Raw genomic sequence first — 133,156 nt, forward strand, 5'->3', positions numbered from 1 at the left:
AGGACCTGGGTGATAGTTGTTATAGGGACTATTTGTATATCATACACATACACACACCATTCTCCTGATGTTGATAGAACATTGGATGTGTGTGATACCTTATGGTCAGTGCTCTCAACTCTCATGCATTGACCGTGTGACACACGCATTTCACTAACTTCACATGCTCACACGCAACACATGGCATTTCACACGCATAAAAATCACAAAGCCCATCTGGGCTGCGGACCACAAAACTCCGCCTTCTGCTGAGCTGTTTCAGCTTCTTTCACAGCTTGTGGCCATCAGTAATTCCTGCTGCAGTTCTTTTTAACAGAGCAGCAGGAAGAGTGATCAGAGTTATGAATAATTTTAGTCCTAACCAGTGGTGAAAGTAAGCCGGTAAGGTCCTGTACTGCGTATGCAGGAGGGGAGAGGAGGGGGCGGAGCTGCTGCCAGATGACCGGTTCATTCAGAACCAGTCATGGCTGCATGCAGAATCATAAAACAGTTCTGCTAACCAGATGCAGTTTAAAGCGCCACTTGGTCTGTTTATAAGTTTCGTTTTTATTAATTCTGCATTTTTTAACTACATGCACCGTATTTCTGTGCCTCAGCGCTTGCCCCCCCCCCCCCACGCAGCGCACCAACGGGTAAAACCCGCGCACCTCACCGCCCAGAGCGCACTGATGAGATCAATAGAGATTTGTCGACTGACTGAGAAACCTGTCGCTGTGAAAGGTGATGAGAATGTTATAAACTGTAACAGTCTAGAAGTGCATTGAGCTGAAAAGAGGGAGACATCAGCAGCTGGATCGTGCGTAAAGACGCAGCAGGAAGCTCTGTGTGCTTTAGTGTTGGTGCTGGGGGGAAAATGTTGACCATAAAGGCTTGATGAAACTCAGCCTGAATCACCAATCAGGTTATAGATCTACAATGATAAACAACCCATAGATGAATGTGTAACAGTGTAATAATTCGTTCAATAGCCTAAAACTACTTATTTTTATTCAGTATTATTTGAACATATGTGTGTTTTTGTGTTTTAATCCATTAACTGAAGAATAAAGTATTAATATGTCTCTTTATCTCTTTAACAAAAGTAATACACGTCTACTTCAATGTCTGGTGGGATAAAAATGAGATGGAGTTGAGACTCCACGGGCTCTTCCAGGGTCCGGCTAGCCCCGCCCCCAAACAAGCCCCGCCCCCAAAATTAGCATAATCTCACTCTTAACTTTTGATCAAAGTTGAGAGGTCTGCTTATGGTCTCAATAAGAACTATCCTTGGTCCTAATTAGGACCGTTTCATTTTATGGGGAAACTGCGGGAGGTATATGCTTAGGGGGTTTGGTTGAGATTGGACCTGATAGAGCCATATGGAGCCATATGGAGAATAGGTATAGTCAAATTCTACATATTTTACAAGTTTTTCAGAGCAATTCAAGATTTTTTGTGTCCTATTACTAAAGCTAGAAAGCTATCCAAACATGCTAGGAACTTCCAACTTCACATCCCCTGAGTCTCAGGCAGAAAATTATTTTTCATTTAGGGCCAATTTGGAATGTATTTGTCTAATTGGCAGGATCTCAAATATTGTACAGCACTAATGCTAGAGCTGGAGGCCTGACCCCTGCTCTACATACAGCACATGTAACCTTAGCAGTTCTTCAGGTTGGGGGATGGGTAGGTGCACTTAGGCTCTTTTTCCACCGCTTTTTTTCCTTCTAGCTAACTGCTAGTTTCCAGCCATCAGCTTCACCTATTGGCTTCGAGCTAACTGCTAGTTTCCAGCCATCAGGTAGTGGCTTCTAGCTAACTGCTAGCTTCCAGCCACCGGCTTTATCTATTGTTTTTTTTTTTTTATTATTACAGAAATTAGAAAGTTACAGTTCACGTTTGCATGAAGGGAAAACAAAAACAGTCAAAATAAAATAAAATACATAAGACACTTTTCAACAACAACAATTAAAGTACATAGCCAGAGTAACAAAAAATAAATATCAGTCAAATTAATTACAAAGTTAATGTAGATAAATGTTGTAAACATTTTGATGCTGATTTACCCTTTAATCCAGAAATGCAGATTATATAATTTTTTAAGTCAATTTTAAAAACACTGAAAAGAGGTTTGTTCTTCATAAATTTTGATTTATGGATGAAGAATTTACCAAGCAAAATAAATAGATTGACTATATATTGTTTAGAGGGGGTTGAGTCAGAGAAATAAAAGAAAATGTCAAAACTGGATAAAAGAATGTTTGAGCCATTAATAAAGCATTGCATATCATTCCACAGAGAAGAGCTATGTGAACAACTATAGAATAAATGGTCTAATGTTTCTATGTCCAAAGAGCAGAAGGAGCATTTTACATCTACAGTGGGGATACATTTTGAAATAAGCTCATTACAGGGGTAATAATGGTGAAGGATTTTAAATGTTATTTCTTTTACTTTGTTTGTAATTGAAAATTTATGTGGGTTACTCCATGCTCTATTCCAGTTAATGTTTTCATACAAGGGGGACCATTTGTACCTGGAGGCAGGGATAGAGTTTGCACATATAAGGTTTTTAATTACTTTGTTGTTGACTTTTCTGTCTAGAAAAGATAAACCATTTATCGAAATATTGCTGGAGACAAAAACAGTCATTTGATCCAAATCTTTCTCGTCTCTAAGTAGGGTGATGATCCCATGGGGTATGGCTCTGGTTACAACGTCAAATTCTTTTCTTGGAGGATGGAAGTGAAATTTATGAGTGAATTCGTCATATGTTAAAATTTGTTTTGAGTTATTTAACAGTTGGGCTACCAGAACAATATCATGTTTAAACCAGTTTTGTATAAAGAGAGTCTTGTTTCTATGTATGATGTGCATATTGTGCCAGATAAAACATTTATGAGGGGAGAAATTGTGTTTGTATAAAAGCGACCAGCAAGTTAGAGCCTATTTATGGAAGTTTGACAGTTTGATTGGCAGTCTGTTGATGGAGTACGGGCACTGAAGTAAGAACGTGATTTTACCGAGTTTTTCAAAGTTGAAGTTTGGAACAATGTTCCACAGACTGTTTGGATTTTTCAGGAATCTTTTAAACCAGTTGATTTTTAATATCTCATTAAAAAGAGAGAAGTCGATTACCGATAAACCCCCTTCCTCAATTTTATTAGTCAAGATGTTTTTTCTGATTTTATGGGGCTTCTTCCTCCATATAAAGTTATATAATAGCTTGTCTAGATTAGCACAGTGAACTTTAGGTATTTCTATAGATGTAAATAAATATGCTGCTCGTGAGAGACCTTCTGCTTTAGAAAGCAGAACCCTGCCAAATGTAGATAAATCTCTTGTAAGCCAAGAATCAAATTTTTTATTAATAGAGTTGTACAGTAAAGAAAGATTACTCTCTGTTATTAAATTGTGATTATGACTAATTTTAACTCCAAGATAGGTTACTAAGTTCTTTATATTTATCCCGCAAATTTGACCCGAGTGCTTATTTTTAAGAGAAAACAGCTCACATTTTGATAGATTTAGATTCAAGCCTGAGCTCTTTGAGAATTTCTTCACAACCTTTTGTGCATCTTCTATTTGGGATTCATTTTTTAGAAACAATGTTGTGTCGTCAGCCAGCTGTGATATCTTTATTTCTCTTTCATTTAGTGTAATTCCTTTGAATGGACTCTTGTGAATTTGGTTACATAGAATTTGAGCTACAATTAAAAATAGAAGAGGCAATGTGGGGCAGCCTTGGCGGATACCTTTCTCTATGTAAAATCTAGGTGAGGTTCCATTTGCCAATTTAATACAGCTATTTCCTCCCATGTACAGAGTTTTCACAGCATTAATAAAAGTCTGACCAAAATTAAAGAAGTTTAAGGAGTCAATAATAAATTTGTGGCTTACCGTGTCAAACGCTTTTTGAAAGTCTAAGAATAAGATAAGGTGTTCATCTTTTAGAAAGTCTTTGTATTCTATTAGATCCAGCACTAAGCGAATGTTATTGGCTATGTGACGCTCTTTCATGAAACCAGATTGGCAATCGTCAATTAAAGTGTGTAATTTAGATTTGAGACGTTTTGCTAAGATAGATGCTAGTATCTTATAGTCATTATTTAGCAAAGTAATGGGTCGCCAGTTTTCAATTAATAGAGGTCTTTGTGAGGTTTTGGAATAAGTGTTATGACGCCCTGCCTCAGAGAGGGAGGAAGCTCCCCTCTGTTCAGAGATTCTTTGAAGACGGCCAGAAGAAATTTACCTAATGACTCAGAGAAGCATTTATACATCTCGGAAGACAGACCATCACAGCCTGGTGATTTATTGTTCTTTAATTGAGTTATTGCCCAATTAATCTCTTCAAGAGTTATGTCCTGACAACAGATATGATTATATTCTTCATCTACATAGTTAGGTGGGTTGATAAGGGGCTAAAGATGTCATTTGGGTCTTTAAGATTATTGTCTTTTGAGTAAAGTTTTTCATAGAAAGCCGATATATAGTTTGAAATAACTTTACTGTCCTCGCTAATTTTTTCTCCAATTTTAAGTTTTCTTATAACATTGATTTCTTGTCTTCTTTTTTCCATGGAAAAGAAGTATCTGCTGTTTTTCTCTCCCTGTTCCATCCAGTTCCTACGTGACCTTATAAAAGCTCCTTTTGCTTTGTTCTCATATAAAACGTCTAATTGGTTTTGTAAGTCTAATAAGGCATTATTATCTTCTTGGCTCAGCTGTTCTTTTTCAGTAAGCATGTTAATATTGTTGATTAGCGTGTATGTTACAATCCTCTTTTTGTGTGCCACTATCTTGCCATAACCCGAGCAGATGCTTCTAATTTTGTATTTGAGAAGTTCCCACGAAGTCCCAAAATGATTCCCTTTTCTTGCATCTTCCCATTGTTCTGAGATAAGGAGTTCTATTTGCATTTTTAGTTCCTCATGAGACAGTAGAGAATTATTTAATTTCCAATACCCACTAGAAAATTTCCCCCTTTGTTCCTTGCTGTTCTGAATAGATAAAGAAATGGCCTTATGGTCTGTTAGAACAGCCGGAGAAACAGAGCATGACTCAACGGAGGGCTCTAAGTCAGCCGAGATCAACCAGAAATCTATCCTGGATTGTAACGTATGGTTTTTATTACTCAAAGTAAATGTTTTTAATAATGTATTTTTTTCCCTCCATATATCAATGAGATCCAGTCTTTTTGTAAAGTCAATTAGTTTTTTTGAGGTTGGAGCTAGTTTTGGCGGGCATCTGTCTAATTGGTTATTCATAACCATATTAAAGTCACTGCCCAAAATTACCTTAGCAGCAGGATATTTAGACATCAACTCATTTAACACCGAGTCCAGTTCCTCTAATAGTTTTGAATTTTGTGAGAGTAAGCAGAACCCATAGATGTTGCCTAAAATAAAAAAAGCATCTTCCAAACAGGTAATAGTAATAATCCAGTGACCATTGGTATCCCTAACAGTATTAACAATCTTCCCTTTAAATTTATGAGTAAGAATAGCAACCCCTGCTGAGTGATTGGATCCGTGAGTCAGCCAGATGTCCTCTCCCCATTGACTCTTCCATAACTTTTCGTCCTCTTTGCATGAAAGAGTCTCTTGGATGAAAATAATATCAGCATCGTAGTCCTTACAAAAAATAAAAACAGCTTTTCTTTTGACAATGTTACGTAGTCCTCTGGCATTTATAGAAAGTAGTTTCATCAGTCTCTAAAGAACAATTCTCTTTACGAGAGAAAAAAACAACCTAAGCAATAACAGCTTCTGCCTCTTTAAAGTAGATCTGGAACATTTTAAAGCAATTGGAAAGTGCTTGTGTTATTCATGAATGAATGGGTTAATATAATGTGTAATATAAACTTTGTTAGTTATTATTAATATATAGTAATGGAATTCAATCCTCTGAATATATATAGGCAACACAGGTATTAGAACAGGTGCCTGAACAGATGCTCTTACCCTTTTAAAAAAGCCATAGAAAGATCGGGCACAGGTTCAGAGATTACAACAAGTTCCTGGTGTAGCTCAGTAGGAACCATCTTAAAAGATTTCCGTATCCTCTATGAAGGCTCGGGTTCCTCTAAAAAAAGCTCGCTTTCCTTGTTTCCTGGCTTTTTCGATGCGGGGCCACAGCCTCTCTCGGGTTTTCTTGTCGGACTGAGTGAGATCCTCGCCAAAGCGGAGCCTCTTCTCCCTCAGGAAAGTGTGGTTTCGTGCATTTTTCCAGACGTCGTCCCTCGCTGTGCGGAAGGCAAAGAGGATGATCACGGAGCGAGGGTGTGTGATGCCGGCGTCCCTCCTTCCAATTCGGTGTACGACATCGATGGCTTGACTCATATGTTGGTTGGGGGCTATTTGCTGACAAATGTCAATCACTTTTGCTTTAACATTTTCCTCCCTTTCCTCTGGTAACCCATACAGTCTTAGAGACCATCTCCGCTTGTATCTTTCATTCTCAGTGAGCCGAGTTTCCATAAGTTTTATAGTTTTTTCATGAGCTCGGATAACTTTTTGTAGTCATTTTTCAAAGCTTCAATTTCAGCGAAGGCAAAATTCAGGGAGGTTTTCAGTTCTTCGATACTAGATTTGTTATCTTTTACCAACAGTTCCAGGTTATCAGCTCTCTGGTTGACTGCAGCCAGAATGTTCGCCTGAAGATCCTCCAGGGACAAGTCGCTTCTTCCCTTTCTTTTTGCTTTGAAGGCAGGGCTGGAAGAGGGGCTACCCACCGGTGTAGCAGCCTCCGAGTCCGTTGAGAAGTCGTCGTCCATTTTTCCGCCGTTGATTTCTTTTTGGCTAGCAATGTAATTGTGGTCCGTTAGCTTCAGTACTTGAGCTCTGTCTTTACGTTTCTGTTTTCTATTTTGCTTTTGTTCGGACATATTATGGCGAAAGAACTTTACCGACAGCAACAATGTAGTTCTTCCGTCGTTAATTGAGAAGTTGGGAGGACAGAAAACTGTTATTAAGCGAGCCGCTCTGTGGATGCGACCGAGCGCTGCTTCGCCATCACCGGAAGTCGGCTTCATCTATTGGCTGACAGCTAACTGCTGGTTTCCAGCCATCAGGTAATGGCTTCTAGCTAACTGCTAGCTTCCAGCCATCAGCTTCACCTATTGGCTTATAGCTAACTGCTAGTTTCCAGCCACCGGCTTCATCTATTGGCTTCTAGCTAACTGCTAGTTTCCAGCCACCAGGTAGTGGCTTCTAGCTAAGTGCTAGCTTCCAGCCACCGGCTTCATCTATTGGCTTCTAGCTAACTGCTAGTTTCCAGCCATCAGGTAGTGGCTTCTAGCTAACTGCTAGCTTCCAGCCACCGGCTTCATCTATTGGCTTCTAGCTTACTGCTAGTTTCCAGCCACCAGGTAGTGGCTTCTAGCTAACTGCTAGCTTCCAGCCACCGGCTTCATCTATTGGCTGACAGCTAACTGCTAGTTTCCACCTATCAGGTAGTGGCTTCTAGCTAACTGCTAGTTTCCAGCCATCAGGTAGTGGCTTCTAGCTAACTGCTAGTTTCCAGCCATCAGCTTCACCTATTGGCTTATAGCTAACTGCTAGTTTCCAGCCACCGGCTTCATCTGTTGGCTTCTAGCTAACTGCTAGTTTCCAGCCATCAGGTAGTGGGTGTCACTACCCGATCCGTACCGGTAGCACGATCCGTACCATCAGCTCATTTGCGCAAGCGCGAACAGAATAACCTCCGGGTCGCCAAAGAAATAATTTAATTACGGTACTGAAAATACTTATTTCTATACTTAAATCATTAAATAATGCTAAACTATATCGTAAATAAGGCATTGAATACTTTTCTGAAAGAAATTTATACGTTTTACATTCTCTTCATAGTATTGCTTGATGCCATCATCGGATATGCTCCAGCATCCTCCAGTCCGGGAATCATTGCATAACGTTTGTCTGAATGCACTCTGTTAGTTTTATTGCTTGTTCAAACAGGACTGGAAAAAAAAAATCCTTAATTATATGGTGAATTTCGTTATACAAAAAATCTTGTTCTAAACATTTATTTTATTAGAAAGTTAAAATTATCGATTGAGAAATTAGCGCCCTCTGGTGTACACATCATAAACTAGAGAAGACCTTGTGATTATAGTGGCCGCATTGTTTTTGTTTTTTTACAAAAACGAACAGGGAATAGAACAAAGAACACACACAAAGCGAAGGCATACCTTATTAAAATACATTTATTAAGCACAAAATAGATATATGCAAATCAAATAAATGATTAAAAACAAACTTAAAAAAAATCAAAATCAAATACGTCTCTGTACTCCTATATGTGTTTATAGCTTGGGGTTTATGTACTTTAAGAAATGGTTTATATATTTTTATTTCCCTAACCACAACTGGGAAACATTTTTGCTATTAAAAAAAACAATGTATTTTTTATGTATTTGTTGTTTATTTTTTAGAATATGCATTATTGCCGCAAATACAAAGATATACAAAAAGAACCCCCTGCCTCGAAAAAATACAAAAGAATAAAAATGTAAGAAAAAACGAAATATTTCCTACTGGAAGTTATTCTATTCGCACACGCGCAAATGAGCTGATGGTACGGATCGTGCTACCGGTACGGATCGGGTAGTGACAGTGGCTTCTAGCTAACTGCTAGCTTCCAGCCACCGGCTTCATTTATTGGCTTCTAGCTAACTGCTAGTTTCCAGCCATCAGCTTAATAAAGTGAAAGCTTGGGATTGTTCAAGAATAAATATAGCATAAATCAAAAATATGTTGTCTTTAAACAAAGAATAATTTGCTACACTTGTGGCAAATGCTAAAAATAAATAAAATTCTGTCTGAAAGGATTGCTAATCATGAGCAGAGTGTAGCTGTCTATCTGGTTATCATAACTTATCAGGTTTGGACTGGCATGTACGTTTCCAGCAAGTGGTTGATTTATCCTACTGGGAACAGCTGGCGAGGGACTACACGATGCCATGCTGAGCTATTTTACGTTTCACTGGTTGAGTACTGTTAGCTGCTGCATGTTCCTCCTGAACCCCTGGTAAATATTTGGGTGATGTTACTTGAGATGGTGAAATAGTTTAGACAGATTTCCACCTTTCGGACCACTTTTCATTACGTATCTGCTCATTTTTAATCAAAAAATAATTCCACACCACTTGGAAATTGATTCTTAAGCTGTAAATTGACGTTTGCCTTCACCTGTACAACTTGAGTATTACTGTATGACTCACAACAGCGTAATCCTCTGCGTGGTGGAATGGCATATTTATGACAGAAATTAGCATATCATGACATCATTTTTCCCGTGCAATTTGTTTTACCGGTATATTCATAAACAATATAATATGGCCCAGCCCCAATTAATGCTCCCCAATTTTTTTTTCTAGCAGCAACATAGGATAGCTATTGGAAATGCTATCAAGCATCCACAGATGCGGGTCAGTCAGAATAACTAACCTATAGATCCCCTTCTCTGAAAGAGGGTGGAGAGTCTTAAGGTATTATGAGGTATATGTTATAGCAGAAAACAAAATCCACAATGTTTATGAGCATAAATAAGATTTTAGTTAGCACATGAGTATATAAAGTTAATAAAGATGCCATATAATGTTTACGTTTATAAATTACTTCATTTTTGAAAGAGGTAAAAAAAAATTGTGGTGCACTTACATCTACACCATTTAAACAAATGTAGTATAAGAAGCAAAATAATGTAAAACATGATACTGAGGAATTACACAAGTTGGCCAGATTTCATACAGTGGGCAAAAACTCTAAGATGCAATATGCACTTGTAATTACACATGTTGGCCATAGGTGGGACAGTGAGCAAAAAATTGTAGTTGCCACACACACTTGCAATTACACGAGTTGGCCAGTGGCAGCACGTGAGTAAAACCCTCATTCATCTAAAATACCTCCTCATTAGGTCCAGGAACATTTTCCTAGATTTTACCACTAGGGCTACTAATAAGCCATCCTCTATCTGTTTCTGGGTTCCTCCTTAAGCCGGGCATACACTGTACGAGTTTTTCAGTCGTGGTACTTATATACATCTCAAACTGTGCGACGGAACCGCAGGGTTTAAAAAGTTCCCCGCTCACGATCCGTGCGGCGCAACGCTCGGACGCGACCGGAAAGGGGAAAAACTCGTACAGTGTACGCCCGGCTTTATTGGGACCATGATTTTGGTCCTAACTTTTCCTCCTGTCCTAATATGGAAGGTGATTTGCTTACGAATGGTCTCAAGAAGGGTGGTAATACAGGAACACACACACTTTTATTTTTTAGTAGACTTATGTTAATGCTCTAAACCACAAACAACAACGCAGAATTCACCCTGTTGCACCTCAAAGGTCTACTCTTAATCAACCGTGCTTAACAAGACCAATAACGTGCCATATTTATTGTATTCCTTTGTCCTGCATGTCCTACTGTTTGTGTTTGTGCTTATGTCAGTTTGGGTTCTGTATTTGTATTGGACGTCAAATCAAGTTGGGGGGAAAAAAATCTGTATCGGTGGGCAGAGGCAGGGGATGACATCCGTTGATGATGCTCAATGTTTTTTTTTTTTTCCTTAAATGTTTAAAAAATCGAAATGAAATTTCTTTGATTCTTTATGTTTTATGCTATAATAAGGTTTAGACCATTTTTTTTTTTATTTCGAATTCCCAACTCCTTGGTTTATTATTAATTAAAGTAATAAATGCTTTCCTTCCGGTTCCAGGCTGGAGCTGTTAAGCATCCAAGAAAGGCTGATCTAGATTCGGCTACAACAGTTGGACTCTGGTCCAATCAGAGCCGCTCTGCGGGCTGCAACGCATGTGCGTGCATAGACATAGAGAGATGACCCACTGAGCTACAGCTCAGTGAGTGGACCCCGCATCGACCGACGAGATTTAGGGGCGCCATCTTGGGGCGGTCGACAACTCCGCTCAGTGTAATGTGTTAACCAGGTGCAGAATTAATTTTAGTCAACTATACTCGCTGATTATTGAACTAATTTTCACGTTGTTGTTTTTTTCTGAAAACTTTAAAGCTCTGGGGTCCGTTCTTCGTACGTCGCTAACTCAGTTAGCTGGATTTGATTGTTGACGATTTGGCATGATCTTGGATCGTTTGGTTCTTCGAAACTCATCCTGCACTTGTTGTCATAGCAACATGTGTGCAAGCTTGAACGTGCTCGCGAGCAGGCTTATTTCATGTAGACAAGATTAGATCGCAGCTTTATAAGCGGAGGAGATAGGGAAGTCTGTCGTATCCATGTCCATTTTTACGACAGCAACCTGTTGCGGAAGGTGCAAGAATAATTTGCAGAGTTTTTCGAAATAATCGCGTATTGCGCAATAGACAGGATCCTTTAGCGCAGCGCGACAGTGTAATTGTAGAGAGATTTTTCTTGGTGGCTGTTATAAACAGACAAACACATCATTTAACAGTAGCTTTTAAAGAGGAAAAAGTGGTGTTAGAGCCATAAATAGAAAATATTTAAGTTATTTGTATGATGGTTTGCTTTTTATTTTTATCATATTCGGTAAGATTTGTTCAGGCCATTTTATTGTGAAGTTTAGTTTTACTTTGAAAGGCTTGCTTCCTGTCGAGCCCTATATTATATGAGAAAAAAATTATGGATGGATTATCTAGACACGGAGCAATACAGTTTTACCGTGTAAACTGTGTATGACTTGGAAAAGTAAGAACTTCATTTTTTTAGATAAATAATTTTTTGTTAAAAATCCCAGTTTGCACGTGTCCTTTACTTCCAGTGTCTAAGGAATGACACCGAAATTTGGATCTCTTGACATAACAAGTGCCTTTTTAAAATAAAGTATAATAATTAAAGGCTACCATTTTGTAGAATATAGACTAAATGTGATATTTCCATTTATATTACTTTGGGTTGGGTTTTTTGTTGGTCCCAACCGATTTGGATGGTAATATCTACCTCTTGGAGCCTCCTGTCCCAACAGTACCCCATACATTTGTCAGTAGCCTACTCCATACTAACCTGACAACAGCCAGCTGCATGTCTCGCTCCGCCTAGCTCCACTCACATACATCTGGGACACCGCGATAGGAGTTGCCTTTACTGAAGGCTGGGCCTTATCAAAACTCCTTGCATATGATTGGATATGCCACTTGTCTGTCATCTTTATCGACGTGCTATTTCAACCACTCACACCAAAGCTAACCCGTGACGCTGATGAGACCGACGCAGGAAAAAATTTAAAAAATTTTTTTTTTATGTGTTTGCGGCTCTTGTGGCACGCATTTTATTGACAGTGAGCTGACAGGAAGAGGGGGGAAGACAGTTGGCAAAGCGCCGCGGGTCGGAGTCGATCCCGGGCCGACCGCATTGAGGACTAATAGGCCTCCTTATATGGTTAGCGCTAACCGCTAAAACAAAACTTGCCAAATCCGGTCGGGAGAAGGGCGAAAACATGGTTTCCACCAACAAAAGCCTTCAGAGCCGTTCTCTGATGTTCTTTTAATGAAACAATATCAGATAGATTGGACAACACAGAAGAAATAGCAGCATCAATGCTAACGCTTGCTTCCTCGATGCGAGCCGCCATTGTTGTTGGAATCTCACGGTCACTTCTCCACTACGTCACATCCAGGAAACACCCGCCCTGCGTCCTGATTGGCCAGACCATAAATTTGGTTGGGGAAATCACTTTCAATGAGCCGTGTCCCAGATGTATGTGAGTGGAGCTAGGCGGAGCGATACATGCAGCAGGCTGTTGTCAGGTTAACTCCATACACCAGGGGTTCTCAACCTTTTGCAAGCTGGGCCCCCCCAAAGCTGGTTCATTGCAGTTGGGGCCCCAGTGCCCCCCGCCCAGATCCCCCATCCCACCGCCCCGCCCCGCCCCTCTCTACCTTGCATAGATAGATAGATAGATAGATAGATAGATAGATAGATAGATAGATAGATAGATAGCCCTAGGCTATTATTTTTAGGCCCACATTATTATTATTACCATCATCAGTAGCGGTAGGTAGGCCTATTATCATTTCTAGGCTATTGTTATAATTGGCAGTAGCACCAGACTTCTAATGTGAGCTTGCAAGCATTATTATTATTATTATTATGAGTAGTATAGGCCTATCACCATTACTAGGCTATTGCTATATAATTGTGAGGTTACATGCTTTTTTTTTGTTATTATTATTATTATTATTATTATTATCATCAGTAGGCCTATCACCATTACTAGGCTATTGCTATATAATTGTGAGGTTACATGCTTTTTTTTTGTTATTATTATTATTATTATCATCATCATCAGTAGGCCTATCATCATTACTAGGCTATTGCTATAATTGGCAGTAGCACCAGACTTCTAATGTGAGCTTGCAGGCATTATTATTATTATTACTATTATTATTATTATTATTATGAGTAGTATATGCCTATCATTATTACAAGGCTATTGCTATATAATTATGAGGTTACATGCTTTATTGTTGTTGTTATTATTATTATCATCAGTTGGCCTATTATCATTACTAGGCTATTGCTATATAATTAGGTGATGTTAATGTGAGACCTGAGCCTGCTTTGCCTTGCAAAGATCCTCAATTCTTGGCTCAATGTTTGATAAGCATAGCCTCAAATCATCCTCGATTTGTGCACGATTGCGGTATTTTGTTTTGAGTGCAGTCATTTTTGAGAATCCTGCCTCACACAAATATGTCGACGCGAAAGGAAGGAGAATCTTCAAGGCGACGTCACAGAGTTCCGGGTTTTCCTGCATCAATGCTGCCCAGAATGACGAAAGAGGACAGGAGCTAAAGAGTTCAGTCTACTGTCACTCTTCAGCTCAATAAGCTGTTCCTGCATATCAATTGATAGCTCGTTTGCTGTGCACACAAACGGATCTCGAACCCATGCAAAAGAGCGATAATCCTCTTTAATGTACGTCGCAAATTGTTTTCTCATTGCTGACAGGTGCTCAGACACTGATTGAAATAGGGAGGAGAAATCGTGTGACGCGCCTGCATCAGTTATAAAGTCTGTAAGGCAGGGGAACATGTCGCAGTTCCCTCGACTGATGCGGCCATGCCAGAGGTCTAGTTTTTGTGTGAAGGCTTGCACTTTGTCTGCAAGGAGCAAAATATGAGTTTCGCGGCCTTGCAAAGACAGGTTGAGGCCATTCAAGCGGTCAAATATATCGACCAAATAGGACAGAGACGCAAGCCACATAGTGTCATCCAGATGCTTCGCCAGATCTGATTTGATTTCTGTCAAAAACCACTTCACCTCCTCTCGCAGCTCATACAACCGCTGTAACACCCGGCCCCTGGAGAGCCAGCGAACTTCAGTGTGCAGAAGCAGCTGTTCGTGCCCTGACCCCATCTCCTGGCAGAGGACCCCAAACAAGGGAGAGTTTAGCGGCCGTGATTTTATGAGATTTATTATTTTGACGGATTGGTTCAGCACAGAGTCAAAGAGAACCGGCATTTTTTTAGCAGCTAGTGCTTCGCGATGGACCATGCAGTGTGTCCATTTCACAAGTGGAGCTACTTGCTGAACGCGAGCAGCTAGGCCACGCTCACGCCCCGTCATTGCCTGCGCACCATCCGTGCATAGGCCAACGCATCGGTCCCAAGCCAAACCATTTTCGCGGATAAAAATGTCAAGGACATTGAAAATGGCTTCTCCTGTAGTGTGTGACTGAAGAGGCCGGCAAAACAGGACATCCTCCTCAATCACCTTGTCCCGCAGATACCTGACATAGGTGAGGAGCTGTGCCTGCCCAGCAACATCAGTGGATTCGTCCAGCTGCAGCGCGTAGTAAGGACTCTTTTTTACGAACTCTATCAGTTGCTCTCTGATATCGTTGGACATGTCTACAATTCTCCTAGCGACTGTGTCATTGGACAGTGGTACTGCACCGAGTTTGGCTGCTGCACTATCGCCTATCATTATTCTGCACATGTCTTGCGCTGCCGGCAAAATGAGAGTCTCTGCGATTGTATGCGGTTTACCCAGTTTACCGATCCTTTTGGCCACTACATACGATGCCTCCAAACACTGTTTAGACACAGTGCTGTGCACTGAAATGGTTGCCTGTTGCTGATGGAGGCCATCAAGCTTTCTTTTAAAATATTCGGCCGGTTTATTTTTAATGCCAGCATGCTTTGTTTCGAGGTGTCTTTTTAATTTGCAGGGCTTCATACTGTCATTTGCCAGCAACTCGGCACATACGACACACTGAGGTCTCAGTTCAGCCGTGACTGTAAACCCAAACTGCAGGTATGCTTCATCGTACTTGCGAAGCTTTTTTGCAGCTGATGGTGCGTCGGTTGGCTTGTTGGTCCTCACAAGAAATTTTTCCATTTTAATTTGTTTTCAATAAAGTTTAGCTAAACTATAGGCAATATGTAACTAACTGTGTGTGGTGTATGTTGAGAGACGTATCAGGGGCTAATCAGTCAGGACTTAGGCACAATCTTTCATTAAAACCAAACAAAATAATTATTTTGCAGACAATTCAGATTTTATTTTAATTCTTAACGATTGTAGTCCTCGTGTGTGTGTGTGTGTGTGTGTGTGTGTGTGTGTGTGTGTGTGTGTGTGTGTGTGTGTGTGTGTGTGTGTGTGTGTGTGTGTGTGAATCGTTTGGGTAGTTAGCTAAGTAGCTACTGCCTAGCAGTTTAACAAAATTACTGGCTAGGGCTGAGATATGATCTAATCTTAAAGAATGTTTCTGGGTTTAGTCTTTAAAAAGACTGTTGGGGTTTGTGTAGTAAAGGCCTATGTAAATCGAGATTGATAACAGACTAGCGAGAGCTGGCACAAGCGAACTTGGCAAGAGACTAGACTAGAGTGAATGGAGAGCTATGTCGTGAGTCAATTTAAATGCAGTGATTTATTTTTGTGTGAGAGTGAGTGAACATTTACACCCCGCTCTGTAAGTCAAGGCGGGAACGGCGGCGACCATGCGCATGCGCGATTCATTTGCAGCCTGGACGCAGAGCGGTGTGTGTCTCCTTTCTGCTCTGACTGCAGGCTGGGACTACTTCGCGAGGTTACTGAGAGACTGACCGCCTGTGAGTGCCTTTGGACGGGAGAGGGGCTCATGGCAGCACCCGCTGCTCGTTGAGCACAGTAGGCCTAACTGCAGAGTGATTCGTGCTTTCGAGTCTCCAAACACCACAAAAGTCTCCAAAAACACCAGTAAAAGTCGCTGGATATTTTGACAAAAAAAAAAGGAGGATGTTTTATTGTTGTTTATTTATTAACAACATAAATGTATTTAAACATGTTTGTGTGTGCATGGCTGCGTGCGTGTGAGCATTTCACAAAAACTAAAAGAAAGCTTTAACTGTAGCCTATATTCTGACTAGTTTTTTCGTTTATATATATACTATATATAACTAAATACGACTTCACGTTTTATACGTTTGCAGGCAGCCTCTGAAACTTCCATCCGTCATAAAAATTAATTCGGGTGGTTCGATTTTCTGCATTTTTCGCCTCCGTAGCAAATATTTTGAGGGGTTTTGACAATATTGAGAGACACCTGACGACGAATATGAAAAAAACTAATACGACAGTTTCGGACTCAAAATCTGGTGTTTTATATATTTATAACAGTTGAATACAGTTCAGCAACATACATCACATGACCTGACGACCAAGAGAGCTGACAATTGACCATCACTTAATTTACCATCACCTCACGATTGAAAATAATGTGACCCTGATTTCATATGACAGTTCAACAAACAAGTTAATAATATTAAGTCACTTACATTTTAGACGAAGTAATGACTGTTTTGGTATATTTTAGCAGCGAAAATAGATCCGATGAATCCAAACAAAGATCACAGCATGGCGCATCGCACAGCAACACTCAATCATGTTTTGAATGATTCAGTGTTTTGAACAAATCGGTTGAGTCAAAGATTCAATGACCCATTCACAAACATCTGTCTCATTCTTGATGAATTGGCCGTTTAAACGAATCGTTTGAATGAACGACTCAATGACTCGCTTAATAAAACCGCTTATCACCTGCATTTGCGCTCACTATCGACAAAACAATCAAATTTGTTCAAAACTTTTTTTTTTAAATCAGTCCAAACACATTTGTTTTATGAAATGTTTATTTCAGGATCGGGAGAGATCGGCAAACACAAATAAGGACTCAAACACTGTTTCTGTTAGAATATAAGGCAAACATTTATTATTATTCCCCACAGAATACAGCACATCAAAACAATTAGCTCTTCACACACGCAAAGTAGCAAGCATTAAAGCAACAAGCTTTCAAACAAACGTGACGCTCAACAGATTCTCAGAATCAGCTCTTACCATTGACACGAACTGGGAGCCCTCAGTCCTAGGTTAAGATCAGCGTTCACGATGCCGGTATTCCACACACGAACTCACGGCAGACTCACCGGGCTGAGGGCAGTCACCTCCTTATATACTTGTAAACAAAGAGTCAGATGTGGAGCGAGAGCGGCCATCTCTCACTCCACAGCTGCCCTGCCTCCCTAAGCATGTTTCCCAAAACATCAACCGTTCCCAGCACCTCAGCAGTGTGCAAAGCAAAATAATATGAGTGCACTCAGAATACAGCAAATATAAGCAAAATAAGAAATACAGAATCAGTCTTTCCCACAACACATTGTCATAGGTTCCCACCACAAGTTAAAACAAGTTATAGCACAATAACACATGTGGTTCTTAGTTTTATGTGAGCAACATAACAGGCACGAGCATGTATGTTGCTCTTAGTTTAAAACTAACCAGTTTTTCCCAAAATACATAGTCAAAGAACAAAAATAACTCTTTAATATATCATTCCACCCCTTGGTCTTTGACAAAACCTAATTTTGGAAAAACCATCTCCAAGGTCTATTTTCATCAGCAAAGTTATCCTTTCCGTCCCACACCACTTTTTGATTATAATCTTCAAACATTACATGAGGTTAACACTATAATAACAATGATAAGCAAAAGCAAGGGAGGTACTACATAGTTTTGAGCAGTAACATTCCATTAAAAATGTCCCACCAATGATGTGCAGATGATTGCTCTATTACCTTAGCCGCATGCAGAACCTGTCCTTGGGCCATAAATGTAGACACCTTTAAGCTGGAAATGTTGGACCTATGTGATTTAACTAAGCAATTTAGTTCCGTAGACTGATTCAATGCGCATTTGAACCAATCCAGGGAGATAGTGAAATTGGTTAATTGATAGGTCACGTTATTCCAACTCCAGATGTATACATCAAAACACCCAACGAAAGGCACCTGAGGTAATTGAGGATGACTCTTTATTGTTTCTCTAGCTGGTTCATGAGTCCAATCACATAACACCTCGTCTCCGGTTAAACATGGGTTAAGATGTCCTTGTTGTAGCATACATACCATCCCTCTATCAGCAGTCTTGCATAGATCCAGGTCATAGGTGTAGTTTGTCTGTGGGCCAAACCAATCACCATCCAGTTTCAAAAACCAATACCCCTGTACAGTCACACCGGGCAATATATAATAATGACAGACAGTAGTACTATTGATAACATCAATTTGTGTCCAATGTCCTTCACACATAGTAGCATTACAATAGGTCTTCTGTGGTTCTAGTTGTAACCAACTTTTACTACTAATGTTCCATAGTTGTCTCCATTCGTGGAAATTTCCGATAATAACCACACGCTTAAACCATTCTTGTTGTATGTGAGCGTGCATCATTTGTACGTTACATACCGTCCAGTTCAAAGCTACAGAAATGTTCGTTAACACTTCTGCTGTCGTGTTCCACATTTTTATTTGCCAGTTCAGTTCTTTAAGGAAGATCTTTGCAGTTTTCTCCTGTGATGTTATAACAGTAGGCATTCATAATCCAACCTGATGAACAGCTCTTGATGCATGCTGTCCAGTGTTTAATAACATAGTTCTTGTTATGTTATTGTCAAAAAGCGTTGGAAACACTTAACACAGTACCTGTTCCACCAAGCAAAGTGTCCCACCATGCACGTTTCGTCCTAGTGCATGTTGGCAGAGGAGGGAAAAAAAAACTTTCCAGTGAACTTTATTTGTTATCGTCGATTGTGCCATTTGTTGACAAGTGTGTGCAGCAGGTGCAATTTGAGTGTGTGTCTTCTTACACGCTCATTCTGTATTGGCACAAACCTCTCCTTGAAACCACTTTAACGTTACATCCCTTGAAGACTACTGGTATGCTTCCTACATGCCACCGAGAGCATGTGTAGTCATCCTGGATTCCGTTGCGCGTGCTGTCTCCCCATCACAGTTGATACGGCTGAACCACTTCTTTCAGGATCCGGCCTGGTGCTTCTGCTCAACAGATGTGTTACAGCAGGACCATGGCAGCGAGGACACGGAGGATGATGGCCCCAAATCCTGCACCAGCCCTGTGGTGCCTCCCTCTGTTTGGGACGTCTGCCACCGCGCTGTCCCTCGGGTCATCCAATCTGCAGATCCCACGGAAACATGGATCTGAAATCAAAATTAGTACTGCTATAAGACAAAAGAATAAAATTAGTTTTCTCTTACATAACATTTATCCATTTTTTCCTCCCCTGAGTAAAATACTGACACTGTTGCATCATTCCCTTGTGAAATGATTTCAGCTGGTCTAGGTGGACCTTTTTTTTTTGTCTCACCCAAACTTTGGCTCCTGGTTTATCTGTTGAGCCAAACCCCCCTGTTCCTCTTACAGTGATGTTAGTGGGGGCAGCCACCCCTGGAACCTCTGTCATTTCACAGGGTTCCACTAGCAGTTGTGCTAGTTTTTCTTCTTTCTCAATTACCAGGGATTTTCTCCTTGATAATCCCCATCAGTCACTCCAGCTTGTATTGTCATTAACAGCTGAGGCCTGCAACTCCACAGGCCCGGACATCATATATCCCAATGACACAGCTTGTTGTATGGCTTTTTTAGCCAAATCTAATGCTCTTTGCTGTGCTTCTTCCCAAATAAAATTTTCTTTTTTAGGCACTTTTCAGAATTGGAATGACCACATCCTTGTGCCATAAAATGCCTAATGTTTACACAATGTATAAACAAATGTGTAAATAAATGTAGGTGAATTTCATGCTGAAATATTTTTAACTCCTGTACTAAACATTTACATGTACATTAATACATTTTCCATTCAGATAAAATCACAAGTTTTATTGTTTATTTATTTTTACTCTCTTATGCACACATAATCCTGAGCGGTTTCTCAGTTTGTCAAATGCAGAGACAGTAAGACTGCCCCTGGAGCAATTGGCCTATTATTCAATTGGGCCAATGCTTGCATCAATTTAGACTTCCAATCTGTTAAGTCATGATTATCAGACACACATTTTTTTTTAATTCTTTCAACAGTCCATTCACTCTCACAATCAGCCCAGCAGCTTGCATATAATATGGAATGTAATAAATCCATTCGACATGTCGTTCTTATATCATCAATTGACCAATTCGTGATCTGAATTGGCGGGGCTCGGCCTTCATCCTAGTTAAACTCCAACAGATCCGTCAGATCAGGGTACATGTTGCTACTCCTTCTATCTTTGTTCTTTCTTTTCCTCTTTCTCACTCTCCTTACTTTCACCTCTTTGCCCGAGGATTCCTCAGACTCTGACACCTCAATCTCAACCACCTTAGCAGGTTTTCTGCGCACAACAGGCTCAGATTCTTCAGCAGGTGGAGCCGATGTTGTGGGATGAATCGCCTCTAGCAACAGCTGTATCAAAGAATTTAATGGGTCCAGTTCAGCACCAAATCCTGCACAGTTAACTTTTAAGCCTCTCCTTTGACACATCTGTCTCAACTCATCAGTAGGTAATGCGTGTATCTCTGAAGCAGGCACCCCAGCATTAATCAGTGCCCTCCACAACATGTTACGTGGTGGACCTTGTTCATTTCTCCCCCGCTCCCTTTGCGGCCTGCGGACCGGAGTTGGTTGAACTCGTGGTCTGCATTCCTCCTGCTTGCCCCATTCCCCCAGATTCCCCAGCTCCAAAATCCGAGCCTTGATGGTTTCCATCGGGGCATCTGGAGCTCCCAGCATCACAGTAAGCATAGCTGCCCGATAATGCTGTGGGGCAGTTTTAATCAACTGATCTCTCACCACCTTCGGAACAGCCACTTGCTGATATCCAGCCACCATCCCCACTGGTAACAGATCACGCACACACAGCCTCGTCAGCCTCTGCACACACTCCTTTAATGTTAACCATGGTCCAGAGATTTCGGGCCAATCAGATACATTGGGACATGTTGCTCGTACTGCCTCAGACCACACGTCAAACAATGATCTCGCCTGATCCCCCAAATTTCTCACTTCCTGTCTATAATTAGCATTTACATTCCCATCAGTGCTCAGACCACCAAATGCCATGCCATCTCCGTGATCTATTTCAATCTGTTCTGCACCTTCATCCAGCAATCGAGCCACCCATAGATCAGTGGGTTCGCCCGGATGCTGCTTTAATTTTTTAGTGATATGAGCAACTTCATCCTGCGAGTAATCTTCTGTTATGGTCCGTGACACCGCCGGCGGCTGCGGCTGTTCCACCCATTCCATAACAGGTTGTCCCGCAGCATCAAATACATCATTACCTTGAGAATCTAGCCGCTGCCGGAAGGCTGCGGGTACATGCTGCTGCTCTCTTCTCCTTCGGACGACGGGTTTAACCCCCAATGGAGGGAAAGGACGTGGATCTGGAGGACCTCCAGAATCACTGTCCTCCTCATCGTCCCACATATTACCGTCCCAGCTTTCGGGATCCCAACCAGACCCCAATCCAGCTACAAACGAACGGACTTTTTTCAGAGGAAAACGGCGGGGTTTTTTCCCCTGTTTTTCCTTGTTAACACAGACACCTGGGCCACAGCTTTTTCTGCAACACTGGTCATCTGTTCCAGCTGATTAGTCAGCATTTGCACATGCTGCCGATACAGTGACTCAGCAGACTGCAGCTCAGTCATTGCCTGTCTGTCTTTTAACTGCTGAGTTTTTAATTGTTGGCCAGCTTCATACTGCTGCTTCCATGCCGTAGCACAAATCCACAAGCGCCTCTGTAATCCGTCCACCGGAGCCTTTTTTTGCACCTCAATCTTCTGCAACACTGCCAATAATTCTTCGGGTCCCGCTGCCTCCAGCTGACCACCCCACGGCTCCGGTCTGCCCCCACCATTGCGCAAACACAGCGCTACCTCGTTACAGTGAGGAAGCTCCCATCCGGGTATTATCTCTTCCCCCTGAATTTTCTCATCTGAGTTCTTATTTCTCCTTTTAAACATATTTCTAAACATATTTGTGTATTGTAGTCTCTCCTCAGATCCTGCCGACAACGCCAAAATGTTTTATGAAATGTTTATTTCAGGATCGGGAGAGATCGGCAAACACAAATAAGGACTCAAACACTGTTTCTGTTAGAATATAAGGCAAACATTTATTATTATTCCCCACAGAATACAGCACATCAAAACAATTAGCTCTTCACACACGCAAAGTAGCAAGCATTAAAGCAACAAGCTTTCAAACAAACGTGACGCTCAACAGATTCTCAGAATCAGCTCTTACCATTGACACGAACTGGGAGCCCTCAGTCCTAGGTTAAGATCAGCGTTCACGATGCCGGTATTCCACACACGAACTCACGGCAGACTCACCGGGCTGAGGGCAGTCACCTCCTTATATACTTGTAAACAAAGAGTCAGATGTGGAGCGAGAGCGGCCATCTCTCACTCCACAGCTGCCCTGCCTCCCTAAGCATGTTTCCCAAAACATCAACCGTTCCCAGCACCTCAGCAGTGTGCAAAGCAAAATAATATGAGTGCACTCAGAATACAGCAAATATAAGCAAAATAAGAAATACAGAATCAGTCTTTCCCACAACACATTGTCATAGGTTCCCACCACAAGTTAAAACAAGTTATAGCACAATAACACATGTGGTTCTTAGTTTTATGTGAGCAACATAACAGGCACGAGCATGTATGTTGCTCTTAGTTTAAAACTAACCAGTTTTTCCCAAAATACATAGTCAAAGAACAAAAATAACTCTTTAATATATCAACATTTTAATTTTTATTCAGGAGTTATGTATAAACAAAACTTTAACTTTTTATGAAAGTAGTTTAGTGATAAAAAAAAAGTGCAAATTTTTTTTCCCCAGTTTTTTTCCACTCCCATCCTGTAGCCTACTCGCGCCCCCCCGGGAGAGTGTCGGCGCCCCCCCGGGGGGGCGCGCCCCACCGGTTGAGAACCACTGCCATACACCATCAATTATGACAAATAGTATTATAAAGTGTACACTATGAAATGCTCATCTTCACAGGATGATGGGGATGAAGAAACCGTTTCTGCTGCCACAGACAGGCCTACAGAGGTAATTTTAATATTATATGTCTACACATCAAACAATCTACACATTCACGTTTATATGTGGAGTAGCCTATAGAATCCAAGTTTATATCTATAAATGGTCATTCTTATCTCTACCCCCCAGAGTATGGAAGAACAGCAGGAGGAAGGTCCATCAACTTCTGGTGCACAGATGGACACAGTTCAGTGATTTACAGTAAATGCCACAGTTTCATTCTGAATTTTAGACTACATTCATGATGTAACTCTAATCTAATGTATTTTCAGTTGCCAGTTAAGGAGTTATATAGACTTCTTCTTATTAAAAAGATAGAAAAAAACAGCAAATAACTTGTATACTTGGACCGCCAGATCCAAAAGGCAGATCTGGAAATCAACATTCTGAAACTAAAGCTAGAGGTGAGTGTATGGTCACAGGTGAATTCTAGGAAATATTGAAACTATTTTAAAATCTTTTTTTTTTTTTAGCAAATGAAGAACACCATATAAATTGCTGTGATAGGATAGGGATATGACAAAAAATCCACTCTGGGCCTCAAAATCCTTTCCTGACGTAAATGTAACTCCCTACGAAGTAATACAGCCTCTTCGTCAACAGGATCATCCATAAAAGGACATGCCATTTCATTCCCTTTGCGTGACTGAAATGTGCGCAATGAATATGTCCCCAAAGAATCAATGAGGTGTTTAAACACCACTTTTAAAAAAGGGGAGGAGACCAAAATAAACTCTGGGTTTTCTGAAGAAAACCTGCTCCCGACCAGGTTAGGTTCACAGAGTAAATTGCCATGGTAACTGACTCTGAGTATAAGTTACCTCTCTTTCAGAAACGGGCTTGACTTACTCTGCTTTCTCAGGTTTAACTTACCTCCCTTTCTGAAACAGAAAACCCAGAGTTTCCCTCATTTCAGGGTTAACATACTCAGAGTTTTCACTTAACCTCCTTTCTGAAACAGGCCCCAGGTGTGTTCGAAGAACCCAATTAGCCGGATCATGATTAGCCGGATGAAATCATCTTGGATGTGTCATTTGATCTCGGATGTTTTAAGCAACGTACGAAGAACGGACCCCTAGCTAATATAACAAATGGTTCAGTGCATTTAAATGTTCTTAGTGTGGTTAAAATGAATTGAATATTCTGACAGAATTTATGTATGCTGCAAAACACACACACACACACACAAATATATATTATTTATATATATATATAAATTTATTGTTACGGCCCAAGGCCTTTCCTCTGTGTCCCTGTGTAGTGATGATTGGAAGTGGAGGCAGCTGGCCAGACTGACGGCAGCAAGCTTCCTCACCTGACAGCGCAAACCCAAGCTCCGCTCCAGCCCAAGCACCAGATGATTAACCCCAGCTGGGAACAGCTCAGATCAGACCAGCTCGGAGGAGCTCAGCTCATTCTTTCTCTCTCTCTGCCACCTACATTTCTCTTTCCCTCTCCTCCCCAACGAGTTATGATTTTTGTTAAATAAATCCCATTTTAAGTTATCCCATGTGGGGGTTCCCTTTGATTTGTTATGGTCCAAGAGCCAGGCCATAACTATATATATATATATATATATATATATATATATATATATATATATATGTGTGTGTGTGTGTGTGTAAAATTATTCCCCAATGTCTATAGCTCTGATGCCCTCACGGAGTAGATGCAATTTTGGAGAGACTGAGTCACAAATACTTGTAGACATGTAGACCTGTATCTCTCTATCTAATATTAGAAAAATCACATTCTAATATAAACAATATCTTTTAATCTTACTTGTGAAACATTATCCCTCGAGCCCTGACGTCAATAGTCCGTCGATTTAAACAAAAATACGCCGCACAGTGCTGAGGTATCATTAGTGTGTTCAGCTTGAATCAGCAGGTTAGGGTAGCAGGTCGACCGCCCTAAGATGGCGGCCGTAATTCCTGCGCCGCGACAGTCAATGCGGGGTCTACTCTTATGTTATGTCTATGATGTGCGTGTAGCAAGATAAGAGGAAAACACAGAGGAAGAGCAAAGTGTCTCTTTTCAAAACAAAAGTCGTTCACAGCGTCGGATTTACAGTGGATAAACATTTTGGTTTTGTCCTGGGGCCCGTTCTTCGTACGTTGCTTAAAACATCCGAGATCAAATGACACATCCAAGATGATTTCATCCGGCTAATCATGATCCGGCTAATTGGGTTCTTCCAACACACCTGTTGTTTAGGGTTAGTGTGGCTGGATTGAGTTAACTGAGATAACTGCGCTTTCATGCGTTTGTTTAAAAGGGGAAATGTATCGATAGTAGAAACAATGATCAGCAACGCTGCTATTGGCTGTTAAGCATGGCCAAGGAACGCCCACAGTTTTTCTCCCAAGCAGAACACGAGCTTTTAATGGAAGGTTATGCCGAATTTGAGTGATTAATTAAAACGACAGGTAACACCTTAAAGTCTGCTAAAGCCAGAGACAGGGCTTGCACAAAGTAGCAGACAAATTAATGCATAAATACTGTCCATGGTAGATGTTTCTATCACTTTCTACAGTATGAATTTTTGTATTTTAATAATCTCATATTTGCTTTGTTCTTTTATATCAGAGCATCCACGGCACCCACTAGAACATGGGGACAAGTAAAAGTGAAGTACAAGAATATTTTACAAAATGGTAGCCTTTATGTTTTTACTTTATTTTAAAAAGGCACTTGTTATGTCAAGAGATCCAAATTTTGGTGTCATTGCTTAGACGCTGGAAGTAAAGGAGAAGGAGAAAAGTAAAGGTCGCCAATCTGTCGCAGGGTTGTGTGTTAGAAAAAATATCGGTCCTTTTGTGTGTGTGATATGTATGTGTGCTTATAGCTCATGTCGGGATATATGACATTATGAGTATATAATAATAATAATAATAATAATAATAATAATAAAAATAATAATACATTTTCATAGAAATCTCTTGGAAGAGGTTGAAAGTATAATTTCATACATGATTTGAAGTTGTCTAATCAGGCTAACATAGGGTTTATATTAGGATATAGTTCGTTATTAATATTGTTTTCTGTTTTTCCCTTATACGTTAATATATTTTCTTTGAAATGTTTGAACTAAACAGCTATTGGTCTGGTGCGTCAAGATTGAATTTGAAAGTTCTTGCAGGAAGTTCCTGACATCCGTGTGGCAGCTTGACTCTAAAAGGGAGGTGAATGTAGACATCCCAAGAAGCAGACGGACTGAGACACAAACCCAGACGGGATTATCAGGTTGACGCGACCGAATAGCCGGATGAAGGGAGGAACATGTCCGCTTTTACGTCCCCTGCTGCAGTGGTGGAACCGCGGACATTTTTCCTGCTCGCACCGACGTTTGGAGCGAGCTGAGCGGCCGGTGTGACCGTCGCTGCCTGCTTGTCATTGACTGCTGCCGTGTGAACAGAAACTGGGATTATGTTGGTAAATCGCTCATTAACCATTTAAAGCGCCACATGGTGGTGTTTGTTTAGCCGTGTTAGTCGGCGTGCTCTCCCCCACGTTGTGGTGAAATGACAAATGAAATGAAAAATAAACCGATGGCCGAGTGTGGCCCGTGGATGAGGCGAGCCAGCAGGTAGGTGTCCTGCAGCTGATCTGTGAGATGAAGCAGCAGAGGGACTGGCCTACATGACACCTGTTGAGGGAAAATGTTGATGTTTGTCCTCTCACACACATCCTTGTCCTCTTTCCTGCTCCAGCTTTAATGGCAGAAACTCTGACCGCTGACGGTGCTGTGTGGGACTCCTTCACGGCCTTCTGCCCGCAAATCCTCCAAAACTAACGGCATGCTGGACGGAAGTGATCTACCACAAGCACAGCAACGGCGAGGCATTCAGCGGCCGCAGGACTACCGAACACCGATGCACAGTTTGAGTTATTTCTTGGATGGAGCATTTGGAGAGCTGTAATCTCTGCAGGAATATTGCAATTTCCCCCTCACATTAGAGAAGATGGATTTCTCTCTAATTATTTAGCTGCCGTCTAATGCATCCTGCCTTAGAGTGGAAGCTGTGAAACGGGATTACATCATAGTGTGAGTGACTGTGGAACTGTCAAAAAAAAGCGTCTATGCTCGTCCTGAGATCCACTTTGATTTTCCAGATGCAATGTTTGTGAGAGGCACCATGTCAGAGTGCCACAGGACTACTTAGGAGTAACTGCTGTGGGAAAGAACCAATCCTTTGGGGGGCCCTGGACCACCAGCACCATGGACTACCACACTGAGTGCTGCCTGTGCAATCCTGATGATGGTCCAGGAGGTCTGGATGAGCCGCCTCTTCATAGCATCCATGCTCCCAACCGGATTCGGCCGTCCTCATACAGAGCTCTGCGGAGTGCAGTGTCCAGCCTAGCCCGCATTGATGACTTCTACTGTGAAAAGATTGGCTCTGGCTTTTTCTCAGAAGTTTTCAAGGTATGTGCTGTCCACTGCTCTTATCTAGATGGAGGTGAGAACAAACAGTCCTGGAGTGATGATGAAATAGCCTTAGATCATTTGGCGGAGAATATAATTACACTCCACTAGATGGGTCTGTTCAGATAAGTCCTTTATCCTACATTCCTAATTTTTATAAACAATACCATTTATACAAAATAATGAATTTATTTCTGCATATTTTTTAATTTCTTAAATCTACTTTGTTTCTTTTATTTAGTGATTGAAAAGGCAAAAACACTGGTCCGTTTTTAAAAGAAAAGAAAGAATACATAATTGTCCTCTGTGTTGGAAAGGTTATCTACTCTTCTATCATCAGACATTCACCGCTGCTGCGTTAAAGATAGCTGTTCAGCTGAATCATGTTCCTGGCATGATATGTACATGACTTAAAGGCCAAAATGCATTTATTCTCTGGCCATGGTGCAAGCACATGGTGAAATTAAGAAAGTGGAGCTGCATTTTATGTGTTACGCTGATGATAGCCTTCCTAAACACTTGAGGCCACTCATGGGCGTAGGTTTGATTTCAACTTTGGTAGGGACACTACTGGTCTCAAGTTTCATGGGTTGGATGTCATTGGTCCTACGCAATATGCATGCCCCTATTTTTTTATACTTGACGTGAGCATCAGGGGACATTTCGTTTAAAGAGAAAAGCAGCATTTTTTGCTACATTAATACAAATTTTATAAGCACTATATATATATATATATATATATATATATATATATATATATATATATATATATATATATATATATATATATATATATATATATATATTGTATATCAATAAATAAATAAATAAATAGCTGCTCCTTAATTTGTAATTAAAATCAATTAGACATCACCTGAAGCACTGAAGGACCAGCTGCTTCACCTCCAAGCTGCCCTGCATCATTATTACTGGATATCTGTATTTCCTATAATCATATAATGTTACTATTATACAAGTGTGTTTTTAGTATTAAAGGATTAAATGTAACACAACCTTTTATATAATCCTATGATACATACTGTCTGAGTGTTGAAATAGCTCCTTATGTCTCTTTTCTTTTTTGGTGGCATCATCTACAATCACAACACTAAGCATGAGCCTAAGTTTATTCAAATATAAAATCGCTTTTAACAATTATTAAAAGAAAATATAACACTATCTTATCCGTAATGTAATAATATCCAAAATAAACAGCCAGATTCAAGCATTTTTACCAGACACTAATGTTTGTACTAATTTACTTATGGACTGTGTGGAAATCTATGTAAAATCAAACCAATGTGTTCCTCTGTTTGTACTTTATCCTATTTCTAAAAGTAGAAATAGCACTATTATTATGTGGAGCCCTAATTATGCTTTCTAAACAAAAAATAGCAATGTTTAGGCACCATCTCGTGTTGTTATACTCTATAAAACGAATAACACCTGCTATTTATATCTGAATCGTCTTAAAGGGATTTTTTGAAAGCTTACATTTCTCCAGCAGTCTTCAGAACTCCTGCCTGACACAGAATATTTAGTTTTATAAAATAAAAAAAGTTTTTTGTTGATAAAATGTATTATACTTCTGAATTAAATGTTATTTTAAGATGCTAACGTTGGTTACTTACATTTCTTAAGTACCACAAATCAAACTACTCTCTCCTGCTTCTTCTATCGCCTGTTATAACGAGATAATATATATTTTTTTAATTGGGACTAGTTTCGTAGTCTAATATTCGTCGTTGTAGTAACCGCAGTATTCTGGCGTGAATTAAATTGAAATTTCGCGCTGCAAGCATGCACGCACATGCACGCACTAGAAAACAGCCAACCAGGGAGAGAGAAGGCGGAACTTTAGGCAAAACAACCAATGAGAGTGGAGTTAAACAGCACACAGCACAGTTACGTGCGCTGCTAAGTTAAAGCGACAGGAAAGACCGACGACTAGACACGCAGGCTGGCAGACGGAGCTGCGGCAGCAGCCGCCGCCAAGCAGCGGAGCTGCGAGAGGAAAATAAGCGACTGCTGTAACAACGCTGTATTGTAAATTATAAACATGTTATTCACATCGAATTATTGGTAGGGACAATTAGGTCGGTGCAAAATTTTGGTAGGGACATGTCCCTATGGTCCCTATACAAACCTACACCCATGAGGCCACTATTGAGTAAATGGAACCAGTGTTGGCAGATTGGGCGGGTCTCCGCCCAACTGGTAGAGGGGACAATACTGGGAATTTTTAATCGCTCCGATACCAAGTAAATACACGGTCAGTATCGCCGATACTGATGGTTTTTTAAATTTAAGCTTTATGTATCATGAAACTGTTGACCTTTTGGTGTTTTTATGATTTCTACTTTATTATTACAATTTGATGATCATCATCATCATCATGATAACAATAATAATAATAAAGTTCTGTTCATAATGTTTTTTTCTGTTGCACCTCTTATGGCATTATATCTTTCAATCCTTAAGTAATTTTGTTTGTGTTGTGTGCACTTGCCTTGCTTTAATTCTATAAATTTCTCTGTCATGGGATAAAGAGTTATCTAATGTTATCTTGGATGACACTTTTTAATGGGATAAATGTACTGGGTTCTATGCGCCTCCCAGTGGGTGCACTGCCACCTTTGTATTTATAAACTACTAATTCTTGTGAGAACGCTTTTATTTTTGCTGTGATGTTAGACTGTGCCAGAATATGTATTTATAAAAGCAATACTTGATTTTAAAAGTAAGATAAAAGCCAAATTAGTTACACACTGTCCCGTTTAAATGGTCAACTTACAAAATGTGTTCTGGCTGTGTGAAAGAGAAATGTTAGATTGACCTCTACTGAGTGAGAAAGAGATCAGCTACGTTTACGCTGCAGAGAAATGTGACCCAAATCCGATCTTTCTGCCTGTATGCGACCCATATTCATCTTTTCTCTCCTTAAAAAATCAGATTTGTGCCATTTCGATATATGGTACTAATTTGGATATGTATCAGACATTTTTCAAAGCGTCCGCAATCTGAAAGGTCATGTCGGATTTTATCCAAGGAGAGATGCTGGCCGGTATCCGCGTTTTTTTTAAATACTTTTTTTAGAATTAGTATTTTATCAAAACATTATTGAACACTGTTTACTTCCATAAAAAGTCTCTAATGTTATCTGCACATGAGGGACAATTTGCGGTCTTGAAACATTCAGACAGAAGTATGATGGCAGTGGCATTTAAGAGTAATATGAATGATTTCAAAAACAATCTGAATTTAGTACAGTTCAAGCTAATGTGTTCTCTTTTTTCAAATTTGTGCAGAATCAGGGATAGTTCTTTTGAAACTCATGTTAGTAGTTTGGTAACAATTTTTTCGGTAGGTTGATAATTCAGTTCAGTTCAATTTTATTTATATAGTGCCAATTCATGAAACATGTCATCTCAAGGCACTTTCCAAAGACAAATTCAATCAGATTATACAGATTGGTCAGAAGGTTTCCTATCTAAGGAAACCCAGCAGGTTGCATCAAGTCTTGACAAGCAGCATTCACTCCTCCTAAAGAAGCGTAGAGCCACAGGGAGAGTCGTCTGCATTGTCCATGGCTTTGCAGCAATCCCTCATACTGAGCAAGAATGATGTGACAGTGGAAAGAAAAACTCCCGATTAACGAGAAGGAAAACCTCCAGCAGAACCAGGCTCAGTGTGAACGGTCAACTGCCTCGACCGACTGGGGGTTTGAGAAGACAGAGCAGAGATACAACAAGAAAGACAAAAAAGCACAGAAGCACACATTGATCCAGTAATGGTAATAGCGGATGATCTGTCTTCCCTGTATGATAACACAACTAACAAAACATCAGACCAGGTGTACCTACTATGAAGAAAAGAAATGACAGAGAACAAAAAGGTAAAAGATAAAATAATAAGCAATGAAAATTGGAGAACAGTAGGAGAACTCAGTAGAGTGAGAAAAATAGACCCTGATGTCCTCCAGCAGCCTAAGCCTATAGCAGCATAACTATAGAGATAACTCAACATAAGGTAAGCCACTCGAACTATAAGCTTTGTCAAAAAGTAAAGTTTTAAGTCTAGTCTTAAAAGTAACTATTGATAACTATTTTTTGGTTGCTATGCACATTTTGTGGAGAGGCTGTATGTGCAGCCTTTTTTCCTTGCATTAGGGAAGTTGTGGGCTAATTCTTCATCATTTGTAATAGTTGTATGCTTTTAGCATGAGCTCGAGAGGTTTAGATTTGGGCTGTTTTTTTTTTTGTTTTGTTTTTTTGTTTTTTTGTTGGACTGGTTTTACATTGTATTTGGGCTAGAAACTGTCAGTCAGGTTTGGCAACTCTGAATGGAACTGGAGAAAACTGTGCAGGAAGTTGCATTGTTTGCACAGAACCCAGTAATGCAAGGTTTTCTTTATTTTATAATTTATCAACACTGCTCGCTCCTATGGTTTCCCAGTGTAATTTGTGCTCCAAAGCACCCAGCACCAAGCACAGGATAATTGTCCGGGGACTTAAGTAGGTGATCATTTTTATTAGTCAGGCTTAGCTGTAGTACAAGTAAATTTATCAGAAACCAATATAATTTTTTGCAAGAGCTTGATTTTAGTCCCGTTTAGATAAGAGACAAATTTAAATAGGACCCACCAACTCTTAACTATTTATGAAGTAACTGTCATTGCACTATCGATGTGCACAACATCAAAATTGAACAGGACGACAGACCCTGATAAATTAGGGCTGCAACTAACAATTATTTTAATAATCGGTTATTTTATTTTTTCCCCCAAAATAGAACATTTGGATTTATGGAGCAAATAAGTGCACAAAAAAACATATTGCTACTTTAGTGTTGTGTTACAATAATATAGAATAATAAATAATTTTCCTTCAGATAAAGAACTGATTCTTTTTGGTTTGGTTTCACTGTTGTTTTTATATCTCGCTTTGGAGGTGTAGAAGCAGACTCCAAGGATGTTGTTCTCTTTTTCTTGTGTTCTATTTTTTGTCACCTTTTCTCCTTTTTAATGTTTTGCCCCATCCTTTTCTCTTCCTTTCTTTCTTTTACAGTTCTGTTCCGATTGTTAAATTTCAAACAATTGTAAAATAATATCCAATAAAGTTCTCTGCATATATATCAAGAGGAGAAATATAGCAAAATATGTGATGCTCCACTTGTTGAAGTAAATCTGTTAGGCTTTCTTTGACATCAAGACAGCAATTCTCAGTGCTACTCAGACAGATAGGATATGTGGAAAAAATAATAATTGTGGTGACCAAGTTTGGACACCACTGCTTTAGACCATTTTAATGATAAAACATCTCGCCCATTGACAGCTGGAGATAGACATCGCCACCCCCTGCGACCCCACAAGGGATAGACATGTTAGAAAATGGATGGATGTACTTTATACTGAAATCATACATACATACATGAAAATATAGTTACGTTTTAAGGCTTTGATGTCCTTGCTTATGTTCCCTCTGTTTCATTGTTTTTTCTCTAATTTCTCAACGTCAGTTAATGATTGGTCCCTTTTTCATTGCAGGGACCTTCTGCCCCTCTGGGATTTTAAAAGCCCTCCATGTGTTTTGATAGAATTATACCCATGTAATTTCATTGTCCCTGGTCTACACTCTCACAGATATTTCTGATTACCCTGGGATTGTTGAGGGGCGGGGCCAAGCAGATTGTGCAAACAAAAGTTGCATGAGAGTGGAGAAAAACTGATTGAAGTATGATATATTACACTTCACTCAAAATAAACTTTTAAGATGTTTAAAGGCGGGAATGTAGCTGTGTAAAATTTAACTATCTGCTTGATTTATTGAGATATCGCATAATCGCAAAAGGCCTCTGAAATCCTTTTACAGAGGGAAAGAAAATCCTAGGTGTTTAAATCTAGGGACAACAAGGGTGAATTTTGCTATGTCACAAATACCAGCAGTGTTGTCTATACTGTTAAAATGTTAATCATTTATTTTATAAAGCACTTAAAAAGCTGTGAGCACTGACCAAAGTGCTGAACATAAAATAAGGATAAACAATATAAAGCTTTATTTTGAAATGTAGCCCCATTTCAGATCCTGGTTGTGTTCTGCAATAATCTTTGAAAAATATAGACTTCTATTTTGCAGTTTGTCTAGGTCTTGTTTTGAAAGTCCATCAAGTTCCCCGCAAGACTAATTTAGTTCTGTGAGTAACATACTTTCTCAGCTGGGAACTCTTTAAGCTTTTATTTTTGTAGATTACCCTAAAACTTTATTTTGAAAGTCTAATGAACTTCCCATCTTATATATTCATTATCACACAAACGTATGAGCATAGTTCTGGTTTTAAACAGCCGCTGGTACACTTACGTTAAAATCATGAATCATAAATACTGTTGTCCTCAGCTCGTTTCAGCTCCTTGAGAATTAGGATCCATGAAAATTCTCCTTTAGCTGTAATGTGGCCTAAAACTGGAGGTTTGTGTTATTTTAGCATATCTGAGTTTTATTTTGAAAGTCCTAGCGTCTTCATTCATTACTTCCCACATTCACATGCGTGTGTGAATGCACCTGATCTTCTTCCATGATAATGACTTAACAAATCTCAAATTGTAAGGGTTTAAAACTAATAGCCACTGTACAGAAGCTGTTGATGGTATTTAAAAAAAACTTTTTTACCCATGATCGATAGGTGTGTGTTGTCCCCAATCATAGAGATAGCACAGCTTTTCTTCAGTTAAAGTAAAAGAGGACAGTAGTAAGATAGTGTTCAACTGCTGACTTCACAGTTGAAATGTCACTGAAAATACTTTAGAGAGACTGCCGATTGGCCGTGGAAGGCACTGCTCTCCATTCATTGCTAAGGCGGGCCTGATTAGACAGGTGATAGTAAGACACCTGTTTATAGGGATAGCAAAACAAAGTTGAGTAGTTTAGGTACACAAACTGTCTTGCTTCACTGCGTTCCTCAACAGAAAGTTAAGATTCAACAAAGGGAGGACATCGAAATACTTTTTTTAAACGCTATGTATAAACATGACTTTGTTTTTTGCTCTTTTTTTAATTATATTAGAACTTATAGAATGTGAACTTATAGAAAGTCTGTTGGTGCTGCATCTGTTGGTGTGTGTGCAGCTGGGTGAGGCCTCAGTAACTCATATTGGATTCTGGCAGATCAAGAGGAGTGATGGGAAATCCAGAAAGCCTATTAGTGCTACACTAATAATACACACACATGCAGACACACTCAAGCTCAGACACACCACCATCCATTTTCAGCTCCTAATTCTGATCCCTGCAGTCCCACATTACTAATCAGTGCCTCACTCAACACACTATACCACACAGGGTGTGGTATATTTGAGCAACACAGAGACTGGTGCCCTGATGATTGTCCTCTGGGGCTTGTCAGAACATCAACCTCATCTGCCAACTGACCCATATATTGGCCTATCACTGGCTTTTAGTAACTCATGTTACTAAAAGTCAGATTTTCATTTGGACAGACCTTGGATGGAGAAGAAAAGAATCCTACTGCACACGTAATATTTGGTATTTACCGAAGTAGGACAGTATATACAGCTTTTAGTAGCGCAATAGTCCAAATATATACAATATGTGATAATGTTGCTGAACATTGCAATATCAATACATCCTATAACTATATTTTCATGTATGTATGTATGATTTCAGTATAAAGTACATCCATCAATTTTCTAACATGTCTATCCCTTGTGGAGTCGCGAGGGTTGCTGGTGCCTAACTCCAGCTATCAATGGGCGAGAGGCTGGGTACACCCTGGACAGTTCGCCAGTCTATAGCAGCAATATCAATACAATTTGCAATAAATAAGCAAATTGAAGTCTTTCTGCTTTGAGTTCATAGCAAGTGGAGACCTCAGATTATGAGTAGTCTCATCAATTCATGATTTCCATTTTAACATCAATGTTTTAGAGAGAAAGTTGCTTCTGGTTGACTTCTACTGTTTTGGTATTGAAACATCTTATTTTTTATTTCCTAATGCCTTGACAACCTTACTAAATCTTCTTTAACCTTTTCATTCTGCAGTAATCATGTGTCAGTCACCAAATATTTCCCTGAGATAGAGAATTTGAGTTCATGGTACCTAAATACTTGATGCTGCTGTGTCTGTGTGAATGTTTTACCAAGATCATATCTCATTCTCTCCCTGTGCAGTTTGGTTTTTGTCCTAAGAATCCTTTGTGTTTTCTCTCCAGGTGCAGCACCGGATCACAGGCCAGGTAATGGCACTGAAGATGAATATGCTAGCAAGCAATAAAGCTAACATGCTCCGGGAAGTACAACTTATGAACAGACTTTGTCATCCTAACATACTCAGGTACGTTGTTTTTTATCAGCTATTAAAGGTATACTATGCAACCGGGGTTGATTTTTCCAGTGAGGCTCCCCCCAGAGGGCGAAAGTAAAAGTGCACTGTCATAAAGATGCTCAGCTGTTCTGGTTTCTCCATCAAGCCAGGCGCCGTTGTTTTGAGCTTAGCAGACAGGCGAACGCAAGGAAAAGTTGAAAAAACGGCAGTACAAACAATGACTAACACAGTGAAAGTATGAACATCAGGGTTTCCCGCAGCACTACTTCGCCAAATTCACGCTACCGCTTCGCCAACATAAAATTTTTTAAATAAATAAATAAATAAATAAAATAATAATAATTATAAAAAACTATATATGCTTGCATGTTTATTTGACGTTAACACACGGTTCTTTGTTGTTGCTTTCGCGCGTGCATATAGTGAATGGCAGGGCAAAAACACATGGAGTTCTCGCCGTAAAGCAAGACCGACTCTCGCGGTCTTGCACAAGACTTCTGAGCCTGTGTGTGCGGGCCGAGGGCTCTTGCAATTGCAAGTGCGGTATTTCCCCCACAAACCACCAGGGCGGCCGAGAAAACCTTTGTTCGACCTGAAATGACTCATTTAATCATCCAAAACGGTATGGAACACATTAATTAACTGAAAAATGTTGCATAGTATCCCTTTAAGGCATGTACACCCATCCTTGTTTTGAACCTTTTATCAGTTCGCTAAGGTTTGTGGCATCAGTTTAGGCTGAACTCCTATCACAGCATTTCAGTTAGGCTGTGGTTTTAGCTTTGACTGGGCCATTGCAACAAGTTATTCTGTATTATAATTTGTCTCTGTTCTTGGCCCCAGTTTAAGCCAAAGTTCAAGGGTCAGAAAGATGATCCAATATTTGACTCTAGGACACTTTGATATACCAATATACCAATATCTCCTGTTGTGGCAAAACAAGCCCAGATTACTGCTCTTCCACCACCATGCAGGAGCTGTTTTCATCAGGTGTTTATTTTTATTTTTTTTTAGCTGATATTCAGGTGTTGGTTTACTCTTAATAGACTGTTTCTCATATTCAGACATTTGTTTTGGTCTCATTGGTCCAAATATATTAGTTCAGTAATCTTGCCTATGCTGCCATGTTTAAACATGTTATCCTCCCTAGTCTCTCAGCATTGTACTTGTGTGATTAGATGGAGACAAAAGGAGGACTGTCTTATTTATCTACGTTTGAATATTAATTTTCTCAGTAAATTATTTTGGATTGTTTGGAAATTATTATGTAACCCTTCCCAGATTGATGTTCACCAACAGGTGCTTCTCTGAGATCATTGCTGCTCAGCTTGAATCGCCTTTAATTGTCTTGTTTAATGAGTTAAGTCAGATATGGGCATTTTGTCTGCACAATTTGTCTTGCTGAGTAAAATCTCAGACAGTTGCAATTTACTGATCCATCTCCATTCCAGATATAGGTGATGGCTAATCAGAAAGTCCTTGTAAATGTACAAATTTATTGTACTTGCATAATGCATAGTGGATAAGTCTAATTTCACTCAATCCAGCTCAATATAGCTTCATTTGACAGTTCTAGTATATGTTGCTGCACATGCAATGCCTCAGATTTACCTTTTCAGGAACACTAGGAGGTGCTAGAGTCAACAGATTTAGGTTGTGTATTTGAAAGCAGATGCTTTAACCATCTAAGCACAGTTGTTCCTGTCTTCTCAGGTTTCTTGGGGTTTGTGTTCATGAAGGCCAGCTCCATGCTTTGACTGAGGTAAAGCCACATAATTCTCTCCATCTATATATATATATATATATATATATATATATATATATATATATATATATATATATATATATATATATATATATATATATATATATATATATAACCACTACTTAATTTAATTAACAATAAATTCAGTAGGAAAGTTACTTTTGTTCTAGGGTCATACAGGAGGATGATAAGCATACACGTTTTTTAACAACTCAGGTTTATTTTCTTTCTCCACATTTAGAATAATTACCTCAATAAAATTAAGGTATAAAACTTAAATTGTCCACCCTTAAAAATAACTCAAATTAATATTTAAAACAAATTAGGGTAGGTTTTATAACCTGTAGCTCTAAAGCTCACACCAACAAAGAAATTACAAATTTCAGTCAGTCTTTCCAATATAACAGTTCAGTCAGTCAGTTCAGTCAATGTGCACATAAATTGTCCAGTTTGAAAATGTTCATGAACAAGTAGTTGTGGAATAACCAAAAAAATAAAGGATTGGGGGCCCCCCTTTCTTTTTGTGTTCAATTCTCTTATCTGGTTTCAAAGCAAAATCTCCAGCTCCAGTAGCATCAGTCCCTCTGCGTCGTCCCAGGCTTCAGTCCGAGTCACAAAGATGGCGGCGGGACCCTCGTGCTTCTGGAACTCCACCGGCTCGTTCAGATATCAGTCATCCAAACAAAAAAAAAACCAACCGGAGAAATCTAAGAACAGACTACACATCGTCCAGTTCAAGATAAACAGACTTCTTTCATATCACAACAGCTCCTTTGCATAGTAGCTTCTCTATTCCTGCTGAAACGTGCTTAGTCTGCCATTTCTTTTCTCTTCCTCGCTCTTACTCTTCTTCTCGTACTGACACAGGGGAAATGTGGGTCTACTGCCCCCTACATGACATTCTAAGAACTACAAAACAACACATTAAACATGCAGACAGATCAGCATAGTTTATGGGGGTTACGTCCTCCCCCCCCAACCTCTCATGCGTCCCTGCATGTTCATTTACACAATCTCCACAGAGTTAGTTTGAAGCTGCGAAATAGCAGGTATGAAATCAGAACTTAAAGCTGTCGAGAAAGCTTTATCTAACCCATCAAAAAGTGATTGCATAACAACAACCAGAGGGTTACCCAGTGATGGGTAAGTCAATCTTTTAGGTTGATTCCGCTGTCTCAATGATTGTCTCAACTCTACGTTTTCTGCTTGATCATTCTCCTCCTTGTGACTGCTGTCATTTGGCATTTGAATTCTGGCCAAATCCTCCGACCTTTGCTCCCCCTGAGATATTGTAAGCGCTGGTGCCTCGGCCACAATTTCAGGTTTGGATGTAGATTTGATGTCACTTTCAACAGAACTTTGTGGTTCGAAAGGAGGTGCTTCAGGATTGAGTGTATGATCTCCACCCAACTCTTCAATACTGACTCCTGGTGTGTATCCGGATGGGGATCCTGTGATACTAGCCGTCGTATCCTCTTGGCTTGTGAGAGTAGTTGTATTAGTACAACCCAAATCCTCTCCAGTAGTGTTCTGCACGTCACATTTGGTTGTTTCATCCTCAGTTCTTGTAGATTTGTCATCCACAAATACAACTGGAGGATAGTAGTAGTCCTCATCTGTTCCATCATCATTTTCTGACAGGGGATCGTCTTCACCCTGAAGTCCAAAATCATTTCTATCCACAACAGGCTGAGAACCTGTAGAACAGTGTGGCACCATCTTGTCCTTGGTTGGCCTTGGCTCACTCTCAGTTTGTGGTAAAAATCCACAGGGCAACAACAGATCACGATGCAACACTCTGTGTGGACCATCTGCTTCCAAAGGAGACACAACATACACAGGTAGATCTTTCACTTGTTTCACCACTTGGTAAATGGTCTGGCTCCATCTGTTGGAAAGCTTATGTTTCCCACATAGCCCAACATTTTTCACCAAGACGCGATCTCCAGTCTCCAACTTTGACTCTCTCACTCTTTTGTCAAAAAGCTTCTTGTTATGAAGAGCAGCTTTAGTGCTATGATCCACAGCAATCTTGTAACTCTCTGTCAAGCTTTCCTTGAGGTTTTTCACATATTGTGTGTGTGACTCTCTGTTTTATGAAATGTTTATTTCAGGATCGGGAGAGATCGGCAAACACAAATAAGGACTCAAACACTGTTTCTGTTAGAATATAAGGCACACATTTATTATTATTCCCCACAGAATACAGCACATCAAAACAACTAGCTCTTCACACATGCAAAGTAGCAAGCAATAAAGCAACAAGCTTTCTAACAAACCTGACGCTCAACAGATTCTCAGAATCAGCTCTTACCATTGACACGAACTGGGAGCCCTCAGTCCTAGGTTAAGATCAGCGTTCACAATGCCGGTATCCACACACGAACTCACGGCAGACTCACCGGGCTGAGGGCAGTCACCTCTTTATATACTTGTAAACAAAGAGTCAGATGTGGAGCGAGAGTGGCCATCTCTCACTCCACAGCTGCCCTGCCTCCCTAAGCATGTTTCCCAAAACATCAACCGTTCCCAGCATCTCAGCAGTGTGCGAAGCAAAATAATATTGCATACAACAAATCAAACAAAATAAGAATACAGAATCAGTCTTTCCCACAACACATTGTCATAGGTTCCCACCACAAGTTAAAACAAGTTATAGCACAATAACACATGTTGTTCTTAGTTTAAAACTAACCAGTTTTTTCCCAAAATACATAGTCAAAGAACAAAAATAACTCTTTAATATATCATTCCACCCCTTGGTCTTTGACAAAACCTAATTTTGGAAAAACCATCCCCAAGGTCTATTTTCATCAGCAAAGTTATCCTTTCCGTCCCACACCACTTTTTGATTATAATCTTCAAACATTACATGAGGTTAACACTATAATAACAATGATAAGCAAAAGCAAAGGAGGTACTACATAGTTTCGAGCAGTAACAGACATTCCATTAAAAATGTCCCACCAATGATGTGCAGATGATTGCTCTATTAACTTAGCCGCATGCAGAACCTGTCCTTGGGCCATAAATGTAAACACCTTTAAGGTGGAAATGTTGGACCTGTGTGATTTAACTAAGCAATTTAGTTCCGTAGACTGATTCAATGCGCATTTGAACCAATCCAGGGAGATAGTGAAATTGGTTAATTGATAGGTCACGTTATTCCAACTCCAGATGTATACATCAAAACACCCAACGAAAGGCACCTGAGGTAATTGAGGATGACTCTTTATTGTTTCTCTAGCTGGTTCATGAGTCCAATCACATAACACCTCGTCTCCGGTTAAACATGGGTTAAGATGTCCTTGTTGTAGCATACATACCATCCCTCTATCAGCAGTCTTGCATAGATCCAGGTCATAGGTGTAGTTTGTCTGTGGGCCAAACCAATCACCATCCAGTTTCAAAAACCAATACCCCTGTACAGTCACACCGGGCAATATATAATAATGACAGACAGTAGTACTATTGGTAACATCATTTTGTGTCCAATGTCTTTCACACATAGTAGCATTACAATAGGTCTTCTGCAGTTCTAGTTGTAACCACCTTTTACTACTAATGTTCCATAGTTGTCTCCATTCGTGGAAATTGCCGATAATAACCACACGCTTAAACCGTTCTTGTTGTATGTGAGCGTGCATCGTTTGTACATTACATACCGTCCAGTTCAAAGCTACAGAAATGTTTAACACTCCTGCTGTCGTGTTCCACATTTTTATTTGCCAGTTCAGTTCTTTAAGGAAGATCTTTGCAGTTTCCTCCTGTGATGGTACAACAGTAGGCATCCATATTCCAATCTGATGAACAGCTCTTGATGCATGCTGTCCAGTGTTTAATAACATAGTTCTTGTTATGTTATTGTCAAAAAGCGTTGGAAACACTTAACACAGTACCTGTTCCACCAAGCAAAGTGTCCCACCATGCACGTTTCGTCCTAGTGCATGTTGGCAGAGGAGGAGGAAAAAAAAAAACTTTCCAGTGAACTTTATTTGTTATCGTCGATTGTGCCATTTGTTGACAAGTGTGTGCAGCAGGTGCAATTTGAGTGTGTGTCTTCTTACACGCTCGTTCTGTAGATGATTCATATTGGCACAAACCTCTCCTTGAATCCACTTTAACGTTACATCCCTTGAAGACTACTGGTATGCTTCCTACACGCCACCGAGAGCATGTGTAGTCATCCTGGATTCCGTTGCGCGTGCTGTCTCCCCATCACAGTTGATACGGCTGAACCACTTCCCTCAGGATCCAGCCTGGTGCTTCTGCTCAACAGAGGTGTGCCAGCAGGACCATGGCAGCGAGGACACGGAGTATGATAGCCCCAAATCCTGCACCAGCCCTGTGGTGCCTCCCACGGTTTGGGACGTCCGCCATCGCGCTGTCCCTCGGGTCGTCCTATCAGCAGATCCCACGGAAACATGGATCTGAAATCAAAATTAGTACTGCTATAAGACAAAAGAATAAAATTAGTTTTCTCTTACATAACATTTATCAATTTTTTTTCCTCCCCTGAGTAAAATACTGACACTGTTGCATCATTCCCTTGTGAAATGATTTCAGCTCATCTAGGTGGACCATTTTTTTTTTGTCTCAGCCAAACTTTGGCTCCTGGTTTATCTGTTGAGCCAAACCCCCCTGTTCCTCTTACAGTGATGTTAGTGGGGGCAGCCACCCCTGGAACCTCTGTCATTTCACAGGGTTCCACTAGCAGTTGTGCTAGTTTTTCTTCTTTCTCAATTACCAGGGATTTTCTCCTTGATAATCCCCGTCAATCACTTCAGCTTGTATTGTCATTAACAGCTGAGGCCTGCAACTTCACAGGCCCGGACATCATCTTTCCCTTTGACACAGCTTGTTGTATGGCTTTCTTAGCCAAATCTAATGCTCTTTGCTGTGCTTCTTCCCAAATAAAATTTTCTTTTTCAGGCACTTTTCAGAATTGGAATGACCACATCCTTATGCTATAAAATGCCTAATGTTTACACAATGTAGAAACAAATGTGTAAATAAATGCAGGTGAATTTCATGCTGAAATATTTTTAACTCCTGTACTAAGCATTTACATATACATTAATAGATTTTCCTTTCAGATAAAATCACAAGTTTTATTGTTCATTTATTTTTACTCTCTTATGCACACATAATCCCGAGCGGTTTCTCAGTTTGTCAAATGCAGAGACAGAAAATCTGCCCCTGGAGCAATTGGCCTATTATTCAATTGGGCCAATGCTTGCATCAATTTAGACTTCCAATCTGTTAAGTCATGATTATCAGAGACACATTTTTTTTCAAAAATTCTTTCAACAGTCCATTCACTCTCACAATCAGCCCAGCAGCTTGCAGATAATATGGAATGTGATAAATCCATTACACCTGTCGTTCTTATATCATCAATTGACCAATTTGTGATCCGAATTGGCGGGGCTCGGCCTTCATCCTAGTTAAACTCCATCAGATCCGTCAGATCAGGGTACATGTTGCTCCTCCTTCTATCTTTGTTCTTTCTTTTCCTTTTTCTCACTCTCCTTACTTTCACCTCTTTGCCCGAGGATTCCTCAGACTCTGACACCTCAATCTCAACCACCTTAGCAGGTTTTCTGCGCACAACAGACTCAGATTCTTCAGCAGGTGGAGCCAGTGGTGTGGGATGAATCGCCTCTAGCAACAGCTGAATCAAAGAATTTAATAGGTCCAGCTCAGCACCAAATCCTGCACAGTTAACTTTTAAGCCTCTCCTTTGACACATCTGTCTCAACTCATCAGTAGGTAATGCGTGTATCTCTGAAGCAGGCACCCCAGCATTAATCAGTGCCCTCCACAACATGTTACGTGGTGGACCCTGTTCATTTCTCCCCCGCTCCCTTTGCGGCCTGCGGACCGGAGTTGGTTGAACTCGTGGTCTGCATTCCTCCTGCTTGCCCCATTCCCCCAGATTCCCCAGCTCCAAAATCCGAGCCTTGATGGTTTCCATCGGGGCATCTGGAGCTCCCAGCATCACAGTAAGCATAGCTGCCCGATAATGCTGTGGGGCAGTTTTAATCAACTGATCTCTCACCACCTTCGGAACAGCCACTTGCTGATATCCAGCCACCATTCCCACTGGTAACAGATCACGCACACACAGCCTCGTCAGCCTCTGCACACACTCCTTTAATGTTAACCATGGTCCAGAGATTTCGGGCCAATCAGATACATTGGGACATGTTGCTCGTACTGCCTCAGACCACACGTCAAACATTGATCTCGCCTGATCCCCCAAATTTCTCACTTCCTGCCTATAATTAGCATTTACATTCCCATCAGTGCTCAGACCACCAAATGCCATGCCATCTCCGTGATCTATTTCAATCTGCTCTGCACCTTCATCCAGCAGGCGAGCCACCCATAGATCAGTGGGTTCGCCCGGATGCTGCCTTAATTTTTTAGTGATATGAGCAACTTCATCCTGCGAGTAATCTTCTGTTATGGTCCGTGACACTGCCGGCGGCTGCGGCTGTTCCACCCATTCCATAACAGGTTGTCCCGCAGCATCAAGTACATCATTACCTTGAGCATCTATCCGCTGCCGAAAGGCTGCGGGTACATGCTGCTGCTCTCTTCTCCTTCGGACGACGGGTTTAACCCCCAATGGAGGGAAAGGACGTGGATCTGGAGGACCTCCAGAATCACTGTCCTCCTCATCGTCCCACATATTACCGTCCCAGCTTCCGGGATCCCACCCAGACCCCAATCCAGCTACAAACGAACGGAGTTTTTTCAGAGGAAAACGGCGGGGTTTTTTCCCCTGTTTTTTCCTTGTTAACACAGATACTTGGGCCACAGCTTTTTCTGCAACACTGGTCATCTGTTCCAGCTGATTAGTCAGCATTTGCACATGCTGCCGATACAGCGACTCAGCAGACTGCAGCTCAGTCATTGCCTGTCTGTCTTTTAACTGCTGAGTTTTTAATTGTTGGCCAGCTTCATACTGCTGCCGCCACGCCGTGGCACAAATTCACAAGCGCCTCTGTAATCCGTCCACCGGAGTTTTTTTCTGCACCTCAACTTTCTGCAACACTGCCAACAATTCTTTGGGTCCCGCTGATTCCAGCGGACCACCCCACGGCTCCGGTCGGCCCCCACCATTGCGCAAACACAGCGCTACCTCGTTACAGTGAGGAAGCTCCCATCCGGGTATTATCTCTTCCCCCTGAATTTTCTCATCTAAGTTCTTATTTCTCCTTTTAAACATATTTCTAAACAGTGTCCGAAATTAACTTTGTTATTCACCGGCCAAGTTGGCCGGTGAATAACAAAAATATTAATTTTGACCAGACCTCAACTTAACAGGTCAACATTTCATCGTTTAAAATATTAAGTAAGCCAAAGAGCCAATTGTGGCTCTGGAACTGCAGGTTGCAGACCCCTGATCTTTTCTCAATACAGCGGGAGCTTAACGTGAAACAGCTTGATTTTAATTATTGTTATTTTTTTTACATTTATTTTTTAATTATTTTGTTATTTTATTATTGGGTAAAACCATAAACGAAAAAAATGCAACTGATCCAAATGACCAGTCAGTCACGTTATCTTTGTCAGCATTTATCATCCTAAGAAATTTAACATCATGTTTTTAGTACAGGGGCCATAACAATAATCAATCCCTTAATCTGGATGGCATTAACTTGGCCTCTGGTAATAAAGTTAAAAATCTTGGTGTTGTTTTCGACCAAGACATGTCATTTAAATCCCATATTAAACAGGTTTCCAGAGTTTCCTTTTTTCACCTCCGGAATATCGCCAAAATTAGAAACATTCTGTCCAGGAGTGATGCTGAAAAACTAGTCCATGCATTTGTTACTTCAAGGCTGGACTATTGTAATTCTTTACTATCAGGAAGTCCACAAAATGCAGTTCGAAGTCTTCAGCTGATTCAAAATGCTGCGGCAAGAGTTCTGATGAAAATCAACAAGAGGGATCATATTTCTCCAATTTTAGCTTCCCTTCATTGGCTTCCTGTTAAATCAAGAATAGAATTTAAAATTCTCCTTCTAACGTATAAAGCCCTTAATAATCAAGCTCCATCATATATCAGAGCTCTGATTACCCCGTATGTTCCTAACAGAGCACTTCGCTCTCAGACTGCAGGTCTGCTGGTGGTTCCTAGAGTCTCTAAAAGTAGAATGGGAGGCAGATCCTTTAGCTATCAGGCTCCTCTCCTGTGGAACCAACTCCCAGTTTTGGTCCGTGAGGCAGACACCCTATCTATTTTTAAGACTAATGTTAAAACTTTCCTTTTTGACAAAGCTTATAGTTAGAGTGGCTCATACCCTGAGCTATCTCTATAGTTGTGCTGTGATAGGCCTAGGCTGCTGGAGGACATCAGGGTCTAATTTTCTCACTCTACTGATTTCTACTGTTCTTCAGTCTACTGTTCTCCAGTTTTGCATTGTATTACATTGAAATGACTGTCGTCATTTCAGCTTTTAACTTTTTGCTCTCTCTCTTTTTCTTCATAGTAGGTACACCTGGTCTGGCGTTCTGTTAACTGTGACATCATCCAGAGAAGACGGCTCACCCGCTACTACCATCTAATGTAGAACAGATTACTAGATCAATGTGTGCTTCTGTGCTTGTTTGTCTGTCTTGTTGTGTCTCTGTTCTGTCTTCTGTAACCCCAGTCGGTCGAGGCAGATGACCGTTCATACTGAGCCCGGTTCTGCCGGAGGTTTTTCCTTCCCGTTAATGGGTGGTTTTTCTTCCCACTGTCGCTTCATGCTTGCTCAGTATGAGGGATTGCAGCAAAGCCATGTACAATGCAGATGACTCTCCCTGTGGCTCTACGGTTCCCCAGGAGTGACTGCTGCTTGTCGGGACTTTGATGCAATCAACTGGTTTCCTTATATAGGACATTTTTGACCAATCTGTATAATCTGACCCAATCTGTATAATATGATTGAACTTGACTTTGTAAAGTGCCTTGAGATGACATGTTTCATGATTTGGCGCTATATAAATAAATTGAATTGAATTGAATTGAATAACAGGGGCCAGGAACAGTTCTAGATGGGCATAGGCCCCTGTTGGCCCCTGTTCAGAACCGCCCCTGTGTATGGTTCAAAATTTTCCCCTCAGCTGCAACACTTGAAGCACTCAGGGTTCACGCTGCGTCTTTACGCTGATCTCGCTGCTGGATTTTACCCTCGTGCGCTGCGCCCCCGATGTTACAGGTTACATGTAACGTAATTTTACGCACCTGAATTCAAGCGCAACGCACCACGCCCACTGAAGCACCGCTGGTCCTGTGTCGTTAAAAACAAAAGAGCATGAAAAACAGTTACCGACTCTCCTACTGACTTTAATTGGGACATTTTGGTACGAGTGGAAGGACATTAAACGTAGCGATTCACGTTTTGAAGGCTGGCCGCTGATAAAAGCACCTTGCTCTGAGAGGGGGCGGGGGAGGCGCAGTAAGAGCGGTGAAGCACAGTGTGCATGTGTGAAGAGCTAGTTGTTTTGATGTGCTGTATTCTGTGGGGAATAATAATAAATGTGTGCCTAGCGCAGGTAGATAAAAAAAAATCAGAATAAATAAGAACGAAACTTATAAACAGACTAATTGGCGTTTTAGACTGTATCTGGTTAGCAGATCTGTTTTCTGATCCAGCGTTCAGCCATGACTGGTTCTGAATGTGAAAGAAGCTGAACCAGCACCGCAGAAGGCGGGTCTAGACTGAGCTCTGGATGGACAGAGCTGTGAACGGATCGTATGGGTTTTGTTATTTTTATGTTACTTTTATTTTATTTGGTATAAACATTTACTCGCCATGTGGCAGCTAGCCCTCTGAAATTCACTCGCCAAACGGGAAATTTACTCGCATTTGGCGACTGGCGAGTGTTAATTTCGGACCCTGTTTCTAAACATATTTGTGTATTGTAGTCTCTCCTCCAATCCTGCCGACAACGCCAAAATGTTTTATGAAATGTTTATTTCAGGATCGGGAGAGGTCGGCAAACACAAATAAGGACTCAAACACTGTTTCTGTTAGAATATAAGGCACACATTTATTATTATTCCCCACAGAATACAGCACATCAAAACAACTAGCTCTTCACACATGCAAAGTAGCAAGCAATAAAGCAACAAGCTTTCAAACAAACGTGACGCTCCACAGATTCTCAGAATCAGCTCTTACCATTGACACGAACTGGGAGCCCTCAGTCCTAGGTTAAGATCAGCGTTCACGATGCCGGTATCCACACACGAACTCACGGCAGACTCACCGTTCTGAGGGCAGTCGCCTCTTTATATACTTGTAAACAAAGAGTCAGATGTGGAGCGAGAGTGGCTATCTCTCACTCCACAGCTGCCCTGCCTCCCTAAGCATGTTTCCCAAAACATCAACCGTTCCCAGCATCTCAGCAGTGTGCGAAGCAAAATAATATTGCATACAACAAATCAAACAAAATAAGAATACAGAATCAGTCTTTCCCACAACACATTGTCATAGGTTCCCACCACAAGTTAAAACAAGTTATAGCACAATAACACATGTTGTTCTTAGTTTAAAACTAACCAGTTTTTCCCAAAATACATAGTCAAAGAACAAAAATAACTCTTTAATATATCACTCTCTTTTTCCAGTTTCCCAGGTTAATCCAAATGCAATGTCGATAGGCAGATTAGGTTGCCTCCCAAACATCAGTTGGTAGGGAGAGTAGCCGGTAGTGTCATGCTTCGTACAGTTATAAGCATGTACAAGTGGCTGTACAAACTCTTTCCACCTTGTCTTCTTCCTGTAGTGTACCTAACATGGCCAGTAATGTTCTGTTAAACCTCTCCACAGGGTTTCCGTGTGGATGGTATGGCGTTGTACGTGTTTTCTTGATTCCAAGCATTGTGCAGAGTTCTTTGATTAGGGTGGATTCAAAATGACGGCCCTGATCACTATGTAGTCGCTCAGGAAATCCATAATGGATGACAAAATTGTTCCACTTGGCTACTGTTTTTGCCTTTTGGTCAGGTGTTGGAACTGCTACAGAATACTTGGTGATATGGTCAGTTATAACTAGGATATTTTTGGTTCCTTTGCTATCGGGTTCCAATGATAAATAATCCATACAAACCAACTCAAGTGGCCTGCTTGTCTGGATATTCATCAGAGGGGCCCTCCGTTCAGCTTTTGCCTTTCGTCGTATGCATCTTTCGCATGTCTGCAACTTGTTTGTAATGTGGTCTAACATGTGTGGCCAGAAGAACTGGGCACGCACCAAGTCTGTGGTGCGGTCAACCCCCATGTGTCCAACAGCATCATGTAGAGCCTCCAGAGCAACCTCCCTGAATCTGTTGGGTAGAACCAGTTGAAAAGATGGTTCTCCATTGGTTACACGTTTTCTATAGAGAACCTCTTCTCTCAGTGTTAGTTGATCCCAGAGGCGCAACATCAGTTGTACCTCTCTGTCTTCCTGCTGTCGTTGTCTGTACGATAAGCGCCTCCCACCTTTAAAAATGGAAATGACTCTGCTTATCGCCGGATCTCTCTGTTGCCCAGTCTTGCTGAGACATGCGGGGTAATGTGCATGAACCTGGTAAAAGGTCAACATGTGTGTACTCAGGAGGGATAACATGCACATCAACAGCAATACACTCAACCAGACATGGTTTCAATGCAGGTTCAGAGTGTAAAGGGCCTGTTTGTTCAGCCAGATGCTTCTGACAGATGGCATTTACGACCTCTGCTGAAATTTCTGTGTCACCAGTCTCTTTGGCAATGTGAGCTATGAATCGCTCTATGGTTTGGTCTTCTTCATGTGTTGAATCATCAAGTCCACTCTCAAAATGCGGCCGTCTAGAGAGACCATCAGCATCTTGATTTTTCTTTCCTGCTCTGTACTGCATCTGAAAGTCAAATGTAGAGAGGGCAGCTAACCACCGATGTCCAGCTGCGTCTAGTTTAGCAGTTGTCAATACGTAAGTTAAAGGGTTGTTATCTGTTACTACTGTAAACTTGGCTCCATAAAGATAGTCAAACAACTTATCAGTCACTGCCCACTTAAGAGCAAGAAACTCAAGCTTATGAGTTGGATAACGCTTCTCACACTTTGAAAGACCTCTACTGGCAAAGGCAATAACCCTCAGCTGACCATCTTGCTCTTGATAAAGAGCTCCCCCTAACCCAAGCAAACTTGCATCAGTATGCAGAATATAAGGCTTTGTTGCATCTGCAAATCCTAAAACTGGTGCAGTGGTGAGTTTCTGGATCAGAGTATTAAAAGACTCATCACATTCTGATGTCCATTTTTCAGCAAATGGTCTTTTCAGGTCAACTGCTGAGGTATGTCTGAAGTGCTGTTTAGCAGCCTTTCTGGGTGGAAAATACCCTATGGTAAGGTCATTTAGGGGTCTTGCAATTTTGGCAAAGTCTCGGATAAATCTCCTATAGTACCCTGCAAACCCCAAAAAGGACTTTAGTTCTTTAATGTTTTTAGGTGTTGGCCAGGTTGTTAACGCTGCAGTTTTCTCAGGATCTGTCTCGACACCTCTTTCAGAAACCACATGTCCTAGGTACTTCACTGATGTTCTGAAAAACTGACATATGTCAGGGGAAAGTTTAAGTCCATATTCTCTAAGCTTCCCTAGGACACGCATAAGGCGTTCTTCATGCTCCTCTAATGTGCTGGAAAAAACAATCAGATCATCCAGAAATACTAAAACTTCTTTAAGGTTGAGGCTGCCCATGCACTTCTCCATTACACGCTGAAAAGTGCTGGGAGCGTTGGTTACACCCTCCGGCATCCGATTAAACTCCCAGAAGCCCATAGGAGTTACAAACGCCGTTTTATACTTGTCCTCCTCCTCAACCTGATAGTATCCTGACTTTAAATCCATGACTGAGAACCACTTTGACCCTGTCAATGCCGAAAAAGCCTCCTCAATATTGGGTAAAGCATAGGCGTCTTTGATTGTCTGATTGTTTAACTTACGATAGTCGACACAGAGCCGGATCGCACCATTTTTCTTTTTTACAACCACGATAGGGGATGCAAATGGACTTTCGGACTCACGGATTATGTTGGCATCACACAGTTCTTTTAAGTGTAACCTGACAGCCTCATAATCTGATGGGTGTATTGGCCTCGGTCTTTGTTTAAAAGGACTAAGATCAGAGAGGTGTATCCTATGTTTTACCACATGGGTGTGGCCATAGTCTAAATCATGAGTAGCAAATACATCTGACATCAAATTTAACTTCTTCGTTACCCTTTCTTTCCATTCTTCAGAAAGAGATGTATCTGTAAAGTCAAATCTGAGCTGGCTGGCTGTAACAGGTGAGTTAATGTTTTGACATAAGACAATCTTTTGAGTAAGGTCAGACTGAGATCTTGACTCTTTGTCTTTTTTCACTGCTGACTGAGGAGCTGAAACTGTCTGAGGCTTATAAAGTTCAGCAACAGTTAACGAAGCAGGTACTGTGATGTCATGTGCTCTTTCATTCTTCACCAAAATAGGGATTTTGAAAGATGTTGTCGATGGGGCTGTCATAACATAGTTGCAGAACACTAAACCACCAGGTAAGATGGAGTCTGCTTGTTCAACCAATAGGGAAGTGCCTGGGGGAACTTTTATGTTTCTGGCATAACCCATCAAAACAGCCTTTTCTCCTGCAGGTATTTGTCTGACTTGTCTTCCTTAGTAACTTTATCTTTCCTACTCTACCACTCACTCGATCTTCTTTGTACATGCCATACAGTTTCCTGATCAGTGGCAGATTTTTACAGTGGACTTGCTGGTTGTGAACACTGGTCTTTTTAGAGGTTGTATAAATGTCATAGAGAACATCTAACACATTTGTTCCAACCAGCACTGTTCGACCTACAATCTGGCACAATTAAGGCTAAAGTTTGCACTTCTTCAGGTCTCCCCACAATCTCTTCTGGAAAGAAAAGATTTACCTCAATGTACCCCAGATAAGGAACTCTCTGACCACCTGCACCCTGAATATCTAAAAGGTCTCCTAGTGGCTGGATTGGTCGTGAATGCAAGTAGAGCTTATGAAATGTTTCTGAAACAGTTGTCACCTGAGAGCCCGAGTCAAGGAGGCAAATACTTTGAACTCCATCAATAAACATCTTGGCAGTGTTTTTCGATCCTACCAAAGCATCCAAAAGTGCTTCATCTGATGTAGATGTAGGGAACTGACTCATATTGTTGATGGTTGTCGATTTTTGATCATGTTTTACGTCTTGCATTGATTGTGGAGCCTCCTCTAGTCGGGTATCAGTACGCCCCTCTACTGAAACCCGGTCCAGTTTAAAGCTGTTCCGTATCTTGCTTCCCACTGTCGACGTTTTTCCTTTAGTTCCTTGTACTTTTTATCAACCAATTCTTTGTTTGGAGGATTCTCACATTGTCTTGCAATATGGCCGGTTTCTCCACATTTAAAGCAGAACCAAGCTTTTGGAGCAGGTTGGCATGCTGGCTGTTGCACATGCATTTCCGCTGCTGCCACAGGGGGCAGGTCGACAACTTCAGTTGTTTTCTGTTGTCTTCTCTCCCTCCTCTGAGATCTTTTCTCTGTAAGTTGCATCTGCAGTTCAGCCACTTGTTTTCTTAAGCTTTCTGTCTCTGTGATGTACTACTGTACAATGTCATGGTCGTGTTTTAGTGGAGGTTCTGGGACAGTCTGAAAATGTAAGGAAGGTTTTACTTTTGAGCTTCCAAAGTGACGCTGCATTCGGTCAATCTTTACTGATCTTCGTTCTTCTTCTGTTCTTAACTGGAGAAGAAGTTCAGAGAAATCTGGCGGGGACTCACTTTTGAATCTCTGCTGAAGAGTTAGAAGCAGAGTCTGATCCCAGCACCCACGAATGAACTGCTTGTACAGTTGTTTGTTTGCATTAACTTCACTCACACCACCTCGCTTGATCGCAGTACTAAGTACTGCCTGCAGTCTTTGCAGATATTCAGAAGCTCTCTCTCCTGCATCCTGGTGAATGCTCAAAAACTTGGCAAATATCTCTTCACCATCATCTACAAGTCCATATGCTGACTGAAGGAGACGGACATATTCTTGTGGATATGAATGAGAGCCAAGCTGTTTCACAATATCCAATGCAGGGGATAGCAAACTTTCCAGAATCATCCTTCTTTGCATATCAACAGGGAATCCATCTTGAAACATCAGTTCAACATGTAGGAGCCAAGTCTCGAAATCTACTTCTCCAGGGGGTTTAGGCACTCGTCCAGAAAAGGAACGAAGTCTCTTTGGAGTCAAACTCGATGAAGAAGCTTCATTTTTGATGACATGCTCAACGATTAAGCGCTGAACATCTTGGGGGTTCAATATATCAGCACTCAGTGAAGCTTTGTTAGTTGACATAGCTCGTCTTTTACTTTTTGCACTTTTTTCAGATTGTTTGGAATGTGATGGATTAATGGCATGAGTTGCTTGAGTTTGCCTTTGATGTCCTTTTGATGTGAGGGCAGTGTCAGTGTTGTCTGATTCAGTCTCTTCACTATCAGAACTGCTCGACTCACCAGCATCTTGTTCTGAGGCTGTTTCCTGAGCATTCATTTCTGATGGAGGCTGAGAAAGCACAGGTGAAAGTAAAACTTTCTCTATATCATCAACGCACCACTTTGCAGTTGGATATTTGGCTGTAGCTATTTCACATGGGAAATTTGGCTTAAGATGCTCAACTGCTTCTTCAGCATCCAACTCAATGATGGCTTCGCTTAACCTTAACCTGATTATCTTCACCACTGTGCCATAAGTTTTAAGTACTTCAGTAATGTTTGCATCAGTAGCATCTTCATTTAGGCCAAGAGCTAAGACTGATCTCTTTGCATTCACTCCATACTTTTGCTCAATGTCATAAACAGTAATCTTATTGACTTCCATTCTTTCTGATATCAGTTTTCTTAAAAGTTACTGTTATGTTAAACTGAGCTGAGATTATTTATAATCCTCCTGGCTGCTAGCCTCGTGAGACCATCCTGATCTCGCGAGATTTCAAGGTTTCACTCGCAGATCAGTCTGGCTACTCTCCGTTAAAGAAAATTTGGAGCGGTTCACCAAACGAACGTCCAATCAGCGTTGGCTTTGAGGCGGGTTGAGGTGTGACGCAACGAGAAGCGCGACAGTTCAGTCTAAAGAACATGGCGGCTTCAGCCGATGAAACTAGCGTTAGCGTGGCTATCGAGCAAGTTTTATCGGAATTACAGAGTATTTCTTTGCAGAGTATTTCGTTGCTGCAGGTAACGAGCCGTTACCTGCAGCAGCAAGAGTAGCTTGGCTTGTGGTTGTGTTTTCGTTGTCGCTCTGTTACGAGCGACGACGAAGCATGTTGACGAGTACGTCATATGCTTGGTTGATCTGATTGGTTTATTTGGCACGTCTATCACCAACATAGGCCAATCAGCTAACCAGTATTTTCGCCCCTTCCCAAAATTACTTCAACGGAAGGTTTCCAGATGGATATGCGAAGCAAATCTATCTGGCGGCGTCAGGTTACCTGGCTGCTGGCTCGCCACGAAATGTTATCATGTAACCACTACTTAATTTAATTAACAATAAATTCAGTAGGAAAGTTACTTTTGTTCTAGGGTCATACAGGAGGATGATAAGCATACACGTTTTTTAACAACTCAGGTTTATTTTCTTTCTCCACATTTAGAATAATTACCTCAATAAAATTAAGGTATAAAACTTAAATTGTCCACCCTTAAAAATAACTCAAATTAATATTTAAAACAAATTAGGGTAGGTTTTATAACCTGTAGCTCTAAAGCTCACACCAACAAAGAAATTACAAATTTCAGTCAGTCTTTCCAATATAACAGTTCAGTCAGTCAGTTCAGTCAATGTGCACATAAATTGTCCAGTTTGAAAATGTTCATGAACAAGTAGTTGTGGAATAACCAAAAAAATAAAGGATTGGGGGCCCCCCTTTCTTTTTGTGTTCAATTCTCTTATCTGGTTTCAAAGCAAAATCTCCAGCTCCAGTAGCATCAGTCCCTCTGCGTCGTCCCAGGCTTCAGTCCGAGTCACAAAGATGGCGGCGGGACCCTCGTGCTTCTGGAACTCCACCGGCTCGTTCAGATATCAGTCAAAAAACCAACCGGAGAAATCTAAGAACAGACTACACATCGTCCAGTTCAAGATAAACAGACTTCTTTCATATCACAACAGCTCCTTTGCATAGTAGCTTCTCTATTCCTGCTGAAACGTGCTTAGTCTGCCATTTCTTTTCTCTTCCTCGCTCTTACTCTTCTTCTCGTACTGACACAGGGGAAATGTGGGTCTACTGCCCCCTACATGACATTCTAAGAACTACAAAACAACACATTAAACATGCAGACAGATCAGCATAGTTTATGGGGGTTACATATATATATGTGTGTGTGTAAATAGAAAACTGTAACTTAGCCTGTGCATGTTGAAAGCAAAATCTAGAACCTGTTTTCTGTATTGCGCAGTACATAAATGGAGGCAATCTGGAGCAACTGTTGGACAGCGACCTTTATCTGTCATGGAGCGTGAGGATTACTCTATCTCTGGACATCGCTCGAGGGCTTGAGTACTTGCACAGCAAGGGCATCTTCCACAGAGACCTCACCTCCAAGGTACCCTGCAGGAATATTTCTAATTTTAATCTTGTCATATTTATTAAAAGTGGAAGAAATGGATCTTGAAACCACACTCAACCTTTCTGTATTCTGTTAGTACAGCCAAGTGGCTAAATTTCACCTGGCAATAATCCCACAGCCTTAATAACCATGCCAATGAGATGGGCCAGTTTTTAGTTCAGAAATGGGATTGCTGTTGGTCATTAAGTCAGCTCTATTATGATAACAGCAGCCTCCTGAAAAGCTTGATCACCCTGAGTTGAAGACATTTGTAGGAGCCATACTTTAGTTTTGTTGCAGTAAAGCATCATCCAAACTGATTAGATCTTTAATTTAATGGTTAACTTCTTGAACTTTTAGAGCACCTTTATTTCTCTCAGATTTTACTCACCACATACTTAGTCCAGTTGTTATGAATCAACCCAGTTTTCTGTTTGAAAATAATTTAAATACAGTAAAGGTTGAGTTTGATTTCTTGAAGTATCAAGATGACAGTGCTTTGTGTAGGCCATGTTGTGCTCAGGGTTCCCACGGGGTCTTTAAAAAAATCTAAAAATGTTTGAAATATAGAACTTTGAATTAAAGCCTTAAAATGTTTTAAAAACTACCAGCTTTTCATCTGAGGTCTTTAATGTATTTAAGTTGTCTTGAATTTTTTTTATTTTCATTTATTCCCAACAAGCGTTTGTTGCATAAATACACAGAGTAAAACGTGGTAATCAGAAGTTGCTTCTTTTTGTCTTTCTTAAGGGCTTTAAGTATCTGTGTTAGTACATGGTAGTTACACTACTAAACCCCAGTAGGCAAGAAATGCCATTGTTTGAAACCTGTGTGCTGCTACCCCTGTGTGTAGCGTGTTCAGAGTCACGTTGACTGCTTGTAGAATAAATAATAGTGTGTTCCTTTTTGGATACACATGGGCATGATATCCTATACTCATGTTTTATTCTTTGTTCATCTTCTTCGGGGAACAGTAGCTTAAATAACATTACATTTTCAACCAGACTTGGTTTGATATTGGCAATTTTCGCACTTGGTTGCAAGTAGACCCCAGCAAGCAATACAAAGCTCGCTGTAAACTTTGCAAGAGGACCATCAAGCTCATTGGGCATGCAGTAGCCAATGACTTAATGTAGCAGGTTAAAATATGTAAATGTTGCATCTTAGCAAACATGATTACTGACACATCTATTATATTTATTTAAGTGTTTAGTGGCTGGAGTGGTAAGTGTTGGATCCTACCATATGATTAAATGTTTAAAAATGAAGTAACCAGACAGACAAAAATATAAGGTTATGTTAAAATTCTGGAATCTTAAAGACTAAAATAAAAGTTATGCAAAAACAAAAAAATTCCAAAATAACAAATTAATGCAGAGGAAATACTTTTCCAAATCCATTTTTTTGTATGTCAAACTTTTGAAACCAATATTTACATTAGATAATGTATATTTGTTACAAAAGTGCCAAGTCCTTCCAGTAACAAAATCTACTGTTTACAGTAGGTGAGACTGGGAAAGTTGCAATAGGGGATGGTTGCAACACCCCCCCCCCCCTTGATCAGAACCTATTTAGAGTGATGACACTCATATTGCACAAGCTTAGCTGGATGCCCCACACTCAGACAAAACACAAGCAGGTTCAAGAGCTCCTGCAGGATGTTTTGGAAAAATCTGTTTTCATGGTATGAAAGTATTTTTTTTTTCTTGAGTCTCTGTGCCTCTGCATCTGCCTCGTCCCCTTTTTCTCTGCTCCTATGCTTGCACTTTTTATCTCTTCGCCAAAACTACTGAAATTTTGGACTAAACTACTTTAGATCAGTGACGTTGAAGAATGTATTCATTTTATTTTATTCCCCCCCCCACCCATGTGGACTTCTTTTTTTATGTTTTTCAAATTGCATCCAAGAAAAGAACAAGGTGACGTCAGCTAATCAGCACAAAATGCCTCTTTACACCACAGAGGAGTTAAACAGTCTTCTCGGAGAAAAGACTGTTACAGAAAGAATTCAACATGAAGTTAAGCTGGAAAAGGACCAGTTGATGCCAGCTAATCAACACAAGATGCCTCCCTTCACCACAGAGGACTTTGACAAGCTTCTACAGAAAATAGCTGTTATGGAAATGAAAATCCACCAACTTGAAGTGAATGTGGAGGTAAATGCCGGATAGAGGAATGACACAACTCTTCCCATTAGTCCAAACAGTGACAATCAGCTCAACGAATCAGCTAACAAACAGATCACAATGGAAATGAGAGTAAGCCCACCTGTAGACCTGCCCTTCCCCCCGAAGGTAAAGGATCTTAGGAGAAATATTAAAGGCAGCTGCACACTTCGTTGTACTGGGCACCACGCTGACTCTCTGCCGACATTTTAAACTTCACAGTTGAGCGCACTTATTGGCTATTTCTTGTGACAAATTCCTATATTTCCAACAGCAGGCAACCAATGGCAATCCCCCCCCCCCCTTGTTGAATGGTAGGGGAAACACTGGTTAATGTTTGAAACATGTTAACACTGTCAATGAGGAGTAATAAATTAATTCACTTAGTGTTCAGTGGGCGTTGCTAAAGTGATGTCATTAGCTGACCTAATCAACCTGTCAAATATTCATCCACAGTCAAGCACACCAAATTTGGGGAAGATCCATTGATGTTACAGGGAGATACAGCTTTTTAAGTCTCTTATAGGGGGCAGCATTGATCCAAATTTATATCAAATCCAATGGAGTTGCTGGCAGGTTGACAAAGATCATTCATATCTAGTTTGAAGCAAATGAGATCATGCACGTGTGATTTAGAGCAAAACTTATGCAGACGGCATGCTATGGAAATATGCCGCTCAACCACGCTCACACTTCCCAGCAAACTGTTACTGCTACAAACAGGATTCAGCATCAACATGTTGTGTTAGATCACACTTTGCTTGAAAGTTTTGAATAAGCGTTTAAAATGAGTAAATCCACCAGTGAAACTGACAACTTCCAATTTTAATTGGGCGGGGCTAAAGTGATAAAATCAAGTGAGCACATGGCTGTAGCGAGAACCTATGTGAGATGACTCACAGAAAGTTTGATGCTGCTGCGACCTAGTGTGTTGAAGTTATTACAGTTTTGTCTTTCATGCCGATAAGTCAGAGTTTGAGGCTTGGCCATGGCTACATGCTTTCATGCAGCACAAAGATCCCCAATGAGTGATGACTGTCCTGTGAGATTTTGAAGTCTGTAACTCAAAAACTGTAGGAAAAATTTGCGCAAATACGACACGAGTGAAAGGGACAAAATAGCAGCTTTGATTCAAAATGGCCAACTTGTTGAAGAGTTTGGACCATTGCTCAGAGAAACTTTTTGTAGGTCCTGGGAAGTTACATATGTGTACCAAATTTCATATTTCTTGGACAAAGGATGGTTTGGGGCTGATTGTTTTATTGCTGCTAGGGGGAGCTGTGGAGGAGATAGGCCATGCCCACTAAATGTTGGCGTGGATTCTTGTGTGGGGCTGGACTAGGATTGATCACATTGATTTTGGCTCAGATCCGATGACATATGTGGAAAAATTAGAGCCATGGCATGATGTCGCACTTTGCCACGCCGCCATTGTCACGCCGTCCAATGAAAACTATTTGTGTTCCAAACAAAGTAAGATGAACATGTTATCTGTTTTCTGACACAGTTTCAAGTTGACGAAGTCAACACGGACCGAGAGGGACCTTCCCAACTGAAAAAAGTGATTTCCTGTCCCCAGGGGGCGTGGCTTTGATGATGTCAGCATTTGACCACATAGGATTGTTGGATACCTGAGAGCAGGCCAGCTGACAGCTTTGCTAGGGCCCGCAGGGCACGCAGTCTTTTTGGGGCCCCCCCTCTACACCTGCCACCACCATGAACAGCTTCATGATACGCCATGTATCATGAAACTGTTGAACTTTCGGGTTTTGTGATTTTTATTTTATTATTACAATTAAATAATAATAATAAAGTTCATAGAGTTTTTTTTCTAATCCACCTCTTATATCTTTCAATTCTTATGTAATTTTGTCTGTGTTGTGTGCACCTGCCCTTTGCTTTAATCCTTTAAATTTCCCTGTCGTGGGATAAATTTTCTGTGTGGGCTTCAGTAACATATGATAGATAATATCTACTTTAAAAGTTAACATGAACTGCTGCTGAAGTTGACCACTCTGATCTACCTGAATGTTCTCTGGAGGACTGAAACGCCTCAGTCAGTGACATCAGTCTGTGGGTCTGTCGGGGCAATGAGAGAAGTTTCGTCTCCTCTCTTCTGTTTCTGTCGCTCGACCTTTTCTTGCCCATGGTTTTTTACATGCTTAGATAAAGTTGTTGTTTCCACTGAATTTAACCGGCTTTTTACAAAACATACAGCTTGATTTCATTTACGGTATTAAAATAGTGAAACGGCACTTCTTTCCCTCTTCATGTTTTACTGCTCCTGTTTTCTATCTCTCTCTGAGTTTAAGCAGCGCAGAGTGGTTGTTTGTGAGAGAAACCAGAGAGCAGAGTGGGCGGGCCAGGCTGAGCCTGCATGCTGATTGGCTGACGCCGCTGAGCCATGTACGAGAGGGGAGGGGGAGCAGCAGAGTGCCGTGACACAGATGCGGAGACTTTGGATGAAGCTGCACGCTGACTGACACTCTGACTGACCATTTGGTCAGAGTGTCAGTTATGGGCCCCCCCTCTGTCCTGGGCCCCGGACAAATGACTCGTTTGCCCCCCCCTGTCGGCGGGTGTGCCTGAGAGGAATCAATAATACTAAAAAAGTTTGGTTCAATTTGCTTTTTCTATGAGAAAGTTCCAGAGATTAGAATTTTCTGAAAAGGTCAACTTTGAGCTCATGCTCCAGCCCCTCAGTATATTCAGAAATTAAAGTTTTTGTTTTGATAAGTTCTCCTATGGCTTAAGGGCATACTGAACAAATTTGAAGCCAATAGCTTAAAATCCCTGGGTTTGAACCTGAGTTTGTTAAAGTTCAACATGTTTGAAAATGAAAAATTGCCAAAAATTGTAACATTGAGCACCTTTTAAGGGCAATTTTATCAAACACAAAGGGGGTCTTTTTTGGGTTTTGTTATTTATGATTAACTGTTGGGTCTGTAGGAGGACGAAAGGAAGAAGAAAAAAAAGACACGTCAGCCAACCGACGCCGGGCATATTTAATACAAATAAACTAACTAACAACCGGTCACGCACTCTTTAAGATTGATTATTCTTAAGCTATGAACCACCTGATAAATTTAATTATGCACTGTCGAAACCCTGAAAAATAAGTTTCCTCCAGAAAATACAAAATATAAGGCATCCAAAAAAATAACTCAAGTAGTTCCGCGTATTCAGTCAGTGTCCTGCACAAAACAAAGTTCAAAAAACAAAACCATTGGGGCCCATTAAAAAATCCGCTGCAGCAGTCAAATTAATAAGGCATAGCTCTCACCGGTGTCTCTCCTCCTCCTGACTTTGCGGGGTGTTCCGCTCATCTGTCAGTATCATCCGTAGATCCTCCAGGAGTCCTGATCGCTCCGGTCAGCCAAATTTATACTTCTTCTCTGAGAATCCTGGCAGTTTCCCGTTTAACATTTATTTTTCTTTCTTTCATATGGAGGAGCGCTGTTCACAACCTGGCCTGACGCACGCTGCCAACACTACCTATGCCACACCCCCTGTCAACTCTCTGACACGTATATAATTTGCCCCCACCCCCAGGTTCCGTAAACCAGATGTTTCTCATAGTGGACAATTATGCAGCTTCAAATACATAAACAAGACATCCTTGTTTTAATTTTTGATGATCACAATGATCATAATCATTTATCCTTCATAAAAAAAATTTAATGCCAAATCATTATGACAACGTTACAAAATCACATTTTGACCCAAAATGGCTGACTTCCTGTTAGGTGTACTGGTGGGGTCGAAGACCACATGTGGCATCCATGAGCCTGTTGTAAAAAAAGCACAATCCACCAATGAGCTGCATCTAAAACTTTATTTTATTTCTTTAGTATTCCTGTTTATTCACACTTCCATAGATATAGATTTTAAAATGACAATATCAATAACAAAGCATGAAAAATAGTTCAAAGGTAAGTACTGGTAGCCCTGCGTATGACACAAAACCAATAAAGTTGCTCTCAGTTTCAAAAAGTTTGGGGACCCTTGTTTAAGGCATACCTCCAAGAGACTTTTTTTCCTGAATCGGGAGATCTACCTATGATAACAAATAGGGCATTCCTCAAATAAAGCTAAATTTAGACGCATGTGTCGCGGCCAGTTTGTGGTCGTACACAAGGGCATAATCATCGTTTCAGAAGTGAAGGGGACATATTTTTTCAGAGGTCTGTTGAGTGATTTATCATCCTCTTGCTTTCAGTCACACCTCTCCTTGGTGTCTAAGGAACCATATAATCACTAACAGCCACAGTACAGTACAGGGGAACCAACTTTAGTTCTTTAAACTAACAAATTCTAAAGTTTTACCTGCCAAACTCTAACCTGAGTTTGGCATCTTGATTACGGATGGATTTTGTGTCGCAGAGCTCCATGCATCCTTCTGGGATTGCTCCATTGGATATGTATTTAAGAAGCAGGGACCTTATAAAAAATCCTTGCTTATAACTGGATAAACCACTTTATCCAACATCTTTACTGACCTGCTACTTCAACCACTCACATCAAAACCAACATTGAAACCATTGTTTCCACTAACAAAAGCCTTCAAATCCGTTCTCTGGTGTTCTTTTAAATAATTAATATTCGGTAGCTTAGACAACACTGATGAAATATCAGCATCAGTGTTACCGGGTGACCAGATTTCTCTAATGAAAACCTGGGATGTCTCTGACTTTGCTAAGCAGGCGATTGCAGAGTCTCTGTTGGGGGGTTGGTTAAACTTTTTTACTCCATCATGATACACTGAAATTGAGGACATGTCTGGGGATAGCTTTTGCTGGGAACAGGTCATCCAAAACAGGGACTCGCATCTTGTCACTGCTTGCTTCCTCCCTGTGAGTGCCTATTGTCTGAATCTAAACAGTTGCTTCTCTGATAGGTCACATCTATGAAAATCCCACTCAGTGATGTTGATTGGCTTGTCCATTTTATGTGGTATTGAAATCCCTCACAATGGCAGCCATTCCAGATGGATGTGTTGAGCTCGGCGGAACTACATCCATGTGGCGAGAGTCAGGTTAGCTAAACTCTAGTTGAGTTAACACAGTGACCCTCTGACATCTTCAGAGAAAGTAGTCGGTAGTCAACTAATTAAAGAAACTAATTAATTTCTTTAATTAGTTGCTTGTATAAATTCGACTAACAATTGAACATGGCACAAACTCATCATACGAAATGGAATGGGAGTGACAAGGTAACACTAAAAAGCCACATAACCTAATTTATTAGCATGAACTTTGAAAGTGACACAACACTAAAATCCACATTGTAATTAAATGTGACGTACAAAATTATTCAAGTTTTAAAATGGCATGACATATTCCTGCTTCCTTTAAGAATGCAACATGTACAGATGTCAAATAATATTTCAATCAAACAAAGATCCATCTCCTGCTCTATCACTGTCTGCAGACTCTCCCTGACAGTCAGTGCTGCAGCTTGGTGACCGCCCTGACTTGACCTTCTCCCTGTAGGCCGTGGGCCAGAATCTGTACGATGACTTTTCGTATGAACTGTCAGGCGGCAACTTTCTTCCACCGGGATAAGTTGCTACACATAGCAGTGATCTCAAAACACCAATGTTCCCACGTTTTCACTTGCACATTAATAAGTTATAGGCGATAAAAAATCTAAACTGTTGCGCTCCGGTCCTAGAGGTCCCATGATTCGTTTTTTTGCTGCTCAGCCAATCAGATCGCTGTATTGTCAGCTGAGCGCCTTCAACCACGTCATCTTAGCTGCGCACGTAAGGTGTTGTAAACATTTGTTTCCAGACGAAAAAAGTCAAATAATAGCATTTTGTGGCGCCAGTTGGAAAAGATCTTTATGGCAAGGAGAAAGAAATAGCCCAGTCCATCCATCATTCATTTCCTAACACGCTTTATCCCTGCTGGGTTCGTGAGGGGTGCCAGTGTCTATCTCCAGCTGTCAATGGGCGAGAGGCGGGGTACAACCTGGACAGGTCGCCAGTCCATCGCAGGACAGAAATAGCCCAGACTTTTGCCCAATTTACTGTGATATCACCAAGACCTGCTGCGCTAGGATAACACAGACGACAGATGTCATGCCAAACGACTTATCCACGGCAGAATTTGTATCCCCTGCGTCGGGAGAGTGTTTAAAATCAATAAAACCTTTAACCTCCATCTTTATGAAGTCTAAATATTTTTAAACATCACATTCTAATAAAATTAAATAGATTTTTTTTAAACTCCTAATACATTTTTCTATTTTTAAAAGAGACATATCTCGTTTTCTTAATATGGTTAATATCTCTATATGGTTCTTGGTTGAATTAAAACCTTATTAAATCTGATAATTTTGGCTGTACCTTTATTCAGTGTTCATTTGATCACACGTGAAATCCGCTTTATATGATCTATTCATGCGGGTTTAGCTACCAAAAAAGAAAAAAGAGAACCAGTAGACAGCTGTGATGGACTCAGGAAGGTGGATTTTGGTTTCAGCAGACAGACATCCAACAATCTAATAACATAAAGCTAATATTTTCGTGACACATCTGGAAATGACCACAGAGCCATTTTCTTTCCCAGAACGTGTTATATTGAGTGATCAATCGAGTTTTAACCTACATAGCAATCCCTTATGATAGCACTAACAAGTGTTACGTTTTCAGTTTTTTCACACTAACTGAACGATAATAACGACACCAATGCTATCTTTCGTTAAGAAAAGTAAAACATCTTCATTTCCACGCCTAATAGGTTGGAGATGAGGCGGAGTAGACTGGATTTCTTCCAGCTGAATGCACTCCCGACGCAGGGGATACAAACTCTGCCGGGGATAAGTCGTTTGGCTGTGCTATCTTAGCGCAGCAGGTCTCGGTGATATTACAGTAAATTGGGCAAAAGTCTGGGCTATTTCTGCCCTGCAATGGACTGCCGACCTGTCCACGTTGTACCCCGCCTCTCGCCCATTGACAGCTGGAGATAGACACCGGCACCCCTCACGAACCCAGCAGGGATAAAGCGTGTTAGAAAATGAATGGTTGGATGGATGGATGGTCTGGGCAATTTATTCTTTCCTTGCCATCAAGATCTTTTCCAACTGGCGCCACAAAATGCTATTATTGGGCTTTCTTCGTCTGGAAACAAATGTTTACCACTCTTTACGGTCGCAGCCATGATGAACGGTTGAACGCGCTCAGCTGACAATACAGCGATCTGATTGGCTGAGCAGCAAAAAACGAAATATGTGACCTCTTGGACCGGAGCGCCATAGTTTAGATCTTTTATCACTTATAACTTATTAATGTTCAAGTGAAAACTTTTTGTTAACTAGATCTCAAACGTTTTGAGATCACTGCTATGTGTAGCAACTTATCCCGGTGGAGGAAAGTTGCCCCCTGACAGTTCATACGAAACTTCTTAAGGAGACGTCTTACAGATTCTGGCCCACGGACTACTGGGCCCTACAGATTAAAAATATTGTTTATAGTTTAAATGAGAGATACTATGAAATATCTGTGAACACCCTCTCCTGATAACTGCTTGTTTTCTCCTTGCGGATAGCGATATTATACTCAGCAAGTTGTAACTTCTCCTTACCTGTGAAGACTCAGCGTCATCATCAGCTGCTGCTGGCTTTTGCTTTTCCTGGTTCTGTTTTTTCTTTTGAGGCAATAAAAAAGTTTTTTTGAATATGTGGAAAGCCACGATGACCACAAGCTCTACATGAAAATTAAATATGGTTTTGCTTCTTCTTGCCATGAACTAACAGCAAGGGATGTAATACAGGTAACAATAGTATTCTTGTTAACTAGCATAACATGAAGCTTGTACTGTACTGGCATGTATTACCGAATCATCATTAACTAACATTATCCGCATCATGCAGGCAACAACATAACTCAACTTACACAGTTTATTTGAATTTTTTTTTAGTTTGCTGCCTTTTCCTGGCTGGTTTGCTGACACGTTCACCCGCATACACATACACACACACACTGTAAAGTGCTGTACGGCTGCTGCATGTCTCCCGTCTGTGATCCGCTGCAGTTTGCTAATGGTGTGTTTAAAAATATTAGTAGTTGTAAATTTTATTATTTTGGAATTTGTAAATTTTATTATTTTGGAATGTGAAGTCACTTTTTTGGGCTTCGCTTTTTTACAACAGAAGGCAAGGCGAGGCAAATTTATTTGTATAGCACATTTCAGTACAAAGACAATGCAAAGTGCTTTACATGATTAAAATATAGCAAAAGAAAACAGAATAAAAACAAGTTGGAATAAAATGTAGAAACAAAATAAAACATGGGAGAATAAAAACTAAAAGCAAATATTAAAAACAGTTGGACTGCAAAGTTGAACTAACGATGGTTCAGTAAAACAGTTTAGAACAGTCAAAGGCAATCCTAAACAAATGTGTTTTCAATCTTGATTTAAAAGAACTCAGGCTTTCCGCACTTTACAGTTTTCTGGAAGTTTGTTCCAGATAAGTGGAGCATAGGAACTAAATGCTGCTTCTCCGTGTTTGGTGCTGGTTCTAGGTATGCGGAGTAGGCTGGAGCCAGACGACCATAGTGGTCTGGAGGATTGATACACTGATAAGAAGTCTGTGATGTATTTAGGTGTTAAGCCATTTAGGGATTTATAGACTAACATAAGTATTTTAAAGTCTATTCTTTAAAAGTTTTTTCCTTCCCATTAATGGGGAGTTTTTCTTTCCGCTGTCGCTTCATGCTTGCTCAGTATGAGGGATTGCCGCAAAGCCATGGACAATGCAGACGACTCTCCCTGTGGCTCTACGCTTCTCCAGGAGTGAATGCTTCTTGTCGGGACTTTGATGCAATCAACTGGTTCCCTTATATAGGACATTTTTGACCAATCTGTATAATCTGACCTAATCTGTATAATATGATTGAATTTGACTTTGTAAAGTGCATTGAGATGACATGTTTCATACCTTTTCAATTGGCGCTATATAAATAAAATTTAATTGAAATTGAATTGAAATTCTCTGAGATACAGGGAGCCAGTGTAAGGACTTTAGAACTGGGGTGATGTGCTCTGCTTTCTTAGTCTTAGTGAGGACGCGGGCAGCAGTGTTCTGGGTCAGCTGCAGCTGTCTGATCCACTTTTTAGGCAGACCTGTGAAAACACTGTTGCAGTAATCAATTCGACTAAAAATAAGCACATGGATCAGTTTTACCAGATCCTGCTGAGACATTAGTCCTTTAACCCTGGAAATGTTCTTCAGGTGATAGAAAACTGACCTTTTTATAAGTGTCTTTTGATGCTTTTGGAGATTCAGGTCTGAGTCCATCACAACACCCAGATTTCAGGCCTGATCAGTGGTTTTTAGCTGAAGCAACTTAAGCTGTGTGCTTACTTTTGATCGCTCCTCTATTGGTCCAAAAATTATTACTTCAGTTTTGTTTTTATTCAAATGAAGAACATTTTGGCACATCCATGCATTGATTTCTTCCAAGCATTTACTCAGTGCTTGAACTGGTTCATAGTCACCTGGTGACATGGTGATGTAGAGCTGTGTGTGGTCTGCATAGGTATGGTAGCTGATGTTGTTTTTTATGATCTGAGCTAGAGGGAGCATGTAGATATTGAAGAGGAGGGGTACCAGGATGGATCTTGGGGAACCCCACATGTGATTTTTGTCATCTCTGATGCAAAGTTACCTACTGACACAAAAAAGTCCCTGTCCTTTAAGTAGGATTTAAACCAGTTGAAAGCTGTACCAGAAAGGCAGTCCCAGTTTTCCAAGCGCTCTAATAGAATAGAGGGATTGACGGTATTGAATGCTGCACTGAGGTCCAATAGTACCAGCACTGTGGTTCTTCCACAGTTTGTATTATTATTGTATTGTAATATCATTAAACACCTTGCTAAGGGTGGTCTCTGTACTGTGGTGAGCACGGAAACCTGACTGGAAAACGTCAAAGTGGCATTCATAACTAGAATCGTTCAACTTCTGAAGAAGTTGAAGAAGGCGCCCGCCTGCTGGTGGGCGTGACTGTCAAAGGCAAAGCTTCCGAGTTCCTTGGTCGTAGGCTCTCATCGCTTGGGGATTTTAAATCAAACCTTCTGAGTGAAAAGGATTTGTCTTCATCAAAACCTGCCGACCAGGAAAACGTTGCGTCTGCAGAGCTGCAAACTGCGTATTTCGATCTGAGACGCAGCTAATGAGCTAATTGGCGACAGCCGACGGTCAACGTTTCCCATTCATTTGCTACGTTAGTCCTAAACCACTACTGACATAATACACGTTTTGGCCACAAGCGTCATTTTGGGGGCGTTGTTTCCACCTCTTCTCTTAGAGCCGTTTCTAATAGAAAGAAGAAAAGGCAAAAACGGTCCAAACAAAAGGTTGTAACGTTTACATTTGTAACCTCTGCCTTAAATAAACACTAGAATTAAATCTTAATAAATAAAAGTTTAGACAATTATTTCAGTAACTCAATTCAGTAAGTGAAATACAATATATACAGGGGTTGGACAATGAAACTGAAACACCTCTCATTTTAGTGTGGGAGGTTTCATGGCTAAATGGGACCAGCCTGGTGGCCAATCATCATTAATTGCACATTGAACCAATAACAGCAGAGTGTGAAGGTCCAATTAGCAGGGTAAGAGCACAGTTTTGCTCAAAATATTGCAATGCACACAACATTATGGGTGACATGGGTGAGTTCAAAGGAGGACAAATTGTTGGTGCACATCTTGCTGGATGTGTCAAAACTTTCTTCAATTGAATAAAAACAAAACTGAAGTAATAATATTTGGACCAATAGAGGAGAGATCAAAAGTTAGCACACAGCTCCAGTCGCTTCAGCTAGAAACCACTGATCAGGCCCGAAATCTGGTTGTAGTGATGGACTTAGACCTGAACCTCCAAAAGCATTTACAGACAGTGACAAGGTCGGCTTTCTATCACCTGAAGAACATTTCCAGGATTAAAGGACTGGTGTCTCAGCAGGATCTGGAAAAAATAATCCATGCGTTTATATTTAGTAGAATTGATTACTGCAACGGTGTTTTCACAGGTTTGTCTCAAAAGTGGATCAGACAGCTGCAGCTGATCCAGAACGCTGCTGCCCGCGTCCTCACTAAGACTAAGAAAGTAGAGCACATGAACCCCGTTCTAAAGTCCTTACACTGGCTCCCTGTATCTCAGAGAATAGACTTTAAAATACTTCTGTTAGTCTAAAATCCCTAAATGGCTTAGCACCTAAATACATCAGAGACTTGTTATTGGTGTATCAACCATCCAGACCACTAAGGTCTTCTGGCTCCAGCCTGCTCTGCATACCTAGAACCAGAACTAAACAAGGAGAAGCAGCATTTAGTTCCTATGCTCCACTTATCTGGAACAAACTTCCAGAAAACTGTAAAAGTGCGGAAAGCCTGAGTCCTTTTAAATCAAGATTACAAACACATCTGTTTAAAATTGCCTTTGACTGTTCTAGTTAAACTGTTTTACTGTTTTTAATGTTCTTCTTTGTTTCTACATTCTATCTCTACTTGCTTTTATTCTATTTTCTATCTACATTTTATTCCTACTTGCGTTTATTTTGCTATATTTTAATCATGTAAAGCACTTTGCATTGTCTCTGTACTGAATTGTGCTATATAAATAAATGTCCCTTGCCTTGCATCTGTGACCAAGACAGCAAGTCTTTGTAATGTATCAAGAGCCACGGGGTCCAGGGTAATGTGGACGAACCACATCCTACAGATTAACTGTGGACGCACGAGTAAGCAGTCTGAAAGGGATGTTCGGGTGCTAACCCGGATTGTATCCAAAAAACATAAAACCACATAACTCTACTTATAATTAACTTTCTGAAATATAAACTAATGCTTTATACTTTCAGCTGATAACACAGTCAATATATTCATAGTTGAACAATATTTCCCACTTCATGCATAAAGCCAATAAAAAGTGAAATGGTCCTTCAGCCTTATTAAAGGTTTAGCTTAGGTGGACAAAGGAACGTTTTAGGAGATCGTTCCTTACAGTGTTGTTATACTTTATAGGCTGACCAGTGTGATTTATTTTTTGCAGTTTTTCTGTATTGATTTTAGTTTGGGTATGTTTTCTGCGTTATATAAGCCTGTATACTTTAATTGCCCTTTTGTTAGGTGCAGACACCCCCAAATCTCCCTATTGTAGAACAATAAAGGTTTGCTATTCTAATTATTTCAGAGGAGTAATGAACTATGACTGCTAAGATCAACTATAAACAAGTTACTGTTTGAAAATGTTATATACATTATACTCTCAAAGAAGAATAAACCCTTCAGATTAGTGTAACGCTTCTAACTTAACGCAATATATAGGACCACTATATTACCAGAGTTATCAGAGCTAGGTTCGGCTATAGGGAGAGAATTGGCAACGACCAGTGTTTAGATGAAGGAAAAGACAATAACATTTATTATGACACACAAGAAAAGATATTGAACCACAATAGAAAAATGTATAACCCTTAAAGTCAGTCGCGTAAAGTCAGTCAGTAACAATATGTTCAATATCATAAAGTTTAATCCCAAAGTTCCATATTTCGATCCCAGAGTTCAATGTTTCAATCCCAAAGTTCAATATTTCAAACCCAAAGTTCAATGTTTCTGTATCAATGTCCATGTATCCTTTAATTCCTCGAAAAAAGGAAAAAAGGTAGAAAAATGCAAAAAACATCTTCGTACGTACTTTTGTAAAAAAAAAGGAAGAAAAAAAATGAAACAAGTCCTTACTAATCACTACCCGGGTAGGAAATTAGTGATGTGTATCTCAGTCTTATCTGTAATCCAGATCAGATTGCGTCCAGGCCACAGGTAGGCGGACACACACAATGGTCACAGTCCTTGGGATGGCTCGCTGTATCTCTCTCTCTCTCTCTCTCTCTCTCTCAATCGTAGCAGAAGATGCACAATAACAAAAAAAACAATCTGCACACGGCAGTATAAAATACCTGATTAGTGCCATGCAGGATCGTTTCACTTCATACCATAAGTATTAACATTCAACTCAAATATAATTTCTCTGTATAATATAAATCATGTACTGAACAACTGTGCAATACAGTACCAGATCAGCAAAATGACAGTGTGTCATAACTGTGAATGTACATCCAGTTAACATGCATGTACATTCACAGTTAACCAAATACAATATCAACAGTAAGCCATTAGCAACTTACTATGTGTATACCACATCATATTATATTCAAAACGTCATTACAATGGCCTGAAGCCTGAAAACATTAGCCATATAGAGTAACCTCGTAGCTTAAGAATTGTCTGCACGCGCTCCTACACCGTGTCAAAGCATATATATAACGCAGCGCTGAACTTTGAGCGCGCGCGCCGTGACGAAGTAGACTTGGAACCGGTCGCTGTGAAAACGGAGCTCTTTCACAAGCCGGAACTCCCCAAGCTGCTCTCTGGACCTGAGGGTTTCGTGCACCCACAGCCTCTTCTTCCTTGCTGCTCTTTTTCTTCGAACTAGCAGGGCTAGTGCTATCGCTTGCTTCTTACATATTTGCTGCTGACCAAAAGCTGGAACAATAAACAAATGACTAGACCCGGCAACCCAGCCGGCGCAGCGCAGCGCAGCGCAAATGTGCTGAACCCCGCGGCCAGCGTAGCGCAAATCGCTTCCTATCTGAAAGGCCCATAACACGGCGGGTTTAAAACTATAACATTCATTTTCAATATATCTCCGACTGGTTTTTGTTTTTTGATTTTTTACCGCTATATACATCAAATTAGTTTGTTTTACCTCAAAAGTAAAAAGCTAACCAACGCCTAACACACTGGCTTGCTTAATAGAAACACACACACTCACCGGAGATTCGATGATTTAAGACACAAACGATCTTCAGGAATAATAATCCAACCAGAAACGTCTTCTTGAAAAAGTTAAACAAAGATTTAGTTAAAAAATAACGGTGAAGTGTCGGAAGGTTGGAAAATTTTAATATTTCTTTCACTCACAATATCTCTATGAGCTGCAGGAAAAAAGAAACGCAGCTGTGGACTCTTCTTCTATGTGCAATGCACTTGTTCACATGCAGCACAGCGACCCCTAATGGACAGGGGGCAACACTACAACTTCATTCAATAACCCAGTGCAATTTATGTGGGTTACATTAGGAAAAATAGACTTTATGAAAACAGTTGAACATTCTAATAAATGAAATGCCTTTTTTGGTGGCTCACTTGACATTGCTATCTAAAGTAAAGTTTTTTAAATGAGGCAAAATAAATCGTAATATTTATTCAGGAATAAAGTACAAAACAATATAACACATATTTTACAATAGCAGCTAAAACAACTTGCATGATAAAAGAAAAATATAAAATTAATAACTGCTTTCTTGAGAAAAGTGTTGAGACCAAACGGTAGATCTGACCACATCTTTTTACACAAATGAGGAACATCATTAAGGACGGCAGCCATCCTGCACAGAGACTGTTCCAGCCTCTCCCCTCAGTCAGGAAACTAAAAAACAAACAAAAACATGTTTCCCAAGAGATCTTTGCCAATAAGCAGGAATATATAAATCATTTTATAGGAATGCTGTAGGGGGGGGGGCTCGGTAGATTAATTATTCTTTCAACTAGCAGTTTTGAGTATGACTAAAATTCGAGGCAGTGAAGGATGGTAACTGATAAGTGATGGCTGATGGTGGAGACCTTGCAGGCCTGGCTTCGGTGGAGAAGCAGCAAACAACTGTGGCAGGAAATGTGACTTTCATTTCAATGCAATGCAATGCAAAACTGGACAACAGTAGAAATCAGTAGAGTGAGAAAAACTGGCCCTGATATCCTCCAGTAGCCTAAGCCTGATTGTAGGATGTCACTGAACTCTCGTTACATTACAAAGTTTACAATAATAAGGAGAGCCAGCGAAATGCTTGAGGCAGGATTTGACAGGAAAAGGAGGAGATAAAGTATTAATATGAAATAAATTAATAAACAATACATAAAATACTTTAATGTTTTCTTAAAACGTCTGAATACAAACTGTCCCAAAACATGTTAAATAAATTCCTTTATCATTCATTTATACCAGTTGTTCAAGTTATTTAATTGTTACTTGTAAAAAAAAATTATTATTGTAAATTAGAAATGTCCCATTCTCCTGAATGCACCATAGCTTTCTGACGCTTGGGAACGCATCACACTGGTCTGAGAACGCAGCGCGGAGTAGAGGCACGTTTCTGCTTAAGACAAAGCTTTGCCGTTTGTAAAACACATGTCGGCTGGCACGGTTTATTGTTCTGTGTGAATGACAACAGACCACAACAAATGAGGCTGCTAATGAGCCAACAGCCAACAGGAGAAGGTCTGCATCGAAGCAGCATGGAAAATTGGTGTTATTAAAACATGATTAAATACTTCAATGTAGCATGAAAAAATGAAATATGTGAATAAAAATGTTAAAGGCATTACAAACTACTAAAGGAAGTACAAACTCTGTAAAGCAGAAGTTGGTGAGACCTTCCTAGAGCTACTTCCGGTTGGCAACATGCTAAGCGTTAGCCGCTAACATGGTTGTGTCCAGTATCACCGGGTGATTGTACTCTGTTAGTTTGGTCCAAATCCTGTACTGGGAAGTTCCTCAAAAAGGGTGCCAATACTTAATGTCACCAAAGCTCACCAAAGGCCATGTGTCAGATCGGCCTCCTTTAGCAACTCAGCCTCACCACATCTGGGCCCAGAACTCAACATTTGACCAAAATGGTGTGTAGTGCCATTTCCCACATGTGGGTGGTGCTTTATTGGCCAATTGGGTCGTGTCTGGTTATCATGCCAGGTCCTGTTGGAAGCAAAGGCCCAATAGGAAAGCATGTGAAGTCCCAAATGGAACAGAAAAGTGACACATGGCTGAAAGTCACATGAAAATTTTAAAATGTTAAGAGGAAGTGACTGTGCGAAATTCAGATTCCTACATTAATCACAGCCGCTGCAGCGGGCGTTGAAAGTTGCCATTGTATCCCAATGGAGCTTCTCCCTCTGGCCCTCAGAGTTTCATCGTCATGGAAACTCACTCACACACCTGCAGCAGCCCGTCTACAGAAGTGCAGACACTTTGGTCACAAAAAGTCCCATTGTATTATAATGGAGAACTTTGCCCGAACAATGCTTCATATCTCCTGATCCATAAATGGTAGAGACGTAATTTTTTCTGCGTTTAGTTCGTAACGGATAGGGGAAGAAGAAAAGCTATAGTTTTTTGCTAGAAAAAGTTTAATAAAGGCGTAAAAAATTATGATCTAAATAGGATTTTTATGGATTTTCAGAAATCCTCTAAGAAGGGTCCCGAACAAATCGCTGTAACTCAAAAAGTATAAGAGATATCCAAATAATTCTTTCACTGTGAGTATCAGCAGGCTTTTGAGGACCATGAAGCTCATTTTATGTTTGTACAAAAATCGGTGTAGACACAGCGACGATGTAAAAAAGTGGTTGATGTGGGAAAATGCAGCTCCAAAGCGTTTTTAGGATTTTGCACATTCGCTACTCCCGAACAAATTGTTCCTGCGGAAAAACCGTAACAGTTATCCACAAAATTCCTTTTTTGTGAGTGCCAGAAGGGTTGGGACATTCATGTGTGAAAGTCTCATGTCTGTACATAAAACGGTTTAGGAGTAGCGACGATGCGAAAACATGTGATGTTTTGGATTTTTAGACGTCATTTTTCAAAATCGCTCCATAGGAAATAAATGGGGGAGGTTTCGGGTCTGAGGTGATTTGCGAAAAATCTATAAATGCCACACCAATGAGGGTTACATTTCTGGAATCCTGACAAAAATACCTACGTTTTGATGTATAATTTGTCTACGTAGAGTGAAAATTGAGCGAGTAGGCTCAAGTTGTTTGGAGTTTTGAAATTTAAAAAAAAGCTAGAGTGGCCCACTCAAGCGGTTGGAGAATTCCGTCATTGACTTTCATTGTAAACGATGATTTTGCTGATTTTTGGACATTTGAGGAGTAACTGTGAAGAGACGATAAAAGATATCCACATGCCGTTTTCACTTCTGAGTAGTTCACAGATATATCTACAATCTGGAAGTTAAACGGTGTTCGTAGGTGAAAGCATGACGACACAGTACAGCGTTGAAAATGGTCATTTGGAGGCTTTTTTGAGGCTTTCTTTCTACCTGACTCCATTGATTATTATTGGTTTTTTGGGGGTTTGTTTTTCGCTAATTTTGTTGCCATGGTAACTCGAAACCCCAATAAAAGTAGTAGCACACTATTCCCGACCGAACCGCACGTTCTGATACCTATATTGTGGGGGTGCACGCTACGGTTCGGGCCGCATTAAGCGTCAAACAATTAAGAATATTAATAAGATAGAGACGCGTTTAGAGGTGCATAGTAATAGGTGAAGCACAGCACTGCCTCCCATGCAAATGCTATGGCAGGCGCCTAATAAAGAAACCCTTATTAGGTGCATAACATAAGGCCTCCGCCATGCATTTTCAATGCATAGGCGGGCGCCTAATTAAACACTACAGATACAATAGGCCTTCACAGTGCTTCGCTGCTCGGGCCTAATAACTAAATCCAAAATTCTGTAGTTTTGGCTAAGAGATAAAAAGGAGATAAAAAGTGCAGGAAGATGCAAGCAAGCAGGGAGCAGAGAAAAAAGTTTCCGAGCAGGCGGAGAGGTGGAGGCATAGGCCAGAACAGAACTCCCTTTTCTGGTTATCCCGCTGCGCAGCAAGAGAGCGGGGCTCAACCCGCCTGCCCCACCACAACCACTTTATGAGCAGAAAAAGTACATACATGCATTTGTATAGTGGTTTTCTTGCCTGTCTTCTGCTTCTTTTCATGGATCAAGTCGACTCTTTCTCACAGTGATCGTGTGCGTGTGTGTGAAGGTGAGACGTAGGCCTGTCGCAAAAATCTATTAATCGCACGATTAATTTTAATCACATGATTAATTAAAAGAAGTGTGATAATTTCTGTAGGCGTGCTTGCTTATTTCCCCTTCTGTTTCCGTCTCCTCACTCTGAGACGGGATGGCAAAATGGTTTCAATACACTGCATCGGTGTCTGTTTACCCCTCCCTTCTGGTTTGCTCAATGTAAGTGGTCTGGTGGCTTGCAGAAGGTGTGTGAGGAGCGTTGAGAGATGCATGCGTCAAGCTAATAACATCTAGCAAATTAGGTTAACCAGGAGATTATATTCCAGGCGGGAACTTTACTGACTGTTTTACGCTTCTCTCAAATATCGAGGCATTTAAAATAAACAAACAATGCTCACCTCGACGCACCACTCTGGCTCCGGAACCAGTCTCCTTGAGAGGGGCTGGACATTCTTCCACTCTGGAGTTGCCCATGGTGAGAGGCGCCGAGCTGGGGTTGGCATACTTGTTGCCCCCCATCTCGGTGCCTGCACATTGGGGTTTTCCCCGGTGAACGAGAGGGTGGCCTCCCTCCGCATTCGTGTGGGGGGACGGGTTCTGACTGTTGTTTGCGCTTATGCGCCAAACAGCAGTTCAGATTACCCACCCTTTTTGGAGTCCTTGGAAGGGGTACTGGAGAGTGCCCCTCCTGGGGACTCCCTCGTTTTGCTGGGGGACTTCAACGCTCACGTGGGCAATGACAGTGGGACCTGGAGGGGCGTGGTTGGGAGGAATGGCCCACCTGATCTGAATTAGAGTGGTGTTTTGTTGTTGGACTTCTGTGCTCGTCATGGATTGTCCATCACAAACACCATGTTCAAGCATAAGGGTGTCCATATGTGCTCTTGGCACCAGGACACCCTAGGTCGCAGTTTAATGATCGACTTTGTTGTCGTTTCATCTGATCTGCGGCCGTATGTCTTGGACACTCTGGTCAAGAGAGGGGCGGAGCTCTCCACCGACCACTACCTGGTGGTGAGTTGGCTCCGATGGCGGGGGAGGAAGCCGGTCCGACCGGGCTGGCCCAAACGTACTATGCGGGTTTGCTGGGAACGTCTGGCGGAGTCCCCTGAGAGGCGGAGCTTTAACTCCCATCTCCGGGAGAACTTTAAACACGTCCCGAGGGAGGCGGGGGACATTGAGTCTGAATGGACCATGTTCCGCGCCTCTATTGTTGAGGCGGCTAGTCGGAGCTGTGGCCGCAAGGTTGTCGGTGCATGCCGCGGCGGCAACCCTCGAACCCGCTGGTGGACACCAGCGGTGAGGGAAGCCGTCAAGCTGAAGAAGGAGTCCTATTGGGCTTTTTTGGCCTGTGGGACTCCGGAAGCAGCTGATGTGTACCGGCAGTCGAAGCGGCAGGCGGCTCGGCAGGTCGCCGAGGCAAAAACTCGGGCGTGGGAAGAGTTCGGAGAGGCCATGGAGAAAGACTTCCGTACGGCTTCGAAGCGATTCTGGTCCACTATCCGGCGTCTCAGGAGGGGGAAGCAGTGCAGTACCAACACTGTTTACAGTGGGGGTGGTGTGCTGCCGACCTCGACTCGGGACGTTGTGTTTCGGTGGGCGGAATACTTCGAAGACCTCCTTAATCCCACCAACACGTCTTCCATTGCGGAAGCAGAGCCTGAGGACTCTGGGTCAGGTTCTCCCATCTCTGGTGCTGAGGTTGCCGAGGTTGTTAAAAAGCTCCTCAGTGGCAAGGCCCCGGGGGTGGATGAGATTCGCCCGGAGTACCTTAAGGTTCTGGATGTTGTGGGGCTGTGTTGGTTAACGCGGCTCTGCAACATTGCGTGGACATCGGGGGCAGTTCCCCTGGATTGGCAGACTGGGGTGGTGGTCCCCCTATTTAAAAAGGGGGACCGGAGGGTGTGTTCCAACTACAGGGGAATCACACTCTTAAGCCTCCCTGGTAAGGTCTATTCAGGGGTTCTGGAAAGGAGGGTCCGTCGGATAGTCGAATCTCGGATTCAGGAAGAGCAGTGTGGTTTTCGTCCTGGCCGTGGAACACTGGACCAGATCTATACCCTCAGCAGGATTCTGGAGGGGGCATGGGAGTTTGCCCAACCAGTCTACATGTGCTTTGTGGATCTGGAGAAGGCATTCGACCGTGTCCCCCGAGGGATCCTGTGGGGGTTACTCCGGGAGTATGGAGTACCGAACCCTTTAATAAGGGCTGTCAGGTCTCTGTACGACCGGTGTCAGAGTCTGGTTCGCATTGCCGGCAGTAAGTCGGACTCGTTTCCGGTGAGAGTTGGACTCCGCCAAGGCTGCCCTTTGTCACCGATTCTGTTCATAACTTTTATGGACAGAATTTCTAGGCGCAGCCAAGGTGTTGAGGGGATCCGTTTCGGTGTCTCTGCTATTCGCGGATGACGTGGTCCTATTGGCTTCATCAGGGCATGATCTACAGCTCTCACTGGAGCGGTTCGCAGCCGAGTGCGAAGCGGCCGGGATGAAAATCAGTGCCTCCAAATCCGAGACCATGGTCTTGAACCGGAAAAGGGTAGAGTGCCTTCTCCGGGTTGGGGAGGATGTGCTGCCCCTAGTGGAGGAGTTCAAGTATCTTGGGGTCTTGTTCACGAATGAGGGGAGGATGGAGCGGGAGATCGACAGGCGGATTGGTGCAGCGTCTGCTGTGAAGCGGGCGCTGTACCGGTCCGTTGTGGTGAAGAGAGAGCTGAGCCAAAAGGCGAAGCTCTCGATTTACCGGTCGATCTACGTTCCTACCCTCATCTATGGTCACGAGCTTTGGGTCGTGACCGAAAGAACGAGATCCCGGATACAAGCGGCTGAAATTAGTTTTCTCCGTATTGTGTCTGGGCTCTCCCTTAGAGATAGGGTGAGGACCTCAGTCATCCGGGGAGGACTCAGAGTAGAGCCGCTGCTCCTCCACGTCGAGAGGAGCCAGTTGAGGTGGCTCGGGCATCTGGTCAGGATGCCTCCTGGACGCCTCCCTGGTGAGGTGTTCCGGGCACGTCCCACCGGGAGGAGGCCCAGGGGAAGACCCAGGACACGCTGGAGGGACTATGTCTCCCGGCTGGCCTGGGAACGCCTTGGGGTTCCTCCTGAGGAGCTGGCCCAAGTGGCCGGGGAGAGGGACGTCTGGGCCTCCCTACTGAAGCTGCTGCCCCCGCGACCCGACCCCGGATAAGCGGAAGAAGACGGACGGACGGACGGAGACGAACGGAAACAATGCTCAGCCTGGCGGAAAGTTGAGTAAAGCCTAGCATCCAGCCAGACTTATAAAACGGTAGGGGAAACTCAGCTTGTGTCAGGTAGGCACATGCTCAAAGATAACGTGAGAGCCAGAGAATCGCTAGTTTGAAAATAATTTAAATTGGTGTCAAAGCCAAACACGACCACTGCAGGGTGGGAGTTTTTTGGATTTAAACCAAACAACATCACCTTCTAATTTGTCTGAGCTGGTAGGTCGAGTGGATATGCTTTTGTTATTATGTATTGTGCAATTATACACTCTTTAAAGTTATTTAATGTTTCATAAATAACTCTCTGTCTGTTAAGTATTGTGTGGTGATAATCAGATTTTAAGCTGATATCAGGACAAGGGTTGAAAGGGATGAATTCGAGAACTAGCGATCCTTTAACAGCAAACTGCACACACATAGAATAAAGGAGTGACAACTTCTCTTCAAGTTCAAGAATTTAATAACAGAAATAAAATGAACATCCAGAGAACATCACTATATAATGCTGTTTATCTGAATTAACACTATATTTCGAATAACAAATCCTCTCTACTAGGCTAGTGAAACTGTTGTGGATGTCCTCCAAACGACGTAATGATTTGTGCTAAGTCTTTCAAAAAAGTTCTTGATAAGGCAGTTGAAAAATCTCCAACAGTGGTCCAAAAATAAGCAGAGGCAGCTGGGTCTCGGTCCAGTATGGTTTATTGCAGTAATACAAGTCAACCACACATGAGATGTTCACCGGTCAACATCTACCAAAGCAAAGAAAGTGGTCTGCTTATATACATTCCCTGGGTCTTGGGGCTCCTCCCCGAGCCCCTCCTATTTATTACGTATTTTCAGGTACTTTTCCACGGATATCTTTATCTTATTATATACCGGTGGAAATTTCCCGAGGGTGCATATTTTTAAAAACATGGTTACAAATTACTGCTCATTCCAAATATGGTCACACATCACTACCCATTTCAGACATGGTTACACATCATTATCTTTTCCAAACATGGACCATACGCTTTCTGTTTATATTGCAGCCTTTTGTACCATACATGTTCCGTTTACATTGCACATGGCTTGCTCTTTGGTCCAGATGTCTTGCCTTCGTTTGTTTGATGTCCTCTATCTCTTATCTTTACCTCTGGAGTGACACACACACACATTCTTTCTTAGGTATAGTGACAGCTCATCCTTTGACCATTGTGACAAGACAATATTCATTGTGAGATATATAAGCACACCCTTTAATCATTGTGATAAGAATATATTCATTGTGAGATATGTAAGTACACCCTTCAATTTATTGTGACAAAAATACATGCATTGTGAGATATTAATCCACTATATTTATTAATCCACTACAAAACTTAACTAAACTACTAAGTGAAATTAAGATAAAAAGAAGCCAGGCTAAGGAACTATTTACATGCAAAAACAAAACAAAAGTGGTTGATCATATTCATAATAATTCAATGAATCCTTGTTCACTGCAGATCTGACTTAAAGTACATGGAATGGAGTTAAATTAGCTTAACTCGTTTAGAAAAACATTTGGCATGTTTTCAATCCATTCACAATGCGAATCCTGAGTAAATAAAACATTATTTCATGAAATAACATTTTGTTTGAGTTAAAGAACCAAAGTTAATCTTAAAGAATGTGAATTGAGGTTAAATTAGCTTAACTAATTCAGAACAATATTTGGTATGTGTTTCAACCCATTCACAATGCAAATCCCAAGTTACACAAAACATTATTTGAGGAAATAACATTTTTAAAGAATGATTTGTTCAGTAAGATCATTACTTTAGGGACGGCTGATTTTATTAATGCGATTCTACCTCCGGGAACTCGGGGTCGCTGCAGCGATCGGTCTCTAAAATCAGTTATTCCTAAAGTTAACCAAAACGGCTTTAAATCAACATTAATATTCCATATAAATGCGGGAATAAGGCTCATCGCACTATGGAACGATGACGGAGCGAAACAAACAAGCCTTGTGCTTTAAAACGGCTTGTGTTGAATAACTGGAAATTCGAAGTTACCAGAGGTTAATAGCATTTTGGCTAGCAGATTTTCTGCGCTAATTTTAAAAACCTCTGTTTTATTTTTAGCCATAATGAGTGAGCCAGTTAACATAAACATTAATATGCCATCAGTGTATGAAACCCTTGTGGAGATAAGTAGTTATAACCATAAACACATTAAATTCATATCAGCAATGCCATGCAACCGAATGATTGCATGAGGTAATTCCGTTATCCCCTTCGGTTGAAAACACCACATAAACGCATTACACAAACATTTCCCAATGACCGTGTAACCTTTCCCTGCCTCAATACTGCCCGATCTGTTGGCGCCTCGTGTGAGTTCGATTCATTTTGGCCATCCAAGGGACAGAACAGGGAACCGTTGGTCCTTCCAGCAGCGGGCTAGCCTGCGGCTCTGCGGCTATGAGCTAACCAACCGCCTTGTCGGGGCAGCTCCGACGTCCATTTAGTAGTCTGATCTCTCAGCTTGTCTGGTGAGGAAAGGCAACTGATCGTCCGTTTCGTGTCCGCTTTCCTGCAACAGCTGACAAAAAAATAAACAAAGCCATTTCAGCATTCTCTACTTCGCAGCTGGTTGCGCAGAAGTCGGACTGCAACTTAGCTTCGATCTAGCAGTTTCTCCAATGCCAGGGAGGTCCTCCACTCCGCAGAGTGGAGGTAATTTCCCCTTTTTTGCTCCATTGAAGCGGGGGCAGATGAGTTTCACAGAAGGCACGTTCTGTGCAGCTCGGCTGGCTTCCCCAACCACCTCTTCTCCTCCTGAGGTCCCAGGCAGAAAAAGATGGGCAGACTTTGTCTGTGTGGCTCGTAGAGCGTGGCTGGCAGTCCCAGCCCCGCAGCCCTGTTCTCCAGAGCAGATCCAGGGAGAGGGTAAAGGTGAAGAAGAACTGGCTTTGTCCTGGAGTGCTCTGATCTTTTGTCTGTGGGAGAGTGGTTTGGGTTTACAGCAGGCACCCTACCGTGAAGAGAGGCCGTCCCAGCCTAAAACTCTTTCTCACAACCCAATTTTAATCCTTCCCCATGTCACACATTGTTCAAAATTAACACAATTTAGCCATGGTGTGATGGCATAACATATGCAATTATCAAATTAGTTAAAAAATGTCTCCAAATGACAGTAATATGATTTATTGCAATACATTTTTGAAAAATGTATCACTCAGTGAGATGGGACCTGAGTGTCTGATTACAGCAGAATGGTTGACTGTTAAGTCTGTTTTTTTGCAATAAGTCCTATAATAAATTAAAACATGCCTGTAATTATACAAATTTGATTTCATAGGATTAGCTGTATTTCTACGTGAATTCAGCGGGTTTCTTTCTCGGGTTTGATCCATTGTGAGAGAAGAGAGGACAGCCTCTCCTACCTTTCTATTTTCTTTCCGCTCACTTTGAGGCCTCAACATTTCAACCATTGTTTAAGTATGCTGGGTTTCTTTATTGAAGCAGGTTAAAATGAAGCTCCTGGGATGTGGTCGTCTTCCAAAATGATTAGTATTGCGATTGTTGCCATTGTAATTTGCATTCTGCTTGTCTGACCAGCTGGGAAACCGTCCTGTCTCCAGGCAAATGTGACGGAATTTGAGAAATGGCCCATTTCAAATCACTAGGTGTTACCAGTTTCTCCATCTCACGTTAGGGGGTGCCGTTTGGCCACACCCATTTTGAATTCCATTAAAATACAAACATTTCACTAGGGGGACAATTTTGGATCAAGTTTGGTGAGCTTTTGAAAATGTAATGCTATAACTTCTTATTATTATTCTTTTCCACAATGAATTGGAGGCGTTAACAATAGGCCTTCGTGTCACTTAGCTGCTCGGGCCAAGTAATAATAAAAAAAATACTAGAGAAGAATTCCTACAACAACAATAGGCCTTTGCAGCGCTTTGCTGCTCTTGCCTTGTAAACAATCCAACTTAAGTCTGAATTGTCAGATACAACCTGCCACAGAGATAATGTCAACCACTAAGTCAAATAGACTGGCTTTATTAAATATTAGATATGTATCAAGAAATACTTTGTTAATCAATGGCTTCAATATTGACCATAATCTTGATGTTTTTAACAGAATCATGTTTACATGAACTTAATAAAGCACCTATTCTGATAGAGTCAACGCCTCCAAATTACAGTTTTCTTTGTGAGAGCAGAAAGGAAAGGAAAGGTGGAAGAGTGGCAACCTTGTTTAATGGTTTACTAAAGTGAAAAGGTGTTTTGGGGAAAGTTGAACTCTTTTGAATATTTGATCTATTTGTGATTTGTTGCCTTATCTGACCACTTTCTTGTTATGAAAGCCTCATATTGTCAGGATTGTGGAGACGAGGACCTAGGCGGCAACGAGGCAGAGGCAGGCGCATGGGGTTAAACAAAAGATATTTAATGAAAGCTAAACTTACAAGACCTCTGTCAGCAACAGCACGGGGAAAACTCAGGAGGACGCAGAGGGTGATCACAGAATGACCCGACGATTGGGAAACAAACAGAGGCAACTTATATACGTGCACACACAACGGGGATAATTAAACACAGGTGAGTCCAATCAACAGAAACACAACACAGGATCCTGACATTACCCCCCCCTTAAGGGCGGATCCCAGACGCCCACTAGTGTCCAATCAGAAAGGGAAAACAACCCGGCCAGGGCAGGTGGAGGGGGTCTAGGACGGCGGGCTAGAGTCCAATAAAGAGTTCAGGTGGCTCAAAACGGTGGCTTGGGAGCAGCAGGGTCCTCGGCGGGCGTCGCGGAGGGCGACCTCGGCGGCGGCGAAGCAGCAGGGTCCTCGGCGGGCGTCGCGGAGGGCGACCTCGGCGGCGGCGAAGCAGCAGGGTCCTCGGCGGGCGTCGCGGAGGGCGACCTCGGCGGCGGCGAAGCAGCAGGGTCCTCGGCGGGCGTCGCGGAGGGCGACCTCGGCGGCGGCGAAGCAGCAGGGTCCTCGGCGGGCGTCGCGGAGGGCGACCTCGGCGGCGGCGAAGCAGCAGGGTCCTCGGCGGGCGTCGCGGAGGGCGACCTCGGCGGCGGCGAAGCAGCAGGGTCCTCGGCGGGCGTCGCGGAGGGCGACCTCGGCGGCGGCGAAGCAGCAGGGTCCTCGGCGGGCGTCGCGGAGGGCGACCTCGGCGGCGGCGAAGCAGCAGGGTCCTCGGCGGGCGTCGCGGAGGGCGACCTCGGCGGCGGCGAAGCAGCAGGGTCCTCGGCGGGCGTCGCGGAGGGCGACCTCGGCGGCGGCGAAGCAGCAGGGTCCTCGGCGGGCGTCGCGGAGGGCGACCTCGGCGGCGGCGAAGCAGCAGGGTCCTCGGCGGGCGTCGGAGGGCGACCTCGGCGGCGGCGAAGCAGCAGGGTCCTCGGCGGGCATCGCGGAGGGCGACCTCGGCGGCGGCGAAGCAGCAGGGTCCTCGGCGGGCGTCGCGGAGGGCGACCTCGGCGGCGGCGAAGCAGCAGGGTCCTCGGCGGGCGTCGCGGAGGGCGACCTCGGCGGCGGCAAAGCAGGGTCTCAGGCGGTTGGTGACGGAGCTTCATCCCGGTCTGCCAGACGTGGAGTTCCAGAGCAGGACCCTCGCCGGACTGGGGAGCGATGACTGGAGGCGGGTCCCCCTGGACCGCCTCGCCGGACTGGGGAGCGATGACTGGAGGCGGGTCCCCCTGGACCGCCTCGCCGGACTGGGGAGCGATGACTGGAGGCGGGTCCCCCTGGACCGCCTCGCCGGACTCGGGAGCGATGACTGGAGGCGGGTCCCCCTGGACCGCCTCGCCGGACTCGGGAGCGATGACTGGAGGCGGGTCCCCCTGGACCGCCTCGCAGAACTCGGGAGCGACGTGGAAGGGAGGCGGGTTCCCCTGGACCGCCTCGCAGAACTCGGGAGCGACGTGGAAGGGAGGCGGGTCCCCCTGGACCGCCTCGCAGAACTCGGGAGCGACGTGGAAGGGAGGCGGGTCCCCCTGGACCGCCTCGCAGAACTCGGGAGCGACGTGGAAGGGAGGCGGGTCCCCCTGGACCGCCTCGCAGAACTCGGGAGCGACGTGGAAGGGAGGCGGGTCCCCCTGGACCGCCTCGCAGAACTGGGGAGCGACGTGGAAGGGAGGCGGGTCCCCCTGGACCGCCTCGCAGAACTGGGGAGCGACGTGGAAGGGAGGCGGGTCCCCCTGGACCGCCTCGCAGAACTCGGGAGCGACGTGGAAGGGAGGCGGGTCCCCCTGGAACCCCTCCTGGGACTTGAGAGCGTCGGCGGCCTCTGACTGTGGCGGGACGTCAGCGAAGGCCGGCGGCGGCGGGACGTCAGCGAAGGCCGGCGGCGGCGGGACGTCAGCGAAGGCCGGCGGCGGCGGGACGTCAGCGAAGGCCGGCGGCGGCGGGACGTCAGCGAAGGCTGCGGCGGGACGTGCACACCCTTGCAGGCTTTGGCCGTGGCGGGTGGAGCAGGACCTTGGATGGCTGGCGGGACGGAGCTTTCTTCGGCCGGCTGTACAGGTACGTGCACACCCACGCAGGCTTGGGCCGTGGCGTGTGCAGGGGGATCTTCAGCGTCAGCCAGTGGGTTTGCGCTTACTTTGGCGGCCGGCGGGACTGGGCTGTCTTCTGCGGAGAACTTGGAGACGAACACGTCTGGCTGGGCCTCGAGGGAGGTTCTGTGCCGGCGAGCCCGGCATCTGCGCCGGGGGAAACCAGACTGCGATGCGGAGACCGCTGCTGGTGGTGAGGCAGCGGTGGAGACAGCAGCAGAGGCGAAGGTCGATGAAGGTAAATGCGCACCCACGCAGGCTTTGGCCGTGGCGTGCGCCGCAGGAACGGTCCAGCTGGGGAACAGATCATCTCTGTCTCCATAGAAGAAGTCCCACAGACTGGATTCCTCCACGTGAGGCGCTCTAGGACAGCGTGGAACTAAAGGAGGCTGGTCATCCCAATTATCCATTTCAGAGTGGCTGGACTGGGGCTGTTGCAGGGGCCTGGGCACCATCCTGAAATTTCCTTTATACGCCCCTGCTTTCCCCGCAGACCGGCCGATGAGAGGCTGCTGTTTGCCGGGCGGAGGAGGTGCGGTCGGACTCCTCGGAGCCGGGGTGAAGGTTGTTGGGCGGCAGTGAAGGGAAGCAAAAAGATGAGTCGGCGACGGTGGCTGACCCTCGCGGGAGGAATGCGGGGCGTCAGCCTGACACGACGCGGGGTTTCCTCTTCTTCGCCGTCCTTCATGCCTGCCCCGCGCCGGTGGCTGACCCCCGCGGGAAGTTTGCGAGGCTTTAGTCCAGCGCGGCGCGGAGACCTTCTCCTTCTGTCTCCAGAGCTGATTAAACAGCCCGATTATTTCCAGCCCCGTTGCCTGGCCCTCTCTTGGTCGGGTCATTACTGTCAGGATTGTGGAGACGAGGACCTAGGCGGCAACGAGGCAGAGGCAGGCGCATGGGGTTAAACAAAAGATATTTAATGAAGGCTAAACTTACAAGACCTCTGTCAGCAACAGCACGGGGAAAACTCAGGAGGACGCAGAGGGTGATCACAGAATGACCCGACGATTGGGAAACAAACAGAGGCAACTTATATACGTGCACACACAACGGGGATAATTAAACACAGGTGAGTCCAATCAACAGAAACACAACACAGGATCCTGACACATATCCAGTGAATCAGCCAGTCTCTTTGGCCAAATCAGCCAAAGAGACATCATAAGAAATCACATCTTTAAGGACGATGCCACTGAAACCTTTTACCAAACTTACTCTTCTACTTCCATTTTGTCCTGCAACTTAGTAGATGAACTAGTCGATAACGATCAGTCTAAAGTTTCAGACATCATTGACTTTATTGCTCCAATTAAAGTGAAGGTTGTTTCTGGGAAGAAGAAATCTTTGTGAATTGCTCCAGCAGTTAGAAGTGAAAAAATGGAGCGTCAAAAAGCTGAATGCAGGTGGAGAAGGAAAGTCTAGGCTCGAGGTTCACTAAGATATCTATAAAGAAAGACTTTGCAGATATAACTTCCAGTGAAAAATGCGAGGGAATCTTTCTTCTCTGAGATCGTCAGCAAAAACATCAATAATGCTCGCACTTTATTTGCGACGGTCGACAGGTTACAGAATGCTGAATAATTTCTGTACAACATGGGGTCTGTTATCCAGTTAACAGTGCCTCCATTTTTAGAATTAAACACTAAATTGCATCTTGAGACTGGTAAACGGATCACCGTCAGAACAATCATGAATGTTTGAATTCATGAATTGTTGGCAAGGGAGCTTCCACACACACTAAACTGTCCTTAGTGACAGATTTGGCTGTGAAATTAGTAAACTGAAACCACACACTGTCTTTTATTCATCTTGAACAAATTTGGATTTCTAAGTCAGGATCCTTCCAGCTAGGGATGCACAGATGCCGATACTGGTATCGGCATCTGGCCCGATACCACGTGTTTGTACTTGTATCCGTAAATGTGTTCCGGTACTACAGGACCGAATACTAGCATACATTTCTCTTTAACAGAAAGCAGCATTAGTTTGCGATCAGATACTAGAAGAAGAAGAAAAAGCAGCGAAGAAGAAGATAAAGCAGTGAAGAAGAACACAGTGTGACGTCAAGAACACGCCAGTCAGACTATAGCGCAGGAGCAAACACAAAAAGGGAGTTAGCCATGTCCGCTATTTGGAAATATTTTCAAGTTAACGAGGACGACAAAAGTAAGGCTGTTTGCAAAATATGTAAATCAAAATTATCAAGGGGAGGAACAAACCCTAACAGTTACAACACAAGTAACCTGATAAAACATCTTAAAACGCAACACGACGCAGAACACAAGGAGTTCTCTAATGGCGGTGGGAAACTGCAACAACAAACTGCCGCAAACGCTGAAGAAGCAGGAGAAGATGTCCAGAGACAATCCACACGCAATGAAGATAACAGAAGCCCTTACCCAATACATTGCCCTCGATGATCAGCCATTATCCGTCGTTGAAAATATTGGATTCCGACGTCTTCTGAGTGTGCTGGAGCCGAGGTACGAAATTCCTAGTCGGCAATACATCACTGACCGGGAGCTGCCGAAACTATACGACTTTGTGAAGAGACACATCCAAAGCCTTTTGCAAGACGTTTCAGCGATTTAGCTTGACAACTGATATCTGGACGAGCAGCGTTAGCCAGGTGTCACTCATTAGCCTAACGGCGCAATGGGTTGACAAAGATTTTACCCTGCAGTCTTGCATGCAAAACATTTTCGGGGATCACACACTAGCCAAGCCATCGCGGATGTGTTTAATGAGATGCTCCGGAAGTGGGGCGTTTCCAAAAGTTTGATTCATGTTGTGCTACGTGATAATGCTAAAAACATGATAAAAGCCATGACGGATGCCGGACTTCAGAGCCTTCCATGTTTCGCGCACACACTCCAGCTGGTGGTTAACGAGGGGCTTCTGGTCCAGAGGAGTGTAACTGATGCTGTCGCTATTGGTCGGAAAATCGTAAGACATTTAAAACACTCCACGTTAGCTTACTCCCGGCTGGAAGATATTCAGCTGCAGCTCAACCAACCAACAAAAAGATTGCAACAGGATGTACAGACCTGCTGGAACAGCACATTTTACATGTTACAGTCTCTCATTGAGCAGAAGCGCGCTCTTGGAATATATGGTTCTGAACACGAGCTTCCAGAAAATCTCGCCGCTCACCAGTGGGCGCTTTTGGAAAAAACTGTTGCTGTTCTGGCTCCGTTTGAAGAGTTTACAAGAAAAGTAAGCTGCTCTGATGCATTGGCATCAGATGTGATCCCTGCTGTGACTGTGCTTCTGAGAATCCTGAACAGAGAAACTGAAGAAGATCAGGTTATCAAAACAATGAAGTCGACCTTAGCTGCAGCTGTGAAGAGGCGCTTCACTGACATGGAGAAGATCCCCCTCTACTGCATTGCAACTCTACTGGATCCAAAGTAAAAGTCTGCCCATTTCTGTTTCGCATATTAGAAAATGATCAAAACTGAACCAATTAAGCTAAAACGTTTTGCAAACTGTAATTAAACATTTATTTAGAATAATGCAATTACACTTATGGCATTTAACATACTACACGGTAAGCTTATCTTTAGTTACATGATATGATTTACTAATTTTCACCTACAATTTAAAGACTAGCCTATCCATAAAAAGCAAATGTATTTTTTTTTACTGTTGTAGGTACAAAGATCGTTTTTTCTCAAACGTCAACATTGCCATGCAGGCCAAACAAATGCTGAAGGTGGAGTTGCAGAGTGTGAATACAGGAGAGCCCAAGGAGAATCTTGAAGAGCCACCTGCCAAAAGGCTTCGTATGACACAAGCTAGCAGCAGTCTGGACAGAGTGTTTGAGGAGATAACCGAAGAACAAAAGTCATCTTCACAAAGCCATGCCACCCCAGTGGGTGCTGCCATTCAGTTAGAGACCTACCTTGGAGAGACTACAATTGCTCGAGAAGAAAACCCACTTCAGTTCTGGGGTGTTAATAAAATGCGGTTTCCTGCTTTGGCTAAAATATCCCAGAGGTACCTATCAGCTCCATGTACCAGTGTGGAAAGTGAGAGACCTTTTAGCTCAGTTTCACAAATCATAAATGAAGACCGAAACAGATTAAGTGCAGCAAATGCAGAGATGTTGCTTTTCCTCAAGAAAAACTTGCCCATCACTTTCTTAAAATAGGTTCCGACCTAAAAGACAAGCTTTACAACAAGCATTATGTAATTTATCAGTTGCTCATTCACAGTTTCTTTTCATAGTTATATGTTCAATTTGCATATAGGTTAAAAACTGTGACAAGGCTGTTAAACTATTCAGTAAATGTTAAAATCTATGTTAAACTAACAGTGTTGGTTAGACTAAAAGTGGTGTTCTATGTCCTAAAATATAATAAGAGGACAGATCTATACAATTAAAATAAACCAAGTATATTTCTGTTTGAGCCAAATGAAAATAAAAAAATTTCAAATTAATTCTGAGGAGTTAATGGCATTTATTAGTACTCGGTATCGGTACTTGGTATCGGCAAGTACTGAAGTTGAAGTACTTTTAATCGTACTTGGTTTGAAGAAATCTGGTATCGGCACATCCCTACTTCCAGCAGGAATCTTTTGGTTTTGTTCTGGCTGTGGTTCTGGTCAACATGAAAGAACTCAAAATACACAAAAGTTGGAAAAATAACAACTAGAAAAAGTAATATGAGAATCCCCGTGAGATGGACCCAAAAATGTGACTAAGATGCTGCCCCTGACACACACACTTGTAACAGCAGCTGTTTTTACCTAAAGTCACTGTGGATTTAATTGTCTGTTTGTAGAACTGTCTGGTTCGGTGTGAAAATGGCATGTTTACCGCTGTGGTTGGAGACTTTGGCCTGGCAGAGAAAATCCCTGATTACAGGTATGAAATAATATCCTCTTATAGTGTTTTGCTTTTTATTTTAATAGTATTTTATTTCACTAGTACTTTCATTTCATTTTTCACATTACAATTACTGTATTTATCGGACCATAAAGCGCACAGTGAATAAACATGTCTTTGTGCGTCTTTTTCCACACATAAGGCACACTAAATATTCTTCCCAAGTGTGTAATATCACTCCGCCCCTTCACGTACACACCTCTCCTGAGAGAGCGAGAGCTATCCGTCTCTGTCGGGGGACAAAGTAGTTTAACTACACTGCACTGTTTCTAAAATATAGCCAAAATAAACGTAACTTTTATATTGAATTAACTTGCTAGGTTTATTGTTACTAGGGCGTACTCTGGGCTTGGGCTGCCTAAAAGCTCCCACATATTTGGGTATGCTGTGCGCATACTGTGAGCTTGACGGACTCCGCGCTGACTCTCTGCGGATGTTTTGCCCTTCATAGTTGAGTGTACTGTTGCCTAAATTTCTTGAGGTAAATTCCTGAGATTCCCACTTTCTGCCAGTGGGACAAAGCTGCGAAACGGATGGTAAAATGTGTGATTAGCTATCTGAGCACCCAGAGCCATTTCTTTTCCAACAAGCTCCCACCACACACCTGTCAGTGACAACAGAGACTGTGATGCCACGCGGCCTTGCGACCGCCTGCTTGTAGCAACTCGGTGTATCAAGACACATAAAACCGTTTGATGCAAAGACTTCTTGCCTCTGAGAAGTTTATAGTGTGACATGTACTTGTATGCGTGGAGTCCGTGCAGAGTCTGCCTTCAGTCTGCCTTGACTCGGCCTTGAGTGGGTGCGGACCTCCGCGGAGTGAACTACAACTGAGTATGTGGGGGCCTTTACATGAATGCACTTCTAGCATTCAGGCAGACTGTATCAGTCTTGTAGACTGCTCAGGGGTCCAATCCGGTAGTGACACAGTGCACCGTAATGCTCCGAATATTCATTGAGCCGAGTGGCATCGTAAAAATGAGTACATAATTGTGAAAATGATACATGGTTCAAGCTCTCTTGAACTAATACCAATCAATTCAGATTAACCAGGGGCCTTCAGAGATCATCTTGTAAGTGGATAGAATCAAAAGTCTTTACTGCCATTATGCATTACCATAATAAGATTTTGGTGAGACATCGGCTCAAAATGCACATAGATCACCCATAACACGCAGACACAGCAACACATAATGTCTTCACTTTTTTTTGCTTTCATCAGCAATACTTCCTGGAAAGCTTAAAGTGTGCCAATAGTATTTAGCATTCGATAAATGTTTGAGTCCATAATGACTTGTTTGATTTGCAGTGATGGTGGGGAGAAGCATCCCCTGGCCATTGTGGGCTCTCCATATTGGATGGCCCCTGAAGTTCTGCGAGGAGAGCTTTATGATGAGAAGGTAAGGAGCAGATCATGTAAATGATGTGCTGAAGCACAACAGCGCTCTGGGGTCACTAAGGTACGGTTAGTTTTTTTGTTTTTTGTTTATCACTTCACATCAAGCTCACCCCACTAGGCGGAAGTAACTCTGTTGTTTCTTTTCCTCCCAACATTAGCACCAATAACTTTGTAAAAATAGTGCTTTTGAAAGTGTTCTGTACATTTCACCCTTACAGTTTCACACAAGTTTATAATAAAATAAACAAGCAAACTCAGATTTGGTCCCCCGCCCTGTGACTCTTTAGCAGCAGCATGTTAGTGAAGTTCATCTTGAAAAGAATTCATAAAAGGCACAGGATGGTATTTATTTGTTTAACTTTTTTGTTTCAGAGTCTGTAGTACTGATTGAGCAAGTTCAAAATTTCTTCCCAGTATTTTGTTGATGAACCACATACATTTTCAAAACTAAAATATGGAATCACTTTTTTGGGGGATTCCTCAGCTTCTCCAGAGGTTATGGTCCTGTGTGGGATCTCATGTTAATGCGTCATCACTGAGTCCCCAACGTGAGCTAACACAGGGTTCGGACTGACTTTCTGCTCTCGTCCTCGGGTCAGGTGGATGTATTTGCATATGGCATCATCCTGTGTGAGATCATTGCCCGAATTGAAGCTGATCCAGACTTCCTACCAAGGACAGAGGTAGGTCATTGCTGGTCTTTACTGATCCTGCTGTGGTACTTTGGATCTGCTCTCACATATAATGGCTACTGAGGTTTGGGGGAGGCTGTGCCTCTGTAGGAACAGTAGTCTTTGGACTACCAGAACGTTGTGAGTTTGAGTTCAACTGCCTACCAGTACATTTAAGTGGTTCCTGGAGCAAGAACTCTATAATGGCTACCAGTACTGTGTACCGCTGTCCAAATATGTGAGCACTAGACGTGCTGAAGGGTTAGTATGTGGTTTAAAACTGCTTCGGTTAGTCTTTATTTCTAGAAAAGTTGAGTCCTTTAAAGAAATGCCTTTATACTTTTATTGTCTCCCAATTGGGAAATTCAGACGTGGCAGTGGAAAAAACACATGAGATTAGTAATATGAATAACAAGTTAATTTAAAATTAAGTTCTAAAGTAAAATAGAATCAACCTATCAGAATAAGAAAAAATCTAATATTGTGGAATTATTGCTAATACAGCATATTCAGATAAAATGCAATGCTCAAGTTAAATAGCAGAAAGACAGAAGCTCATGAGTGAAAAAGCTAATAAACACTCCCATGCAAGCTAAAAAGTGCAAATTCACATCAGCATTTGAGAGATAGTATAAATTATTATTGATCAGATCAGAACCTGTGCCACCATTAGCATGCTGTAAACACATACTGAGGTTGTTGTGGGCAGCAGAGACCAGTCTAGCTGCAGCTGAGATGAAGGACCTACAGAAGTGCTTCTTTGAGCATCTAGAGTTCAACTTTGCAGTCCAACTGTTTTTAATGTTTGCTTTTAGTTTCTATTCTCGCATTTATTTGTTTCTACATTTTATTTCTGCTTGCATTTATTCCATTTTTTTCCATGCATTTTAATCATGTAAAGCACTTTGCGTTGTCTCTGTACTGAAATGTGCTATACAAATAAATGTGCCTTGCCTTGCCTCGCCTAGATTGCAGCAGTCTGTAACTGAAATAGCTCTCCAGCTCTGCAACAGCTTAAACCAGCCCTAATTCTGATTAGAGTTTAGTTCATGAGTTCAGAGTGATGTTGGTCACAGGCTTAACTGTTAGTTGAAGTAAGGTTTAAAAAATAGATGTGGGTTTAAAAGCACACACTCCTATGGGCCTTCAGACATGAAATATTGTGCTAAAATGTAACTGCATAGGTTTTAGGTTTTGCTTTCACTTTCACAGTGAATGTGTGGGAATGTCCTTATTAAACAGGCCATCAGCATCCTTCAACTAGTTCCCTTCTGAAGGGCTGTCTCTCTCTCTATGTCTCTGTCTCTGTAGGACTTTGGTCTGGACGTGCATGCGTTTGAGAACATGATTGGGGATTGCCCAGCTGCCTTCTTCAGCCTGGCTGTGACCTGCTGTAATGTAAGGATACCCCCAAATCCCCACCGGCACCCACCACCTCAAGAGGAAGCATTTTCATGTTACTGAGGTCCAATACATAACAGTTGACTTTTTCTTGGCTTCCTGGCTTTCAGATGAGTGCAGAGAGACGTCCCTCATTCTCCGATATTGTCTTTACGTTGGAGGCCATGGGAGAAGACCGACAGATACCCATTACCCTTGGTAAAAAATAATAAAAATAATAAAATAAACAGAAGTGTAAGGGTTCTTACCAGGGATGTAAAGTCACACATTTATTCAGTGCATGATCTTGGGTTCACAGTCTTTTTTTTGTCCATACTTCAGAAATATCATCTATTCATAGTCAAAATGTTGTTATTAAGGACTTTTGTCATGTGATCATGTAAAGACTACGTGTAGGTAGATTATTGTGTTAGTGGGAGGAGAAAAGCAGAGGTACTTTTTGGATGGTAAATCTCTGATTACAAGAGCATTTGAAATAGGTTGAAAATCTTTATTTTTCTCATCAAAACATATTCTGTCAGATTTTAACCAAAATAATACATTTTGGTTGTTTTGATAAACATCTTTTCTTCTATTGTTATCTTTTTTTTTTTTTTTTGAAGCAACACCTCAAAACATCAGCTAGGAAATCAAAAGTTTGGACATGAATTTGGTCTTCCAAATGGACAATGACCCTAAGCATATTGCTAAATAAGTTACACAGACAAGAGTGGACAAGGAAGAACATGCTTTGGACATCTGTTGATATACAGAAAGCAAAAGAGTAATGTAAAGCAACACATTCAAATAACAGACTTACATCATCAGGGGGTATGGTTATTTTTAGTGGCCAACTGATTTCCACCATGCTACCCATGTCTGTGTATCATTAAAATACAGAAGACGCCTTAAAAAAATCACATTTTATAATAACTGACCACAATGTGAGCGCTAAAAATGCAAATTGTAAGTGGTGTGTGGAGTCCTCATTCTGTCTTAAAACTAGTTTATTCATTTACATCTTTATATCTCAATACCTAAGCCCCCCTCGAATATGAGGGGGGGGGCTTAGGTATGGAGGGCAGGTGTGGGGGAGGTAGAACCTCAGGGTTTTTTTTGGGGGGGGGGCTTTGGTTGGTTAGTCCGTTTGGGTAATGTGGGCCCCATCTCTGGGTGGATGGGCCCATGGGTTGTCTGGTCTAGGACTGGGGTGGGGGGCGAGGACCGGAGCATGGTCCGGGTAGGTCGGGTTCTGGTGGCCGCCCTCCCCCCATCTTGATATTAGGTTCACCTCCCGGGTCCAGGAGCAGGATACCCCTTTGGGGTGCTGGTGTCTGGACCTGGGAATATAGGATGTGTGTGATGAGGATGTGTACTGCTTCCGTTTTTTTTGTGGGAGTGTATGCATGTGGGGGCAACCTGTGAATGTGACTGTGTACGTGGTTTTCTGTTTGTATTTCTGTCAGGTTGGGTTTGAACCGCCCCCTCTCCTGGGACATCTCAGGTCTCCACTAAGTGTGGAGGGCTCGTCCCCATGGCTCCTGGGGGCTTCGGCATTGTGGCTGTTGGGGGGTTTCCTGGGGCCTGTCTCCCCTCTTCCCTCAGGTGGGGGGCAGCTTTCTCTGTGTTGGCCCCTCTTAGGCTACGTTCACGCTGCAGCCTGAAGTGACCCAATTCAGATTTTTTTCCCCCACATGCGACCTGGATCTGATCTTTTCATGACAGTCTGAACAACACAGATCGGATTTTTTCAAATGTGACCAGGTCGCTTGAATATGTGGTCCTGAATCCGATACGTATCTGATCTTTTAAAATGCGACCTGTGTCTGTATGGCCAGGTCGCATTCATCTGACCTACACATCATTGATACTTGACAAACGTCACTAACGGTGGACCTGGCTATGCCAAAGAGGTTGGCTAAAAAAAAAGAAAAAAAAAAAGAGTTTGGCTATTGTGCTGTAACAACACCTGTTGCAAGTCCATACAGCCCCACGGCAACCTCTTTACTTGCTCCTATGGCCGCCGAAGATGTGTTTTTTCATGTAAGAGCGCTAAAGAGAGCCGTTCAGACGCACATACAAGTTGCCTTTGTCATTCGAAAATTATGAATGAAGTCCGTATCATTAAAGCCGCTCACATCACTAAAATTTGGCTCTCTTCCTTTTCGATCTTCTTAAAAAGATTGCGTTGGTAATGTGCTGGCTGCGGTTAGAGAATAACGTAAAGAACGCAAGATTCGCTGCAGCATTATGATCCAAGTTTACTTCCGCAAACAATGAGCACGCTTGCTACGTATGACGTCATCGCGTCCTCTACTGCGCATGCGGGACACTTAGGTGTATGAATGCAGTTCACACAGGAGATCACATACAAGTCGCATATATTTGTAAATGTGAACGGACACGCAAAAAAATCAGATTTCACAAAAAAATCAGAATTGAGCATCAAGGGGGCGCGCATGTGGCGCAGCGGGTAGCGCGACCCATATACAGAGGCCTTAGTCCTCAACGCAGTCGACCAGGGTTTGAATCCGACCTGCGGTCCTTTGCCGAATGTCTCTTCCCCTCTTCTGCCCCCCTTCCTGTCAGCCTACTTTCGGAAAAAGCGAGCCACTAGAGCCGCAAAAAAATCCAAAAAAAAAAAGAGAATTGAGCATCAAGGCCTGCAGTGTGAACGTAGTCTTAGGCACCTTTGCTCTGGGGGTACCTTCGGGCATCTGGGATTTTGGTTCACTTGGCGTCTGCCTCGGTGCTCTGGGGGTTAGGTCTTTGGCTCCTTACAACCACTGTTTAGCATTTTTCTTAGGGATAAACCTTACATACACAAGTACACTCTCGGAACACCTACAGGTGCTTGGATTCAGGTACTTACAGATTCACTTCTATACAGAAAACCACCTGACAGACAGAACACACAAAAAATGCAGACAGCTTTTTAAATAACTCATCTTCTGTTAACTTAAAATTTCCATAAATGTGTGAACAGTTCTATTAGAGCTGTCTTTTTATTCAGTAGAATAGAAACAGCTTTTCTTAGTAAAAAAAAAACAACTAATGAGATGACTTGAAAGTAATTGTGTAAACTGTAGATAGGAGTGTTTGTGATTAAAACTGTGTTCTGTAAAGATATCCATTTTACAGAGAGCAACTAACAGCTGGAGCTTCCTGAATTAAATAATTAAAATGAATGCGTAATCCTTAGCTACAAAGAGCTGCCCTGTCAGCCCTGGACAGAAGTATGATAGATCAGAGTGGTTGTTCTTCTGGAAGGAAACATTATCTGGTGCATTTTTAAAGATAAATTTTAATGAGCACAATCTTGTTTTTTTCAGACTTGAATTAAAGTTAAGGAACTTTCATCTCCAATGGAGGAGATGAGTATTTACACCGTAAACAGTGCACAGTAGTTTTTATTTGTTTTTTGCACATATTGTTTTTTTTTTACATACTGAACTCAGATGTCCTGGACCGCACATGGTAGATTCTAGTCAAACGGTTCCGTCCCTAATCTTTCCAGATTTGGCATCAACAGTGGGAGCAACCACATCAGATTGCAGCTGCGTTTGGAAAGCTGTGACCTTTTCAATAGTTTTTTTAATCAGTTTTTTTTTTTTTGCACTGCAGATATCTGTAAGTCTTCCATTATAAGAGCTACTTTTATGTCATCACCTACCTTGTGCTTGCCCACAATTGTTCTTATGTTGTGATATCACCATAAACCCCAAGGTTTTCCAGAGAATGTCACCTTCACTGCCAACCACCAGCGTAAATACTGCACTGATTCTTAATATGTCTGCTTTTTTATGTGAAGGTGAAACCTTGCTTAGATGGTGAGCAATTTCTAATCAGGGGAGTAGGAAAACCAGCAAAGCAGCTTAACCATTTACTGATTAATATCAGGGAACTGAATAAGACATGGCTCTCCCAAATTTGGGGAAAATAATGGATTGTCTATTTATTTGTCTTAGTTGTATCTTCTGACTTCTGTTTTTCCACTTCTGCTTCTCAGAGCCAGTAATGGAAAATGTCAGCTCGTACCGGCGTCGCAGCTCCCCTTGTCACCCTGGATACCACAGCCAACCAAGGAAGGGCCTGGCGAGGAGCCAGTCAGACATGTTGCCCCCAGCAACCCTGACCCCCCCACTCCTTGGAACACCTGTTCGGGTTAACCCCTTTTCTCTCAGAAGGGACCTAAATGGTGGGCGATGTAAACTCTTGGACACCCCAAGCAAGTCTGTTATCTCCCTGACCTTCACTCTGCCAGCGCTTCGTGATACTTGTGTCTCGCCACATCTCAGAAGTACATCAGGAATACAAGCTCCACTGAGAAGGTGCCAGTCCCTCCCCTGCACGCCAGAAATCAGCCGGACTGCAACATTGCCCTGTAACATTGAACAAGAGCTGGTCAGGAATGGCCAGATGGAAGGGAATAAGGGTGTTGCTACAGAAGTTGAAAGGAAGGTGTGGGTGTCAGAGAGGGTGGAGGAATGGCCGGATGGACATTTGGATAACACTGAAAAACGACTCAAAGAAGAGGCGATGAAAGAGGATTCTGATCTTCCCCTTGAGCTGGAAATGGTGTCTCTGGGGCGGCTGGACGAGGAGGAGGAGGAGGAGAACAATGAGGAGAGTGTCTGTCTGACTGAACCCATGGACTGCACCAAGTCCCCACGACCAGCAAAAAGAATCCAGAACTCTGTACCCTTAAAACCACCGCTCACCTCTTGTTTCTCCTTACGGACCAATGGTTGGCGACGACCAATCTCCAATGGACCACCTTCTTTTCCTGCACTGCCAAAGCTGGACAACAACAATATCTCGGAGTTGGTGATTGGCCAGCAGGTGCAGTTAGTGGGGGGGCACTCTAATGGCTATAGTGAAGGCCAGGTCTCATCCACTGACTTCACTGGTTCATCAGAACGAGATGAGGTCATTTCATGTCCAAGCTGCTGTTTAGTGGGTTTAAGTTTCCCCTCAGTGTGCCTCCGTGGTTCAGCTGTTGTGCCGGTCTCTCGTCGAAGGGCTTCGTTGCCCAGACAGCGGCAGCACCAGAACCTCAACGGTACTATAACAGCGACCAATGCTTCTCCGTCAGCAAATGTCACCACAGCAGCCAAAACACTCCTGTGTCGAACCAATGGACTTCTAGTGACGGATCAGTCTGTACTATGTGAGCCCAGTCGATCCCTGCCAGAGGCACAGTCGTAATGCTCGCCACTCAGACATACACAAGCACTAAACTAAAATCTTACTGTCTGAGAGTTGGAAAGCGGTAAATATAGAGATTGCCATCATGTGGGGATGGAGGATAAAATCCAACAACTCACTTGCAGTACAGAACAAAGTGTTACAACCTTCAGAATCAAAGGTGTCAGGTAACACATCTGGACTGCTCCAGAGAGCAGAATGCTGCAGCGTCCAACTCTCCTCAAATCAAAGCACTATGATTCAACAGCGTGTCTTAATGAGGTCACATTGTAGTTTATTGTAAACTGTTTGCTCTTAGCTAGAACCTTTGTCTCCTTGCTGTTGTTGAGTTCAGGAGATTAGTCGGCATGACTCCACATTTGTCTAACAGAGCTGATTCAGATGAGGACAAATTCAGTGGAATGAACTCAAATGTCTGATGTGAACAGCCACCGCAGGTTACACTTCCTTGCTTTTTCAACGCAACACAGCTGTGTGCTGCGACGGTCAGGCCAAGGGATCTAGGTAAATCTGTACAGAACATATTGCTGTAGAAGTTTATACCTCATTTTGTCTTGTTTTTATAGAGGGAGCTTGCACAAGTAAAGATCCAACATCAACACACCCTCTGCTGGCTCACACTCACATCAGTGTGGTTGCAGATAATGTGTTTTTATCCTGTTTCACTGATTAATTGCAGCTCGTGAACGAATATTTAGACCTAACAAAGTTTATTCTTTTTACATTTTTTCTAATAATAATAATAGTGTGTGTGTGTTTGTGTGTGTGTGTGTGTGTGTGTGTGTGTGTGTGTGTGTGTGTGTGTGTGTGTGTGTGTGTGTGTGTGTGTGTGTGTGTGTGTGTGTGTGTGTGTGTGTGACTGTGCAGGAGAGAAGTAATATAACAGCTTTTAATGTAAACCTCTTTTTTGTACCTGAGTTGGAAGCACTTTGTGAAAAAGCAGCAGCTGTTTTCTGTCCTACTGCCATTTGGTTTGTATCATCTGTGTTTGACTTAGTGATAACGTCTGGATCAACACACCTTTTGTCCTTTGTAACAGTTGCTTATAAAGCAGCTCAGAGAATTTGTTGTACACCTCACACACTGTGTGCATGTGCTAACTGTAAAGTGGAGTGATTGATACCTGCAGATAATTTATTTTCTTATTTCCTGACTTTGTTTTCCTTTTGCTTTTCTGTTAGAGTGTTTTAGATTGGTGTGCAGTCATCAGATAATAAACTAATATGGCTAAAAAGGTTTGTTTGTTTTCCGTACCACCAAATATGGGACTCCGGCTGCTACTGAGGAGACCTAGGGCCCGTTCTTCGTACGTCGCTAACTCAGGGGTATGGATTTGATTGTTGACGATTTGGCCTGATCTTGGATTGTTTGGTTCTTCGAAAGACATCCTGGACTTGTTGTCATAGCAACATGTGCGCAAACTTAAGCCTGCTCCAGAGCAGGCTTATTTCATGGAAACAGGATTAGATCGCAGTTTAATAAGCAGTGATAGGGAAGTCCGTTGTAGCCATGTCCATTTTTACGACAGCAACCTGTTGCGGAAGGTGCAAGAATAATTTGCAGAGCTTTTCAAATTAATTGTGTATTGCGCAATAGAGAGGATCCTTTTGCACTAAAGTAAACTGTGTAATTGTAGAGAGATTTTTCTTTGTGGCTGTTATAAACAGAAAAACACATCATTTAACAGTTTTTTAAAAAGAGGAAAAAGTGGTGTTAGAGCCATAAATAGAAAATATTTAAGTTATTTGTGTGATGGTTTGCTTTTTATTTTTATCATATTCAGTAAGAAGATTTGTTCAGGCAATTTTATTGTGAAGTTTAGTTTTATTTTGAAAGGCTTGCTTCCTATCGAGCTCTATATAACGGATTATCTAGACACGGAGCAACACATTCTTTTGTGTAAGCTGTGTATGACTTGGAAAAGGAAAAACGGATAGTTGTAAAACGGATGTATCGTCATTTTCGTATTTGCATTATTTCTTCATTTTTTATAAATAAAGATTTTCTTTTTTTAATTCACGGTTTGCATGCATCCTCTACTTCCAGTGTCTAAGGAATGACACCGATATTGAATCTGTTGCCATAACAAGTGGCTTTTTAAAATACAGTATAATAATTAAAGGCTACCATTTTGTAGAATATTCTTGTACTTCACTTTTTTCCCCATGTTCTAGTCCCGTGGAGGCTCTGACATAAAAGAACAAAGTAAATATGAAATTATTAAAATGCACAAATACATACTGTATAAAGTAATAGAAACATCTAGTATTTACGCATTCATTTGTCTGCTACTTTTTGCCAGATTTAATTAATGACTCAAATTTGGCAAAACCTTCCATTAAAAGCTCGTGTTCTGCTTGGGATAAAAACTGTGGGTGTTCTTTGGCCATGCTGAACAGCCAATAGCAGCATTGCTGATCATTGTTTCTACTATCGATACATTTCCCCTTTTAAACAAATGCATGAACGCGCCGTTATCTCAAATAACTCAACCCAGCCATACTAATCATAAAAAACAGGGTGTGTTCGAAGAACCCAGTTAGCCGGATCATGATTAGCCGGATGAAATCATCTAGGATTTGATCTCGTATGTTTTAAGCAACGTACGAAGAATGGGCCCCTGCTCTAAATGAGGGAATAGACATGTCAAATGCAACAGGTAGAGGCTACTCAGTGCAACTGGCAATCAATAAATGTAGTCAAACAATACACGAGTGATTATTGTCTTTGCGATGCATGGCAATCTCTTCACCCTAACGGGAAGGAATACACTTTATTTTCAAATGTCCATCATTCCTACTCTCGTTTGGACTATTTCTTAATCAGTGGCTCGCTGCTGTCTGACATTTCAGATGCTGTAATACATCCTATTGTTAAGGATAATGCTTCTCTTTCTTCAACCCTAATAAATAAAGAAAAGGCTGGAGGTTTAATACATCATTGCTTAAAGATGAAGAATTTATCAAATATTTTAAAGAAGAGTGAGCTTCACACTTGGAGTACAATGATCTACCAGGGACATCAGGATCTACTCTCTCAGAGGCAGGGAAAGCAGTGATAGGTAAAATAATTTAATTCCCGTCTCAAAAAGAAGACAAAAAGATTCAGAAAAATGGAAGAAAAAATTAGGTTACTAGAAGCCTCCCAGAAAGAGGTAAAGCTGTGTAAAATGCATAAAGTAAAATTAGAATTAAACAAATATATTAAGCAAAATACATTTTTAATACAAAGCCATCGAAAAGAAATCTTTGAACATGGCAATCAATAAATGTAGTCAAACAATACACGAGTGATTATTGTCTTTGCGATGCATGGCAAAGACATGCATTAAGTTGAATCTTGCAGTTACAGATTCAACTGGGAATACATTATATGATCCTGAAAGTATAAACACCACCTTCCTGTCAGGATTTGTTTATGGATGAACCCAGAACCACAACACACGGGACTAAAATTAAAAGTCTTTATTGAGAGGTTAAATGGATGGTGTAACCGGAGAGGCAGAACTGAACAGGAGTAGGGGTGTAGATGATGGCAGGAGCTGACGGCCCAGAGAGAGAATTCCTGGAGCCAGAGACAGGCAGCAAAGTCCACAGCTCAGCAGAGAGCTCAGTAGCAGCCCTTCAGCACGGCAGAGAGCTCAGTAGCAGCCCTTCAGCACAGCAGAGAGCTAACCAGAGTTCAGCAGCAGGTCCTTCAGCTCAGCAGAGAGCTAACCAGAGCTCAGGAACAGGTTCTAGCTGAGTCCACCAAATGACAGGGAACGAGCCAGAGCACAGTAACAGGTTCTTCGGCACATCAGGGGAAACTAGGGCACAGCAGTAGAATCCACAGTAGACCGAGAGCAAACCTTGAGGAGAAGCAAATGTGGCAGGGTTCCGTGTAGTGATGGGTATGGCAACACCGATGCGTCGGCGCATGTGTCGAGCTCATAGAGCAAAACTCGTGTCGATCGCATCGACACGGGAAAGTCACGTGACCGATACAGGAACTGTTTCGAACTGACTGACGCGGCAAACTGTTTCTGTTCCCTCTAAGCTGCACGCGTGTGCATTCGCGCACAGCAAAGCTATGCTGCGCAGTAAATGAAATCCAAGCCGAACTGTAAACAAAATAACGGTTAATAATGGTTAATTTTTAACCATTTTGCAACTCTGGTGTGATGGTGTACCACTGTCTCACTCTGTGAGCACCAGGTGCTGATCGGAGCGCACCACTGATGGATGGGTTGGGCGGGTTGCGCTGTGCGTCTTTGTTCTGAGCGTTGTTTGAAAGAACATGGCAGCAAAAAATTTGTAAAATAAAATAATAAAAAAGCCAGTCCACAAGCATCCTCGTTCACATTATTTATTGACTGTATCTAAAAAAAAAATCAAATATATGTTTAATTCAAATGAAAATATAAAAAAATACAATGCAACATACAATGATTTAAATTGTATTGTGTTTACTTGGTCATCAAATCAGTGTCAGTTAACTCTGTCAACCAGGTTGCGTGTAGGGCTTTTTAAGGTCCAGCAGGTGTCAGTATTCAGTGACACAGTATCGGCACAGTATCAATACAGTTTGGCAATGTGTCGAAACGCTTCATGACGCCTCATCGACCCATCACTAGTTCCGGGTGATAATACAGACATGCAAGGAGTACGTGTAGCTTGATGACAGACCGGCAATGGAGTGAAACAAAGGGAGGCTTAAATAAGGAAACTGGCAGGTGAAATGAGTCTGACTGATTGATTGACTAACTACCAACAGGTGTGACTGACTGCAAGGGGAGTGAAGTGAAGGCTGAGTGAGAAGGGGAGGAGGAAACTAAAAACTAACAATAAATAAAGTCAAATCATAACTAGAACCCAAACAAAGAGGAAAAACTGAAAACTAATAATAAACAAAAGCCGTGTCAAAACTAAACCATGACACTTCCGAGATTTCTAGAAATCCTTATACATATCACAGATAAACCCATCAGATGACATCGATCGATTTCTGGATAAAACAACACTTCCTAAATTACCAGTAACACGATGAACCTGGATTCCCTGCTTACAGTTGAAATTCAGGAACCTCTCAAAAGCATGTGCAATAAAAAGGCTCCAGGTCCAGGTGGATTTTCAGCTAAGCTTTATAAAGAATTCTTGAATATTCTGGCACTAACATTCCACAGAATGTTGCAGTAAACTCAGGAAATTGGCAGATTGCTGGCTAATGTGAAGTCTGCTACCATTAGTCTCCTGCTTTTAAAACAATCTGTAAAGCTCTTGCAAAACAGTTGGATAAAGGCACTCCTCTCATAATGCACCCTGATCAAACTGGTTTCACAAAAGGAAGGCAGTCATCCACAAATGCATGCAGATTACTTAATAAATTATTCCTATAGTAAAAATATTGAATCCAATATCTTGTCTTAGATCCAGAACAGGTGTTTCATAGAGTTAACTGGTCATTTTTATTTGCTACACTACATAAATTTGGCATCCTACAAATAATTGGCATCCTCCCAAACATGATTACCGCATCCTGAGTAAGTAAGGCAGCGTTGGAGGGATCTTTAGAACCTGCGCGGTGCCTGAACTGTTTAGAAGCAGTAGAGCTTTCTAAGCTATCTAAAATATTAGCTTCATCTAAAGTAAACCTTCTACCTGTATGTTAGACCCAATCCAAACCAATTTGTTTAAGGAGGTATTTGTTGACCTTTGATCAGTGGTCCTATTTTAGACATGATTAATCTATCCTTAGTAAATGGATAGATTAATCATGTCATTTAAATCCCATATTAAACAGGTTTCCAGAGTTTCCTTTTTTAAATACCACAGGCATTTAAAGTGGCTGTTATTAAACCTTTACTTAAGAAACCTTGTCGTGATTAAGTTGGGTTAGTAAAATACAGACCGAAATCTAATCTTTTTTTATCTAAAATTCTTGAGAAAGTAGTTGCTAATCAACTCTGTGAACATTTAACACAGGCATTTAAAGTGGCTGTTATTAAACCTTTACTTAAGAATCCTTGTCGTGATTAAGTTGGGTTAGTAAAATACAGACCGAAATCTAATCTTTTTTTATCTAAAATTCTTGAGAAAGTAGTTGCTAATCAACTCTGTGAACATTTACAAAGTAATGACCTACTTGAGGAGTTTCAGATAGGCTTCAGAGCATAACACTGAAACAGCTCTGGTGAAGGTCACCAATGATATTCTCATGGCCTCAGATAATGGACGTGTGTCTATACTTGTCCTGCTAGATCTCAGTGCTGCATTTGACACAGTTGATCACAATATTCTCCTACAAAGACTTGAACATACTGTAGGGATTAAGGGAAAAGCATTAGACTGGTTTAAATCTTATCTTTCGGACAGATTCCAGTTTGTTCACGTTAATAATAAATCTTCTTCAAACTCTAGGGTCACTTCTGGAGTACCACAGGGTTCAGTCCTTGGACCAATTCTCTTTACTATATATATATGCTTCCGATTGGCAAAGTTATTAGACAGCATGGGATTAATTTCCACTGTTATGCTGATGACACTCAGCTATATTTATCCATAAATCCTGATGAATCCAATCAATTACTTCGACTGCAGTCATGTCTTGATGACATCAAAAGCTGGATGACTTTAAATTTCCTGCACTTAAATTCTGACAAGAGAGAAGTTATAATCTTTGGACCAGAGTCCTCAAAAAAAAACTTCTTAATCAATCACTTAATCTGGATGGCATTAACTTGGCCTCTGGTAATAAAGTAAAAAATCTTGGTGTTATTTTCGACCAAGACATGTCATTTAAATCCCATATTAAACAGTTTCCAGAGTTTCCTTTTTTCACCTCAGGAATATCGCCAAAATCAGAAACATTCTGTCTAGGGGTGACGCTGAAAAACTAGTCTAATTTACAATAATATTTTTTTTTTTTTACAAGTAACAATTAAATAACTTGAACAACTGGTATAAATGAATGATGATAAAGGAATTTATTTAACATCAATCAACAAGAGGGATCATATTTCTCCAATTTTAGCTTCCCTTCATTGGCTTCCTGTTAAATCAAGAATAGAATTTAAAATTCTTCTTCTAACGTATAAAGCCCTTCATAATCAAACTCCATCATATATCAGAGCTCTGATTACCCCGTATGTTCCTAACAGAGCACTTCGCTCTCAGACCGCAGGTCTGCTGGTGGTTCCTAGAGTCTCTAAAAGTAGAATGGGAGGCAGATCCTTTAGCTATCAGGCTCCTCTCCTGTGGAACCAACTCCCAGTTTTGGTCCGTGAGGCAGACACCCTGTCTACTTTTAAGACTAGGCTTAAAACTTTTCTTTTTGACAAAAATTATAACTAGTGACTCATGTTACTCTCAGCTACCTTTATAGTTTTACTGCTATAGGCTTAGGTTACTGGAGTATATCAGGATCTAATTTTCTCACCATATTGAGTTCTACTGTTCTTCAATTATGCATTATGTGTTGTCATTTCTGCTTTAACTTTCTGTTCTCTCTCTTTTCTCTTCATAGTAGGTACACCTGGTCTGGCGTTCTGTTAACTGTGACATCATCCAGAGAAGACGGCTCACCCGCTACTACCATCTAATGTAGAACAGATTACTAGATCAATGTGTGCTTCTGTGCTTTTTGTTTCTCTTGTTGTGTCTCTGTTCTGTCTTCTGTAACCCCAGTCGGTCGAGGCAGATGACCGTTCATACTGAGCCCGGTTCTGCCGGAGGTTTTTTTTCCCGTTAATGGGTGGTTTTTCTTCCCACTGTCGCTTCATGCTTGCTCAGTATGAGGGATTGCAGCAAAGCCATGTACAATGCAGATGACTCTTCCTGTGGCTCTACGGTTCCCCAGGAGTGAATGCTGCTTGTCGGGACTTTGATGCAATCAACTGGTTTCCTTATATAGGACATTTTTGACCAATCTGTATAATCTGACCCAATCTGTATAATATGATTGAACTTGACTTTGTAAAGTGCCTTGAGATGACATGTTTCATGATTTGGCGCTATATAAATAAAATTGAATTGAATTGAATTGAATTGAATTGAACATGTTTTGGGACAGTTTGTATTCAGACGTTTTAAGAAAACATTAAAGTATTTTATGTATTGTTTATTAATTAATTTCATATTAATACTTAATCTCCTCCTTTTCTTGTCAAATCCTGCCTCAAGCATTTTGCTGTCTCTCCTTATTATTGTAAACTTTGTAATGTAACGAGAGTTCAGTGACATCCTACAATCAGGCTTAGGCTACTGGAGGATATCAGGGCCAGTTTTTCTCACTCTACTGATTTCTACTGTTGTCCAGTTTTGCATTGCATTGCATTGAAATGAAAGTCACATTTCCTGCCACAGTTGTTTGCTGCTTCTCCACCGAAGCCAGGCCTGCAAGCTCTCCACCATCAGCCATCACTTATCAGTTACCCTCCTTCACTGCCTTGAATTTTAGTCATACTCAAAAACTGCTAGTTGAAAGAATAATTAATTTCATTATTATTTTCTGTTTAAATATCCAGTCATATTCACTGAATTAGAACATCTTTTTAGAATGTTTTTTAGTCTGAAAATGACAAGTACCTTTTGAAATTAACCTTAATGCAGGAACCAAACTTGTCCTTAAACCACAATAATTGTATTTATTTTACTACTATAATGTACTATTTTAATCTTAAATCTTATTTTTATTAGTTGGGATGGCTGCCAGCACAACACTGCATTATGTCCTCGTGACAGAAATCATCGCTAGAAAAATGCATTATCATCATTCAACAATGATTACTGAAAAAGACGTACTTCGTTCCTGCAGTTCCTATACTGTCCACGAGTGGCGCTGTGTGAGCAGACAACAAGCAGTACTCTTTGAGTTCCGGGTCAGAGGTGAACTCCTCGTCTTGTTTTTTTTTTTTTTTTTTTTTTTTTATTTCAATTAAAGTCATACAACAATATATAAACAAACAAACAAACAAATAAATATGCCAGGGGGTATGTCAAAATAAACAAGTACAGTTAGGAGAAAAGACAAGCAATTATACAAACATATGCGCTGGGGAGTGTCATATATACGTGTATGTAATCCACAAGTAAATATATGTTCTACATCATTAAGTTGTCTAGAATTTCTAGTTGGGAACAGATTGCTATAGTTTTCTGTGCCTTCTGATGAGAAGAGAGTTGAATTGTATGAAAATATTGCTTAACTTCTATTAAAAAAACTTTAAAGTCCGGCTTTTTTTTTTAGAAATTTAAATTTATGCAAGTGAAATTTGGCTAACAAAATTAAAAGATTGATAAGGAAAGGTTTGGGAAACATTTTATCTTGCAGTTGAAAGCCAAATAAAATGTTTTTCCAATGAAGCTGAACATTTTTCATTACATTTGAATTCACATAGTTGCAGAAGTGTAGCCAAAACATCTTAGAGTATGGACACAACCAGAACAAATGTGTTACAGTTTCTGGGAGAAAATCACAAAAAGTACAGTTCACAGGAATATCATGTTTAAACTTTTTTAGGTAGTCTTTCACAGGATAAATCCTGTAATTGAGTTTGAATGATATTTCCTTCACCTTGTTAGTGAGGAGAAAGTGATTGGGTAACAGCCAAGTACGTTTCCAGGACACATCAGATACAAATCGGGTCCAATATGATATAACAGCAGGAACAGTGGTCATTTCTTTCTGAAAGAGGGATCTGATTGACTTATTGTTCTTACGTAGAGATGAGGTGAGACATATTTTTCCAACAAAAGAGTCCATGGGAGTCAGAGAGGGAGATGAAGAAGAATTAAGTCTAGGCCTCTGTCTGTATAACATGCAAATCCCAGATGAAATAGCACCAAAAACCTTTGCGTATTCTCCAGAAGAAATGGGGAGGTCAAATTTAGAGAGAAACCCCTCATAACTCAATAATGTGCCATTGTCATCAAACAGTTGATCAACCAGAGTAATGTCATGTCTGAACCAAGAATCCAAGAACAATGATCTTTTCTTGTACAGGATGTCCTTATTGTTCCAAATAAAATACCGGTGAGGCGAAAAGTTGTGTTTGTAGATAAGTAACCATGACAAAAAAGCCTGACGGTGAAAATTAGAGAGATTGACAGGAAGTTTATGTACATCAAAATTACACATCAGGAAGAAGGTTAAACCCCCAAGTTTTGAAAAAATGTGATGGGGAATAGTATTCCATATGGAAGTTTGAGATGCGAAGGATTACTTCGACTCTAGTCGAAGTAATCCGGTGAGAGTTGGACTCCGCCAAGGTTGCCCTTTGTCACCGATTCTGTTCATAACTTTTATGGACAGAATTTCTAGGCGCAGCCAAGGTGTTGAGGGGATCCGTTTTGGTGGCCTTAGGATTGCGTCTCTGCTATTCGCGGATGACGTGGTCCTATTGGCTTCATCAGGGCATGATCTACAGCTCTCACTGGAGCGGTTCGCAGCAGAGTGCGAAGCGGCCGGGATGAAAATCAGTGCCTCCAAATCCGAGACCATGGTCTTGAACCGGAAAAGGGTAGAGTGCCTTCTCCGGGTTGGGGAGGATGTCCTGCCCCTAGTGGAGGAGTTCAAGTATCTTGGGGTCTTGTTCACGAATGAGGGGAGGATGGAGCGGGAGATCGACAGGCGGATTGGTGCAGCGTCTGCTGTGAAGCGGGCGCTGTACCGATCCGTTGTGGTGAAGAGAGAGCTGAGCCAAAAGGCGAAGCTCTCGATTTACCGGTCGATCTACGTTCCTACCCTCATCTATGGTCACGAGCTTTGGGTCGTGACCGAAAGAACGAGATCCCGGATACAAGCGGCTGAAATGAGTTTTCTCCGTAGTGTGTCTGGGCTCTCCCTTAGAGATAGGGTGAGGAGCTCAGTCATCCGGGGAGGACTCAGAGTAGAGCCGCTGCTCCTCCACGTCGAAAGGAGCCAGTTGAGGTGGCTCGGGCATCTGGTCAGGATGCCTCCTGGACGCCTCCCTGGTGAGGTGTTCCGGGCACGTCCCACCGGGAGGAGGCCCAGGGGAAGACCCAGGACACGCTGGAGGGACTATGTCTCCCGGCTGGCCTGGGAACGCCTTGGGATTCCTCCTGAGGAGCTGGCCCAAGTGGCTGGGGAGAGGGACGTCTGGGCCTCCCTACTGAAGCTGCTACCCCCGCGACCCGACCCCGGATAAGCGGAAGAAGACGGACGGACGGACGGACGGAATTTGACTTTGTAAAGTGCCTTGAGATGACCTGCTTCAAGAATTGGCACTATATAAATAAAATTGAATTGAATTGAATAATATGAAGAGACTTTGTTGTCACCTTTTAGGTCTTGGGATAAATAAATTACTGAAAATGAGAGAAATGAATATGTTTAATGGGCATTGTAAGAAACTTTGACTTGGCTTTTCTCCAAAAATATACAGTAAAACTATGAAATATTTATTCTACTTATAGTATAAGGGTTGGCATTGTAAAGAACTTTGACTCTCATTTTTCAAAAAGAAGCAGTATAATTATGAAATATTTATGCTGGTTATAGTATGTCTGAATGCAATAGTTTTTTTTTATACATATACATTTTCTGGGAGTCATACGTCTCCCTTTCTCTTATTGTCTTTTTCGCCATCATGTCCACCCATGCTGCTTTGTTACCATAATGATGCACCATGCACCATATATGCGCAACGCTAATCTTTTATTTGTCGGCTGCCTTGACTGTGTATTTCCAAGTGTCGTCTCACTTGACCACAGTTCGTTTTAGCGTGTCCCTAAAAACTCTCCAACGAGGAGTTGTCCGGTTGGGGTCACTTTTATTTCTTCTCTGTGATAAAGCTAAGAAAAACATTTCATTGCACCTATCCAAAGAGACACGACAAACTTTTTTGTTTTCATTTTATGTGTTTAGACTCTGATCTTTATATTTTTTTTATGTTGGTTATGAAATTTTATTTAAATATTCTATCTCCACATCTACATGTGGAGACACGACATGATATGAACACAAAGACCAGTGATGAGCAGCTGAACCTAATTGTGTTGGACATCCACCACCAATTGTGCCGGCTACAAAATGATATTGAGATTGAGATCAAGACAGATTTGTCAAAAGTAGCTTCACATAATTTCATTAAATTAATTGTTATATGTCTTCAACATAATCTTAACAGACAGAAGGGATTTTTTAAGTTAATAACAAAGATGTCAGAATTTTTATTGATGGCTAATTTCAATAAATTGGTGCATGGAAGCGCATTCCATTCATCTAAGAAAAAACTATCATGATCTCATTGTAATTCATTGCAGAAATGAAGATACTATTCCCTTAAGAAATAGTATCTTCTTGCCACCTGTGTAGGCCAATTTCGGATTAAAGTTAGCAGTGTTAAGAATAAATTGGATTACAGTTTTTCTCAAATGCTAAAACACATTTCACAAATGTTTCGTCCATGTTCTCCAATGTCTAAACACAACACCCTTTTCTAAAGCTACATAAACACAACCACACCTTCTCCCTTCAAAACTAAAACTTTCACACCCAAAGAGCAGCTCGAAGCTTTCAAAAATGTAAACACTATACACATCATTACACACTACAGCAAAACAATTGAAAACACAATGCTCAATTTGTGAGAAGGTTCTTTGTTTCTTTACTGCCAATGCATATTTTTAGAAACTTTACAATTCTGGATCTTCTTAGAGTTCTGCAGAGGATTGGGCATTTAGATTTGTGAGTTTCATTTGAAGTGTATAAATCTATAGTAAATTCTGTACACTACTGTAACACAACTCACTGCAAAAGCAGAATCTATTGCACACAACAGTACTCTTGAAAACATGATCAGGGTGTGAAGTTTTTTTTATTCATTTTACAGTATTTACACCACAATCACTGTGCGGCATCATGTCGCTGAGCTGCATCAGGCCACATCACCTCATCCACATCACAGGCTATATTGTCTCTTGCCAGGCAACTGTAATATCCTCTGTGAAAATGTGAAAGTGCACAGGTGTTCAGAACAACAGTCAATCAGGTAGCATATTACTGTATTGTCCAGAAGTAATGTAGGCCACTGAGCAACACAGTATGTTTACTAACTGTACTGTGAACATGGATGTATACTTACTTGCACATACTCGTAATGTAGGTCTTTGTGTCGTGCAGAGTTTCGCTCAAAGGGAACCCTATAGACTTGTTTCATCCGCATCTTTTGGCGCCGGAGAACTCGGTCTATTGTGGCCAAGCTGACATCATCAATGCCCTCAAAGTTCACATTATCGTCAATGACTTTGTCTCTGATCTCCCGGAGTCTGATGAGGTTGTTCTCACAAACCATATCCACAATGGGGGTTTCTTGTGCTGCTGTAAATATGGCAACCCGCCCACCTCTATGTGGCATTCTTTCAACTCTAAAGAAAGAAACGTGTCGTCAATTGACATGTTTTACAATACAGTAACAACTGATTTGAAACTGTAATAGACTACTTTCACAGGCTTGTAAAATTGTATTGTGACAAAGAAAGCAATAGAGTACAATACCTGTTGTGTTGTCTGAATGCCCTGATAATGGTGGCCACGGTGAACCTACTCAGGTTTGGACAGACTCTTAGTCCTGCTTCAGCCATTGTCATGCCATGGACAATGACATGGTCAATGACTGTTGCTCACATCTCGTCAGTAATGATGGTACGAGGTTGTCTTGCTCTCCCTCCTGGACCTTCTCTCCCTTGTTGGACTGCTCCTCTTCCACCATGGCCTGCTCCTCTTCCTCCTTGGCCTGCTCCTCTTCCTCCTTGGCCTGCTCCTCTTACTCCTTGGCCAGCTCTTCTCCCTCCTCTGACACGATTACCTCTTCCCCTGACTCTGCCTTCATCCATTGTGTTTGTTTGGAATCTTCAGCAAACTGTTCTTCTTCTTCTTCTTCTTTCCTTTTGTTGGCGGATTGCAAACAACTTATAGGTGCATACCGCCACCTACTGTACATGAGTGTGTAACTCTGTGGCTCAACCTACTATATTCTATTTTTTAATTTTGTGTTATGTAAAAATAAAAACAATGCTTTATTAATTACCATATTTTCCTCTATATCTCCATCTCGCCCTAATATTCCTTTAATACTCCATTCTCTCCCATTTTCCATAATTACTTTCCTCATCCTCTCTCTTTCCGTTGCATATTTAATGCATTTCATCAGAACATGATCCACATTTTCTTTTGCTCCACAACCCTCACATATATCATCATTTCTCTTCCCTAATATATATAAAAACTCATTCAGATATGTGTGTCCAGTTCTTAATCTAGTAAAAATGATCTCTTCCCTTCTGCTTCTTTCTCCATAATTTTTAATTATTACAGATTTTTGAATCCTATATAATCTTCTTCCTTTCTCATCTTCATCCCATATTTTTTGCCACATTTCTGTTTCTTTCTTTTTAATTATTGATTTCCCTTCCCCTTTCCCAAATGTAATCTCTACTACATTTTGCTTTACTAAAGCCTTTTTAGCTAGCTTGTCTGCTTTTTCATTTCCTATCACCCCTTCATGTGCCGGTACCCAACAGAACTTAACATCTATTCCATATCTAAATAACCTAAATAAACTCTGATATATTTCTAAAACAAGGTCTTTCCTATTATTTCCTCCTGAGTGAATACTTTCTATTGCAGCTTTTGAATCTGTACAAATTACCACTCTATCCGGTCTAACCTCCTCCACCCACTGTAAACTAAAAATAATTGCAACCATTTCTGCTGTATATATCGATAACAGGTCTGTTAATCTTTCACATTTACATATATTAAACTCTGGAATGTATATCCCTATTCCCACATTTCCCTTTGAATTTTTTGAACCATCTGTGTATATTTTTAAATAACTATAATACCATTGTCTAATATATATGCTAGTTTTAACCCCAACTTCATTATGTTTCCATTCTCTTTTCATTTCATGTATTTTAAGGTCAACTTTGGTTTCTGGAAACAACCATGGTGGCACAGCACTAATTGGATTATTTTTTGCAAATGTCTTATTATCTAACTCATATATTTTTGCCCATTTATTCACATTCCAGCCAAAACCCTTTCTTGTAAATTTGGAATATTCCCAACAGTTCTTTATAATGCTTGTTGCTAAATTTTCTTGACTACTACTTTTAACTCTGATCCAGTATGAAAGTGATATTTTGACCCGTCTCATTTCCAAAGGAGTTTCTCCAGCCTCTACCAAAAGAGCATTAATAGGGGTAGTCTTAGTTCCTCCAGTAACTATTCGTAATGCCCTATATTGTAATTTGTCTACTATTTGTAATGATGATTTAGCTGCTGCTCCATATACCATACATCCATAATCTATTGCTGATCTCATAAGTGCCCTGTAAATATTCAATAGTGACTGCTTATCAGCCCCCCAATCATTCCCAGCCACGGCTTTGATGAGATTTATTACTTTCTTACATTTTGTTTCTAAATGTTTAATATGTATTTTCCAATTATATGAACTATCTAACCATAATCCTAAATATTTGAATTCTGCTACTCTTTTTATAGGTTGATCATATAATTTTATTTCTCCTATATCAATATTTCTTTTATTACTGAAAATCATATAACAAGATTTACTCACTGACAATTTAAATCCCCATTCATATGACCATTCTTCTATTTTATTTACAACTCTCTTTATATTTTTTACTATGTGCGAAACATTCCTTCCCCTCATCCATATGGCTCCATCATCTGCATATAGTGCTGATTTAATGCATTTATCTATATTTAAGAATATATCATTAATCATAATATTAAAAAGTAAAGGACTAATTACACTCCCTTGAGGAGTGCCGTTTTCTACTTTAAAATCTCTTGAATAATTATCACCAACTTTAACTCTAATTTTCCTATCTGCAAAGAAACTTGCTATCCAATTATACATTCTTCCACCTATTCCCATATTTCCCAACTTAATCAGTAAACCTTCCCTCCACATTGAATCATATGCTTTTTCTATATCAAAGAATACTGCTATTATCAATTCCTTCATTTTTAATCCTTTTTCTATATCATTAGTAATTCTCACTAGTGCATCCATTGTAGACCTTCCTGTTCTAAATCCACATCGATAATTACTGAATATCTGCCTCTGCTCTAAAATTAACCCTAATCTCTTAACTAATATTTTCTCCATCCACTTACATAAGTGAGATGTCAATGCTATTGGTCTATAATTATTTGGGTCTGAAGTATCTTTTCCTGGTTTATTAAATGGGAGGATTATTGCAATTTTCCATTTCTTTGGAACTTCACCTTCTCTCCAAATTTTATTAAAAAGTCGTAGAATTAATTTTAACGTTGCTTCCGGTAATCTTCTAAACATTGCATAACAAAGATTATCATCTCCTGGAGCTGAATATCCAGTATCTTTAATAACTGTTTTTATTTCATTCATGCTTATTTCTTCATCTAATGCTGATACAGATCTATCTTTCTTTTTGTATATATCATTAAATTCTTTGAGTTTTTGTTCTTTTTGATTCCTATGTATATTTCCTAAGTGCTCCCCACTATGCACTGCTGCAAATGCCTCACCCAAAATGTCTGCCTTATCTTTATTTAACACCACAATTTCTTGACCACTAACCAGTGCTGGAATTCTAACTTGATTTCTTTTCCCACCCATTTTCTTAAACATTGACCAAACATTTTGTAGTTTAACTTCTGCTCCTATAGATGAACAATAATTTCTCCATGTTTCCTTCTTAGCCTCTTTAATCATTTTACGAGCCTCTGCCCTTTTCTTCTTATATTTAATAATATTTTCTCCTGTCAAATTTTTCTGTAGAGTTTTAAAAGCTTTATTTCGTTCTTTAATCACTCTGCTACAATCCTCATTCCACCATGGCACAATTTTTGTTTTTCCTTTAATAATTGCTTTTGGAATACTTATTTCTGCAGCATTTAGTATATGATCCGTTACCTGTTTAGTGCACTCATCTATATTTCCTTTTAATGTCACTAAATGACTAGTTTGCTCACATACTGTTCTAAACATTTGCCATTTTGCTTTACTAAAGCACCATCTTGTGATTTTAATTTCATCTTGTCTAAATAAATTATCTTTAATAATTGTGCTAACAGGGAAATGATCACTTCCTATTGTAGACTCTCCCCTCACACCCCATTCACAAGAACTTACTATTGAACTGGATACTAATGTTAGATCAAGACATGACATAGTTCCTTTATGTATATCAATTCTTGTTCCCTGTCCATTATTAAGACACACCAGTGACCTTTCATCCATCATTTCCTCTACTATTTTACCATTATTGTCCGTCTGTCTGCTTCCCCATAGGCCATTATGTGCATTGAAATCCCCACACCAAACTTCTCTTCTTGTTATTGATCCTAAAATGTTATTAAACACCTCACTCTCTAACCTTTTACATGGATTATAATAGTTGAGAATCCTAATATTACCAATTTTTTCTAAATTATATAATTCTACACTTACACATTCATACTGACCAGGTACTTGATATTCTTTAAATGCCAATCCATCTTTAATGAAAGTTGCACAACCTCCTCCATTACTATTGTTACTCCTATCTCTTCTGACTGAACTGTACCCTGGCATTTTATAATCTAAAGATGGTTTTAGCCAAGTTTCCTGTATGCAAATAACATCTGGAACTGTTTCTAATTTGTGTACATATTTTTTAAGTTCTTGACCATTTACTATAAGACTTCTAGCATTCCATTGTAGAATATGAATTACCATTTTTTTTTTTTTTTTTTTTTTTTTTATTCCTTTTCTTGATCATTTCCAGCTGAACTCAGAAGTTTATGAATTTGATCTGCTTGAATCTCTTTCATGTCCAGAAACCTTCCTGCTGCTTCTACAATCGTTTTGATTTTATCACTTTTCTTTTTCATTTGCACTGTAACATTAATAATGTGACAAATAAATGCCACAAAATTATCTTTTTTCACCATCATTGTATTCTCATCAACATTACATTTGTGCTTACATACATTACGTTCAGCTGTTGAACTAACAATGATTTGCTTCTGTTTTCTTTGTGAATCATTATTTTCCTGATTTAAATCTCCTTGATTAAGTTCTTTATTTCCCAAGTTATTTGTACTTTCTTTTCTAACTTTCTTTAATGCCTCAGCATATGACACCTTCTCTGTTATTTTTATTCTTTGTGCTTGCCTTGCTTCTCTTTGTACTATACACCCTCCATATGCTGCACTATGTTCTCCTCCACAATTACAACATTTCACTTTAGCGTCTTTATCACACTTTCCATACTCATGTGACCCTCCACATCTTGCACACCTCATTTTCCCTTTACACTCCTTTGCTACATGACCCATTCTCTGACAAACAAAACACCTTATTGGATTTGGAATGTATTCTCTCACCCTGTAATTTATGTATCCTATCTGTACCGATTCCGGCACAACATCCTCAAACATCAATATTATTGCCATTGTGTCTTTAACTACTCCTTCTCTTTTGTGTTTTATCCTTGTTACTTCCATAACTTTGCCTCCTTTTATTTCTTGTTTGATTTCTTCAACTGTCATGTCTAGTGGAACTCCTGTAATCACTCCTCTTAATCTTGCAGCTGCTTCAGCAAACTGTGCACTCTGAACTTGCTTTTATACATGTGGTCACAGCATTAGCAACAGGTGTTTTCAATTTTGAGTCGTTGTGTGTAATGAATGACGCCAGGTGTGTTCATTTTGTTCAAATAATGCTGACTGTGGCAAGCATTTTGCATCACATGAGCTTTCATTTGAGAATATGAGCAGAGTTCTTTTGCAACTTGTGTTTTAGCAAGGAAAAATGTGTTAAGATTTATGTGAATGGAGGATTGTGTTTTGTGAATTGTGTCTTCATGTGAAATGTGTTTATGATATTGGAAAATGACGGCTAGATTTAGTAAATGTGTTTAGACAACTGGTCATTTGGTTTAGAGGATTGGCTTTTGTGTTTTAGCATTTGAGAAAAACTGTAATGAGCATAGAGTATAGAAAACAGTGACCTATAAAGACAGGATATATGGCTCTGCTCATGTTGCGTTTAGGATATTGCATCATTAAATCCGGACTAAAGGTCTGAGGCTGTATAAGGCCTAGTGGCCTTTGGAGTTTCCTAGATTAATACATTTTTTAAATGGGAAAAGCAGATTTGGAGCTGTTACTAAAAGGGCTTTACAGAACATATACATATTTTTAAATGTCTCTACAATTACTCCAGGGCTTTTTTTTCAAATTATTTGCCTTCTGTTTATGTTTTTGTCAGATAATATAATATTAAGTTGGTTTTAACATCGTCTTCCGCTTATCCGGGGTCGGGTCTCGGGGGTAGCAGCTTCAGTACGGAGGCCCAGACGTCCCTCTCCCCAGCCACTTGGGCCAGCTCCTCAGGAGGAATCCCAAGGCGTTCCCAGGCCACCAGAGAGACATAGTCCCTCCAGCGTGTCCTGGGTCTTCCCCTGTGCCTCCTCTCGGTGGGACGTGCCTGGAACACCTCACCAGGGAGGCTTCCAGGAGGCATCCTAACCAGATGCCCGAGCCACCTCAACTGGCTTCTCTCGACGTGCAGTAGCAGCGGCTCTACTCTGAGTCCTTCCCGGATGACTGAGCTCCTCACCCTATCTCTAAGGGAGAGCCCAGACACACTATAGAGAAAACTAATTTTGGCGGCTTGTATCCGGGATCTCGTTTTTTCGGTCACAACCCAAAGCTCGTGACCATAGATGAGGGTAGGAACGTAGATCCTAGATTAATACATTTTTTAAATGGGAAAAGATCCTACGTTCCTACCCCTACGTTCCTAAAGCCAAAAGCTTTACCTTTTGGCTTAGCTCTCTTCACCACAACGGACCGGTACAGCGCCCACTTCACAGCAGACGCAGCACCAATCCGCCTGTCGATCTCCCACTTCATCTTCCCCTCATTTGTGAACAAGACCCCAAGATACTCCTCCACTAGGGGCAGCACATCTTCCCCAACCCGGAGGAGGCACTCTACCCTTTTCCGGTTCAAGACCATGGTCTCGGATTTGGAGGCATTGATATCCATCCCGGCCACTTTGCACTCGGCTGTGAACCACTCTAGTGAGATCTGTAGATCACCCCCTACTGAAGCCAATAGGACCACGTCATCCGCGAATAGCAGAGACACCGAAACGGATCCCCTCAACACCTTGGCTGCTCTTAGAAATTCTGTCCATAAAGGTTATGAACAGAATCGGTGACAAAGGGCAACCTTGGTGGAGTCCAACTCTCACCGGAAACGAGTCCGACTTACTGCCGGCAATGCGGACCAGACTCTGACACCAGTCATACAGAGACCTGACAGCCCTTATTAAGGGGCCCGGTACTCCATACTCCCGGAGTACCCACCACAGGATCCCTCGGGGGACACGGTCGAATGCCTTCTCCAGATCCACAAAGCACATGTAGACTGGTTGGGCAAACTCCCATGCACCCTCCAGGATCCTGCTGAGGGTGTTGAGCTGATCCAGTGTTCCACGGCCAGGACGAAAACCACACTGCTTTTCCTGAATTCGAGATTTGACTATCCGACGGTTTTAACATATCAAATATATTTGTAAATTAAGTTTATGTGTAATCCATCCAAAAATGTCATCTTGGTTAAATATTTATTGTGCTTTGGGCTACAAAGGAGCATGATGGGAACATAAATTAAGATAATGATTCATATTCATTTACTGGTTTGCACAAAATTAAAAATTTTGCATAAAACAGTATGTATACTGTGGTAAAACAGTTTGGCAGGTAATTTAAGGCTAGCTCTGCTAACGTTTTATGTTTCTTTATAGCTTGAGACATCACTTATCGGAGAAATAGAGCAGGGGTTCCCAAACTTTTTCAGCCGCGCACCCCCTTCCGTGTCACAATCAGGTTGATGCACCCCTAATACATATAAATACATATTGCAGTTCCAGTTACAGCTCAAACGTCATGACAAAGGTTATATAAATAAAATTAGAACATAATTTGAATTAATTGGCAATAAACAACATTGCCAATTAATTCAAATTGGCAACAACATCCACAGCAGGAGCCAGAGAAAGATCGGTCACACCTCCACAACCTGAAATGTCTCTGAAGCAGAGACCAGGTGAATTCTCAGAGTAAACTCTGATGATCTACCTGCGTGTTCTAACTTTATTTATTTCATGTACCAGCTTTTTAATCTGAGTCTGACTCAATTTACACCGCAAAATACAAACATGAGCAAGTTTGATTTGATTTGTGTCCGATGACGAGCGAGTCAGCGAGCCACACTTTGGTAGAGCAGCACAGAGTATCAATAACAGAGCGCTCCATAAAGATGTTATTAATCAGAGGAATAAAAAGTTATTTTCTGATTGTTTCAGAGTGGTTACATCCAGCAGGTAAACACGCCCATAGCAACACACCTTGGCTCTCCACAGCCCCATCTCTGGTTTTACAGCTCTGTGCATGAGCATAGTCCAAAAACCACGTCTAAATGCTAAATGTATCCAAGTCATCCACCAAAAAAAAAACAGAAAACTTATGTCTCATGCAAAATAACTGTTTTTTCAATACACCAACAAAAGGAAAATGGTAGCACTTTATCTATGAGGTTTATGATTTTAAGGAATCAGTACTTGAGAACACTACTGTTGGTGATTTGTACACACTGTCAAAATTTGGGATATTACGGTTTTACCTAAACACGAGATGAGTAGACCTGAATGACACAGAAGTGGACAGTGAGTTGGACAGACATGGTGCCACTATAGGAGAGAAGCAAAACCAAGCAGATTAGTTTGATAAGCACCAGGAAAAGCTATTTAGTGTGAATGAATCACGAGCAGAACCATCTACAACAGTTGAATACTATCATGGGAGCTCCAGTGCCCTGTCAGACCTGTTGATCTTTGCTCCCAGTCTGTTGATTCAGAGGCAAGACAAGGCAAGGCAAATTTATTTATATAGCACAATTCAGCACAGAGACAATGCAAAGTGCTTTACATGATTAAAATATAGGAATAAAAGCAAGTAGGGATAGAATGTAGAAACAAAAAAGAACAAAAAAGTGGTGATTCAGTTAACTAGAACATTCAAAGGCAATTTTAAACAAAGGTGTTTTTAATCTTGATTTAAAGGAACTCAGGCTTTCAGCACTTTTACAGTTTTCTGGAAGTTTGTTCCAGATAAGTGGAGCATAGAAACTAAATGCTGCTTCTCCGTGTTTGGTTCATGTTCTAGGTATGCAGAGCAGGCTGGAGCCAGAAGACCTGAATGGTCTGGAGGGTTGATACGCTGATAACAAGTCTGTGATGTATTTAGGTGCTAAGCTATTTAGGGATTTATATATTCAAATATTTTTATTGGATTTTGAATTCTTCACATAAAATAACAGCCAAACAATAACCCCAATATTAACAACAAACTCCAATAACATTGGCAAAAATAAAAATAAAAGTAAAAATAAATAAATAAATAACAAAATAAATAAATAATAATATATCGACATGTTACAGTAGGGTTACAGAGTCTATGACTTAATTATGTTCCAGTGTTTAAACCTTTTTATACATGACAGATCTCTGTTTAGACATTGTACAGTTGGAGTCGATAATGTAAAACATGAAAACCATAAGAAATACAAAAACATAAAATCAAACGCATCCCCTACACAATCCCCTTGCCGGCCTCTCCCCAAACGAAAGGCTGCATGCCCCCCCAGTCGTGTTCTATCACACAACATAACAAAACTTACCCTGTGAGACCGAGTCTCACCAACACTATCTGAATGACAGAGCAATATGCTGCAGCTAATCTAACCATAATCTGTTACAGTGCACACTCAATGAGTTTCTCGTGCCTTAACTTATTTCTATATACTTTATGCAAGTAACCTTGACAAAAACAAACAACAATGACAAAAAACATGAACAAAGTGTCTGAACTCACCCATCATATCCTATCAGGATATTATTTTTTTAATAAAGAATTAAAGGACTAAATTTCTACTTGCACCAACTGAACACCCAAGAAAATTATTAACCTTCAGTGGAGTCTGAACCCTCCACTTATGTTAACCAGGTCTTGTGGTCCAAAAATGGGCATTGAAAATGCTTAAGAACTTTTTTAGGCTTAAGTGCCCATTTCAGACCGACCAGTCCTGCGTCCCTGGGGCTGATCTATTCAATTCAATTCAATTCAATTTTATTTATATAGCGCCAAATCATGAAACATGTCATCTCAAGGCACTTTACAAAGTCAAGTTCAATCATATTATACAGATTGGGTCAGATTATACAGATTGGTCAAAAATGTCCTATATAAGGAAACCAGTTGATTGCATCAAAGTCCCGACAAGCAGCATTCACTCCTGGGGAACCGTAAAGCCACAGGAAGAGTCATCTGCATTGTACATGGCTTTGCTGCAATCCCTCATACTGAGCAAGCATGAAGCGACAGTGGGAAGAAAAACCACCCATTAACGGGAAAAAAAAAACCTCCGGCAGAACCGGGCTCAGTATGAACGGTCATCTGCCTCGACCGACTGGGGTTACAGAAGACAGAACAGAGACACAACAAGAGAAACAAAAAAGCACAGAAGCACACATTGATCTAATAATCTGTTCTACATTAGATGGTAGTAGCGGGTGAGCCGTCTTCTCTGGATGATGTCACAGTTAACAGAACGCCAGACCAGGTGTACCTACTATGAAGAGAAAAGAGAGAGAACAGAAAGTTAAAGCAGAAATGACAACACATAATGCATAATTGAAGAACAGTAGAACTCAATATAGTGAGAAAATTAGATCCTGATATACTCCAGTAACCTAAGCCTATAGCAGTAAAACTATAAAAGGTAGCTGATAGTAACATGAGTCACTAGTTATAATTTTTGTCAAAAAGAAAAGTTTTAAGCCTAGTCTTAAAAGTAGACAGGGTGTCTGCCTCACGGACCAAAACTGGGAGTTGGTTCCACAGAAGAGGAGCCTGATAGCTAAAGGATCTGCCTCCCATTCTACTTTTAGAGACTCTAGGAACCACCAGCAGACCTGCGGTCTGAGAGCGAAGTGCTCTGTTAGGAACATACGGGGTAATCAGAGCTCTGATATATGATGGAGCTTGATTATTAAGGGCTTTATACGTTAGAAGAAGAATTTTAAATTCTATTCTTGATTTAACAGGAAGCCAATGAAGGGAAGCTAAAATTGGAGAAATATGATCCCTCTTGTTGATTTTCATCAGAACTCTTGCTGCAGCATTTTGGATCAGCTGAAGGCTTTGAACTGCATTTTGTGGACTTCCTGATAGTAAAGAATTACAATAGTCCAGCCTTGAAGTAACAAATGCATGGACCAGTTTTTCAGCATCACTCCTGGACAGAATGTTTCTAATTTTGGCGATATTCCGGAGGTGAAAAAAGGAAACTCTGGAAACCTGTTTAATATGGGATTTAAATGACATGTCTTGGTCAAAAATAACACCAAGATTTTTTACTTTATTACCAGAGGCCAGATTAATGCCACCCAGATTAAGTGATTGGTTAAGAAGTTTATTTTTTGAGGACTCTGGCCCAAAGATTAAAACTTCGGTCTTGTCAGAATTTAGATGCAGGAAATTTAAAGTCATCCAGCTTTTGATGTCATCAAGACATGACTGCAGTCGAAGTAATTGATTGGATTCATCAGGATTTATGGATAAATATAGCTGAGTATCATCAGCATAACAGTGGAAATTAATCCCATGCTGTCTGATAATTTTGCCTATCGGAAGCATATATATAGTAAAGAGAATTGGTCCAAGGACTGAACCCTGTGGTACTCCACAGGTGACCCTAGAGTTTGAGGAAGATTTATTATTAACATGAACAAATTGGAATCTGTCTGACAGATAAGATTTAAACCAGCCTAATGCTTTCCCCTTAATCCCTACAGTATGTTCAAGTCTTTGTAGGAGAATATTGTGATCAACTGTATCAAACGCAGCACTGAGATCTAACAGGACAAGTATAGACACAAGTCCATTATCTGAGGCCATGAGAATATCATTAGTGACCTTCACCAGAGCTGTTTCAGTGCTGTGATGAGCTCTGAAGCCTGACTGAAACTCCTCAAGTAGGTCATTACTTTGTAAATGTTCACAAAGTTGATTAGCAACTACTTTCTCAAGAATTTTAGATAAGAAAAGAAGATTAGATATAGGTCTGTAATTTACTAACTCATCTTGATCAAGAGAAGGTTTCTTAAGTAAAGGTTTAATAACAGCTACTTTCAAAACCTGTGGTACATATCCATTTACTAAGGATAGATTAATCATGTCTAAAATAGTGCCACTGATCAAAGGGAATATGTCCTTAAACAACTTGGTTGGGATTGGGTCTAACATACAGGTAGAAGGTTTAGATGAAGCTAAAATTTTAGATAGCTCAGAAAGCTCTACTGCTTCTAAACAGTTCAAACACTGCACAGATTCTAAAGATTCCTCCAATGCTGCCTCACTTACTGAGGACGAGGTAATCATGTTTGGGAGGATGCCAATTATTTTATTTTTAATGGCATCAATTTTATTTATGAAGAATCCCATAAAATCATTACTACTAAGAGCTAAGGGAATGGATGGATCAACAGAGCTGTGGCTCTGGGTAAGTTTGGCAACTGTACTAAAGAGAAATCTAGGATTATTTTTATTCTCTTCAATTAATGATGAAAAATATGCTGCTCTAACTCTGCGGAGGGTCTTGTTATACAACAATAGTCTGTCCCTCCAGATTAAGTAGGATTCCTCTTGGTGTGTAGAGCGCCATTTTCTCTCCAATTTCCTAACATTGTGCTTCAAGGAACGCAGCTCTGAATTAAACCAAGGAGCCAGCTTCCTGTGAATAATCACCTTCTTTTTCAAGGGAGCTACATTGTCTAATGCAGAACGCAATGAGGAAGTCACATTGTTAGCAAAGGTATCGATTTGTGAATGGGAAGAAACAGCAATGCTGCCATCTACAGGGCATTTCTGCAATACTGAGGATATTAAAAAGGGGACAGACTCTTTAAGTTTTGATACAGCATTATCCGATAAAAATCTACTATAATGGAACCCTCTTTTGGGGGTGGAGAATTCAGTTAGATTAAACTCAAATGTTATTAAAAAATGATCAGACAGGACAGGGTTGTGAGAGAATACTGTTAATTCTTCACAATCAATGCCATATGTCAGAACAAGGTCTAAAGTATGGAGCCGAGAGTGCGTCGGTTCATGCACATTTTGAGCAAAACCAATTGAATCTAGGATAGTTTTAAAGGCTACACTAAGGTTATCACATTCAGTGTCAACATGGATGTTAAAATCACCCACTATAATAACCTTATCAGTATTTAACACCAAATCAGATAAGAAATCTGACAACTCATCCAAAAACTGAGTGTAAGGGCCTGGTGGACGATACAAAACAACAAACAGAAGAGGTTTTATTGCTTTGCAGTTTGGATGAGGGAAACTGAGGGTTAAATGTTCAAAAGAACTGTAATTATTAGTTGGCCTGGGACTAATTAATAAATCAGACTGAAAGATAGTTGCCACTCCTCCTCCTCTTCCCACAGATCTGGGAATGTGGAAATTTGAATAACTGGAGGGGGTTGACTCATTTATACTAACGTAGTCCTCTTGTAGCCAGGTTTCTGTGAGACTAGTCCAGAACCGAAAGTTTGCCGCATATCTGTGGCCCCGCTGTCAGTCTTATGATTGGGGACATTAAAATCCCCTCTATTTAAACTAAAGTCCTTAAAAGGGTGACGATTACTTAAACATACCTCTTTGTACGGGATAGGGGCAACCACAGAGTATTTCTCTTCAGCGCTATCAAGTCTTCAGGCGACGTGCTTCAGGTTTTCCATTATAAAATCCTTAGCCGGTCTAGGATCTTTAAAGCTTTTGCGCACACCATCGGGCGTCGTTATTCTCAGCTCCGCTGGGTACCACAGGCCATAGCGTACTCCCTCACAGCTCCTTAATAAGCCCCGCACTTCGTTGAACTCCGCCCGCTGCTTGGCTACTGCCTGTGTGTAGTCTGGTTGGATGCGGATCTTATCACCGTCCCCTGTAGTCAGTTGTTTCATCTGCACCGCTTTTCTAAGCATTTCCTCCTTCTCCCGATAATAATGACATCTGATAATGATGGCCCTCGGCGGGTCGTTGTTGCCCGGTCTCACGCGCAGCGTGCGGTGTGCCCGGTCCAATAAAGGAGGTTTATCGAGACCAAGCGTCTCCTTCAGGCATTGAGATATAAAGTCCGTCATGCTCTTACCGTCCTCTCGTCTTTCCTTTATCCCGGTAATGCGCAGGTTATTACGGCGAGATCGTGCTTCCAAATCCTCACTACGTGTTTTCTGGACAGCGAGCTCCTTCTGCACGTTAGCCATGTCCCGCTCCAAAGCAGCAATCAGGTCGGAGTGGCTATCAGCTGCAGACTCAAGGGCGACCATTCGTTTATCTAGGGCTTCACTCTTGGCATTAGCATTATCGTTTGCTAGTTTAATCTCTGCTCTTAGTTGGTCGACCTGGTTGCGAATTTCAGCAGATTGTGCCTCTGCTTTAGTGAGCAGTTCCGTCCTCAGTTCGGCGATCGCTGAGAGGATAGCCTGGTGCCCGGGTCCTCGGTCGGGTGTAGCGTCAGGCGCGGCGTTAGCTTCCGGGCTAGTTTTAGAGCTAGCCTTTGTGTCGGGCGCTTTCCGTTGGTTTTTAGACATTGTTAGCAGACGTTTGATCCAAAGATTAAAGTCTGGTTCGTCGTCTTGGTATGTGGGGCTCAAGGTTTCTTTCCTTAAATAGCTGCTTCAATATTTATTAATAGTGCTGGTGAGGAGCTCAGTAAAACACGTCCTCACATGGCGCTGCCCAAACCGGAAGCCCTATTTAGGGATTTATAGACTAACAGAAGTATTTTAAAGTCTATTCTCTGAGATACAGGGAGCCAGTGTAATGACTTTAGAACTGGGGTTATGTGCTCTACTTTCTTGGTCTTAGTGAGGACGCGGGCAGCAGCGTTCTGGATCAGCTGTAGTTGTCTGATCCACTTTTTAGGCAGGCCTGCGAAAACACCGTTGCAGTAATCAATTCTACTAAATATAAACGCATGGATTAGTTTTTCCAGATCCTTCTGAGACATTAGTCCTTTAATCCTGGAAATGTTCCTCAGGTGATAGAAAGCCGACCTTGTAATTGTCTTTAGATACTTTTGGAGGTTCAGGTCAGAGGTATTCATAGGTGGCCTCGTAGCTGTATTGTCTGCATGTCAGCTGGATGACACTATTCCAGTTTTCCTTTCCACAGAAGACGTCATGAATGTTGACGTTTGCACATCTACTCCTGTTTAGGATATTGTGTTAACCACACTGTCCATTAGGTGTCAATGCACCCAATGGTCCATTCTCAGAGATCCAACAAGATGATACCATTCCAGTTTTCCTCCTGCTTTTTGGACAGAATTTCTAGATTGTGCCGCAGAGGGGGCAGAAATGAGAGTGCCATCCCTGTCACCAAAATGGCAGGAGGAAGAATGGATGGCTGTAGGCCAAAGGATTTCTGGAGCAAGGATACTTTTAATTACGCCTTGCTCCAGCATTTACGACACCATTGCTATTTGGAAAACATACTATGTCTAATGATAAACTGTTTGAATCTTTGCTTTTGTATCTTAGTCAGTGTGAGAGAAATCTTATAGCAACTGCTTTACAGGAAGACGTTGACAGTGATAGCCAGGATGAGTTATTAGATATATTTGATCGACTTGGAGAAAAAATGGTTCCATAACGAGAGAACCTTAAAGCAGTCCTCCTTCAAGTAGCACACAAACAAATAATTCAAGAACCTAAATATGCTTTTGATAACATGTCTGCAGTTGCCGGGAAACCCCTGAGGACCACCATATCCACAAACACAAAAATGCAGGTCATGTATGAAGACAAAAAAAAACAACTTGCAAGAAGGTCCTGAAGCAGATTGAAGCAAGTTCAATTTCTCCATACGAGAAACAAGCCTTTAGATTTCTATAGCAGTACATTAGAGAATTAGAGGAGGTGGGTCCCTGAAGGTTGCTGAGATTTGTGACAGGCTCAGATGTCATTTATGTCCCAAAAGTTGAAGTGATATTTAGAGCTTTGGGAGGACTGGAACGTTGGCCAATTGCACACACTTGTGGATCAGTTTTGGAGTAACCCTGTACATACAACTCACACCCAGAGCTGAGGGTGGAGATGGAGAATATACTGACAAGCAACTACCACACTATGGATATTGTGTAGCTAGAGAATCTTGTAAACACCAGGCAGGGTCTATGTCTCCATAAACTTTTCAAGTTGTTAATATTTTAAACCTCAGGAAGAAGTAAACTTGAAGAAATGTTCTGTGTCAGAAATTAACAACCACTGTAATAATTGAACAATGTAACACACTGTGAGGCTCAATGACTGTTAAGTTTGCCTGCTTGTAATGCTTTATGAAAAACAGAGGGCTGTTGTTAGTAATTGGTAATTTAATTTCTATGACAGAAAAGAACATGCTGTGTTGTAAAAAAAAGTCTGTGATTTATCAGGTTGTTGTTGTTTCCTTCAGAAAGGAGCATTATGTATAATGCCTGTTGTTTTAATTCCTAACTGTCTACATGTGTACTTATCAGAAGGAGTTTGATATAACTCAGCCCTTGAAAACATTGATTTATTAAAGTTTATTTTCTTAAAAAGTAAATGTTTCTGTTGTGGCAGTTTCAAGGGTCCTTCACATCTTATCACTTAAGAGCTGACTAAGTAACAGCATTAGATTTGCTTGTTAACTTTTGACTCAAAATGATTGTTCTAAAAATGTCAGTTTTACACAGTGACCCCTCCAGTTTTATTTCTGTTTATTAGCAAATTAAATGTTGCAAATGTTTTGAAATGCTCTTGTAGATGGGGCCACTAATGTTTTGGCCCATCAAAATGTTGCATTTTTTTATTTTGACCGTGCAAATATGTCACAGATTTAATTTATTCGTTTTTTGAAATACTATGTACCATAGGAATTTACCATAACTTTCAATACAAATAACACATTTAAATCTAGGACTGTTGTGAGGAGCCAGGCCAACATCACAAACTCACTTTTGCTAAATAACAACTGCATTTATTTAGATTTAGCTAACACAAGTACAATGCAGGTAGAAAAACTGAGTATATTACCACTTTTAAATGTGTCTCATTTGCATTTCACATAAAAGTACTGAACACTGGGCAGCAAATGATTTACTGACAACTATATTTTATATTTTTGGCTGTGTTTCCAACATATAATTTGCACTTACTGTACTTAAAACTCAAACCTTAAAGTGCAAAAAAGCAATTTATGTGCTGAAGAGCACAAAAAGAATTTAACAGTCATTATTTTTCTTTATTGTAAGTGTTCTACAGTAGTTTTCCCTGAGCCTGAACGAGTGCTCTGAAATCTGGTTGACTATCTGAGGTGGGGATACGAAAGACAACAGACAAGTGTTCATCAGTAAGTGAGGATGTGTATCTAGATTTGTTAAACTTCATCACAGATAATGTTTGGTCCCAGATATAAGTGGAACCAAAAAGAACCAACAGCTTCTGTGCATGCCTTCTCAAGTTTGGAAAACTGGCCTCATTGAGAGAAGAATAAAAGTCTAGCAGTGACACAGATTTAAAGTTCTCAGCCAACAGACTGACTGCAGGTCCATGAGTTCAAAGTGCACATCAGTTGGTGCACTGTCCACACTGCAAGTAAAGGGAAAATAAATCTGAGCATTTCTTTTTCTATTGCGTTGAAGTCTGCAAATTGCTGTAGAAGCTCAACATACAGTGCCCCTAACCATGTCACGAGGTGACTATGAACCAGTTCAACCACTGAGTAAATGCTTGGAAGAAATCAAAGCATGGATGTACCAAAATTTTCTTCGATTGAAAAAAACAAACAAAGCTGAAGTAATAATATTTGGACCAATAGAGAAGAGATCCAAAGTAAACACAGAGCTTCAGCTGCTTCAGCTAGGAACCACTGATCAGGCCCGAAATCTGGGAGTATTGATGGACTACTGGTAGCTGGTAGGAGTCTGTGGTGACTCCTACCAGCTTATCCAATTTCAGACCCAGCATGTCATTTGCCTCTATTAATAAGTCATTTCCTGTTCCTGTGTCCTTCATTGATCTCAATGCAGCCAACTCCTCCATTAATGTCAAGTCCTTAGTTATCCCACGAACAAAGATGAGCTGCTGTGCAGTGTCTCGGACATCGCAGCTCTCGTCCAAAGCAACAAAAAAGAAATCAAACGTGTGCATTGTGGTCCTCGACTGAAGCTCCAAATTATCTGTGCCACAGATTTTTGTCCTTTAAAACAGCTACATTCTCTTTGCACACCAAGCACACAGCGCTGCCATTCACATCCGTGAAGAGATACTTAGAAGTCCAATCATTGTTGAAAACTCTTTTCTCTGCATCAACTTTCCTCTTTTTACTCTGCGATGACATCTTTAGCTGTGCATTTATTATGTTTATGCGTTGCAAAGCCCCATGCATATAACATGTGAACATCAGGCTGAACGTCAAGCCATAAAGAGGCATACACATGAGGCACACAAGTCAATTTGAGTGCCTTCAAAATAAAAGCCTCACTGTTGAAAACTGTAAAAATGACTACACAGGGAACCCTCGTTATAACGCGGATTACCTTTTGCGGCTTGGATGTTTCGCAGATTTTTTGGTGCAATTTCTTGTGCTTTTATTTTTTACAGTGTATGAACGAGCATTGTATTCTGTGTTGATTGACCAATTTCAATCAATCTCCTCCGTGCCTCATCTCTGTACAGTACAGAATGCATTCATCTTGCCAAATGTACGTTTGCAAGTTTTCTCCACGACAAAACCCACAATCTTGATGAAATGTTCTGAAACGCGTTGGATTTAAAAATGTTTCTCTTCACGGATCTCACCTATCACAGGTTCTTTTTGAAACGTAACCCCTGCAATAAACTGTAAAACAACAATTTGATTCAATATGACTTTGGAATGTGTCATCTTAACAAAAGCATGATGCATGTCTAGGCCGTACAATGCCCAGGTCTGCTATAGAACATGCAGTACAAATAACTTTGTCATTCACTAGATGAACATGTGTTTATGACAAAACCATTAATTTAACAAACGATGATCATTTAGACACATTTAAGACATATCAGAATACATTTTTTCTAAAGAAAGATTTTACTTTGTAAAATACATGTGTAAAAATGAGTAAGGTATTAGCCTTATGTCTGCTTAGTGAGATACGTAGCCTACAGTCAACTATTCTGACCGTTCACCGAGGATAGAAACATGTCAACACATACTAAATAGGAAACCTTGTAACTTACAGTATAGAAAATTACATCAAAGTACTTGTAATTCCCTCCAAGCACAAGCAGACTCAAGTGGTTTTCTTTACTGGTTTATTTGAAGCTGTTCTCGGTCTCTCCAAATCCACCGTGAAAACTAAACAACGTTGACAAACATAAACATTAATGTGACAAATATTAACTATCGGAGCACACAAAACAATAGTTACAGCAAACAAATACATAAATACCTCGTTGGCTGCATGCTGCACAAAAAAGGGAATTATTCCAAATCTTTTAGATGCTGTTTCCATAAACGTCTTTAGCATTAAACTTTACAAAAACCCTTAATAACTCTTTCTCCCGCGAGAGCTCAAAAAACCCTTTTAGACTTCAAAATAAAAGCACATTTTCTATGTACTAGACAATATAATATAAAACATATACAACTTAATGAATATTAACCAGACAATCGCCTTTGAAAAGGATAGAAAATGATAGAATCATCATGTTCGATTATTATTACGTACAATAAGGATAAATGCAGCAATTACAGTACTCTTAGAGCACCAGTAGCCTGCTTACTATATTTCAGGTAAAGCTTAATTGCTTCTTCTGGAGTAGCAGGTGGTTGTAGATTGTTTTCGGACATTGCTAGCAACAAATGTCAAAAATCATGTCTTATCACACGGATGTGGGCCTCATGGCAAGCATTCCTCTCTACAAGCTTTTATTTGTTGATGGACTACTGTCTTAAGGTAGTTTGTAGTACCAAACAGGTGGGGAGAGCTGTAAAAAAAAAATCAGTGGCCGTCCACTTGAGGGAAAAAAAGTTAAATTAACATTTACAGGGACAATTCTATGGATATTTTTCAAATATTACTTTTATATTATTTCACTCCATACAGGCTGATAATAAAATCATGAGAGAAAACATACAGTCCTCTGTAAAAGGCATTCTAAAGCTCAGCTGAACTTTATATAAAGGTTTAAAAAGAGAAAACTGGTGTCTTTAAAATGTACAGTATCTTTATAAGAACATTTCTAATAGTCTGACCTGATACATGTTGGAGTTCCACTCCTGTTTTACACTTTATCATTGAAATACCCAGCTATAACCCTGAGATTATTACTTAGGCATGCAGCCGTATGACCATATGTGAAAATCCATTAATACAGATTCTGTATGGTTTTAGTTTGCCATATAAATTGACATTCCACTTGAAGTTTGGACCTGGGTTTCTGTAGAGACGTTGTCTTAGACGATTCTGAAGCCTCGGCTGTACTCTTTGAAGACTTGGGATTTTGAGCGGGTACCAGACAGTTCTTTGGGACTGTTCTTCAGATGCATTAATTTATAGCCATGAAGCATCCCATGCTGGTTTAATTGCTCTTGCAGGCCCAGGACAGTGAGGGGGAGGGGGAGGGGGAGCAGGGGAAACTGACGCTCTGACCATTTTAATGGTCACCAAAGTCTCCCCGTCTGTGTCACGGCACTTTGCTGCTCCCCCTCCCCTCTCGTACATGGATCAGTGGGACAGCCAATCAGCACGCAGGCTCAGCCTGGCCCACCCACTCAGCTCTCTCTCCACTCTGACACACAAACAACCGCGCTGCTGCTCAGACTCGGAGAGAGAGAGACTGCAGGAGCGGAAAAACATGAAGAGGGAAAGTAGCGCCGTTTGGCTCTATTTTAATACCGTAAATGAAATCAAGCTGTATGTTTTGTAAAAAGCCGGTTAAATTCAGTGGAAACACAACAAATTTATCTAAGCATGTGAAAAACCATGAGCAAGAAAACGTCGAGCAACAGAAACGGAGAGAGGAGACAAAACTTCTCTGATTACCCCGACAGACCCAGACCCACAGACTGACGTCACTGACTGAGGCGTTTCAGTCCTCTAGAGAACATTCAGGTAAATAAGAGCGGTCATCTCCAGCAGCAGT

General features: G+C 41.3%; 2 protein-coding genes across 7 annotated transcripts; one reads left to right on the top strand and one right to left on the bottom strand.

The window, feature by feature from the left end:
* The first annotated feature begins 26,439 nt into the window (after nucleotides 1-26,439).
* LOC105922855 (dual specificity testis-specific protein kinase 2-like) lies at nucleotides 26,440-100,096 on the top strand. Of its 4 annotated transcripts, none has more exons than XM_036136693.1 (11): nucleotides 26,442-26,927; nucleotides 27,052-27,767; nucleotides 35,992-36,113; nucleotides 37,818-37,866; nucleotides 55,334-55,480; nucleotides 90,101-90,183; nucleotides 91,514-91,604; nucleotides 92,203-92,286; nucleotides 93,586-93,672; nucleotides 93,786-93,873; nucleotides 97,664-100,096. In XM_036136693.1, exons 2-11 carry the CDS (start codon nucleotides 27,561-27,563, stop codon nucleotides 98,860-98,862), a joined length of 2,157 nt encoding a protein of 718 aa, XP_035992586.1. In that variant the 5' UTR covers nucleotides 26,442-26,927; nucleotides 27,052-27,560; the 3' UTR covers nucleotides 98,863-100,096. The 4 variants fall into 4 exon arrangements, with proteins under 4 accessions (XP_035992589.1, XP_035992586.1, XP_035992588.1 ...); XM_036136695.1 differs by having other exon boundaries at nucleotides 26,442-26,773; XM_036136696.1 differs by lacking the exon at nucleotides 55,334-55,480 and having other exon boundaries at nucleotides 26,440-26,927.
* Nucleotides 40,552-71,697, bottom strand: LOC118563074. 3 transcript variants are annotated; one of them, XM_036136698.1, is made up of 2 exons: nucleotides 71,491-71,697; nucleotides 40,552-42,299 (listed from the first exon to the last, which is right to left on the bottom strand). In XM_036136698.1, the coding sequence occupies exon 2, from the start codon at nucleotides 41,715-41,717 to the stop codon at nucleotides 40,731-40,733; it is 987 nt and encodes a 328-aa protein (XP_035992591.1). In that variant the 5' UTR covers nucleotides 41,718-42,299; nucleotides 71,491-71,697; the 3' UTR covers nucleotides 40,552-40,730. The 3 variants fall into 3 exon arrangements, with proteins under 3 accessions (XP_035992591.1, XP_035992592.1, XP_035992590.1); XM_036136699.1 differs by lacking the exon at nucleotides 71,491-71,697 and adding an exon at nucleotides 48,051-48,217 and having other exon boundaries at nucleotides 40,552-42,320; XM_036136697.1 differs by lacking the exon at nucleotides 71,491-71,697 and adding an exon at nucleotides 47,111-47,134.
* Nucleotides 100,097-133,156: the final 33,060 nt, after the last annotated feature.

The sequence above is a fragment of the Fundulus heteroclitus genome, chromosome 5 (assembly GCF_011125445.2).
Source record: "Fundulus heteroclitus isolate FHET01 chromosome 5, MU-UCD_Fhet_4.1, whole genome shotgun sequence".
Lineage (NCBI taxonomy): Eukaryota > Metazoa > Chordata > Actinopteri > Cyprinodontiformes > Fundulidae > Fundulus > Fundulus heteroclitus.

Coding starts and splice junctions, on each gene's coding strand:
- LOC118563074 (XM_036136698.1), bottom strand. CDS start 41,717: ATGTTATTAAACACTGGACAGCATGCATCAAGAGCTGTTCATCAGATT.
- LOC105922855 (XM_036136694.1), top strand. CDS start 27,561: ATGGACTACCACACTGAGTGCTGCCTGTGCAATCCTGATGATGGTCCA. Junction 91,605..92,202: donor GAGAGCTTTATGATGAGAAG/GTAAGGAGCAGA, acceptor TCCTCGGGTCAG/GTGGATGTATTTGCATATGG. Junction 93,673..93,785: donor TGGCTGTGACCTGCTGTAAT/GTAAGGATACCC, acceptor CCTGGCTTTCAG/ATGAGTGCAGAGAGACGTCC.